The sequence below is a fragment of the Myripristis murdjan genome, chromosome 24, assembly GCF_902150065.1.
Source record: "Myripristis murdjan chromosome 24, fMyrMur1.1, whole genome shotgun sequence".
Taxonomy (NCBI): domain Eukaryota; kingdom Metazoa; phylum Chordata; class Actinopteri; order Holocentriformes; family Holocentridae; genus Myripristis; species Myripristis murdjan.
Window position 1 is genome coordinate 26534979 of NC_044003.1, and position 144179 is coordinate 26679157.

General features: G+C 43.0%; 7 protein-coding genes and 1 pseudogene across 12 annotated transcripts in view; 5 read left to right on the top strand and 3 right to left on the bottom strand.

The window, feature by feature from the left end:
- Positions 1–7162: 7162 nt before the first annotated feature.
- On the top strand, positions 7163–20649 carry vegfab (vascular endothelial growth factor Ab). 2 transcript variants are annotated; one of them, XM_030047640.1, is made up of 8 exons: positions 7163–7814; positions 9936–9978; positions 10833–11029; positions 11669–11745; positions 13953–13985; positions 16381–16455; positions 18279–18422; positions 20420–20649. In XM_030047640.1, the coding sequence occupies exons 1-8, from the start codon at positions 7761–7763 to the stop codon at positions 20439–20441; spliced, it is 645 nt and encodes a 214-aa protein (XP_029903500.1). In that variant the 5' UTR covers positions 7163–7760; the 3' UTR covers positions 20442–20649. The 2 variants fall into 2 exon arrangements, with proteins under 2 accessions (XP_029903500.1, XP_029903501.1); XM_030047641.1 differs by lacking the exon at positions 16381–16455.
- Positions 20650–52874: 32225 nt separating this feature from the next.
- Positions 52875–59566, bottom strand: LOC115356178 (alpha-N-acetylgalactosaminidase-like). Its single transcript, XM_030047238.1, has 9 exons — positions 59397–59566; positions 58250–58406; positions 57806–57946; positions 56688–56899; positions 56473–56567; positions 56116–56277; positions 55043–55240; positions 54717–54857; positions 52875–53878 (listed from the first exon to the last, which is right to left on the bottom strand). The coding sequence occupies exons 2-9, from the start codon at positions 58402–58404 to the stop codon at positions 53678–53680; spliced, it is 1305 nt and encodes a 434-aa protein (XP_029903098.1). The 5' UTR covers positions 58405–58406; positions 59397–59566; the 3' UTR covers positions 52875–53677.
- Positions 59567–60757: 1191 nt separating this feature from the next.
- Positions 60758–63799, bottom strand: LOC115356175 (uncharacterized). Its single transcript, XM_030047236.1, has 2 exons — positions 63743–63799; positions 60758–62718 (listed from the first exon to the last, which is right to left on the bottom strand). Exons 1-2 carry the CDS (start codon positions 63765–63767, stop codon positions 61241–61243), a joined length of 1503 nt encoding a protein of 500 aa, XP_029903096.1. The 5' UTR covers positions 63768–63799; the 3' UTR covers positions 60758–61240.
- A 582-nt stretch (positions 63800–64381) lies between these two features.
- On the top strand, positions 64382–66830 carry LOC115356177 (uncharacterized). Its single transcript, XM_030047237.1, has 2 exons — positions 64382–64411; positions 64899–66830. The coding sequence occupies exons 1-2, from the start codon at positions 64393–64395 to the stop codon at positions 66260–66262; spliced, it is 1383 nt and encodes a 460-aa protein (XP_029903097.1). The 5' UTR covers positions 64382–64392; the 3' UTR covers positions 66263–66830.
- A 937-nt stretch (positions 66831–67767) lies between these two features.
- Positions 67768–81003, top strand: LOC115355888 (adenylate cyclase type 3-like; annotated as a pseudogene).
- Positions 81004–82260: 1257 nt separating this feature from the next.
- Positions 82261–99695, top strand: LOC115355937 (WD repeat-containing protein 26). The gene is made up of 14 exons (XM_030046870.1): positions 82261–82991; positions 85038–85137; positions 86984–87040; positions 88766–88902; positions 90798–90895; positions 91001–91157; positions 91705–91843; positions 92791–92931; positions 93795–93914; positions 94986–95131; positions 95483–95561; positions 95681–95810; positions 96096–96290; positions 96809–99695. The coding sequence occupies exons 1-14, from the start codon at positions 82693–82695 to the stop codon at positions 96832–96834; spliced, it is 1824 nt and encodes a 607-aa protein (XP_029902730.1). The 5' UTR covers positions 82261–82692; the 3' UTR covers positions 96835–99695.
- Positions 99696–102092: 2397 nt separating this feature from the next.
- fez2b (fasciculation and elongation protein zeta 2b) lies at positions 102093–113707 on the top strand. Of its 3 annotated transcripts, none has more exons than XR_003927929.1 (11): positions 102093–102483; positions 105599–105707; positions 106014–106130; positions 106661–106802; positions 107432–107559; positions 107753–107902; positions 108186–108266; positions 109004–109079; positions 109183–109248; positions 110211–110321; positions 113267–113707. XR_003927929.1 is itself a non-coding variant. In XM_030046897.1 (11 exons), the coding sequence occupies exons 1-10, from the start codon at positions 102176–102178 to the stop codon at positions 109738–109740; spliced, it is 1188 nt and encodes a 395-aa protein (XP_029902757.1). In that variant the 5' UTR covers positions 102093–102175; the 3' UTR covers positions 109741–109757; positions 110211–110321. The 3 variants fall into 3 exon arrangements, 1 of the variants encoding a protein (XP_029902757.1); XM_030046897.1 differs by lacking the exon at positions 113267–113707 and adding an exon at positions 109730–109757; XR_003927930.1 differs by lacking the exon at positions 108186–108266 and having other exon boundaries at positions 102094–102483.
- Positions 113708–123049: 9342 nt separating this feature from the next.
- LOC115355961 (estrogen-related receptor gamma-like) overlaps positions 123050–144179 on the bottom strand; it is a 32534-nt gene continuing 11404 nt past the window's right edge. For 2 of the 3 annotated variants that reach the window (XM_030046902.1, XM_030046900.1), the window contains exons 2-8: positions 140671–140922; positions 139653–139810; positions 138535–138651; positions 133125–133235; positions 132176–132355; positions 125329–125598; positions 123050–125057 (exon numbers count right to left, since the gene is read on the bottom strand). In XM_030046902.1, the coding sequence (XP_029902762.1) occupies positions 124813–125057; positions 125329–125598; positions 132176–132355; positions 133125–133235; positions 138535–138651; positions 139653–139810; positions 140671–140909 (1320 nt within the window). In that variant the 5' untranslated portion in view covers positions 140910–140922 and the 3' untranslated portion in view covers positions 123050–124812. The remainder of the gene's footprint in view (positions 125058–125328; positions 125599–132175; positions 132356–133124; positions 133236–138534; positions 138652–139652; positions 139811–140670; positions 140923–144179) is intronic. The other variant, XM_030046901.1, reaches the window with a different exon arrangement.

Genomic DNA, 144179 nt, shown 5'->3' on the forward strand with positions numbered 1-144179 from the left:
GATTAGGGCATGCGATTCACTAGCGGCCTCTTATTTCAGGAGGATTCACACACCCGCATGCATAAACACACGGATGATATATGTCTGCAGTTTCCACCAGTGAATTTACCTTTGTTATGCATCTCCTCTCATGCTCCTCAATCACTGCTTTGTATTTTCTCACTTTTTCAGTATATATGTCCAGAGCCATTTGGAAATGGATCTTACAGATGACACAAAATCAGGATTATTTCTCTCTTAGTTTCATAGAACAATATTCAGGGCTTCCCACCACTTCCAACTGTTTAGTGGTAGATTGGGGCGCGCTTTTGTTACGAGGGGTGGGAATGCTGCCCTGCCTAAGTGAACTTCTTAATGAAGTGTGTCCATGCCCACTGAGGGAGAAGGCCTTTTAAAAACGGATTAATTCCTTTAGTGTGTGAGTGTGTGTGTGTGTGAATCCTCCCATGACCAGAAAGCCACCAGTCGCTATGTGTCCCCATCAATCAGGTTGCACGCTTCAAAAGCCCAACAAGCACACACACCAGTGTGACTCACTGTTGTGGCGTCGGTCTAACAAACACATGAAACGGGCCATGTATGCCCTTGATCTCGTTTTCAAGGGAATACATGCGCCACCGGCGTGTGATTGGTGGACTAATTGTGAGATGATATGTTCGCTGTTAATTGCAGGGTGCTCCCTGGCAAAATGACACACACACACAGAGTTATAATGGCAGGATGTCTCATGCCGTGATTATGGTTTAGGGCTGAGCCTCTCACTGGGAGGGAGAGGTGGTATATCATTATAGACTAATGCAACATTGTGAAGGAAAGTGGGAATGCGTCCAGTGTGTGTGTGCGTGCCTTCATTTTATTTTATTTTATTTTATTTTATTTTAATTCTCTGTTGTCTATAATATAAACTAAGATCCTGCCGAAGATACATTCCTGCATTTCTTTGATGTGCTTCGCCTCAGTTATGCCCTTTGGACCGTACTGCTGGATCGGTGCCCGTGTATATTTACGTGTGTGTGCCCTTACATTGAATTTGTGTGTGTTTTAATGTCACCCTCTTGTGCTCAGGAATGCGGCAAGCAGCTTTCTTCACAGTGTGGGCTCGGGGGGGGGGGGGGGTGTACTCTACCTGCCTCTTTACCTTGCGGGTTAATTTCCATGCTTTTGATGACTTGGAATTCCAGCTTACATACCGAAACAAAACCCACACCTATTGAAATTCGCAGCAGAGTAAACATGTTCCGACAACACACACACATACATGCCGTCCTGTACCTTACATTAATCCCAAATTAATTCCACAGGGGAGCCTTCAGCAACAATCACTTAAGCGATTAAATCATGTGAGGCTACATCAGTTGTCATGAGACTGTGAAGTTTACAGAGCCGCTTCATGAATCAAGAGGTTTATGATGCAACGGCCGACCGTGTTGCATTTTGCGGGTGAGGAACTTTTCATGTCAAGGGAGTAAATATTTATGGAATGAGTTCATCGAGGGCACGCTTTGCAGCGCTCGCCGTGCGGTTTGAGCTTAGGTTCAAATTCAGATTGAGGGTGTCATTACAAGCTGAGCAGCAGCCGGCATTAAATCCAACATTATATAAAAGTATTTCCACTTACAGGTCGTAAACGATGCTGTCAGGCTGCAAGCTTGGGAGGCGGCATAGCACATACACAAGCATGCAAATGCATCCGCCACATTGTCTCAGTATAACTGAGGGATGCTGGGTAAATTGTAGCTTTCACAAATAGTAGAAAGTTTGTTTGTCCTTGTGACAAAGGGAGACAGGTTTAAAGGGAACCAGTGCGTGTTGGCTTTTATCTCAGTGTTCACAAAAGGGAGAGTACACTCCCCTCAGTGACTCGGTGTGTGTGTGTGTGTGTGTGTGTGTGGCTGCCTTTGCGGTGATGAACATGCATGTACGGGAGACTCGCAACGGAAGGTGCACAGAGATAAGGCGGTGTGTGTGTAATGTGAGTTCCCAGGCAACACCACACCTGCGTTACAACACAACACTGAGATGTCCTTACAGAAGATTAGAAAAAAGTGAAATGCATGACTCAGCGTTTGTAAAGAAAACAAAAGGGTGACTCATTTCTAATAATTTTTCCTGTCCCACATTTTGGGAGGAAAAAAGTTTCCCTGGCTCGGTGCCAGCTCAGATCAGTAACATTTTGAATGAAGCTGTAATACGAGGGCATTTTCACACATGAAAACCGACCTGAGCTCACACTGTGCTGGCTCAGGGATTTCCTCTCTCCCTCTGATCCAGGGACTTGCAAGGAGATGGTAACCCAGCCAGAACATACAGTGCAGCACTGGTAAGAGCAAGAAAAATGCCCTAAAGGAAGCTCTCGGATTTGTCTGTTTGCGCTTTCCTAACTCCCCGAGAACATCGCACAAACATGTTTCTTCAAAGCTCGTCGGCACAAAATATTGGAGCATGATCAATGTTGACAGGACTGGCCCTCGGTCGGGTTAAAGCATACTCTCCTCGCTCGCTCTTCCCTTTCATTTTTCTTCTTCACTGACCGAATGGACTTGTGAACCTTTTGAACTGCTTGACTGAAAATGCCAAAAAAAAAAAAGAAAGAAAGAAAGAAAGAAAAAAAAAAAAGAAACACTCGCTTACTGGAACCGGTCAAAGAAGATGTATTGGAGGAAGAGAGGGGGAGGGAGAGCAAACGGTAAGGAGGTGGAATATTCCATTTCATGCAGAAGTGAGAAGCAGATTATAAGAACAAGGAAGAGCGAGGGACTGGGGAGATCGTTTTTCTTGCTTGCTGAAGCACTTGAACTTCGACTTCTCCGCTCGTCCTAACGAGAGAGCAGGATGGAGGAGGAGGGAAGGATGCTCTCTGAGTGTAAAAAGGGTGACGGGGGGGGGGGGGATCATGCAGACGTGCGCTGCCCCTCTGCGGCACACTCTCCACAGCTGGGCAGGGTCACAAGTCACAACGCTGCGAGCGGATTGGCCCGTGATTTACTCACCCGCCATCGGTAGTGAGTCGAGTCATCTGCAGCGCATCAAGTCCAAATGGCTGTCAGACATTCTGTGTGAGGAATGGAATGATGTTTGGCAAACTGTAATTAAACAGAGAGGCTTCAGCAATGTTGCTTTATCAGTTGGATTGGATAAACAGAGAGTGTGGTTGTGTGTGTGTGTGTCTTTTTGTTTTGTTTTTTCTTCTTCTTTCTCTTATCAATGACGGCTATAGACAAACCTTTGCAGGAAAATGTGGCCGGCCTTGACAAATCCTCATCCAGTGCATCTCCAACGCTGAGGCTATCACACCAAGTGAGAGTCAGGCAACACAATCTTTTTATTCCCTCCACTCAAAATTCCAACAATAGATGCGGTTTGTTAACTTCAACCCTGCCGCTCCCATTGTTGGGTTTGTCATTACAAATGCATGCAGCGCAACTGAGGTTTGTGCAAAGCCACAAAGCTTTATTTTGAATTTTACTGGAGATCCCAAGGTTTCCAAAGATCCCAAACACGTCCTGCTGAATCACGGAGAAATGTGCATAAACTGATGCACAAGACATGTCGATATTTTCTATTTGATGTAGCGCTGCAGCCATAAAACAGTAGCATCTTGAGTATTTCACAATATGGAAAAAAAGGATAACTTTGAGGCAACTTAAAGGAAAAATCATCAGAAAATCGACAGTTGCCACCTGGCGCAGGAGGAATCCCAGGTCAAGACAATCTGTAAGCACTTGTGGCACACCTGACTTCACACACACACACACACACACATGCAAACACACACACGCTTACAACACGTATCCCTCATTAAGTTTGCAGACCCACACACGTATACACACTGGGTCACGAGGTGCTTAACTGTGAATGTTATCAGGGTATACTATCAGGCCTAGGAGTGAAGGTTAATTCTTGAATAATTTATACAAGATTGGTGAAGAGGGGGGAAGCTGATAACCCGCTCAGAAACACCTTGCTTTCTTAATGACTCCCCTTCCACAAGACATACCATGAACACGCCGAGACGAGGCGGCTCACTTCTCACAAACGGGAGTGCACAAGATAAAAAGGAGGAGAGGGAAAAGAGAGCGGAAGAATGTGCAATTTGGTGCCAGGTGATAACAGAGAGTGGCAGTCAGCCATTAGGCTTTCGGTAATGGAATGCCTCCGTTACATTATACATTTAAACAATGTGACTTTCATGCTCACATGCACGGGCATGCACGCCCACACACACACACACACACACACACACACACACATACACCATGCTCTCTGCTGAATAAAATTCATTGACGCTGGTAGCACTAGGAGGCAAGTCTGCTGCTGTGTATATGAGTGTAAATACTCAAAATTTAAAAAAGGGCATTATGCAGGATTTGATTTATCTGATTATCACAGAAAAACCTTTTCACCTGGATTATTTGCTCACACACTGACAGGTCATTGCTTCGGGAATTAAATGGTTGTTTCCTGGCTGGCTGTGTGTCTTATATTTCAACATCCCTTTCCTGTTTCCATTTACATTTCCAGTCTCATTAAAAATGCCTCGTTATGCCTAAATGAATGGAGACAGTGTCATATTCCTTGGAAATGCCTTGTACGGATGATGTGGACATATTCCAGGAAGGATGCTTTGTAAACTTGGAGACGTCCACGTACAACAGAACAGTGCTTATCATTTGACTGGAATTGGCCGGCCCGGTGGCAACTAAACAAATGATGACTCTGCGGTTCACAAATGTGCGTCAAAGTGTGGATCCGCACAGAGGAGGTTGTTTGTTGTACTTGTAGGAAACGAGCGTTTTCATTAAAGTGTGCGTGGACATGCGTGTGTGCAGAGTCAGCGCAAAAATGCAGCACAAACACATATGTACTGCACACGCCGTCGACGGGCCCACGCGAGTGCACGCCTCGCACGCGCGCACACTGAGTCAGCAGAAACAGGAGCTTGGTGACACCGCTGATGAACCCAAGTGTTATTCTTCAATTAAACTATGGGACGAGGCCAGAGCCGAGGAACTCCTCTCAGGACTGCTCGAGTTACGTGACAGCCAAATCCTCCTCTTCCTAAAAGCTCTCTTTCTCCTTCCCCTATCACTCGTTCTGCCTCTCTGCTTTCTCACTCCATCATCCCTCTGTTCCCGCTATTCTGAAGTCTCATTGTCTCTTTCTCTCTCTCTCTCTGTCCCCCCTCTCTCTCTCTCTCCTTCCCTCATTCCATCTCTGTCCTCTGTAAGGTAGCACGGCCTAGCAAGCAGCCCTAATATGCCGAGCGCATAGCTGCCCTCTTATGTCATTACATTCTCATTGGCTCGCTCTGCTTCCTTGGTGTCCATCAATCTGTCAGTGCATCGGTGGCAGTCGCTGCATTTGTGGCGAGGGCCTAAATACCTGCTGTCGGTGCGGAAATTTCTTACACCAGCAGAGGGCATCACAACTGACTTAGAAAGTACAGAGTTGCTCCCTATGAAATTATATGGATCTGTAGCAGTCATATGGTAAGGACAGGGACAAGGTTATTTTTGGTGTTGGTTTTCTTAAATAAAGCCACTACAAGCCACATTCTCCACTTGAAATCATAGCTCTGCAGGTTCTCCACAGGTCTGATGTGCGTATCTTTGCTTCACTAAGGGCAGGAGGTGATGAAAGGGAGCATTTAAACTCACCTCACTACATGTCAGCTCTCATTTTAGAGGCTTTTATGCCTATACATGTTAAAAGAGTGTAATTGTGGCCCACGTTGAGGTGGAGATTTTAATGCATGGCACCTCTGGAAGCCTAGGGGCTAATGACTAATCATCATCATCATCTTTATCATCATCATGTCAGCAGTTGGTTCACTTGCGCCACTGAACACTGTTCCTCCATTAATGCATCGGTGACAGCCTCTGCCTTTAATTCCCTCCAGTTCCTATGCAGTTGAGAGACGCTACTCAGCAGTCAGGTGGCTTCCATGGAGGGGGAAAAAAAAAAAAAAAAAAAACAGATCACACAGAAAATCCATTCAGTGACTCCAACCCGACTGGTGGGCTGAAGGGAGGAAGTCACGATTACGCCGGCTGCAACTTTCCGCGACAACGACCACGACTCGCGGTCAGACGGTGGTGTGTTTGAGTGCGTCGCCACTTTGGCAGCCGACTTCGAGTGCGCAGTGAAACCGCAGCGGTGGAGGGGGGAGGTGGCGGAGCGCACGCACGCACGCAAACACACACACACACACACACACACACACACCTCTATAGGCTACGTGTCCGGACACATACACACACCCCCCCCCCCCCAAAAAAACTCGACCTAATTCGGCAACTCCTTTTTTCCCCTCTCTCTCTCTCTCTCATGGAAACACAATAGTCCGACTGCACACGCGCAAATAGCCAAGACTCACAAGACTGGAAATGTAACCTATTTGCCCTTAATGCTATGGAACACCACCGCGTATAGAGATGACAATATGTGGCACTCGAAATACCTCACACCTGATTTGCCTGCAAATGTGATCCGAAAGTGTAGAGCATTACTAAAGCCAAGAGAGGAGAGGGGAGAAAAATCACCGGAAATTAATTTGAAGCGATAAGTAGCCTAAGAATCACATGAGGGGGGCGTTGAGGGGCATGTGCATCACATAGTTTTCATCTAATCCTTAGAATTTACTTGTACGTGAGCCGCGTAGTTGCAGCCTGCGTATTGAAGTCACCGGCAATTGCCTCAGTAGAAATAGAGTCGATACGCTCATTTGGAAGTTTTGGAGGCAAATGATCGACACCGTGGAGTCTTTGCGCTCGGGATATTTATTAATACCCCATATAGGCGTATGTGTAGACATTGTGTGGCTCTTAAAACAATGCGCGCATCTTTTTGGAGATTTCTTTATTTATTGATTGATAAATTGATTTATTTATAGTGGAAACATCCTTGGTGCCGCCGAAAAAAACATCACATGGCTTTTAATATCAGCCTATCAGTTCATTACTCGTTTTAACATACACGAGACCGGCACTTTTGAACCCGTCTCTGCGTTTTACAGTAGCTTTGCTGGCGAGGTTATCATGTGAGTCAAGGTTTAGTGGGTGAAACTTTTTTTGAAATAGACCTCAGAAGAGCGCCAGTGCTGTGTATCAGCCCATGGAAGACACACCTACCCAATGAACCCCCCCTCGCCCTCCCCTCCTCATACAGTCGGACAGTGTGGAGAGATTGAGACAGGGGTGAACGCAAACGGAGAGATCAGAGCTGCTGAGGACGCAGTGACAGGGGGGAAAAGGAATCAAAGGCCAGGGCGAATAGACACAAAGTTTCTGAGGACGGATATTTCAGTACGCTTTTCTTTGAACGCAATTCTGATCTTTGGCTTCAAGTTGCATATAGGAGTATAAGTTTCCAATGGTCAGGCATTTGGAGACGGCTGGCGCACCAAGCATGGGATTATTTTTGTAATGTGGATTGCTATTCCCGTGAAAGAAAATAAAGGTCTGCTGCGGAACAATGTGAGAAGATATGCGTCTTGGATTCTCGTGTTTTTGGATATCCTGAAAATCATTGGCAACAGTTGAGAGGGAAGAAGTTATGCGCACAGGATTTTATTCTCCAGCCTATGGGACCAGTATGGATTTGCCTTTACGACCCCCTGTCCCGTATTTAGAGAAGTTTTAGCAGGTCCGATTTTTTTTTTGTTGTTGTTACTGTTGTAAACTTCATGCTTTGGAAGACATCGCCACATTGGCCTGTTGGATTTTAAACGTCGCCTGCCTTTGGATTGGATTTGTAACAACATGAACTTTATTGACAGTTTGACACTATTATTTTTGACACTGTCAGCTGTCAAGGTGAGTCGTGTGTCCCCGAGAGCAAACTGGACATGAAGGCAATCGACCTCTATTTGCGAAATATGGTCCTTGGTCATTAATGTATAGTTTGTCCTTGTCGTTCCCCTCGCTAGGTCATTGCTCATGTTTAAACAAGCTGAAAGGTTTGGTCGCTTTGGGGAGATTTAAACAGCCATTACGCAAAGTTGACACTGCAGACTCAATGCACGCACTCTCTGGCGTTGTGGGTGGCTGTTTTTTTTGCGTGGCAAAGGCGGCATATGTGATGTTTTTAAACGAATGTTGTTAAGTTTGGCGTTGGGTGATTGCAGGCCTGCTCTTAAACCACCTTGGAGATATTATTACGCTTTAAAGGCGCAGTGGCTCCATTCTGAATTAGGACATGTGAGCAGGTTCACTCCTGGCACCGCCACTACTCTCAGATGGTTAGGCTACCTCAACAGGGAAAAGCACTACTTTAACACTGTAGCCCTCATTTTCTTCCTTTTTCCCAGCAAAATAAGCAGCACTAATTAATTTTTAAATACGAATAAAACACAGAGTAGAAGCCTCACCGGTTGTTCCAGAACATTGTAAAACGTTTTCTATATAATCATTAATCAAGACCCATGTTCCCCCGGGAGGCTTGAGCAAAGGTTTCATGGTGAAAAAAAAAAAAAAAAAAAAACAGCAACACAAATGTTAAATTGGAGGCTGGTTAAACGGCTCTCTGTTAACAGCAATGTGATGCAGGTTTGGATTTTTAAAGATTACTTCTAATAAGTTGCCACTTCAGATGGCTCAAAGAATCTATTCTGACTCTTGTTTTGGGCTGTAAACTACTTGATAAACTCTGCTGATATAGCACCTCCACTGAAGTTTACAATCTAATGTGTCCAATAAATCGTTTATTAGGCCAACTGGTTGATTTAATCACGTTTAAGCCATCCAATCGTCGCCGAATAGTATCAGGCTTCTGGCTCAACCGCTCATTATTAGAGCCATCATCACTCGGTCCAGGGGCCGCTGTTCGCAGCTTGACACCCGTCCCATTCATAATATATTATGTAGCCTTTAGGAGGGCTGGGGTCTCTCAGCCCCTCAAAGGTTGGACCCTCTCACGCCACCCAAAGGAGGTGGAGACTGCGGCGGCCACAGCTCGCCTTTTACTTTTCAGAATGAGATGATGACAATGATCAGCGGCACGACTTCCTGAAAGCCAAACCTCCCGATTCCTCATTGAATACAAACTGGCGTCGCAGGTCCGGGTCTCACGCAATATTGGTGAGCTATTGCGAATGAGCGCGTGTTTATGTGTGTGTAAAGCGAGAGGGAGAGAGAGAGAAAGAGCGACATAGAGACAGAAGGAGAGAGAGAGAGTTGTGCGCGCCTGCGTGAGAGGGAGAAAAAGTTGTGCGTAATGCGCACTAATGGAAGCGTGCCAAAATCCATTGTGGTCCGACTGGTGTGGTGACAGCTACCCCCTGTGAGGGAAAGCAGTCGGCTTAAGTTCTTACCGGTTATAATGGTAACAGTTATTAATCGGTGTTGCCTAGAAGCAGCGGAAACACACATTAAACGGAGCAGCGAATAGTAACGCTCATCTGATTCAAAACTCATGCATCTTATTCCCAGGTTATGGAGCCGTGCGCGTCGCCACGTAGCTGATGTGGTAGAATTTAGGTCAGCTGTTCTCCCTGGCATATTGTAGACCTAACCTTCTTGCCACATATGGCCATTCATGGCTTTATACACCAATGAGCGTGACATATGTTTTAAAATGTAAAGAGTTACTATATCCTGGGATTTCAAAATGCACGCAAATGCATCTATACTTGATGTTTCCTGGGATTAAAATTTCAGTAAATACTCATGAATGCTGGAATAAGCTCATTTTCCACAATATACTTTTTGATAATATATAATTGGACAGGAAAAATTATAGTATGTCCTAAGTCAAGTGTTTTTAGAAGACATATGCTCACAGTATATGTATATAGGTGTATATGGTTAAAGCAGAAAGCAGGTAATTGTATTTGCGTGGGTTGGCAAAGAGGGCATGACCAAGCTCTCTCTATGCTGTGGCACCATCCAAATAAACTAACCTGTATGTCTCTTGTTCTGTCTTTTTGTTTCTTGCAGAGTGCTCACATACCGAAAGAAGCAGGAAGAGGTCCACATGACGGTAGGTGTCTCACAGCACCGTGGGAATACAGTCTACTGGACTCCCTGGCTGGCACACCGCCAAATAGACAGGGCCTGGTTTGAGGTTCACCTTGACAATGTAGAGAAATGATCGCCTCCTGGTGGTCGAGTTTAGTCTAACCCCATCTGTGGGTTTTCATTACCCCCCAAACTCTTCCCCTGCTAACAAGCTGAAAGCCAAAAAACTCAGCTCTTGGACATAGTCATCCTCCGCAACATTCCATGCAATTCCATGCAATATTATTTGAGGCTAAGTTTGGGAAATGTTGTGTTAACCAGGTTTTTTTTTTTTTTTATAGAATGGAATTTCACCCTCTTGGCCCACACTTTCATTTTGCACAATTCCAATGTTGCTCAATCTTAATTTGGACAATCAGAGGCTGAACTTTATGATATTGTTCCTCACACTATGTTTGGCTTGGCTCCCCGATGGCTCCTCAGCAGGGGGCCGTGTCAGACCGGCTAATATGCCGAGTGATATTTCAGAGGTGTTGTCTGTCTCTCTGCTCGGCCATGGTGTCTCAACGTCTTTCTCAATAGCAGAACCCCTGCAATGACTGAGTGACAGAGAAGTAGAGGGAAGGTGAAACAGACGATATACTTCACAGCTTGTATGTGACAGGCCTGGCACTAGATGTAGAGCCGAAAAAGACTAATGCTGGGTTTTTCATAAGCCAATCAGCTGCTTGCAATTGCAGTAATATGCAAGATCCAAACCTTGATTACTCACTCATTACAACTTGACCTACTGCTTTGTCTCACAGTGGAATGGTTTAGACTAGAACATTGCTGTCATTGTAACCCAACATGCTGTAAATCTGTCTCCTGTCCCAGTGATCCCCTTGATGGAGGTGTACAACAAAAGCCTGTGTCAGCCTCGGGAGCTGCTGGTGGAGATCCTCCAGGAGTATCCGGAGGAGGTGGAGCACATCTTCATCCCGTCCTGCGTGGTGCTGACACGCTGCGCCGGCTGCTGCAACGATGAGATGCTGCAGTGCATGCCCACCTCCAGCCATAACGTTACAATGGAGGTGGGTAGCTTTGTTACGATGCTCTGGATCACCGAAGGTCTGGATTTAAGCACTTATAATTTCCCTTAATAAATCCATCCCAATTACAACAGAAGCGATATTAAGAATTAGAAGATGGATTACAAAGGATTTGAGAAAACGGAGATGTGGATTTTAAAAGATGGACTGCAGCACATTCTGTGTAGTAACTACAGGTGTTTCCATACCATAATAGTGGGAAGATCTTTTTGAACTTCCCATGTCCTTCTTCCCTGCCTTTCTAGATGATTTTGTTCCTATTCTGAGACCCTCACCTTCATTTGCCCCCAGTTTGCTCAGGCACAATGTAGGCGAGACTTTAACCTTTGAACCAAAGCTTTTTTTTTTTCCTCCGCCTGAACTCAATACCCATGCAGATCCTCTTGTATTAAGAACAGAGGCAGTAGTTCACATTTGAACTTAAACCCATGTGTCTTCCAGATCCTCAGTGACCATCCCGTGAGGCCTTGTGTTGTTGATCCCTCTCTCTGTGCGACTGTCCGTTCTTTTAGCGTTGCGGTTGTAAACCCGGGGGACAACGGGGACAAGGCCTGCAAAGTCGATTTCAGAGACTTCGCTCAGCTGCATCTGTGACATACTCTCTCTTTTCTCTTTTCACAGATTAAAAGAATAAAACCCCAAAGGCAACAAAACGATATATTCATGAGTTTTACAGAACACAGCGCATGTGAGTGTAGGTAAGAAACCCTGAAAACATATTAACACACACTTTCACAAAAAAAAAAAAAAAAAATGAAATACTAACCACTGTGCATTTGTGTAGCGGGGCAGAGGTTGACCAAACACGTCATATAAAGTTAGTGTTCCCAGTTGTCCATTGACACACATAACAGATTTGTAGCTGGGAGGCTGTTATTGTTGTTTTTTTGATTGGTTTCTTTTACTTCGCTGATCTTAAAAAGAATTGGAGCAGGCTGCTGCAGCAGATACCGGCGTTCTCCATGGTGCTTCAATTTATCTTCATTCCATCGCGTTGCTCAAGCAAAGGGAGATACAGTTGTGTGAGAATGGTGCTACCTAATCCTTTTGTTTTCATTCTGTGGCGTGTGGAGGTCATTGTTGGAGTTTGATCAGATAGCATTAGTTATTGATCACTGCTCTGAGATAAACGGGAGCGTGTCGTGTTTTCTCTGCACCCTCCACTGTACTTTTAGTACGTTTGTTTCCTTTGGTTGGACCTGGTGGGGAATAACTTCTGCTCTCTGCATTTTATGGGTCAGTTTTCCCATCTAGGTCCAAATATGTATTTATATGCCGAGCAGCGTCAGTGCTCTGTAATACTCCTAGCACTGACTCACGAAATGTGAGTCAAGTCAGGACTGTGTTTACTGTAAAATGGTTTCAGCTGTTTTCCTGTCATTGTTTGTGGTCTGACTACCACATCAGAATTAGATTATTTCAAAGGTCAAAAAAAAAAAAGGCAAAAGTGCACATGCGGATCCCCAGGAATGATGAAGTCCCTCGGGCCAAAATACGACAAACATCTCACCTTGTTTTGAGCTGCACGAATTGGGATTCCGCTCGGAGTTTTGTCAAAGTGTGGATCAGTGGTGTCTGAGGTATTTTCTTCGGCGTTAAGATGAACAAATCCCTCGAATGTGACCAAAATCCTCCAGGTAAACAAACCTTATAGTAATCAGCGCACTTTTAAAAAAAAACCCAGAATGAAGCAAAGTGATGCGTCATGCCTTCATGTTTTGTCAGAGTTTGATCGGTGGCATTAGACTTGTGGCACAGGACGCATAGACAAACAAATATTGCAGCACCCTCCCTTTGAACAGCAAGTCTGGTCAAAATCGAATGAAAAAGTCAGTCAGATTGTCTGGGATATCGTGCTTTGGTTGGATAGACAGACTGGTTTTATTGTAGGAGACAAAACCACCGTTCATCTCACAGTCAGAGTACACTGTTGGAAATGTTCAAAGCAACAGAAGTACTTTGGCCCGGCTCTGTTCTCACTGCATGCTTCTACTATGAGCTATTGGCTCATAAAATATGGGGGATTTTTTTTTAAGTCTCTCTGGACTCTTGTCAGGCTTCTCGGATCTGTACATTAAGCCCCCGTCTCTCAGGAGGTGTCACCCAGAAGTCACTTGCTGTGTCCGATGACTCAGCACTTTCCTTTAAAACGATTAACATATGGCCACATATGTTTTTCTTTAGCTTTGGGAGAATGCGATCAACCTATTTAACACCTTTTTTTCTGTTTTAATCTAAGACTTTCCTGTAATAAGCAGATCAGCTTAACTGGCATAAATATGGGCCGCGGGTCGCCCTCATATTCAGATGACAAACGGCATGCACGCACATGTATACCTCCATCATTTTATCGGAGTACAGTTACTCTCCCCAGCTTGTGAAACAGAAACGTTGCTGAGCCTCCGTGACCTCTCTGAATAAAACTCTCTTTCCCAACACTTTTGGCTCGCAGCGGCTGCCAGACTTTGCCAACAGATTTATTGCTCCACAGTCGTGTTATCGGCAGCGCAGTTGTCACACCGAGAAATGAAACAGACCTGTCAGCCGGCTATTGTCGTCGTGTTTGTATGTGTGCGTCTGTGCGTGTGTGTGCGTTCATCGGCGAACACGCCCCCCCCTTTTGTGTGCATGTCTGTGAGTGCAGATGTGTGTGTGTGTGTGTGTGCGTGCGTACGGCGCAATAGTTTCCCAACAGGACTCCTTTTGGTTGCCAAGCCTGCCTTTTCAAAGCGAATGCCAGTATTGTTGCCGTTTCTTGTAAAGGAAGATGATGTAACGTGATTTGAACAGATTGATGCGAGCCCACCCAAGCGTCTTTGAGCCTGCCCTCCCTCTCTTAATAATCATCCTGATATGTATCTGTGACCGGGATCTAATGTCCTGTTGCTTTGTTCCTGTCTTTCAGGTTAAGGAGTGAAGTGAAAGAGAAGAGAGAAAAGTGAGTACCGCTCTCTTTCCGCATTGAGATTGGGTTTTTTTTGGGGGGGGGCAACGAAGGCGAGCTGAGATCTGATCTGTCTTTCTCCTGTTGCGCCCTGCATCCACAAACGCTCCCTCTCAGCCTCTGCCTTACACTCTTCTCTTCCCTTCTTTTTGCCAGGATTTTTTTTTTTTTTTTTTGCTTAACTGATCTTATTATGATTTATTTTTGTATTTTCTTGCCCGCTCTCTGACAGCTCTCTGTATTAGACCGGGGCAATACAGACAAAATTAAACATCATAATATCTTTGACCTTGATATCAATATTTTAACAATATCATAGGGATGACTTTCAGCTGACATTTACACACAATAGATTTTCAATGAGCAAAGTAGAGGCGACATCAGAGAACATCCAGAACTGTCTAAAACCCACACCACGATATCCAAAATCCGATATATCTAGTCTTATATAATGATATTGATCTATTTGCTTACTTCTTCTCTGTCTTTTTCACCACACACACACACACGCACACATAACACAGTGATAATAAATCATGCATACGCTGCCAGACAAGCCGCTAGATGAGATGTTTTATTGTGCACAAATTAACCTGTGAGGAATTCCACTCAGGTGAATGAGTGACACCTGACGAGGTTATTGCCCTTCTTCTACCTGTCCTTTACACCCTCCCTCCCTCCCTCCCTTCATCTTCTCACCTGCTCCTCACATTCCTCTCTTCTCCTCTTTACTGTTGTGATACCACTTGACTCGTTTCACCCTCCAGTTTACGGGCTCCTCCGATGCAGATAACAGTGTTTTTGAAGACCCCGTTTCACTTTGGCGTTTATGGCGCTTGCTCAAGTGTTCCTCCCTCCCCCGTGCAACAGAAGTCACTGTGCGCACGGTCATTAAACCTCTTTATGCTTCCTCCTGCAGAGAGCTGGTCATGTAGTTCTATAGCAGAGGGCTATAGATGGACTTGGCTGTATTTTGGTTTTATGTCAGGTCTCCGGCCATATAGATAAGGCTGAGTTTCTGAGGCCTCCTCTGTAGGTTTGTCTTTACTGTTTACGAGGCCTGCCTTCAGTGGTGTGCTTTCACAAAGGGGGGCGGTCCCGTGGTCATTCAACTCTCGGCTCCGATGCTACCATGCTTTAACGTTAGCTTTAACGCTGACCTCTGACCTCCCAGAAGGACGAGGCCTCCAGGCAGGGCTGTTAGGGTGAGTCATCCTGCTGGTGTGGGGAAAAAAGATAGATTTGTCGGTGGTCCAAAGTGAAATTGGCCTTGACGACTGAAAGTGGACCTGCTCTCTTAATGATAAGAATGGAATTTTTAAATTTATTTTTATCTGATTTATCATTTATTTAGCCAGGGTGATCACTTTGAGACACAGGATCTCTTCTTCGAGGGTGTCCTGCTCAAATTTGCTCAAAACTGATCACACATCAGCTTCATCCTGCTCCATGGTTCAAGTTCATTGGATGGTACATGTTCATCCAATGTCAGCTGGCCATGACCCTTGCATGTTAGTGCTCTCTGGGTAATTATTCACCACTGGACATGGTATTTCTCCATGCCAGCTTCAGCTGATGGCTGGCTAATAACACTGAGGTCAAACTGTGTATCACCCTCATGCCGTCTTTCAGCTCTTTTTTTTTTTTTCAGCATTGCTAATGATGAAAATGTTTCTACAGTTCGTAGCAGCATTGATTTCAGATGCAGTCATGTTTGGTTATTTCAAACTGTAGGTACGACTCCTAGAGTTGAAAACTTTGGCGAAGTGACTCCAAACTTTTACTTGAACAGGCAGTGGGCTACGTGATATTTTAATCCAACGTGCACCTGTGAAATATGCTTGATATGCACACACCAGCTTGCAGTCATTGTTCTGTGGTCTGAAACAAGTTGAATCAGCTATAAAGACTTGACCCAGATAAGTTGAAAGATGTAGTGCTGGAGAAGTCCAAGTTCATTGTCCCCGATCTATTTGGGAAATTTTAGAATACCCCAAGGCAGAGCCTGGGCAGGAAAAGCAGTCGGCCCAGCCAAACCTCAATCCATTAATCTCATACTCACTCTGTAGAGTTATTGTGCAGTTTTATAAATAGTATTGGTATTGTCGAATTGTTTTTGTTTAACCCAAGTTGGACAATGATACCATTCTCATCATGTGTGATAAATTATTAGTCTCAAACAAGCCAATCAGTGACAGACAGAAAGTTAATTTGTCTCACTTATTATCTGAATGATTGATTGGTTGTGATTTATAGAAACTGTGGTTTTAAGCAATTTCCTAGAATGAAGGTAATTTCTAATCACCCGCATAGTTGAACACATCAACCCATTCTCTCTCCTCAGCCTCTCAAGACATCTCTCTACGTTGTTGTGCTCTCTCTCTTCCAGAAAACCCCGGAAAGGCAAGGGTAAAGGCCAAAAGAGAAAACGAAAGAAAAACCGTGACAAAACGAATCGCGATGCGTACGTCAGCTCTGCCTTCTCGCCCTACCTGCACCTGAGTGTTGCGCTTCTCATGATTAAGCTCATTTGGGAGGAGCTAATTTGCCCTTTTTAATTTTGCATCATTCAATAATTTGCCAGACATCATTTTATAGCATGTTGCTTCTGTAAGCCGCGTCATGCCATGCCCTAACTGTGTCTCGCCACACATACGTCTTCCGCAGAACTTCCACTTCACGCAATCGCAATTACTGTGCGCAGCTTGCAACGCTGGACTGCCCTGTTATTTGCTAACCTGTTTTTTTGCAAAAGCGTACACATTGATAACCGAGAAACCACAGCAGACTTGCACTTGCTATCCACATCTTACCTCACAAGAAATGAACCACAACCCATCACAACATTTTTAAAAAATCACTACATTTTCCCATCTGCTCTCCCCCACCCCCAACCTTCCCAGCTGGCTAACCCCATTGATATTAACCAAACGATGTGACTGGAAGTTTGGTTGGGATGAGGAGCAGTTCTGTATCATGAAGGAGGGTCGAGACCTGAGGTACAAGTTGGCACTAACATCTGATCGGATGCAGATTGGGTCGTATTTTTTGATAACGGTTCATGTGGATCGGCTGTAAACTGACGCTAGATCGGCTGTTGGTGGTAACTTGAACCTTCCACAGCCAGAGACAAAGTTTAGATCCACCAGCATGGCTTTGCAGAGCCGCTCGTACTCCTCTGGTATCTGTGTTGGAATCACCACGGCCCTGTGTTCACTGTTGAGTCTGTGCCGCTTTGCTGTGTCTCGTACCCTTCTCCCTTCCCCTCTCTTTTCTTTTCATCCCTCCAAACAGGCTGTATTGTGCCGTACACCATGCTGGTACTTTTTCATGTGATGTGAAGATATGAGAGATGGCTATCTTTTGCCTGTTTTTTTTTTTTTTTGTGTGTTTGTATTGTTGTTGTTTTGGAGGGGGGGGTTTATGTAAACCAGTGAATTGTTAAGCCAGTTATGTTGTGTTCTGCCTTTGTTGCCTCCTTTTGTCTCAACAACTGAAAGGGTACAAAAGGACCTATATTTTTCTGAAAAGGCATGAAAAGATGATCTCATGTTTCTTCAAATGGTCTTAATGTGAACGAACAGAGGTCTGTTCAGTAGCAATGTATACCTCAACATGTCAGTGGAATACCTGAGCCTGCATCTGTCCATTTTCCTCTCTCTGTTAAGAAATGAAGTCATATTTTTTCGTTTCCGTTCTCACTTTTTGTCTGTTATCTGCCTGATCTGACTCTGATATCTCTCTGTGAGAAAAGTAGGTTTCATTTTTTTCATTCAATAAAATGAGATCTGTCATCATGGCGCACCAAGCAGACCCTTGAGTCTTCTTCTTCTTCTTTTTTTTTTTTTTTTAAAGTAATGCAGACCCGCTATAAAGATGAAAGCGAGGAGAGTGTTGTCATTGACTTGCGGTTTGAAACTAATGTGTCAGTTTGTGTTGCATAACCTGGATCAGAGCTTGCTTGTGCATGACTAATACATTGAGAGCATTTCCAATCCAATCAGCCAATCCAAGACAACAGCAGCAGCAAGCTAAGTGGATGGTGGAATTTATGAATGGGGAACGGGTGCGTGGTAATTTTGCTACTGGAGTGTTTTTCCTGCTCTGTGTGGGAAACCTGTGTGCACCACCATCCACGTGTCACATGCATCACGCACAACACACCTGTCAGGGAGCCACAGAGGTTTAGGAGGGCAAGGTTGGACTGTATGACACGGCTGAGCAAAAGGCCGCATTTTCGTTTGGCGCTGTAATAATCTCTCTCTCTCTCTCCTTCTCTCCGTCTAGTGTGTGTGTGCCTTGTTGTGATCAGTGCTCGGAGAGGAGGAAGCGCTTGTTCGTCCAGGATCCTTTAACCTGCCAGTGCTCCTGCAAACACACAGACGAATACTGTAAAGAACGCCAACTAGAGCTCAACGAGAGGACCTGCAAGTAAGTGACTGTGGTTTGTGTGGAGGAGAGAGAGTCCCAGATGAAAAGTCTGTCGTCTACTCAGCAGTTTTCGCTGCTGAAACACAGGCAAAGTATCTTTGTCCGTGTAGCACACAGGGAGGACGCGTCCACAGCACAAAATCAGTGGGTAGGGCTGCTTCGAGTTCCAAAAATGACAGCAAAGTTACTTCATACAGCTGCTGCAGCGTGATCCACGCCTGCTGAAAGAAAACAGCCGCATCCTGACTGGACAAGACCCACATTTACACTGTTCATGTTCTTCAGTGCAGATCAAACATCCACGTTCTGCTTGACAAGACCTTGCAACAGCTCTCTTGTAATACACCAAATCACAACAAACACTCCTGAAAGTGGTTTGTTTTGGAGCTTCACTCCCTAGAACACATATTTTTGTGCTGGATATGGGACTCACATGTTCTCATCAAGCACAAAATGAGGACAAGAGCATAAACTGTTAGAAAACACTGTTATTGTTATCAAACGGCATACTGAAGATTTGCACTAAAAACTGTAAATATGATTTTTTTTTTTTTCCACTTAGGATACACTCATTTGGCTTGGATCATGCTGTACAAGCTGTATGGAGTAATTCCATCTGTTTTGACATTTAATCGAAATTGAAAATTGAAAATGGCAATTATGTCATTGTTTGCCCTTGTTGAAACTTTAGAAAGCTTCGCCCATTTATGAAGTGTTTTTTGTTCCTTTGTTATGCCTTAAAACAGAAAAGTTTTGCAATCAAAACTAGATTTGACAGCAAAACTATCGACACTTCAGTCAAAACAAAACTGTGAATCAAAACCTTTTGTTTAGAAATCCAAAAGTTTTGTTTTCATAACCAAAACATTTATTTGTGAATCCGAAACAGTCCAAAAAGGTGGCGATATCAGTATTATGTTGTCAAACTGTCTCTCTGATGGAGACCAGACGAGACGGGTCCTACATCTTTCAGCGCGGGTCCCGCCAACGGAATTCAGCTCAGCAGCAAACAAAACTGTTGGATTCACAAACAAAACTGTTGGATTCACAAACAAAACTGTTGGATTCACAAACAAAACTGTTGGATTCACAAACAAAACTTTTGGATTCACAAACAAAACTGTTGGATTCACAAACAAAACTTTTGGATTCACAAACAAAACTTTTGGATTCACAAACAAATCTTTCGGATTCACAAACAAATCTTTCGGATTCACAAACAAAACTTTCGGATTCACAAACAAAAGTTTTGGATTCACAAACAAAACTTTTGGATTCACAAACAAATCTTTCGGATTCACAAACAAAACTTTTGGATTCACAAACAAAACTTTCGGATTCACAAACAAAACTTTTGGATTCACAAACAAAACTTTTGGATTCACAAACAAATCTTTCGGATTCACAAACAAAACTTTTGGATTCACAAACAAAACTTTTGGATTCACAAACAAATCTTTCGGATTCACAAACAAAACTTTTGGATTCACAAACAAATCTTTCGGATTCACAAACAAAACTTTTGGATTCACAAACAAAACTGTTGGATTCACAAACAAATCTTTTGGATTCACAAACAAAACTTTTGGATTCACAAGCAAAACTGTTGGATTTGCAAACAACTATGAAATTATATTAAAAAGCAAATCAAAAACTTTTGTTTGTGAATCCAAACCTTTTTGATTTGCATTTTAATCACAAATTCATTTTACTTCCAACAAAACATTTTTTGTTTTGAGCTCAAATCTATTTCTTGAATGCAAGCCTATTTGATTTGTTTGATTTCATAATAAAGAAACAAAGAACTCTCCATACCTACTGGTTATTGGCAGTTGTACGGACTAAGACGTGTGCTTCAGCTTTAGCAAGAGCGTGAGTGGATAATGACAACAGTTTCATTTTTTGGGTGAACCATTCCTTTAAAACCATGATCTTTGGTGCTTATGTCTCCTATTTGTTGCATTTTTTTCTTACGACTGTTTTTTCCGTCTCTTTAGATGTGACAAGCCCAGAAGATGAGAGAGGCGGGAGCCGCAGATGCACCAGATGAAGGAATATTCTAGAGATATTTCACAGCACAGCACTTTGACCTTTGAACCGTAAGCTCCTCTTCTCTGTGGAAAGCATTCCCCCTGGATTGACTGAGAGAGAACAAAAAGAAAGACTGAAAGAACTGAAATCTCCTCCCATTGTATATCTGTGTGTGTGTATATATCATGATAAATGAGAAAAAAAGTACAGAATTTATATGCTGCTACAAAGACAAATAACTAAACCCATCATTTGAAAAAAAAAAAAAAAAAAAAAAGCAAATAGCCGCCATGTGGTTTTGCATTTTACTTCTAACAGGCTTGTGATGCAGCTGTAGTCTTGTTTTCAATTCATGTTATGCAATTACTTCACTGGATATGAGTCTACTGTGGTTGTGTCAATCATAAATTACAAAACTGCTCAATCTAAGAGATATATATATAAATATATATAACTGCTAAAAGAGTGGGCGAGGTTGAAGAGGACATGGAAGCGCTCATCTGATGAAAAAAAAAAAAGATGGATGGACTTTCATCACATTGCCAGGACAACTTTGCGGGAATCTGGGATCCGTCTCTTCACGAGATCACTTCCTTCCCTCGGAGGAAGTTGCAGGACTAACGCGGACGCGGAAAAAGTGTTTTTTTTTTTTTTTTTTTTCATCGTTGTGCTCGGCTTCCAGCGGAGGAGAGTTCAGAGTGTCATATGCTTTTAAAGGGATACTGGTTATCAATATAGCCGATATTGATATGTCCTACCTGAAAACCACTGAAAACATCCTATACTGTAGTTTGATTCCATTTGAGAAACTGTGCCTCACAAAAATGTACTGAGAAATCCTTTTGCTTCTTAAATTATTTTTGTTTCTTTTTTTGTTTTGTTTTTGTTTTCCAGGAGGGGGAATTGTCACAGTTTTGTCTGCAGTTGAACTCAATACAGAACGCATTGATTACAGATTTTCTTCTCTGTACTTGTACATACTTAATAATACCTTATGCCATAGCCCACTCTAGATAATTTATAATGTTATTGGGTATTTTTCAGTATTCAGTCCTCTATCCATATTTAATTTTAATCTATTTATATATGCAGTGTTATGTACCTGTGGCTGTCCTAATCCCCCGCCCCACATGTGTGAGGTCACTGATTGCTACCCGCCACCCAGCATGGAGTCACTCGGGTCTGTGCTTTTGTTAGAAACGCAAAAAAAGAAGAAGAAGAAGAAAGATGTGTAAACATTCCCTCAATGGATCATTTGTACTGATGCCATCTGCTCTGGATTTCTCAGCCCTTCTTATCTAAGGGTGTGGGTGCTGTGTGTAATTTGTAACTCGTGCTGTGGCCCGTGTGTGTGTGTGTGTGTGTGTGCCTGTGTGTGCGCGTGTGTGTGCGTACATGTGTAGGTGTGTGTTTTAACCAAGAAGCCGACCTGTGCTTGTTGACCCTCCGAGCTCCAAGATGCAAATTAAGAATGAACTCCTCCTTCCAGCTTAGCGCACAGCCCCACAGCAACAACGCCATTTTAGGTTTGATGATGATAACAAACTGCATATTTCCTGCCACCCGTCTCCTTATTAGATCTTATTGTCTCTTCTTCAATATTAACATGTTTTTCTGTGTCTATGTAAAGTAGTAAAGCATATTTATTTTCAAATTATATTGTTTTTATATAAAATAAGGAAAAGGTTGCTGTGTTGTGAATGCTGTGTTTTCAAGAGACTCATTTAAGGGGCACCAGTGTCCCGCGTTTGTGTGCAGTTACGTTGATCCACACACATCTAGTAAGAACCCCCTGAAGTGTGTATTGTGGTAGAAATTATAACTGAGAAATAAGAAATTCCTGCACGCCTTTCATGAAAGACAGACTGATATACAGCGTCATGAATAAAACGGCTCTCGGAAGCAGTGTGCAGTAATTTCATCTTTGCATGCAGCGGTGAGCGGCCGTGAGAGGGGAGCTGGAGCAGTCCGACAGCCATTCATGAAACGAGCACATGAGCACACAAAAAAACGTGAAGAGTACATTCCTCCACTGTGAAAGGTTTATATAACAATAGCACAAGTGTTTTGTCAGTGAAAAGGTAAGCAAACATAAGTTTAGGCTCTGAAAACAAATTGGTGAAAGCTGGAAATGTTCAGTGATCGAAGAAAAACACATGTCACCCACAGCACAGGGCTGGGTGAACTTACACACCAGTGATTTTGAAAGTTTGGCCCATTTCCTGCAGTTTACCCACATTTCACATTGTGAAACCCATGCAAATGTAATAATGCAAATCATGTGGAGACATTCGATTTCACAACGTATAATCAAAATCCGTCAGTTTTCAAATTTGATTTTTTAGTCCAAACAGCCACCTTATAATGTTCTGCGGCTAACAAAGTCGTCGCCGTTCATAAACCACAGAGCTGATCATTTGCTGTGTAAAGCAAATGTTTCCACAGGGACTATTTTCTGTGGTGAGGCAGGTCCCATCCCAGTCCCTGCTTTACATTGCAACAAACCAGATCTCAACAACATATAATCAAATTTGAGTTTTGGTTGGAATTGCCACATTATAATGTTCTGCTTTTGTAGCTAACAAAGTCCTCACCATTTATAAAGCACAGAGTTGATACCTGGCTGTGTAAAGCCAATATTTCCCCAGGGACTATTTTCCCTGGTGGAGGGATCGTATCACTCTGCCCAATTTCAAGTCAACAAAACACAACAGTGCTGCTGCTTTTAGGAAAACTAATGTGGGCGACTTTATTACAGTGATGGAATACTGGTGTGAAGAAAGTTTGAAAGTCTCTGAAAGTTCATTTTCATATCATAGAGGAATGAATTGAAAACAATGGCTGGATAACTAAGTAAGTAATTAAAGCTTTATTTATATGGCACTTTTTAAAACACACAGTTACAAAGTGCTTCACACATGCAGAAAGATAAAAGCCAATGTGTAGAAAAAACAATACATTAAAAAAGATATACATATGAGTATACATGCATATTCAGACATGCATATTCAGACATGCACACACATGCGCATATACATACGTACACACTCATATACACAGGCACGAAAAAGCCCAGACTGAAAAGACACATCGATACTAAGACCTTGTGAGGAATAAGGAGGTCAGCGATATAACTGGGAGCAAGATCATGTAGTGCTTTATATGTAATCAATAGAATCTTATAGCGGATTCTGAATTTTACATGGAGCCAATAGAGAGAAGCAAAGTGGAAAAAAATGATACTGAGAGTCCTAAAATATGATGGTGTGCTTTGGGAATAGATTCGCATGTTTTGCAAAATGGTTTGTTGCAATGTAACATGTGGGTAAAATGTAGTAAATGTGTCAAACTTTCTGAATTAATTGGATTAACATCAGTTTTCATGTTACAGGGTAACATGAAAAGTCAAGTCGGTAACATTTTCACTCCGCTGCATGCGCCCCCTTTTCCACTTTTTTGTGCATACTTGTGCTTTTTTGAGTATTTTTTTAAAGTCAGTAATTTTACTTTGACTTCAGCGCATTCTTGCATGAGTTTCGCACTTCACTGCATTTTAAATCAGATCCATTACAGAGAACAAATGATCAGTGACAGATCGTGGAGCCGTCGCAATGAACGAATGAATGGAAGGTGCGCAGTGACAAAACTGGAGACACTCGCTGGAAGAGAGGGGAAAAATGGCAGTGAGATGGCCTGGCGATGAGAACCATGTAGACTCAACCATCATATTACGTCACATTTGTCAGCTGAGTCTACAGGGTCCTCACTTCAGTCAGCCCTCGGCAATTTTTACAACAGTGCACCTTTAAAAGACTGTAGTTTGAACCGCTGTACTTCTAATGCTACTTGAGTAACAGCAAACAGTACTTCTACTTCAGTAGCAATGTGTAGTACTCTTTGCACCTCGGTTACACATTGAACTCGATTCACGAGAGTTGTATATTTAAGGTGAATGTGAAACCTACCCACGACATTTTCATTTTCTTTCTGACATTTATTGTCACGAGCTCTCCATCCTCTCCAGGTTTGCTTTCACTTTTCCGGCCTGTCAGGACACCGAGCAGGTTTCTCCACTGTGTGCCACCACGGCTGCTCTTACCCTCCCAATCATACCCCATTTTACTTTCCCCCCTTTGTAAATTTTCTTTCCACTAGTAGAGATTTGGTTAATGACACTGGCGCAGACTAGGAGGCCACCTCTGCCTCCTCTGGTTACATCACATCTGTCAAAGCAGCATTATATAAACGGTGAGGGGAAGCGTCACTCCTGAGCAGCAGTTCTAATCCATGTGAATGTAGATTAAGGAAGGTTGTTGGGTCTTTGGCCGTGTTTGTTTTAAAACTAGCTCCCTATTAGCCCCATTGCCAGCTGCTTCCCGCCGGATAAGCTCCCAAGGGCGCTAATGCAACGGTGCTAAAGCTCCCCCTCACTGACTCATGCTCTTTACGTCTATAATTGAATATATGGCCCACCATAATCCCTGTAAATCGCGGGGCCCCTTTACTGGGCAAAACACCCCAAAGAATGTCATAAACCGTCTAATCTGTGATTTACCAAGGGCCCAGTTTGCTTGAGGCGAACTAGCCAGCCGCCTGTCTCCCCTGCTATGTAAACGTTAGCTAGCTGCCGTGAGAGAGCAGAAGCACTGGACTTTAGTCTGTTGATTTAGCAGCAGCCCGCGTCGCACCGGCCTGTTTATAAAAGAGGATGTTTTAATGGGAGATCCAATGCTGCTTTCAAAGATCAGTGCAAGGAGGAGAGTGTTGCTCGCATGCGGCGTTGTGCAAGTTCACACTTCACACGAGCGAGCTCCAAGTCCAGTTCACACAGATTTAAATGGACTGGGTCACGATCATGGTTGACAATTTTGCGTTTTGCTCCGAAAACGAACCTGTTCACGTTCGTTTTTTTTTTTTTTTGTTGTTGTTGTTTTGTTTTGTTTTTTTCAGTTTTTTCCCCTACAAATATTTTCCTTGTTCAACAGTGTCCATACTTGACCTCCTGTTGAACTGATTTGGCATTTCAATTTTGCTCAAAGGCTGTGGATCTGCGACAATGTAGTCTACTTCAAGTATCTCTATTTGTTCTTGGAAAACAAAGTTAACCCGTCCCTAACAAAATGCCGAGTTTATCTTAAAGGACCATCCCAGTCCCATTTCACATTGCAACAAACCATGTTGCACATAGCTCACAGATTAAACTCACAGCATATAATCATATTTGAGTTTTGGTTGGAGCACCCACCTTATAATGCTCTGCTTTTGTGGCTCATCATTTATAAACCACAGAATTGAAAACTGGCTGTGTAAGGCCAATATTTCCTGAGGAACTATTTTTCCTAGTGGAGGGATCATATCACTCTGCCCAGTGTCAAGTCATCAAAACACAACAGTGCTGCTGCTTTTAGGAAAACTAATATGGACGACTTTATTACAGTGATGAATACTGGTGTGAAGAAAGTTTGAAGTCTCTGAAAGTTAATTTTCATATCGTAGAGGAATGGATGGAAAAATGAAGGGAAAATGACACTGGAGTTACAAAATATAACTGCTTGCTTTGAGAAAATATTAGAACAATTTTGAAGTATACATTTTGTAGATATATTATGACAAGCGGAGTAAATTTGCGGCTGTTTTTGTGGCAACTCTTACTCTTTGTTCATATTTTCTTTGATCATCCCTCACTCGTAATTGTTTCCCAAGAATGGTCAGATGCATCAGCTTGATGTGCCTTTTCAATTTCGATGCCAGTGTGGCTGACATTCTGACTAGTCTTTTTTCAGACCTGGGGGACACTGTATAAAAAACTGAATTTTTTTCCCATTGGAATCTGTACAGATTTTCAAATGTAATATGTGAGGTATTCATACGGACGGGCTTTAGCAGTGCCAGCAGCTGTGTTATCTGAACTTGCAGCAGCCATGCTGCACGGCGTACATCCTTGGCCTCGGGTGCTGTAAAAACAGTTCATGTACAAGTTGATCCGTTGCAAACAGATAATGAGCAGCGTTCATTAAACACGTTCATGCACAACACTGCTTGCATGTTGCAGGAAGTTTGACTGAATATTTGCTACCAAAAGTGTTTGCTGGAGAAAAGCTTCATACAGGGGAAAAGAAAGACTCTCTTTTAGTTTCAGAAAATCCAGCATCGCTCCAACAATCCCTTGAATTAGCCTCTCCACATGGGATTCTACAAGGAGTTCCTTGCCATTATGGCTTTGTTTCATCATTCATTCCGCTAAACTGTATAATACATTACACCCACGGAGAGCTGTTGAATGTTATTGTGTCAAACTAAAAGTGAATTTATCTTGATTTTATGCGACCTGTAAAACACATTACCACATGACCCTGGACATATAGTGAAAGGAGAGAGGAGATAGCGGAGAGAAAATACTACTGAGTGATTGCAGAGTAGAGATGTGTATCAGAGACTGATTCACTGGTGGCAACTGCACACGTACATCAACCTTGTTCTGTGTGTGTGTGTGTGTGTGTGTGTGTGTGTGTGTGTGTGTGTGTGTGTGTGTGTGTGATGTAAAGTCTCGTCTGTACATGTTTGTGTACGTTCCTTTTACTTTCCATTTTTCCATCAACTTTAAATACCGACACGGCACAAATTTCTCGGAAACGTCAATGCCAATACTCCCTCCATAGCTCATGCAACAGGTTCATCACTCCCATTTGGACATTGGACTCTCAATAAATTACTTCTCAGGCATGTTGTATGAGAACGGTGTTGCAAGGAACTGTGTCCATGTGTGATTTATGAGTCTTATCTGGCAACAGCTCACTGGGGATGAGAGACGGCTTGAAACACACATTGTGCAGTCGTACAACAATGCAACTGCTGACGCAACTTTTTTTTTTTTTTTTTTTTTTTTTTAATTCACCAGTTTTCACTGATGAGTAACGCAACGAACATCAAAACCACAAACCGTAGCTGCTCTTCATCTTGTTGTTACCATGCGGCCACAACAGAATTTTTTCTTACTTTCTCCTAAATGGAAAAGCTTGAGATTTGTATTTTTTAGGGATAGCTGCTCCAAGAGGATTCAAGGCACAATGCACAGTTCAAGAAACTTAAGCTTAACCCTCCTGTTATGTTCAAATTTACGAGCATCTTTTATGTTTGGGGTCAGTTTGACCCCAGCAGTTTAAACCTCCACAAAATTATTATAAGTAAAATTGTTACCAAAGTTTATGTGTCAAGTACTTTATGTTTCTTTGTTGATTACCTAAATAGCCCTTTAAATAAAATATACCCCACCGCCCCCACTTATACATCCAGTATTCCTATTGTATGACTATGGAAAAATATGCAAATCACCATAAAATCTCCCTGATTTATTTAAAATTGGAAAGAAATATTCATTTTTGGTGTTTTAATGGCTTTATATTATTTTTGTTATTTATAGCTGATGCGTTTCAAAGTGTGTACAGGACATTGAAAACATATCATCATGTGAATTTCATGTTTACCCAGTAGTACCCATTACATTAGGAAAACTCATTAAATATGAAGCAAAAAAATGATGTTAATTATTTATTTAGAGATGTTAAACATTGACTGGGGTCAAATTGACCCCAAACATAATAGGAGGGTTAAGTGATGTTCAATAAAATGATAAATAATTGGCAATGGTCTCTCTGAGTGATAACTGAAATGAGGGTTTGAAGCACAAAATGAAAAAATGGAAAAATGAATGAAATCATATGAATGGAAGTGCAGAGCAAGTGGAGGCTGGAGGCGCTCACGCTGTAGCTTTAAGACCTGAGCTGCTAAAGCTTGAGGTTAACATGGCAACCAGACGACGTGCTCCCAGGCAGGTAAGTCATTTTATGCTGATGTAAATGGAAAGAGAAATCACGACTTGGCAAAAACCCCTCCCTAAGGCGTGGCGTGCGGTGTAGCCAGGCGTCATGTGTGCTCATTCACACGTACTGCTTCTTTAAAACATCTGATCTATATTTACCCCCGTTTCCACCTCATTGTAACACCGAAAAAGATCCTCCGTGAGTCATGTGGCGGAGAGACACAGGCGGGGAGAGAGAGAGAATAAGACTGAAATCAGTTTAAAGACGGATCAGTGGAACTGAGTAGAAAAGAGACTAATGGAGCTGAGGGGGGAGAGGAAAAGAGGATAAAGTAGGATAGAGGAGAGTGTGATAGAGAGGGAGTAAAGAGGAGGGAGAGAGACGCAAACTTCTCAGGGAGGCTTTGCATCTCTTATATAGCACACTGAAACAATAATTAAGGTCATTCACCTGGCATGTTCTTGTTACTCTATGTGTGTGTGTGTGTGTGCGTGTGTGTGTGTGTCTTAGCTGCTGTTAACCCAGTCTGCTGATTGGTAGGTTCATGCCTACAAATACATGCTGCACAGCCAAGCTTTGCTCAAACCTACACAACATTATTTTAAATTCTAGTTTAGATCCTACGGTTTCCAAAGATACCAAACATGTCCTGCTGCATTACAGGGAAATGTGTATAAAACGATGCACGAGACATGTAGATATTTTCTATCTGATGTAGCGCTGCAGCCATAAGTCAATGGCATCCTGGGCTGGAATATCTCACTCAGTGTAACTGTGATGTAGTTTTAATGAGACGCTGCAGCCAGCAGATGCATGTAGGGAGGTCATACTGCTCAACAATGTGGTAAAACTTTTTTCTAGTCTCTTAAGAGGCAATTTCAGGGAAAATCAGAGTTCACAGGGTTAACTTCAACATGGAGCCGATGGATTGAGCCGTACATTTACTGAGCTAAATGCTATGTATGAGCTATGTATACTCATTCTGGTTAATTATTGCCTTATTTCTCTGCAGCAGCAGACATGTGCTGCCTGCTAGTCAAGATGGTGACTGTGGGGGGGGCGGGGGGGGGGGGGGGGGGGGGGGCTGGGCTGCACCCACTCACCCCTCACATGGGCAGAGTTAGCCCAACTTACACTCATTACCACTGTGTTACTTTTCACCCTGTGTATCTGCGAGTGGGCATGAGAGTGTGTGTGTAAGTGTGTGTTTATGTGCGTGCATGACCGTGGCCCTTGCCAGCGGTTCAATTTATTGCTTAGTAATAAGCTATTAACACATGAGAGAGCTGGCTAGCAGAGGCTCTTCTCCCTTTTCACCCAATCTTTCCTGTGATCCTCTCTCTCTCACTCTCTCCCTCCTCCTCCTCGTCTGTCTCTGTCTCTCTCTCTCTCTCCCTCTCTCCGTCCCTCTCCGTCTCTCCCTCCCTCTCCCCGTCTCTGTTTCTCTCCCTCTCTCTCGTCTGGTCTAGTAAATTATACCATTGGTTTTCAGAAGGTCTGGTGCATAGACGGGGCTGTTTGTGCTGTGAGGGTATATGCATGTATATGCATGTGAATGTGATGGCTTGATGATTTTGTATTTTTGTTTGTAACAGGGTGCGCCAGGTCCTCTTATGAGGAATTCTGGCAAAGGGGGTGTCTGTGAAGTGTCATTTTTTTAAGTTTTTTTTTTTTTTTTTTCCAATGTGAAGGAGCAGTATGTGGTGCTATTTTTAAGTGCATTTTTTAATTAAATGATTTTTATTAAATGATCAAAGTTTAGGGAAGTTTTAGTTTTAGTTTTGCACAACTATTGAAAAATGCATAAAAAAAATGAAGAGAACATATACTTTGCATGTACAGTGCAGGGAGAGGCAGAAAACCATGGGCTTAACAGGAGACTCCACCTAACTAAAGTTGGAAAAAAAATCACAATATTACATGGAACATAAAATTGGCAGAGTAAAGAATACGACTATATAAAAGTGATAATAAGGTTAGAATAACAAAACTGATAACAACAACAGTAATAGTAAAAATATCAAAATACTGAATTGAATGGAGCTCTGTCTGTCCATCGCTCATGATTTCGGAACCTCTGCTGGCCTGTTTTGGAAAGATGGGTTTTCGACACTGGGGGCCAGCACTTTGGCTGTCAATCTGATTGGCCCACCACAGCGACAACACCAGACCAAAAAGCCCCCGAGTCTCAAGCAGCCGTGTTTCAGAAAGCTGAGGGCGACTTGCATCACCCATGAGGGGCACCAGGGTCCCTGCTGACTTGTGAAATTGTTTTAATGTGCCACTCTGCTGCAGCTGTGGACAGTGATTTCAAAGTATTGTAGCTGAAAGAAAAAAAAAAAAAAAAAACGATATGCGTCTAGCAAACCTGAAAGTGAAACGGAGAGGGAAACGAGAGGATTTACTGGAGATGAGGCACAGGGGAGCTCAGTTTATGTTGGGCTCTTGCACCCGACAGGTCCAGCCTTGTTTGAGAATCCATGTGGGCTCCGCGTTAAAATCCCCTGGCAGCGCTAACCTCCAGCTTCAAGTCGACCTCAAATCCCGTAAAAAGAGCAGGTTAGGAAGTTTACTTGGAAAAGCATCAAGGTGCAACATCAAGGTTTCCTATGTAGAGCAAAATTGACTCGGGCGAATTAGGGTCACCGCCGCTGCCAAATACCGAACATCCCTTGAAGGTGTGTAAAAGAATGCTTTCACGGGGGGAATCTGGCTCTTAAAATCAGAAAAGTCCAAACGTGAGTTCCAAGCTGCAGCTCTGTGCATGTGTGTGTGTGTGTGTGTGTGCGTGTGTGTGTATCATGTTCCAAAAGGCCTCAAGGGCAGCAATTATATCAAGTTATTACTTGCATTCAGGGTTTATTGTAGGTCTCACCACAACAGTGTTTTATCCATGTGTATTTATGCATTACAAACGAGAAATAAGTATACAGTTGTCTTTCTGGTATGTTTTTTTTTTCATTCTGTGTAATAGCCCAAAGATCCTCCCACTATAAATAACAACTTTGCTTGACTTTGTAAAATTGTATATAACTACCTTATATAAATATGACCCAGGGTCCAAACTGCAGACCCTCCACAGTGTAAACATTTTGCTCTGTCTCCCACATACACTGTAAATTGAACATTTTGACCCCCCATGACATTTCACCTGCGCTGACTCCTGCACGAGGTGTTTTGTTGGAGCGTACCGGTGATGAATGAAGTGGTGGGTATCTTTTATCTGTCGTTTAGGCGACCATCCCTCGCTGTTAATCTGCCATCTAATTTGGAGTGTAAAGCTCAGATGATGTTTGACTCTCTTCCCGTGCTGCTGTGTGGGGCAGCCTTGCCTTGCGGTGTGCTGTCAAGGCCAGATGACGATGTTGGTGCCACGTTGCGCAGGCACTCTGTGGCAAGTCATTTGGGCAAAGTTGATGCCCTCCCCTCTCTCCTCCCTGTTTTCAACCTCCCACCCCCCCCCACCTCCATTTCTCTTCTTCTCCCTTCGCTCTGATGCAACCCTGCGACCGCACTCCCCCGGACGGACGCAAGGATATTACCTTGCGAATGACCACAAAAACAAACGCTGACCAGAACATTTGCCTTGCCTTTGGCCGCTGAAGACAATAAACACATTGTTTACGTCGCGTTGCGCTTGACTTTTCCCTCAGTGAACGAAAGTCCCGTCCCCTCGGCTCGGCTCCCACGTTGTTCAACATTTCACCTACAGCCGAGGCTCACTGTGTCAGTGCAGAGTTCACCGATGGGCTTTACAGTTTTAAAAGTATTTTAGGGATTTGGAAAAATACCACTGACTCACAGTGTCATCCTGTTGATGCCGATGAATCATAGGGTGCTTCCGTGTCAAAAGTGTTGGAGCATTATGAGGCAGTGCACTGTACATAACAAGGGTTATTAACAAGAACTGATGAAAAAACGAAAAGTAGATGAGAAAAAACATTTTCGTTTACTGAAATAAAGATTTAAAAAAAAAGAATGACTAATTGAAACTGTATTGTGTGTTTACAAAATGAACCAAAATAAGCTAAAATTATAGAGAAAATGTCTTCATTTCCCATCTTTGTCAGTTTACTTCATACATAAGCCTTGTATTACTTTGGGCTGGTTCTAAATGATTTTGTTCAACGCGTTGTTACACTTAAGGCTGCATCTTGTGCAGACTGTTTACATCTTTTAGAGTTGTCTTTTGTGGATGATTGTTCATCTGTCCTAAGTAAGAATTTTTTTTTTTTTTTTTAAATAGTATGATGTTTTGTTGAGTTTTTATCACACAATACTTTTTCTGACCTTTTTGAATCCATTGGCTTGCCATTGGCTAATATCCCATATTTTAAAAAAAGAAGAAGAAAAAAAACCTGCTGAAACTAATAAAAACTAAACGGAAACTAAGAATTTTCACATAAAAACTAAACTAAAATAGAAAAAAAACGAACTAAAATTAACATGACATTGAAAACAAACAGTCAAAACAAAGAGACTCATGAAAAATGCTATAATAATATTATAACTATAATAAATTTGTACATAGCACAGTGAAAACTAGGCCTGCATATGTGTGTGTGTGTGTGTGTGTGTGTGTGTGTGTGTGTGTTTATGAGCACACACATGCTCATGCATCCACACAAAAGCATTTACAACATGATACGAGCAATAAAGTGGCATTCCTGCTCCTGACAGGTACAGTTACACCAGTTAGCTGTGATTAATGGCTGCTTTCAAAAATGGGAGACAGCAGAACGTTCTTCGGGGTTGGAAAGCAGCCGTGCCTCGTTGTTTTATTGTACAGGCTGACTGGTGGTACCACTAATTAGCGGCGGCTAATTGCTGGTAACGTGAAGCTCGCCGAGGCGGAGACGTGGTGTCCAGGAGCGGCAGATATTTCTGAGAGATTAGCAATTTGAGGGGCCACCGGGGGCTGAGATTAAGACATTCCCTGCATGTTCTCGGTGAGGCACTGAAACTATTCCTGACCACTTAAATCATTTACATGTGATTACCTTTGCTTCACTGAGCCTCGGCAGTCCATCAACCTACATGTGAGAGGACTGGGGAACAGGGAGGTTATGTTATGTGGCCGAGCGTCGGTGTGTATCCCTTGTGTTACATGTTTTGTGTGTGTGTGTGTGTGTCTCTGAAAACAAATCACTGCGCTCTCATAAATGTTCGAACGTAAGTTTAAGTCCAGGCCTCTATTTATAGTGTGACCCCTTTAGTCAGAGAGTAATTTGAAGCCTGTTTATGTGTCTGTATGTGTGTGTGTGTGTGTGTGGTTGCTGGCTGTTTATAGTCAAGGTGTCTGGCATTTATCTCTAAGCGTTTACATGGATATGTATTGAACTGATATACAGATTTGGTTTTATGTGCGTTCCAGTAAAAACAAGCCTCTTTCCATTCCTACTGGTGCTTGGAGATTTTCAGCCGTCATTCCATCATTTACTTAATAATGAGCAAACGGAGCTAGAATGTGACACCTCCCATCTTCTGTAAGCACAATGCTTAAACATTCCCAAACAACAAACCATGCGTGTAACAGGAGATGATGAAAAACACCATAAGAAAACACTCTGGATTCGAGTGCGTCATTTGACACAACATATCTGGTTTCCTGGCTCAACTCACATGTGACCTTGTCGCATTACGTCCCATGTTGTGATCATATATTGCCTATACATTAGGATAATATTTTAAAACACTAAGTAGATTAGGTGTAATCTGCTTACTTTGCCATATTTAAGGGTTTTCATGTTCATGGATGGATAGCTACCGTCAAATCGGTTCAGGAGCTCTAGCACTCCATCACTCAAACTTGTGCCGGCCTGGAAAGCTGCTTTACATGGGAGAGCCTGCTGCTGTGTCACAGAGCGAACATCTGCATCACAGAGCAAACATCTAAATCACAGAACAAACATCTGCATCACAGACCAGAATGTTGCATCACAGAAAAACATCTGCATCACAGAGCAGAATGTTGCATCACATCACCCCAGCCACAGCCTGTTCATCCTGCTGCCGTCAGGAAAAAGATACAGAAGTATTCGCTGCCGTACAACCAGACTACAGAGCAGCTTCTTCCCTCAGGCTGTGAGACTACTAAATGCACCATCTGCACTCCTCCATGTTTAATAATTTTATTTTTTATACAATCAAGAGGGAACCACACTTTAATCTCATTATTCAACCTGTTGTATAATGACCAATAAACTTCCTTGTATCCTTGTATCTGCGTCACATTACAGAATGTTGCATCACAGAGCAAACATCTGCATCACAGACCAGAATGTTGCATCACAGAAAAAACATCTGCATTACAGAGCAGAATGTTACATCACAGAGCAAACACCTGCATCACGGAGCAAACGTCTGCATCACAAAGCAAACATCTGCATCACAGAGCAAATATCACAGAGCAAACATCTGCATCACAAAGCAAACATCTGTATCACAGAGCAAATATCACAGGCAAACATCTGCATCACAGAGCAAAGATCTGCATCACAGAGCAAATATCACAGAGCAAACATCTGCATCACAAAGCAAACATCTGCATCACAGAGCAAATATCACAGAGCAAACATCTGCATTCATAGAGCAAACATCTGCATCACAGAGCAAACGTCTGTGTCACAAAGCAAACATCTGCATCATAAAGCAGAATATTACATCACAAAGCAAACATCTGTATCACAGAGCAAATATCACAGAGCAAAGATCTGCATCACAGAGCAAATATCACAGAGCAAACATCTGCATTCATAGAGCAAACATCTGCGTCACAGAGCAAACGTCTGTGTCACAAAGCAAACATCTGCATCATAAAGCAGAATATTACATCACAGAGCAAACATCTGCATCACAGACCAGAATGTTGCATCACAGAGTAAACAGCTGCATCACAGCAAACATCTGCATCACAGACCAGAATGTTGCATCACAGAGCAAACATCTGCATCACAAAGCAAACAGCTGCATCACAGAAGAAACATCTGCATCACAGAGCAAACATCTGCATCACAGAACAAACATCTGCATCACAGAGCAATCAGCTGCATCACAGTGCAAACATCTACATCACAAAGCAAACAGCTGCATCACAGAAGAAACATCTGCATCACAGAGCAAACATCTGCATCACAGAACAAACATCTACATCACAAAGCAAACATCTGCATCACAGACCAGAATGTAACATCACAGAGCAAACATCTGCATCACAGACCAGCATGTTACATCACAGAGCAAACATCTGCATCACAGAGCAAACATCTGCATCACAGACCAGCATGTTACATCACAGAGCAAACATCCAAAAGATCTCTTTGATTTTTCTTTTGTCTATATTTTATTTCGCTTATCTTATTTAGCTTAAGTATTCCTTTGTATAATATGAGTGTGCAGAATGCCCACTGCTGACTCATGGTGGGTGCTCTGTGTGGATGTGCAGGTGTGCCTCACACTGCATCACATCATGAGGCAGGCAGTCAGCCACGCAGGTGTGCACTGACAAAAACTGCTTGCATTATCAGGTAAATATAAGGATGCAGGTAATAAATGCAGGACAGATTGAAATAATTATATGCACCGTGTGCTGTTTGCCTTTTCAGATTTTTCAGGTAGTCAACATATATCTATCTGCTCACATTGAAAATTACACATCCACAAAGTGTGCAACAGTACAACAACCCTTAAATTCAGACAGGCAGCAACATTAGAAGCAGCCATTAGCGAGGAGTGGCACCCTGACAATATCTGTAACAATATATCCCTGTGACCCTGGGATGATTATGTACAATTATGTACAAAGAGAAGAAAGAAAAAAAATAAGAAGTTAAAAGCCGAGCAGAGAATGTAGAGAGACTGGATCACGTGAGGAAGACAGAGTCTGGGAGAAGGAGTGAAGGATTCAGGAAGGAGAGAGCAACATAAGCCATTTCTTAAAGAGATGAGTTTTCACGTTCTGGCAAAAGATGGGCAATGTCTTTGTTTTTCTCACTGAAGTGGGAAGTTTGTTCCTCCTCTGGTGAGCTCGGGCTGGGGGGTTGAGGCAGAGCAGAGCATAACGGTCAGTGCTGCTGCGTCATCTGCTGTGTTCTTCCTCTCTCTCTGTGTCACTCTCTCTCTCTCTCTCTCTCTCAAACGCAGTCCCGGTCACCCTGTCCCTGCTTCTGACCCTTCCTCTGTCTCCCTGCTTCCCAGTCTTGTCTGTGTTCATGTGTGTGTGTCTGATTTCAGGTCCTGGGCTTTTCCTCCTGTTGCTGAGCTTCATGACTCAGCTGTGTTCAATTGTCAGCCTCGGCCTTAACACTTAACACAGCTCTTTTTTCACTTGGATGTCAGTTTGTTCAAGTTGGCAGGGTGTTTTGACTGTTTGCACGCTTGCCTCGCTCACTTCATTCCATCACTGCACCATTCAGAAAACTCAGGTTTACTCTACCGGTACTGTGGAAGGGTTTTCCATGTGAGTCCGCGTGACCCACAGGTGGTCATTTGACTCGATCCCAGGGAAAATCCCCGATAAAATGTGTTTTGTGACAAACTGTAGTGTTAAATTTGTGTTATGCAGTTATGATTCTGGTTGTGGTCGTGTGTGTGCTGAAAAAATAACTGGAAATCAAACAGATAAACAGCAAGCAAATGAGCAGAGGATGAGATAGGGGGCAGGGTGTCAAAGGTACATGTAGAGGCAGAAAATGTGCCTGCAATAGTTTGTTGATCTTTACGGAAGCCCTAAAGGGACATACATACATACATTTTATTTCCTCAGTTTTCTCATAATAACGAGATAATTTTCCTCCGTTTTGAATGAATGAATTGAATGAATGAAACGTGATAGGCCTGAGATTTCCATCACACGTGACATTTCAGCCTGATCAGGCCGTGATTGAAGAGACATTGCTACACTGATTGATGTTTCCTGCAATGATTTAATAGACTAGACCAGTGGTTCCCACCCCACTCCTCAAGGCCCCCCCGCCCTGCAGGTTTTTGGGAACCACTGGACTACACAATCGTTTTGGTTTCCCGAGATCTTGAATTAATTATCTCGTTATCACGGGAAAAATGAAGGAAAATTATCTCACTATCATGTGAAAACGGAGGAAATAAAATGTATGTATGTATGTCCCTTTAGGGCTTCCGTAGATCTTTTTGTTTGGTGGCAAGTGTTTTTTCCTTTCACTGATTATTTGTGGAAAAAATGTCAATTTTCTGCATCCTTTTGGATTTGAACACCCGTGTGCCTGTGTGTGCAACATCACTGCTCTACGTCTGCCTTTGTGAGTTTGTCTGCTCTTGGGTTTGAGCTGCCATTCACTGTCCTAACTCAAAAAAATGGAGCTGATATCACATGAATGATCGAAATTTACTCTCAACTGTGCAAGAGCATGGTCATAGCTTAGGCAGACCCATACCGGCTGCTCCAAAATGTGAATTCCTTTTTTTCACCCCGCAATTAATTACAAGCACTTCTCAGTAGTGATTTCACTTTTTCAACTCTTCACACCTCTGCTTGCTCCGACATGCTGCTGGCTGCAGTTACCGACCTGTCCAAAATACACCAAAACTACCAAAACATGTCTCAGAATCCAATAATTCCACTAAAACTCAAGCAGTCATTTTCTCCCTACAACACTTTGTTAGTCATGCCACAACGGCCTAAAAATACCAACAAGTAGCACCTTTTTTTTTTCTTAGCTGTTTCTAGTATTTATTAATTGTTTGGTCAGTAATAGGAAATAACAGGAAATGTAGGAACAAAACTTCCCGTGACAAAGCAGAACAGCATCTCTTGTCTGTGCTGCAGCGATGAAATTGAAATGTCAAAACTCTGCAGTGAGGCTTTAAGGGGTTTTTGGCATGTAATTATAATATAATTATAAAATGCATATGGAATGAAAAGTGAAAGAGACAAATCGTCTCACTGAACCTCAACATCTGACCATGTAGCTGCTCTCATTTTGATAACTTCACCTTATGTCTTATGTATCTGTTTTTTAGGGATTTGAATGTATTTGTGCAAATTGGGCTGGAGATACTTGTGTTGTTGTTGGTGGTTGAGTGTGAGCGAGAAATGAAGTCAGTGCAATTTTGACAACTATGGTCACTGAATGCATTTTTGCTTCAAAGCAATGGAAAATCACTCATATCATTTTTTTTAGGTAAAATCTCCAGGAAGAGGAGCTCCGTCTGGCTAAATCTGTAAAATCGTTTTAATTGCCTCTTAAAAGTCACTTTAACGGTAGGGACTTCCCTTTTATGACTCTTGCCTTGCTTTTATGTTTCTTTCCTTTTTATAGTTTGACTGTTGGTTTTAATGTGTTTTTATGACTCGTAAAGTGCTTTCTGCTTTTAAGAACCTGCTGTATTAATACATCATGTTACTCTATAGTTTCATTTCTATCTCTATTGTTTCTTCATCTTCATTCATGTGTCGTAAAAAAACATGTTTTTTAGCCAAACAGGCTTCACCGCCACATTATCTGACTTCAACAATCACAAGACCCTCACAATCACAATCATGCTTCACTCTTGTTTTGGTTGTAGGCTTGGATCAAATCTGACGAGTAAATCTGAAAAGACATCTTCCCAAACTATACCATCACATCTGAGACGGAACCGGAATTTCACTCCGACTTGGAGATGTGTAAATATCTTGGGAATGCCCTGATTCTCTGACTTGGGAAAAAAGCGGGAATGCTTCTACGCTCCGTGTTTACAGACATGCCCAAGTTTGTCTGGCAGGCTGAAGCTCAAGGGCAGACCGATAAGAGGACACACACCCACACTGCACACACACACACACACACACACACACACAGATGCTCACAAAGCCTCTGCAGCCAAGACTAAATCAAATATTTATCAAATTCAGGGAAAAGTGCAGAAGAAATGAAACATTGACTCAAACATAAACTGCTGGTGGAGAGGGGGGAAGCGTTTTGCTTGGAATATTTCTTGCACTGAATATGCCATAGTGCTGCACTTTATGATAAAACCCACTCAGTCAGGGGAAATCATACACGCGTCCTTTGTGACGCAGTGAATCTGAGCAGCTCCGTGAACTTTGCGAGGCTCTTTGCGCGATAACGGTCCTCTGTTGAACACACACGTCAGGTAGTCTGAATGTACCCAACCTAGCCATGATCAGGCGGGCACTAATGGGACTTCACTTCCTGTGGCGGGTAAACAGGCTGTATAAACAACGCTCAAACAGCTGGAGGGGAGCCAGGGGAGACGAGAGCCGCCACCCTTTGAGTCCGCGTGGACCGGTGATGGAGATGATCAAGAGAAAGAGGCGCAGAGAGGCGGAGGGATAAACATGCACCCGCTGACACCACAACATCACCGCTCCGCATTCCATCTCCGCCCCTCCCTCGCTCCACTATCTCCTCTCCCGCTCATAGGCCCATCCATCCCTCTATCATTCCTCCGACACTAACTCTATCCCACTTCTCCCCCCCCCCGCCCCTCCTCCTCCTCCACTCCACACGGCCATAAGTGTATCTCATTTTAGCATCGAGTATCTGTAAGCCAAGAGCCGCTGTCACCAGATCCCCCCCCAGCCCCGCCGGGTTCTTAGGAATGGCATGTGTTCCCAATTGGCAGCTAAACGTAAGGAAGGCGACCGCAGGCCGCAAACCCAGCAGCGTTCTGGAGGCCAAGGTGGACTGAGCCACGGGTCATGCGTGTCAGCGTGTCCTTCCCCGCCATGAAGGGCAGCGAAATGCAAAGGTAGCACGCGCAAGATCGTAGAGATTTCCGCCGGGTTGACAAGGAAGGGGCGCATCTCTCCACGGAGCCGTGTCGAGCAGGTGTGCCCAGGTTCCACCGGGCGACCGTAATCTCCCCATTCGGCTTTGTTTTCCCCGCTGACCCGCATCCCTCCATCTTTGCCGACCTGCTGCGCACGGATCATGTCGATGTCGCTCCTCAGGTTTCAGAAGAAAGCGGCTTTAAGGAACGCAAGAGGAGCCAGAGAATTCCTTGGCAGCGGCGTTCGCCTTCGCTCTCCCGACCGCGTTGGCCATCAGCAGCGTCTGTGTACGACGGTTATGCAAAGAGTGTGTGTGTGTGTGTGTGTGTGTGTACGTTTGCATGCTTTTTGCATTTGAGTCAATTACCGAATGAATGCACGCTTGTGTCGTGACCGGGCTGTTGCAGGCATTTTTCTATTCATGTGACATTTGTTTTCCGAGCACGTGGAGCAAGATCAAAAAAAAAAAAAAAAAAGGGGACGCGTACAATTTATAGCTTCGACTCCCATGGGTGCGTGCCACAGAATATCACAGAGTTCTTGGCTGATCGGTTTGGAGGAAGGAACATACAGTAAAAGGTCAAGGTGAACTGGGGAGGACAGACACGGGGACATGAAATCTGTCTTTCCACACATCCTGTAAAGGGTCACAGTTTGAAGAATCGGTCTCTGACACTGTCACTATGTTTCTCTCCTTCCCCGTCGTCCTTCCTCTTTCTCACAGGCACGCTCACACACACACACACACACCCTTGTTGTCGGGCTGAGTCACCCTGCCTTGCGTTAAAATCCTTTCACCCTCCTTCCTGCTCGCAATCAACCTCTCTGTTTCTCAGTTTCTCCGTGTTGTCCTGTACGAATCTGTTGCTCCAATCTTTATCGTTTCATTAATCGCATAACCACCCCATTGGTCTTTTGCTAGTTGAGCAATCCAATTTCCCCATCCTCCTTTTGCCCTCTACACTCAGTCTACTCCCCTCTCTCTCTCCTCCCCCTCCCACACCTCGCCGCTTATCGCCCGTCATTGTTCCACTGTCAGCCTCTCGTCCTCCATTCAGCTCCTTTTCCGATGATGAAATTATGCGTTGAATGGGAGGCCCGGCGCAAAATCCGCCCGGCGGAATCTCAGTTGCCTAAGAAACTCGCTCTTTCTCTCCGCGCTCCTTGGCGAGAGAGGAGGGAAAAGGCGGTCACAAAGCGGGGCAGAGAGGAGCAAGGCCAAATATAACTCTGACTTTTGGAAGAGACGAGGGGGCGAGAGAGAGAAAGCAGTTTCTTAGAAAGAGTGGCTGCATGGGAGCCTTAAATCCTCCCTCTCTCTCTCCTTTCCCTCTCTCTCTCTCTCTCATGTCGTTCCCTATGCCTGCATCACCGCTCCCGGGATTCACTCGCAGGTTCCCGTGTCAGCGCACACGTTACGTCCGAAAACACGAACTCGGCGGCTAAAAGAGGAGCCCCGTCGCCGGCCACCCTCTCCTCCTGCAGACAGGAGGGACAGACACATATGCACAACCACACACACATACATTTACATACATACACAGAGGTCGCCCAGTAATTAGGGGTACTGTAATTGGGCCTTAGCATGGTAAACTAGCAGGGCAGCGTTGCCAGGGAAGGTTTGTTGACTGTAGGATTATGACAGGGAACCTAAATGGTATGTGTTTATCTACATTCTCCAGTGCTGAGTGCTGCTGTCCAAAATATCCACCGAGCGACGGGGTGGACTCAGGCGGCAAAGCTGTTGCAGTGGTCGTCATCATCATCATCATCATCATCATCATCATCATTATTATTATTGTAAGTGGCATCTTTTCTGATGGCTCTATGCTGTTGGGTAATCCTTTGCATAGGTCATTCTGCCTTTTCGTCATGTAACGCTGGTGTGTTTTGGGTCGGAGGCTTGTCTAAAGCAAAGGTAATTATGTACAGAGGTACAAACAAACCAGGCGTAACCACCCTAACACAGAATCCAGTTCGGCTCAACTCGGCTCACATGCTGCTCAAGTGTTGTTGTTCTAAAACAAGAAAATAGTGAAAGATTAACAATATCAAAACCATATCCCAAAATAAATAAATAACTAAATAAAAAGAAGATGTGGGACCAGGGAGATTCACACAACAAGTCAGAAAAGACAGAAAAGAAGATGGTAGTGGTAAGTAAAATAGGAATTAAATCCATCCAGGCATGCGATATAGCCTATTTAGGCATGCCAGGCTTATTGACTGTGGAATCATTAAAATTCACAGCAGACGCAGACGGTAAATCAATATTTGCAGACATGAACAGGTAGAATCCAGACAGCCGGGGCTCCAGTCTGATCTCACTCAAAACAAGTTGCAGGCAAATTTTCATGGAGGTGTTCAACGCTTGTTTTGCATTTTACGTAGAAAGAAGTTATTTGAAATGGCACGATCAACTCCAAGCCAGAAGATGCATTACCATCGTCATCGAATTACCCTGATGTTGATTTTCACAATGTTGATTTTCTGTTCATTTTCCAGAAGAAATAAGAGTCTTCTGTTTTAAGACACACTGGACTGAATAATCTAAGCGTGTGGGAATCGCTTAAATACATTTTTTTAAGGGTGGATTTTTACTTCACCTACCACAGCTGGCTCACAGTAAACAGTTTAATGAGACAGAATGACAGCAGTCTTATGGAGCAAGCTGAGCCAATGGGCAGAATGGGGTGAGGACTAATGCACCGTGTGTGTGTGTGTGTGTGTGTGTGTGTGTGTGCGCGCGCGGGGATTGTGAAAGAGAGACAGGTGGTGGTAATGGCAAAGTCAAATATTTGACACTGCCTAATTGCAAAGGTAGTCTTGTGACTTTATGCGAGTCATATTTTCCATAGGTGTTGAAAACCAAGCCTTTTTTTCTACCCGGCTGCATAGTCTTCGACTGTATGCATGACTGTATACATAAGGGCACGTGTGTATGTGCATGAGTGTGTATGTGCAGACACACATTTGTGTGCATACTACAGCAAGCAGACCGTAACAAAAGGAAACCGGGCATCAGATAAAAAGCAATATATCATATTTGCCCTCTGTCTCAGCCGAAGTTTGCCAAATTCCTCCCCAAAATGTGACCACAATAAACCCTCTTGCAACAATATTTCCATTCATATCACAGCAAAATACAAGCTATTATTCCGATTTACAGCTCTCTAAAACTCAAATTCCCATGTCCCAAATTTCCATATCATTCGCATGAGTGGCAAATCGGCTGATAATTCCCCCCTGCCCCTAAACAATGGCTGCTTTTCAGGACTTCAAAGCTTTCAAGTGGGAGCGAGAGTACGGTTTGTATGCGGTGGCATGAATATCAAGGTGAGAGATTAAGGCTTATCGGAGATTTCCTTTGAGAAGAATGTTAAAGTTTCTCCACAGCTACTGCTTGGCCGTTGACTGCACACTAACCAGGGGAAGTGGAGGAGATGGCCCTGTGTCGCAACGGGGCCAAGAGGCAGGCTTTAGGTGAGGTGGCAGCTACACTGTATACTGCACATATCACCATCTTGTTCTCGGGTTCTTTTGTTCTCATTTATGGCCTGGCTCTCTGACCTAATGTACCCTCTGGCCTGAAAAGGCCAAATTACAAGAGAGCTTTGGCTTTTCAGGAAACAATCAATGCACACAGCAACGTGCCCCTTTCACGACCAGAGCTTACAGCTATGCTGCAGGGAATGGAGTCTCCCATTTGCGATGGTGTTGCTGTCCACTTCCAAAGATCGTCTGCATGTAAGACACTCTGGGTAAAAAAAAAAAAAAGGATTAAAATTATCCTAAAAAAAAAACAGTGCAACCTCCATTGCGAAGCATTGTGTCTCTTTGCATGATTGTATGTTTCCTAAGTACAGGACAGTGAAGACAAGGTCAGCTGAAACTGACGTGACGCCAAATGCCAGCCGCTCATGCTGGTTTGGGTCTTTGCAGCACTGTGGGTTCAGAGGGAAACCACATCAGTTGTTTGAGATCAGATCCCCAACAATGAGTCAGGCAATATCATAGCGCCCCCCTGTGGTCATGGGGCAAATACAATTGACCCTTGTGGGCATTTTGATGCACATGCACAATTCACTGAATATGTGAATGCAGGGTGAGATGGGCATCTATTACACAGTCCATTTGATGGGGAAAAAAAGTAAGCAAAAACAAACAGGACTCTCCTTATTAAACTATTCAACGACATGTAGGAATTCCTGTTGACAGACTGTAAGGAATGTAGGAGAGTCGAAGCCCGCCTACATATTGTTTTCTTTATTCAGGATTGCAAAGGCAGTGCGTCAATCATTGAAACTGGCATAAGTGCACTTGAGTATAACAGCCTTGATAAAGTGTTACAGTTTTGCCAATAATTCAACAATGTGCTTCAACTTATCCAGGCATGCAGCATGTGAATGGACAAGAATGAGAGGCAGCAAGATAAAGCAAATCTGATCATGTTGCGCGGTGCATTCATGAGTCATTTACAGTGCAGTATACGTGACAGTGTTCACACATAATCACGTCTTGACCCAGTATCTCCTCTGACACTGTGACACGGAGAAGGGGATTTTTACGTCACACTTTTGGAAAGTGGTCCTTTTCTTCGGCAGACACAAAGCCGCGACTGTGCTCGTATTGAGCGAGGGAACAGCTGCTCCCGTGTCAGCTCCAAGGCTGCGAACCACACTCCCGGCTGAAGAGGGGCCTGTGCTGCAGGTGGCAGGCCCCCATTGTGGACGTGCACGCCGCCGCACAGGTGGGATCCCTGCAGCAGGTGCACCTCAAGCAGGGCCAGAGGGACTCTGGTCAGGCTGTGCCAGTGCAGCAGGTGCCTCTGCACCCTGGACTCTGTTTCGAACCAGCAGTGTGACTAAGTGATTATGGAAGAGATTATTGATGTCAGGGAACAATATCTCAGTCTTCCTCTCTCTGCCTCTCCTTTCTACCCACAGTGGGATCTAACAACCATAGGGGTCTTTCAAGAGGACTCCAAAATGAGGAATAGTTTGATTTTACAATTTAAAAGACAAAATCACTTAGAATGTGGCTTCATGAAAGTGTATTTGGGGTTCTAAGAGATGAAAACATTTGGAAACCCCCTGTAATACATGACACATTATCTCTGATTGTATTTTTTATATATTTTGACTGTTTGGAACTGGATTATAACCTGATTTTAAGCCCATTTCTACATGTTTCTCTGTTTTTTGTCTTTTTAACCTTTTAAGCTTTTTTAAACCTTTTGTAAATGATTAAAACATAAAACAAAAGCAAAACAGTTCTCAAATTAATAACATGCCGGTGGTTGGTATTTCACTCTCACTCTCACTCTCACTATCACCTCAGGTTAAAAGGCTGCGCACTTATAGACGTGCTCTTTGGAAAGAGTTACATAACAGGGGACCTCACTCTACTTAAAACAAAATCACATAGACGTGTATATATGCACGCACACACGTACACCACACACATACACACACACACACACACACACACACATACAGAGAGAGACCAGCTCCATTAGACTAAACTGTACCCGGTCCCCAGGGTTAATATTTAGACGCATTATGCCTGCTGAGATACACAGTAGGCTGCAGGCGCTGGGCTGAAGGTCAGGTCGACTCGTGCTGTTTGATCTTTTCCAGCCGACAGCAAGTCAAATGACATAGGAGGAGGAGGGGGGTGAGGGCGGGGGGTGTTGGTGTGTGTGGGGTCGGGTGGGGGGGATCTAAAGGCCCCGACAGCCTGATCCCACCAAGCTCTGACTGACCCACCTGAAGCAGTATGTGGTTTTTTTTTTACACATAAGGACACAGAATCACCTTGCTAGAAGTAGGTCAACGAGAGAGAAACATGGAGAGTGAGACAGAGTGAGAGACAGGCAGACAGGGAGACAGGCATGAAGGGGAGCGAGGGGGAGACGGACTAGCAGATGACAGCAAGACAGGTTAGGGTTTGACAGGAAATAACATGAAAACAGGTCACATAATTTAGTCAACATCAGTGTAAAAACACATATCAGTTTGATAGATAACAGGGTTTCATGGAGCAGACGTGATTACAATCCATCAGAGTTAATCTCTCCTCCTGCCTCTCGCCAGGAAAAAGAAAGAGAAGCGCCAAAACTGCTTGGGGAAATTCACCCCCGCGGTTCCAGTAAGCTAGTACACACAGCCAACCGGTTAGCATTTTATCACTTCAGCTGCAGAGCAGTGACTCGGTTATAAAGCATTTTGTTTGTCAATGAGGAGGCAACAACCTGTTGATTAACGCTGATACCGCGCTCTAATCGTGAAATCGGCCTCCCTGAAAGCAATCGCGGCAATCAAAAGCAGTCATTATCTGAAATCAAACAGAACCCGGTGAAACAGGCTTGATGACAGCGGCGCAGGTGCTACGTTGTCGCATCTGAAAACAGCCTGACCGGAGCCATGGTGGGTCCCATTTTGTATTTGCGACATACAAAAGCGGAATGATACGATATCCACGATTACATCATTGCGGTGTCAGCACACCGTTATTCACGGGGACAAATGTGCATGACGGACACGCAGACAGACAGTGTGTATCAGAGCAATAGGTACAAGTGGCGGACAGACAGATAGACAGAAGAGAGTGACAGAGAGGCAGACAGGTAGGAAACACTGATCTGGCAAACAGAGAAAGACAGGATGACAGGCAAAAGGCTGGTAGGCCCAAGTACATGAACACAGAGAAACTCGAAAATGCTGATGGATGCAGACAGAAATAGAGCAGGACACACAGAGAATCTTGGACGGGGACATTCACAGAGCAGACTGAAGGTTATGGGAAGCATTGTTGACCGGCCACATCTCTATTTTTATTGGCCCGGCCGCACATATGACTCTGTCCTTTTCGCAAACTAATCTTTTGAGTTCACTCTCTGCAGTATCATGCTGTGGATCATTATGGGGCTTCACTCAAAAATAGATGTTTCACCGCATCCGGCAGCGGCTCAGGCGGCATCATGTTACCTAACAGATTGCTGCTGTACGAACGCAGATCAAATATTTGCTGGATATCTGACAGCGTTGTAATAATGCGAGCCTCTCCGCGTGCGTGTGGATAATGCACGCACACACATACTCCTGCGTGCAGGTACGCGCACGTGCAGGCGCGTTATCCGAAGCACTCCACCTGCTCTTTCCCACCCCGTTCTCAGCTGAAGTCGATTCAAGCTAAATCCCACTGCTGTGTTGGCTGTGTTCTGCTCCAGCCACTGAAAAGGGAAGATGGAGTTTTGTTCTGCTGCCCAGAAAGACTTCAGGATCTGACTCAGAAACCGCAGGCTGGGCCAAAAAGACTGGGCTGCAGTGAACAGAGACATGCAGAGAGGGAATGGGATGACCACACACACACACACACACACACACACACACTCTCACAGATGTGCAACCATGTGCACACACCTGCATGCATGCTCTTGCATGCACCCGCGTGGGCAGTTGTGCGTGCACATGCAAACACACAGATGGGTCTACCTACAGTGCAGGCATGGGGAGGTAGATGTGGTGATAGTGTATCCAGGATATGGTGGATTTGTCTTTGCAGGATATGTTTACAGAGAGAATGAAATGAAAGGGAGAGAGGGAGGAAAATGAGAAAGCGCAGGCTTCGGTGATTGTGTGTTTATGGATCTGTGTGCAAAAAGGGGAAAAGAGAGATACAGAGTTAAAGGGAGAGAATGAGATCATGACTGTGTGTGTGTGTGTGAGTGTGGAGGGGGGTCTGTGTGCACAAATGTGTGTGTGTGTGTGTGTGTGTGTGTGTGTGTGTGTGTGACAGAGAGGGAGAGAGAGAGACAGAGAGAGAGGGAGAGCAGTATTGGCTGCCGTCTCTGACTTCGACCCACACAGGCGACTGGGCAGGCAGCTGACGCCTGGCCAGTCGCCATGCGAACCCAACGCCTCGGCAACGTGCAGCTTGCCTCGTACACAGCCCTGGCAACACAGCGTCGTGGAAACAGTTACCAGGCACGTCTGCTGCACTGAGTCAACAGCAGCCACTGGTGGACAAAACCAGACTCTCATTCATAAAAATCACATAGCAATGGAATTTGATCATAGAACGACATTACATTAACTCAAAAGGCTACAGAATTACAAATACTATTCAGCGTACCGTTGTGGCATGTAAAATGGTTTGTACCAACTCCATGTGCGTTTTAGCAATGAAACCAAGTTATAAATCAATATCTGTAACCCTTTCCATGTGCAAACATACTATACGTAGTTTTTCCATTGTGTGTGTGCACACATGCTGTGCAGTTCCCCACCTCTGTAGCCATTCATGTCACGCTGATAGAACAACATATATTCACAGGTTCTCACTCCAGCTGAAATAACAGTGTCTCCACACAACCAGCAGCACATCCTCTGATGCCCATAGGCCTATACTACAGAGCAGAAAAACCTCAACCCAAATAGTTGATGATGTAAGCTTTGTCCAAATCACTGCCAGTTTACTGTCCCAGTACATTTCCATGCACCAGGAACTGGAACCGGCGAATTTAAAAGGGAAGAATAGATCAAATACAGTTGAGATTAGCACAGTGTGGAATGGAGGCCTCTTTGGCAGGTCCATGCCGGCCAGAGGAGGATAAAAGCCAGAGGGAGGAGGCTGGTGCTGCACTTGAGATTTTCATGCAGAGGTTCACCTGCCTTACCAGCCTCAAATCAAAAAGCAAGCAAGCACTGAATCCAGAGAAAACTGAAATCACCCGTGTTCGATTTTTTTTAACCAATTTATCACTTTGCTAGAAGGTAATCACAGTAATCATCACCTCTCACGCCCTGCTTTTCCTGTCTCCCTGTAGAAAACTGACTTTAAGGTCGCTACGTTACTGAGAAAGCCTCTGCACTGGCACACCAGTTCAAGTAAGAAGACCAGAGGAGAGACATTCAGTGGTTTATTATCCTTCTGAGGGATTTCCAATTCTCCAAAGGAGTTGCACTTCCACTTACAGAGTTCACTGACACAGATGATTTTAGGGCGTAAAGACAAATAAACATATTAATCAGTAAACAAAGGCGCTCTTCATAAAACTTAACCAAATCAAATAATTAATTCATACACCGCTAAATAAAGATACAGCTATAACTATAGCAAATATCAATAACTCACTCAAATAATACATCCAATACACAGTCAGCTGGAGATAGACAACATGACATGCAGATCAACATGTGTCAGCAAACAAAGGGAGAGAGTGAGCAGTCGCTGGTCCAGGCCTCTAATTAGTCCAAGTCCCGCCTCCACCAGGACTGGGCAGGAAATGGGATTTTCAACACTCTCTCTGCTGTCGCTATCAAAAAGTAATGGAGAAATTCCAAAAAAAAAAAAAAAAGGGTAACACTTTACAATAAGAGTACAACAATTAACGTTAGTTAATGCCATAATAAACATTAAGTAACAGGTAATAAACATTAAGTAACAGTTAACTAACCGTTAACGAATGTGTCTAAGAATCATGTACTAATGCTGTTCATGCTAAGGTATTAATTTATATGTTATTTAAGGGTTATTGTAGATATTATTAACATTAGTAAGTGCCATAATAATCATTAACTAACAGTTAATTAACCATTACAGCATTAACTAATGTTAAACATTAATTGTTGTACTTTTATTGTAAAGTGTTACTGAATAATGTAAAAAAATGGAAAAAAGTTTGTGTTTGGTGGTGACAAAGGAGAATGAGCCCAAACTGTGTTTTCCCACTGATCCACCTTGCAGAGGTCTGTAGAGGATACCGGGGGTCAAATGACAACATGGCGAATGAAACTGAAACTGGTGCCGAGATAGAGCAGCCTCCTCACCACAACATGACAGGGGCGGTCACATGCTGTCAGTCAGAAACGGACTTCGCAGACCAGCTGCGCCGGGGGGCTGACAGTGATGATGTCACAGGTAGCAGCTGAGGAGCACGGTCACGAGCGCATGTGTGTGCGTCTGTGTGTATGCGTTTGTGTCTTAATAAAGCGGGCTATTTACGTGGCGGCGGGCTGACGTGCCTCTGTGTGTGTGTGTGTGTGTGTGTGTGTGTGACACCCAAACACCTACGAGCACACATACACATACAGTGCTCCTGTATTGAGCCCCTGCAGACCTACAGTCCTCATACCAATATACACACTGGAATGTAAATGTTTGCACTCAGTTGCCCAGGCAGATACAAAAGAGGCACAAGACAAGCAGTTTTATATGGCAGCACCTTGGGGGTTATGTGTATATGTGTGTGTGTGTGTGTGTGTGTGTGTGTGTGTGTGTGTGTGTGTGTGTGTGGCCTCCTTTGAGACCACCCCATATGTATTGACCTATATCTGAGGTCCCCTCTGTGCCCCTCCTCCGCAATTTGGCCACGTGTGGTCGACCCCGTCTGTGTTGAATTTTAAGGATGAGAGGCGCGAGGCGGAGAGCGTGACCAGCAGTTTGAAGACAGTGTGTGTGTTGGGGCAGAAGGGGTGGGGGGTGGGTGCTCAAAAAGATTCAGGGGCGTTGTGTGTGTGTGTGTGTGTGTGTGTGTGTGTGGAGGGGTGGCGGCACAAGGACAAGAGTGGCAACTGCGTCTCTGCAGCTGTGGGCCTACGTGAGCATCGGCAGGAACGCATTCGCTCCTCTTCCCGCCCCCTCCCTCACCCGTTCCCTCTCCCTCCCTCTCTCTCTCATCTCTCGCTCCCCCTTGCTTTGCTCATTTGCACTTTCTAATAGACTTTTGACACCCCCTCCCTTCTCAATTCTGCCTGTTCTGATCTCTCTCTCTATCATTGCTCTCCCCCCCTTCACATTCCCAAACGGGGACCTTGACAATGAGAGATGTGTCGTGTTGGACCAGCCGATGGATATCTGAGACGAGTGAAAGGGAAAGAAAGGAAGGCAAAGATCCTCTTTCCCACACAGACACGCAAACACACACACACACACACACACGCACAAGCTGGATCTGGCCTGAAATGACCTACAACGAGTAGCATGTGTGTGTGCATGTGTGCGCAGCCAGTGTGTATTGTGTCTCAGTCGGCACAGTCTGGAAAACCAGTCATAGCAAGGTCAGGCAAAAAGATGCATTGGCCAAGTCATGATGCACTTTGATTTAAACTGCAGAGCTGTCTCGCTTTGTGTGTGCCAGTGGGTGTGTGTGTGTGTGTGTGTGTGTGTGTGGAGAGGGCCAGAATTCCACACTGTTTCAAAGCAGGTTTACTCGCGTCATGCACACGCAGGTAGGTACAGTAGAGACCATGCTTATGCATACACTCGTGACTTGTCTGAAATGTGCCAACAACAGTATCTTGAGAGTGTGTGCAAACACGGCGCATTAAAGCCAAGGTCAGAGGCAAGGCTATCCACAACATCCAGACGGAGAAAAAGCAGGGAAGGAGGAAAAAGGGAGGAGTGGAGATGAGGAGGCAGAGTGAAGGACAGGCTGGGAGAAGGCAGTGAAGATTTAACAGGTGATGAACGAGGGGGAGGAGAGGAATAGGGTTGAGGTGCAGATTGAGCATTTGCATTGTCATGTGTGTGTGAAAGAGAAAAAGAGGGATGGAAGAGAGACGGAAATCATAGCAGAAAGATAAAGGAGAACAGACTGGCTGCCCATGTGCCGTTCAGCAGGTGCATCAGAGTTTTGGCAGGAGATTTGACTGAAAGGGCTTTGTTGTCAGGACGATCTTCCTGCAGCTGACAGCCGTAACGCACCACTGACCTCTACTGGCCCAGCGTGGAAGTGCGCCTGCGGGCCGTTATGCTTAAAGGAGCAGTTCATTCAAAACACAAGGCAGGACAAACTTGACTTAGTGTGACCTCAGGAACCACTTGAGAACATACCACAGAGCGCATTTAAGTGTTGTGGATAAAATTCAGAAGAACACAATCACCTATCACTCTGCTGATATCAGGTGTGTGGCCAAATACTTTGCCGAAGTTTGATCAAACATTTGGCAAAACAGGATACAGTACTTCTTACTGTAAAACACTGAATGTCTCTGCAGGCTCATCATTTGACATTTTTAAATACTGTTTGAAACATGTTATATCTAATCTGTGTGAATTTCGGTAGCATTTCAATGAAGAATTGTGGCGATATAGCTGTTAACTGATTGTGCAAGCTGCATGAGGGGAAAGTGGAAAAATACCTTTTTTGTGTGTGTTTTGGACAAACTGTTCCTTTAAGTTGCTCTGCCAACTATATCACTGTTTTCCTTTTCATAAAAATCGTTTTCCATTGACATATAACACCACTTGAGCCGTTTTTCAGGAATACATTCGTTAAAAAAAATCATCTTTGCTTTGACTGATCATTTCTTGAAACTCTAGCATGTAGCTGATGATGCTCAGCCTGTTTTACAGGAGATAAACAAGTAGCTCACCCACAGCAAATAATTAGCGTATGACAGGTGAAGAAATGCACTTATGAAAAAGAGTTAGTATGTTTGTGATTGACAGGTCAGGTGCTGATTTGAGGTAAAATTATACAGAACACATCTTCAAAGTGGTATATTTGGTATATTGGTATATTTTCTTAAAGGAAGGAAAAAGAGAAGTGCTAGTTTAAACAACCCCAAGGTTTTTTGTGAGTGCATGTGTGTGTGTTTCCAGAGCTGAACAAGGATGCACGCATGAACGGACACTAACAACTGCTGTGTAATGTAATGACTTGTCAGAATGCAATGAACACACACACACACACACACACTCCTGCTGTACATGCCGCTGCTACACTATGCTCATGTTTGAACCAGCGATGTGAGTCCATGTTTTGGGGTCAAAGCCTTAACAGTAAAACATGTCCCCGGTCATCTATGAAGCTCTGAAGGACAAACAGCGGCAAGCGCCTGATTGAAATGTCAAACTCGCTTTTTTAATTCAGTTAGGACAAAAAATAAAATTCACAGAATAATTGCATATAAAAACCTTAATCAAATCATTGCGTTTTTGAACAAAAGCAGTACGATTGTCCCTAAAAGAAGGAAAAAAACACCCACTGGTATCATCGCAGAATAAAACAATTATTCCTTCAAATAAATCAAATCTAACCTGAAATGTAAACATCATTTAGCAGTTTGCACGGCAGTGGCCTGCATTAGAGTCCGATTGCACCTCCCAGTCCACCTGAGGAGGTACGATTCAGTTACATAGCTCTTGTTTAGGAAATGTCGGAGAGTAGCAGTGATCTGTGGTCATGTATTCAGTTTTGGATATTATGACTGAAATGGTAGAATCCACCATTATCTCTTAGCTTTAGGAAGTATGGAAATGCATTTGGGCAAGCCTTGCTCACCCGGGTATGACGTGTGCTTTGTTTGGATGAGTTTTATCGCCGCGCAAGAGCAGAATCAAAGAAGAGGATCAATGAAACTGGCAACAATTTCTGATTAGTGACATACAGCCAGACACAAAATGGCTGCCCCTGAGCATAAGGTGACTTCATTACTTGGGATTAATGGTGCAAGCACTTATGATTGCTCAGTGCTATTCACAAACATTTCATATCCTGGTTCTCAGTTTTCTCAGAAGTCGGTGCAGTGTTCCCCTTATTTGAGGTTTTCACGAGTCCCACGGGGTCGTTTCAGATATCGCTTCATGAGGAAACACTGCATCAAGGCGGAAACAGGCGACCTAAAGTTCAGTCTGTGCGCGGCTCAGAGGAAGCTGGGTGGGATGGCGTTGTCGTGGTGATGGTATGTGGGTCCCTGCAGCTTGCCGCCACCATAGAACTGGCGCTGGCCCAGTTTGGCGGGTGCAGAGACGTGCCACATGACCACGCCGGTGGGGTTGACCGACACCACGAAGTCGGTGGAGTCTTTCAGTGTCGATCCCTTGTCATTGAAGACATCATAGATCTGAGAGAGAGATATTCATTCATGAAGCACAAAAGGAAAAAAAATGTATCCAATATCCTTAGTTTATGTGGATGAAATAAGACTGTGTCAGACATACAGTTCATGTTAATCTATTAATGTGTTATGACCAGTCCACAGCAGATTTTCTGTTCTTTTATGTCCAATCACAAACCCTCAGGTCCTCTGATACTACTTTTATAAATGTCACCCAAAAGAATTATGCATTTAAACTAGAACCTAACTACCAGCATATGTATTATTAGTAAAGTATTTTACTTTTTTTTTTTTTTTTTTTTACTGGCAATATGTTTCCTTCTGAAGGCTTTTGCCAGTTTTGAATTTTGTGTACTATCACTTTTTTAATTTAAAGCACTTTTAGGCTTTGTTTTGTTCCTTTTTGTAATGTACAGCATGCTGAGATGCTTAGTATGTATAAAAAGCTGCAGGTAAATATAAGTGATTGTTTGAAGAACTGATTATTCGGTAACACTTTACAATAACACTACAACAATTAACGTTAGTTAACGTTAGTTAACGTTAGTTAATGCCGTAATGGTTAATTAACTGTTAGTTAATGATTATAATGGCATTTAGTAATGTTAATAATATCTACAATAACCCTTAAATAACATATAAATTAATATCTTAGCATGAAAAGCATTAGTACATGATTCTTAGACACATTAGTTAACGGTTAGTTAACTGTTACTTAATGTTTATTAACTGTTACTTAATGTTTATTACGGCATTAACTAACGTTAATTGTTGTACTCTTATTGTGTTACCGAATATTTTTCTCATTATTTTTATTTTTTAACATTCATCATAAGAGACTGACCTTGTAGCTGCCGGTGGTGTAGTTGAGTTTGCTGAGGGAGGTCTGGTAGCGGTAGGGCATGTCGTTTCTACGACTGAAGAAAACCAAGGCGCTGGCATTGTTTGACAGCGGGCGCCAGTACACCTCGATCCCACTCTTCTCCTGGCAGAGATGAACGGCCAACAGTGTGAAAGTGTGAAAAATGACAGATGAAAAGATACTAATAAAATGAACAGTAGAGGGAAGATTGGCCAATCACACAAGCTCAAACTGTCCTTAGCCAATTTCAGTTCCTTTTAGCATTTTCTTTGTGCACCCACCACTAGAGCTTTCCAAATGTGTGTTACCTTGACAATGCGTCGTCCCTGAATGCCTAAGGGGTCCTGGTTGATGCTGATGGCCATCTTGTTCTGCAGGATGACGCGGGCACCGCTGCTGATGGTGCGCAGGTCGTTGGACATGAAGAGAGGCGCGGCCATAATCGCCCACAGTGCCATCTGAGCACGGGACTGGTCCATGCTCAGGCCAAAGTTCCCAATAATGAGCTGTTTAGGTCATAAAAAAAACAACAGATGTAGTTCCAGAGAAGTTTGTGATAGGGGATTTCATGTCTGCAATACTATTTTCAGAGACGAAACATAAAGAGACAGAACTAAGATGTGAAAGAGGAACAGATGAGGAGACAAGTAAGAGGGTGCATTAATATTTTCTTTGACAGTGGTGTTCAAGAAAATAGCTTTAAAAAGTCGAGTTCAGGTGAATATCCAGAAAACCAAGTTACATTTTAGGGATGTGATTCTTAGTGAGACGATTAATAAAATAACCCCCTGCCCCCAAAACCGAATTATTTTCTGTGGTCCCAAACAACAGTCCACAACCCAAAGACGTTTAGTTTACTGTCAGAGCGGACTAAAGAAAGCAGAAAATATTCACATTTGAGAAGCTGCAATCAGATAATTTGGGAATTTTCTTCTTAAATATGACTCAAAAGAATTCATCGATTATCAAAATAGTTGGCGAGTAACTTGATAGTTGGCAACCAGTCGATTATTTGATTAATAGTCAAACTTTATCAACCTTTATTCAAACCTTATTAACAGGAAACCCCCCTGGGGATTGTTATTTATTTGCATATCATTTGCTCTGAATGACTGAAGTTGCACGATTTCTCATTCTTAGCTATTATGTGAAATTAGATTTTGTGTTGAACGTGTTTATTTCTCTTATGTTGACTGTTTGTTTTTTTATGTTGCAGCAGTGGATTACATTGATTATCTGGGTGTTTTGTGCCTGATTATGATTTCAGGGTTCATGTGATGGTTATTATGACACTGACTGCATATTTGTTTGTTGACAAATGACTGAGCAGCAGGATGAAGTAAATGTGTAAACAGAGACAGATAAAGTCAGTCGAACAGACCATGTCTGGATCATTCCATTGTCCGGGTGCGGCGGCCGGTATCAGGACATCCTGGTTTGCAAAGAACCAATCAGCAATGTACAGAACGCTGTCCCAGGAGTCCTGGATGTCGCCGTAGTTTCGCCACAGGTTGCAGATCTCACCCAGCTGGGTGTAGTTTACCTGAATCACAGAGATATAAAGTTAACTGGAAAAAAAAAAACTGTACACCAAGCAGAACAGTCTTCTTGCTGGGAAAAAGCAAACCAAAGAAACTGCAACATTTCTAAGAGCTCTGAAATAAACTTTTAAATATTTGATAAGGGAGCATTTTTAAGGCCTTCAGATTTAACTATGTAGACACTTTGTTTATGTCACCTTGGGCGGGAGTCCACCTTGGTAGGCGGGCCAACTGCAGGAATAGCCAATGGGACGGCCGGTTGCATTTAGAGCTTTTGACATGAGAGGGTAGCCTATCAAAGAGAGGGGGACAGTCAAGTCAAACAAGAGCTGAGTCTTATTTCACCTTCACAGTGCAGCTACCCCTCCCTGTTCTCCACCCTCCTCAGCCCCTCTCTCCCTCCCTCGCTCACCCTGCTCCTGCTCCGTGGCGTTAGAATAACAGCCGTCAAACTTGAACATGTCCACCTCCCAGTCGGCAAACGTCTGGGCGTCTATCTCGATCTTGTCCAGCGGCGTGCCAGGGTAGCCCCCGCAGGTGTGTGTGCCCATGTCTCCATAGATCCCCAGCTTGAGACCGCGGTCGTGCATGTAGCGCGCCAGCTTGCGGATGCCTCCTGGGAACCTTGACGCAGAGCAGTCCAACAGTTATGTGCATGCTGTATCCAACCATAGATGCAGAGGCAAATGCAGACATATATAGAAATATCCAGCACACACACACTCAAACGGTGAAGTCAACATGAAGCATGAACCTCATGAAATGTAGTAACGATAATGATAATGCAAATTTGGACTGATTGTTCCCCTTTAGCTGCTTGGATTCGGTGAACTGCTCAAGGACACTTTCAGTTCCTTTTACCGTGAATTAAAATATTAATGGAGAAGTTGATCAGAAATACAAAAACAAAATTTCCTCCATTTACTGCTTGTGCAATCTTTCCATCCAGATGTTTTTTTTTTTTGCATGTGTGTGATTTGGTGAGGTTTCCAGTTTGTGGCGATGCACCCCAGCACAATAGGAATGGATGGTTACATGCTTGTGTAGCTCAAATTGTCATATATTTACATGTGGAAAAAATCTGCATTTTCCAATAACAATGACACATCCTGACAATCCGTTGGAGGAGAAGGGTTTTGTTAGGAACTACTTTCTGCCAAAAAACGCCAGCAAATTTTAACTATCTGCCTCTCATTCATTTTTGTTGGGGGTGATAGATACACAGTTAGTGTTCAGCATTTTTACTGTTTTTTTTTTTTTTACCGTCAGTTCAAGGCTTGAATGTCTTATCAGCCAATAACTGTCTCCAATCTCCATCTTACTGAAGCTGACTTGACTTTTTGTTAGTCATATGACTGCATGACTGTCATACAGTAGTCACCTTGCTTTTATTGACTTATTGGCTTCAAAGTTACAGGTTGGTGTTTGTAAGTTTTTGTAATATGTGTGTGTGTGTGTGTGTGTGTGTGTGTGTGTGTGTGTGTGTGTTTGCATGCCTTTGTCTCTGTGGGCACACAGAATATATTGTACCTCTTAGGATCTGACTGCAGCCGCCCCTGCGTGTCTCTCTCCATGGAGGCCCAGCAGTCGTCTATGTTGACGTAGACGTAGCCGAGCTCTCTCCAGCCGTCCTCTGCCAGTCGGTCTGCCATGTCGATGAACAGATTCTCACTGAGGAAATAACAGCAATGAGTGGTGGGAAGGAGGACTAATGCATTCAGCTGGGAACACATGAGGAGATCAGCCAAACAGTGTCACTGTAGCATTCAAAGTAGAGAGGATACAGACTGCATCTATTGGGTGCTGGTGTGTGAAGGTATTTGCTGAAAGTGCTCTGTTTAAGATTGTTGCTTAGTGGAAAAAATAAGTTAAATTTAACAAAAAGGCACTTCCACTTGCCTGATATCCTGCAATAATCAAGAGGCGATTCCTAACATTCAAATTATTGTCATCATTATTATTATTTTGTCTTGCCTGATGCAGTTCTTGGGGTCATGTTCACAGTCAATGTCGCAGCGGAATCGTTCCCATGCCAACCAGCCCATGGGAGGGGTCCTCATCAGCCCGTTGTCAAGGGCAAAGGTGACCGTGGAGAGCGCCAGTACGCAAGCAACCACGGCAAAGCGCATCTCTGCAAAAGAAACACAACACTGCAGTGTGGATGGCAAAACAGCATCTGTGAATCAGGTTCTTTGACTCGCTGGCCAACAGAAAACCCCTTTGTTATTACCAAGCTCCCTTCCTCAACTGGTTCCCTATCTGGGTTTAAGGTTACAGCCAACACACACTACCTGATGTGTCGGTAAGACATGTGATGGGTAATGAAGTCTGAACTTTACTGTCACTGTGTGTTGATGCTGTATTTTGCGTTAACTAGTGCTAAATAATTAACAGTAAACAAGGTTATGGCATTTGCGATGATATGATGACTGAGCAGGTAGAGGCGAATAATAACAATAGGTAGAAAAGTCTAGCTCAGAAAATTGCATCACTTTTTTTTTTTTTTTTTTTTTTTTTTTTATTAAGGATCCCCATTAGCTGGTACTGTAGTATCCAACTAGTATCCAACTTTACTGTAATGCAGCCTCTAAACCCAGCAAAAGACACTTAGGCCATGCTATAATCATCATATTCTTTTGTCCAAAATCCTAGTAACAAATGTCACATACACACCCGTGGGTGTGACTGAAGTGAAATCAGCACTGTCCTGTCAAACCATCATACACCTGTCACCTGACTCAACAGCAAACAAAACCAGCCAGGAACAAGTAATACAAAGAACCTGCAGTTCTTACAGCCTGACAGATATAATGATTGTAGAATCAGTGCATATTAAATAAATAGCATCGCGAATATTGTGACCACAGTGTAATCCACACCACTGCAATGTGGTTTTTTAGGCATCAACAAAAAAAGTCTCCTTATTACATTCGCACACGTTGAATCTAACACAGTCGACTATGAGTCATGTACAGGTCATTTCAATTTCCACTGATTACCGACTTAAATAGAAATGCAGAATTCATTCATGATTCCTCCCTATTCATAGCAAGTTACATATGTCACCCTTCCTTCCTACTACTTCCTATTCCATCCCTCCTTCCTATACATGATTACTTACTGAAGTTCAGTGAGAGGCTCTCAGAAAGTCTCTGGAAGCGGAGCGACTACCAAGGCTGACGGAAGACGAGCTCCTTACGAGTTGTGTTCCTCTGCCCACTCCACACCGCCTTTAAAACATGTAAGACACCAACCTGCTTTTGAAAGCCCAACTATTCGTGTGGACGAGGAAATAACCGTCACATGACATGACAGCTCGTCAGCTGACCGCAAACTAGTAAAAAAGGGAGGGGACAGGCGCCGTAATGTCAATTCCTACCCGCATTCCGCCACGGCCCGCCCTGCTCTGCCTCTGATTGGCTAGTATTCGTCACCTCCGTTGGTTAGGTTGGGTAAGGTTTGGATTAGGGCGGGGTTCGGGTTAGGGTTAGCCAATCAGAGGTAGAGTAGGGGCGGGTCTTTGCAGAACGCGCTAGACACGCCCACAAGCGGTGTGATTGGTCAGAAAATCGTTGACCTGTTGCTATTCTGAATAAGCAACAGGATAATCTTGTGGCTCCTGCCCAACCATAACCATTAACTAAGCCAAACTAAACTGGGCACATTTAGACTACAATATCAAACCCTTCTAAAGTCCAGTTTACGCTTCTTCTTTGTCACCAAGTGCCTAATCTGCAGCCACGGCCCAGTTTTTCTAAATTGATACAAAGAGTAGGATTTGGAGTAGGTTGCCCTGCCTACTTTCCCTACCTTTAATCAAATTAAATTTTCATTTCTGTTTTTTAAAACTCAAAGGCAGAGAGTTACGGGCTATCTCAATCCTCCTGGAAGAGGCACAAAGTGTTTTGGAGGTCATTTGGCCCTCAGTTGTCTGCGGCTGGGAGCCTTGTGAGTGCAATGAAGTGAAACCTTCAGCAACAAACCACTGTAGATTCTGCTTCTGCTGTCTGCGGGGGGTTGTTGTGACCAATAGTTGAGTCCACTACACAACATAAGTTCAAAAAACTTTATTCTTAAGTTTGAACAGTTTCTCACACATATCAAAACAAATTAAATCTCAAAATGTCATGCCCACTGTGCAATGCAACATAAACAGAGAACTCTTCAGTATGCACCCATTTATAACATAAAAACTATGTTCTCAACACAAAGTATCACTTTCAGTAGTATTAGTTTTGAGTGTTAATGATACTTTAGTGTAAGTTTGTTGGAACAGCACCACTGTTAAAAAAATAAAAAAAATTCAATACATACTAACAAAAGAGGGCGCCTAAGAACCACAGTTGAATCTCCCTCAAGACGAGTGTGTAAGAACAATACTCTTGTTTAATTGTCAAAGGTGAACTGCCACAGGACAATAAATTGTAAAACACAGTTTTCAACAGCTCATTTACACTCAAACTCTACAAAACTTCTCGGGTGCAGTTTTTGTTTTATGCCTTTTTTGTTTATTGTTCATCTTAGTTCCTTTGTCCTCCAGCTCAAGCACGTCACAGTCGCAATCCATTTGATTGTCATGCTCAATAAAAATTAATGATTGAACACTTCAGAATAAATGGTTCAAGGTCCACATGGTCTCATATGCAGTGCAAGACGTAACATATTTATTACCGTGAGTTACACTAGCAGTTGATACATCATCATCAACCTTAAACATTCAAAATTGTACAGTGGGTTAACAATGACTGTGAGGAGCTCAGAAACTGCGGGATAGAGCCAACAGGTGGTGCCCCAACATTAAATCACTTCCTTTCTGGAGGAAAAATGCAGTTTAACTCACTGTGGCTGCTATTGGCAACACACAAACCAGATGTAATAGTAATTCATGTGTTTATTTGGGCACTGATGGCCCCTCCTAGATTACCACACATTTTTGCAATGTCTTACTCTCAAAATGCAATGTGGTCACTTAAGTATAAAGTATGTAAGCTCGATTCCAGACAGAATGGCAAATGTGAATGTGAGACTGCCAGCCATTTCCACAAATGTCACTGGGTTCTCCAGTGTTCTCAGTCTTTCCATGGTGCTCACTCCGAGTGAGACCAAGGCAGCACCCAGCACTCCCAGGGTGCCCACCTTCCCCAGAGCAGCTGTCCATAGCGCTGCTCCACCAAGCAATGCTGAACCTACAGTTGTAAGGCCTAGCAGTAAAGCACTTATTATGGCACCCTCTACAGATGTCTCTAAATAAGCAGACAGGACAAGAAGGTCAAACTGGATTCGAGCGGCTTCCTCCCAGGAGGGGAAACTTGTTCCTGCTCCTGCAATAACCAGAACAGTAAAAGTACTTATTTTCCCCAGAGAGAAAAAGCAACCAGATCCCAAAAGTGCCCCGAGACAGCACCATATTCCATTAATTGGTGAATAATGGCTTGCCATTGCCATAGAACCCCCTGCCACCACAGCTCCCCCTAACAGACCCCCCACACTACCCACCACCCCTGTCACATGGCATGCTGGGAGCAGGAGTCTGAGGGCAACAGATGATGTCACTGCGGCCTCCATTGCAACCCTCTCAGCCGCCACAGCACCCAAACCAACCATAGCCACCGCTCCTATAGCAGCTCCCAGCAGGCCTGCAGACAGGACCCCCACCCAGAGGACTGAGCTCAGCATCAGTGCCACATCTGCTTCCGATTCAGGTTCAGCCTCCGATGCAGCCCCCAAACCAGCCACAAACCCTCCCATTACTGCAAGGAGAGGAAACACCCAGGTTTGGAAATTGATGGCGGTGTAGTATGGCAAATTTCCAAATGCAGACCATAGATTTTTGGACATCACAATTCGCAGCAGGATCAGAAGTATATATAATATCATAAGAATGACCCTCACACCTGCTAAGCACTGCAAAGCTTTTCCCTTTGACTTTTCGATGTGTGTTCCTTCTGCCATTCCAAAGACAACAGCCACAAGGTTTCCAGTAAAAGCCATGGCCAGCATTACCATAACATGTGAAGCATTGATGTCCTTCATCCATTCTTCTATGGTCTGTCTGTGGTTGTGGGATTGCATGATTACGTAGCCAACAAGCAACAGTACAGTGACTGTCACTAAGAGTCCAGAGACACCGAATGACAACGCTGTTTGTAGTCCTGTTCCTATCAAAAGTCCAGCTCCCATGGCACCTAGGGTCATCATAGGTCCAGATGCAGTTGATAAAGCACCCATAACCAGCCCTGCAGATGCCATCAACGTGGCTAAACCAAGTGCCAAAGGGAAGAGCACTGCTCCCACGCCAGCTGTGCCAATGATGCGAGCCATCTTGACCACCATAGGATGGAGATTATCTGCGCTCAGGATGGATGAAGCCTCATGAGCTGTAACTGCAGCACTTCCAAAGGCAAAACCGCAAAACAAAGGTACAACCCCAGTGTTGGGATTCCCTGTAAATGTAAAGAATAGAATGAGGGTTTTCTTTCACCCGACTGCTACGGACAGCCATGAATATCATCCCTAAACACCAGAGTCTTAGGCTATTTTTTCAGCAAACCATAATCAGAGATGGCCAAAAAGTAATCTGAGACCCAACTCATGTCCTCTACCCTAAGTATCAGCTCCTCCCCTCAGGTAGACGGGATAGGGCTCCCCTAAGGGGGGCACCACCGTTTCAAACATTCCTTTGTCACCTAAGTTGACATGTGCACAGGGGCGTCGCCAGGAATTTTGGGCCCCATGAAAAAAAAAATATATATATATATTTACTCGATAATGGTTTAATAATTTTATATTAGTTTTTACCTATTTTTTTGGAATTGTCCTAACTTTTCCCCCATATACGGCACCCCTGCATGTGCATATGTCATAGCTATCCTGTACACTTTTATGATGTGGATGGGCAGGCACAATTGAAGGATTAATGTAATTATTTTTTTCTACCACTTTTTTTACATTTTATACTACAGACACTGTCATGTCCAAGGCAAAGTTCCCATAGGGACAATAAAGTTTATCTTATCTTAATACAACTGGAGGAGTTTTTGTTGGACAGGAGCGTCTCCCTCGTCTCGGAAAACCCCACTCAATGAAAATGAAAAGCAGCCAGTATAACCTGCTCTGCTATTGACGTCAGGAATTTCTGTTGTGTGTTTCGTAGCAACATGTTGTCATAATGCATAAAAATAATAAGATGTTTACTGAAAAACTGGAAACTCTCTTCTTTAATAACACAACCAAACTCCCTGTGTGTTTGTGGTACCTAATTATGGTATACATTACTTCATATTTTTCACTTTTGTCACTTTTGATTTCACTTTAATACTCCTCCAACAGTCCTAGGGCTCACAGCTCACAGTTTTCCTTTCATTTCATTCATTTGCAGTTGTAAAGTATCACAGTAAAATATACAACAGGATTAGCACAGTTCTATATTTTAAAGGCAACAGCACAAAAAGACCACGTTTTACTTACTCTGTGTTGGTGTATAGTAGTCCATGGCAGCTCTAGGATTTCTACTGCATCAGAAAGAGCCACCAACATAGTGTGGCTGACAGGCTAGCAGAAATGCATAGCTTAACGACAAACAAACACACCCAGTAGGAGGTACAGGGCATTGCTGGGAAAAGGTGAAGGCAAGGGATTCCCAGCATTGCAATCATGGTGAAACTTACTCACATGATCGTCTGGATTCATATACTGGTATTTCAAGAAGACAGGACAAAGAGCAATCTCTAACTATATGTTATGTTCACTGACAAATGATGTGGTTTTGGATGTATAGGTGAGTTGTCAAGCCACCATGAGGACTGTTTTTTTATTGATTAGTTTTATTTTCATCCATATTGCTGTAGTGGAATGCACAGTGTATCCATAAAGATTTGTTTAAAAAAAAAAAAAAAAAATAGAACAAAACTCTCCATCCATGTATTAAATTTATAGTTCATTTTATGAGCAATGCCAGGTGTAATGCATATATAACATGACATTACTTCACTAAATAGAGACACTTCACTGATACTGGGTTGAATGTGACATCAAAAGGGAGAAGGTGGAGCTTCGGAAGAGCATAACAAGAAGAAGGTGGAGCTTGTGACAAGGGTTTGAGGAAGCCACAAGGGGCAATGGCAGGAGCAAGTCTGGGTAAGATCCGGTCAGAAATGCACTCCAAACAACAACATGTGCACAGGAAAACAGAAAATTGCACTAGTAAACATACATGTCTGATTTTAATATAGCACCTGCTCTTTGATACACACATAGAAAACACAGTGTGATCAGCTAGATCTGACAGCTGCAGTCATGTCTGGCTTGCTGAGGTAATGTGAAACATTTCAGTATATAGATAGCTCACAAGTAGCTGCTATATTTGCCAATAATCTGCTAAACTTACAGTTTCAAAGTGGGCTTTCACGGACATTAGCTGAAACGCTCTGTTGAACTGTTTGTTGATCTTTTCTATTAGTTCAGGCAGATTTCCTGGTTTTAAGTTTCAGCGTGGAGCGTGAAAATGGTTTCACTTTCCTCTTAAAGTGACAGGAGCAGTTATGGGGCAGTGCAAAGTAGATCTAGCTATACTAGAATGTGCTATAATCCTCTCTTTTTCTTTACCCCCACCCTCCCTCCCCAGGTGCTTTTGGCACCGTGAAGGTGATCCTGAGGAGTGCAGCAGCAGGATTTGCCTTTGGAGAAATTGCATTAGTTGCAGTTGAGCCTACCCTGACTGGAGACAGTGCACTGCTGGCTGTGGCAGCCCTCGCTGCTGAGAAAGTGGGCTCCACGGGAGTCGGGGTGGTGACGGCATGCCTTGTCTTCACGGCAGTGCTCCTATCCCTGGGGACTGGCTTCCTTCTTGCTGCCATGCAAATGAAGTTGATGACCACGCTTGGAGACGAGAGCTTGTGGTTAGCAGAGGCCACAGCAGGAGCTTCCATTGTTGTGGGTGCTGTCGCAACTGGAACAATAGGGGGCACCATTCCACCATGGTTGTACATCATGGCACAGTGCATTATGGTCCTTGTAGTGTATTCATATTCCAATATAAATGAGATGACCACAACTTTGTTAATCATCTTCACCACTCTCTACGTCAGTGTTGTGTATGGACAGATGGGCATCATAACTGGACTGTTCACCATGGGACTGACCATTTCTTTCCTCTGTGCTGCTTGGAAAGCCCTGTCAGAGAGGGTGACACAAAAACCCAAAGCTAACAACAGCACCCGCCTGCTGCTCTACTCTGTTGTTGTGGCAATGCTGGGATTTCCAATAGGTCTGGGGGCTGCTCAAGAAGGGGGGTCAGAGGCAGAGGCTGCTTCCATGCTGAAGTCAGTCCTCTGGGTGGGGTGTCAGTCTGCAGGGCTGTTAGGGGCTGGCCTGGGAACAGTGGCTACAGTCGGGTTGGGGCCAGAGGGCGCTGGGAGGGTGGCTGCAGTGGCTGCTGTAGCATCATCAGTTGCCCTGAGAGCCATTTTCCCAGTGGGCTCTGCTCTAGGGGCCCGGGGTAGTGTGGGAGGAATGTTAGGGGTGGCGGCAACTGCAGGGGTCTCACTTGGGGCTGCAAACGTCGCAATCAAAGCCGAGTTCAGGTCACGAAATGTCATTTTAGCAGCTGTATGTTCAGTTGCTTTTGGTGCGATTCTGGCCACAAGTGGCCTGGCGCTGAAAACAACTCCACTGACAGCAACGGAACTTATAATGGTCACCCTTGTTGCAGCAGCAGGATTTATTATGGGTGCACCAAGGAGCCCTTTCCACACTAAGGTGAATCTACGAGGGGGCCTTCTCACGGGGCCAAACTTAATTAGAGGAATCGGCATGGAGACGGTCACCGCAGCAGCAGCACCTCTTGGAGCCGGGGCACTGGGGGCTGCAGCGCTGGGTACTGCAGCTCTGGGGAGGCTGGGGACTGTGGGAGTTCTGGTGGCTATAGTGTTGGCCTTAGGAAAGACTCTGAGCGGCATGGTAGGAAAATCACAACCAACGACTAAGTGAACACAGAGGCTGAGGGAAAGCTGAGCTGAGATCTTCCACTGACACAGGCCAGCAGCATGCCTAAAAGTGCCAGGCATTTCCTGAGCTAAAGAATAGAGATTATGTTTATGCACGTGTGTGTGTGTGTGTGTGTGTGTGTGTGTGTGTGTGTGTGTGCGTGCGTGCGTGCGTGCGTGTGTGTGCATGCAGGCTTGCGTCTCTGCATGTGTTTCCTTGTATACCTCTGAGTTTACACTGCCTGAAAAAAAAATCTGAATGTGAGCTGTAATGTAACAAAACAATTTGTCAGGCATCTGTGATGCCCTCTTTCAAATCTTCTGATTTTCATTTGTGAATCATTTGGTTTACTTGCTCTGCCAATAATCATGTTATCAGCATGCTTGACATGGTGTGAACATGGCTGAGTAAAGGGGATGAAAACATGAAACAAGGCTGTGTTTTGTGTGTTTGTGCACTTAAATACGGATACCTAATTATTCCCAGGGGGGGGTATACTGTTGAAGAGAATTATAAGACTGATTACAAATACAGTTGCTGCAAAGGACAAGTTTGTAAAATAAATGATAAACTGCAGAACAAATTACGCGCCTTGACTTCAACTTTGTCTTCTCCTCGCCTCTTCAGTGCATTATTTTGATTTTTCCCAAGACATGACTGCAATCTGGCAGTCACTTAGGTTTCATCTTAGCAACAGTAACAGAGGCCTTACAATTTGAGAAAAGGGGGAGGGCAGGGAAGTGGTGTGTGTGTGTGTGTGTGTGTGTGTGTGTGTGTGTGTGTGTGTGTGTGTGTGTGTGTGTGTGTGTGTGTGTGTGGAGAGAGAGGGAGAGAGAGAGAGAGAGAATCTGAAGACAATGAATAGGCTGCAGTTGTGTAGACATGCCATGGTTGAGCGGAGAGTGTATTTATCATAACATGTCAGTGTGGTGTTCTCCAGCTTTTACAGATGGACTCATATCCCTCTCACTGAGAAGATATATTTTTTGCAACTGGCGTCAAACATGCAGCTGAAGGCTTTACTGATCAGCCATGGCAGCACACAGGACTTCAATTACAAGGAGAATGCAACAAGTTTATCGATGGAGGCGGTGGAAGACGCAACAGTAGCACCAAGACGCACGCGCTTTGAGTATCGGATACGATTTTAAGGGCCTCACTTGGGTAATAACAATGTAGTAACGTGGTAATTTATATGCCTAAGATTTTACGATTGATATATAGTGAAATATAAACATTTGATGATTGAGGTAATTTGCAGTATAATAGGTGTGACCTGACTCGATCGCGTGGAATTTTCTTTCTGATTTGGATTTATGACGTTTCCACAGCTGTGGCAGTTTCATCATGTAATTAACCCCTAAAGTAAACGTAATGATGGGTCACCTTACGGATCCACTCGAATAGGGATCTCGGCATTCTGTGCGCTTTGGGAACGGTGCGCCTTCATCTTTAGTACAACAGTATTATATGCAGCAAAAAGTTTACTTTTAGCCCTGTGAAGCAAAATGTCTCTGAACCGGGTCCACACAACAGACACGGAGCAGTCTGCTGAGTATTCTGCAGAATATTCATTGCCGGTTCCCAGTGACCGGACTGGTCGGACGCATGAGGTAACGGTGCTCCAGTCGGGCTGCTGCCGCTGCCTGCCGCGCGTAATGCGCCTCACCTTTACGCCAGAATCCCTGGAGCGGCTGTACCAGATCTATTTCCGCCGCCAGCGGCAAGAGACGCTCCTGGTGTTGGTGATGTTTGCCGCTCTCTTCAACAGCTACATCATCGTCATGTGCGCGGTGGTGTACACGGCGGACAAGCTGGCGATGGTGGTGGTCGCGGCAGTGGGGCTGGCCGCGGATCTCGTGCTCTACGTGCTGTGCCGGCTGCAGAGGCTCCCTGCGGCACCGGTTTCCCGCGGAGCTGTGCCATATATACTGTGGCTGATGATAGCCGTGCACGTTTTGTGTTACATGGGACTGAACTATCAGCGTTTCCCCGAGGCCAGTGACTCCGTGGGCTGGCAGGCGTTTTTCAGTTTCTCCTGCTTTCTGACATTGCCACTGAACCTGGTTCCTCTCGTCCTGCTGACGGCCCTCTCCTGCGGGATACACACCCTGGCTCTGGGGTTGGTTATTGCTCAAAGGCTCCAGGACAGCCTGCAGGGGCCCATGCTGGTGAGACAGGTAAAGCATCTCCAAAGCTGAGAGAGGCCCTGGTCCAAGAGTAACAGGTGTTAATATAAGTGGGTAGAACAATGGGAAGAAAGGGAAGGGTTAGAATTTAGTGAGGGGAAGAGGTGTAAGCATGACTTTACATGTGTCGTGTAATAGGAAATATTAGGTATTGAAATGACTCAGTCAGTATGACCGAAATGCAGGTGGGACAGGTAAAAGAGTTTGGTGCAAAATATGGAACTAGGAAATCAGCAGAATCTACATAGATTTTGATTCATGTGTTCCTCTTTTCACCTGGTTTTGGCAGCCCTATCTCTGATCCATCTTGAAGCAATATCTAAATTCAACAGAGAATTTACATTTTGTCATTTACATTGGAGTTTATGCTTTGTGGCTTCGCATGCCATTTTGCAGGCTGGCAGTTATGAAACTATAAAATATAACTAACTCAAATATAAAAACACGTGCTTAATTTGGGTAGTTTTTACCATAGTCTGAGTTCAGATGACATGACTGGAGCCAGGTTAGGTATAGCCAGCAGGGTAAGTAACAGATCATGAACTCATATGGGGATATGCATTATAAAAAGTGAGAGTGTTGTATTAAAATGTAATCCTACTTTGCAGAGTAACATGAGTTTCTGGGTATGTGCTGGCTATTAAAAAAGATTTTTTGTGTGTTTTTAAGCACATCCAGTATTCAGCAATATTAAATCAACCTTAATTACCTTATAACTCCCCATACACTCCTGCCCCCCATCGGTCTCGTCTCCCTGTGTCCAGCTCATAGCCAATGTGATGCTGTACCTGTGTGCAGCCGCTGTGGGTGTGCTGTCCTACTACATGGCGGACAGGAAGTACAGGACGGCCTTCTTGGAAGCGCGTCAGTCCCTAGAGGTCAAACTCACCTTGGAGGAGCAGAGTACCCAGCAAGTAAGTAGGCCATACACAAACACACACACACACCTCTCTTAATAAGGCCATACACTAAGGTTTTGACACTTTTGTGGGCCCTCTTCTGTCACCTCATATCTAGGACACACACACACACACACCTATAGGTACACCTGTTATGTGACCTGAGCTGGAACACCCAGTGCTGCCTAATTATGGTGTGTTTTGCTCAGCTCAGGGCTAATAGGCCGATTAGAGAGAGTGTTGTTATCACCAGAGGGGCCATCGTTAGCGACATGCCACAGTACAGTCAGCCTCACTCCTCTGACAATCAGTAACGCCTGAGAGCCTGACCTGGGAACAGTGCAGTGGACAGTGGGTAGAGGGCCAAGCATTGAGAGAGTGAAATATTTTTAAAGCATTTAGATTGGGAACATTTGTATCATTAATGAGTATAACTAATGACTAAAAATAATTAATAAAAACGAATAAACTACTATTACCACCATTACTAATAATAACTTCTTGATATTGTACATTCAACCATGTTCTTATTGCCTGTCATGCACTGAGTTGTGTTCAATTCAGTGCTCTTTTTTTTTTTTTTTTTTTTTTTTTTTATTCTGTCTGTTTGCAAGCTTGTGTGTTTATTCAGTTTTTACTTGCCAGTTTTCCCTTCATCTTTCTCTCTCTTCACCCACCCTATCATTCTTCTATAAAGAGCACACTGTGCTGTAGTTGGCTTGCTGGTGGGCCACTCTTGGTAGTTGCCTGTCATGTATCATCTGTCAACACCCAATACTTAAAAATAAGAGAGGAAGAGCGTATAGGGAGATTTACGGGAAGAAATACACCATAGGTATTCTTGTATAACATCCTATTATTAATAATACAATTTATTTATTTAATAATTAATAAACTAATATTAGTGAACTGCTAATGTTTCATCTTAACCATGACCTTTTCCTAACGTTAACCAAGTAGTTTTGGCAGCTAACAAAGCTAAGAAAGCATATGACAGTGGCTAAAGTAGCTATCAAGCTAAAGTTAGATAACGTTAGTGCATTCTGTGAACATTACTAGTCACCTGATGTTGATGTAGGCTCCACCACATTCGCCATAAGTCTCAATGTTGATATGCAACATAGTTTTGATTCAGAAATGTTTACGTTTCAACATATTTGTTGGTATGCGAAAACATAAAATGGCAACATTTTATTATGGCGACTGGATTGCATACAAACACTTGATTGTATTCTTTTTAGTCCTCCATTTCACCCACACGGCACCCTGTCTGTCAGTGCATGTTGTTCCTGACTGTAACTATGACTATTTGTGGAACAGAGAAGACCTGTGACAGTTGTTATGGAGGGGATTGCAAAAGATAGTGACTAGTGGTGAATAAGCAGACAGAACTCGCAGAGACAGAGTGAATTCCCAGAGTTCCCCGGCACTGGGGGCTACAACAAGACAGGTACAGCCAGCCAGTCAGAGCACAGCTGACTGCTTCATGGGATCCAGTGAAAGCCGCTGGGATCCACTTGCTGCTTCAGCCACATCATGCATACACACACCTGACACAGACACATGCCTTATTCTTCCCTGTTGGCTAATCATTCTGTAATCATTTGAATGGTACTAAAGGCTCTTTCCTCAATTGTGTCTTCATGTAGGAGGAGCTGCTGTTGTCCATCCTGCCTAAACACATCGCTGATGAGATGCTGCAGGGCATGAAGAAGCAGGCCAATCAGAGTGAAGTCCAGCAGCAGCAGTTCAACACCATGTACATGTACCGCCACGAAAACGTCAGGTCAGAGCCACAAAATCATTCTCCGGGAAAGAGTTCTCAAAGTGTGGAATGTGTTTTAGGGCCTTATGATTGTGAGCGTCACAGTCGGGTTTTTACCGCTTCACTGATTTTAAATGTTCTGTTCCACCCTCCTCCAGTATCCTTTTTGCTGACATTGTGGGCTTCACCCAGCTGTCGTCAGCCTGTAGTGCCCAGGAGCTGGTAAAGCTGCTAAATGAACTGTTTGCCCGCTTTGATAAATTGGCAGCGGTGAGTTTCTCTACTCTGTTCTATTCTATTCTAGTTACCATTAACAGTTTTGATCAGAGCAGTTATTGTTTATATTTTGTTTTCACCTAACCCCCATTAAGTTTTTAATAACTTCGGTCAATTCAGCTATTGAAGTTTGAGGTGTTCTCGATGCATTAGTTTGATACAGTCTCTGCCTCGTCTGCTGCTGTTCTGCAGAAACATCACCAGCTCAGGATTAAAATCCTGGGAGACTGCTACTACTGTATCTGTGGACTTCCAGACTACAGAGAAGACCATGCTGCCTGTTCCATTATGATGGGCCTCGCCATGGTAGAGGCTATTTCGTAAGTACTGATGATAATAACTGTAATGTTTTTGCAATTGTTTGCTTTTTTGTTATTCGACCCCCTGCCTTTTCTGCATCATGAGCTAGGCGTTAGTGATGTGCGGACTGGTTATGACGCCATCTGAATCCAAGTGCATGCACAAATCATCCACCCGCCACCCACCTGAATGAATTTGTTTCTCAGATTTGCAGACCCGCAACCGCATGGACATTTCATTCCACCTCTAACTGTCTCTGAAAGCCATGTTGTTTTTTTATATTATATCGAGCAGCACAAGCCTTCCAGGTGATTTCCTTTTGTGTGTTGTATTGATGTATGAGTTTTTTCCGTAAAATTTTACTTTAAAGATTAGAGCAGCTGCTTTCAGTAATTGTGAATGCTTCCATACGTGCAGTGATGTCATGGCAGAAAAAATCATGGGACATTTAAACAGCAAAAATAAAATCTGTAGTTATAAAGTTGATGGTAGAGAAGAATTAGACAGCTGATGGAGCTCAGGATTTATCAGGAGGATGGCTGCTTTACTCCAAAAAAAAAAAAAAAACATATCTGTATGTGACTGGACTATGTGTGTGACCTCTTGGATATGAGGAAGAACACAGAACATTAATTAACATTAGATGCGGACCGTTTCTGTCAATGTGTCTAGAGATTTAAATATTTAAATCATAATATTTAAATAATCAATGAAGTTTCACCACTGCTGTTCGTGCATAAACACGCGCAGCCTCTCAGCAGAAATGCAGTTATCATTTCTGCTGTGGGGGGATTGCTGCAAGTATTTAATAAACTCAAAAGAGATTTTTTTTCACCCTCCTGCAACCCATCCGATAATAATCAGAATGTTAATTTTAACTGTTAATATAATGTTAATATAACTGCAATCAGCATGTCACTACAATGCACCATTTTATTTTGGTGTTACCTTTAGCAAAGGGAGGCAGAGAAGATTCAAGCAGTTAGTAATTGAATAATCAAAGGATGAGGAGGAGTAGATAATCTTGAAACTGAACAGTAGGAATGTGGAGGAAGATGCAGGAACAGATTTAGTGTTAGCGTAAAGCAACCGCAAAATGCAAGAAAAAACATTCAAGGATGAATAAGGAGTGTTTTGGCTAAGAGTGACTTTGGAGACATGTTGACCTGCAGGTATGTGCGAGAGAAGACGAGGACGGAGGTGGACATGCGGGTGGGGGTTCACACCGGCACCGTGCTGGGAGGAGTCCTGGGACAAAAGAGGTGGCAGTTTGACGTCTGGTCCACGGACGTCACCGTAGCTAATAAGATGGAGTCAGGAGGGATTCCTGGGTAGGAAAACGATGCCAGTTACTTCCTATGAAAGCGATCAGTCACATTCTGTCACCTTATGTGAATGTGTTAACCTCGTTTCAATGCGTTTGTGTGCTTCAAAGGAGAGTGCACATCTCCCAGAGCACCATGGAGTGCCTCAGAGGCGAGTTTGAACTGGAGCCGGGGAATGGTGGCGACAGGTGTGAGTACCTGCTGGAGAAAGGCATCGACACGTACTTGGTGCAAGTGCCTAAGAAGAAGAGCCAGGGAAACGGGCTCAATGGGAATGTGAGTGGCATGGAACTGGTATTTAACTCTCTCTACTTGCAGCTTTCAACTGCACATTTTTCTTGCTCCTATCCGCCTTTTGTCTCGCATGTTCTCTCATCTTAATTTTTTAATCACAGAGAAAAATCTCCAACTCTGCTAACTCACCGTCAGCAAACTTCGACTAGTAGTCGGTGCATACAGCATGTTGGTCGATACTACTAATAAAATTATATCCAGCAACTAAAAAGCTTGTGTTCGTTTTAAAAAGGAGAATACAAGATGTCCTTGTTTTTATATGCCAAAATTACTTTATATGCCAAATTATTATTGACTTTCCTCACATTTATTTTTCTTTGTTTCGCTTCAACTGACATTTTTCCCGCCCCTCCCTCAGAAACCAGGCACACTGTCCAATAGGGTTTCAAACCAGCTGATTAACACTACAGCAACCAATGGGAACGTTGGCTCGCCCCGGACCACACCCACTGAGTCTAAACAAGAGGTGAAGCATGGCTGACGTGTATTTTTCATTGGATCTAAAGTTAACTTTTAACTTACAGACACAACTCTACACATCATTATGTGCATATAGGTAAAGACTGATTGGCTATGCATACAAATACACACACAGGAGTAACACAGTTAAATCCTTGGTGCCATTAAACACAGTCATTCTTTGAAAAATTCCACCGGTACACTTCTTCATAATTGTACATTGTCTGTGATCTCTGTTGCTATGGTGATGTTTTCTCAGAGGATTAAGATGGTTGAGGAACAAGAGATCAACAGAAGACTGCAACAGGAGCTGCTCGAGAGAGAGAACCAGGAAATGTAAGAAACGTCAAGTTTTAGAAGATGACTCATGAAGTCAGCTGATATTACCACAGATCGCGTGGAGAAATGAACTTTTTCTCTCAAAGAGCAACTTTTACTTTGTTGATCAGATCTGTAGAAGCAAATTTCTTTGATTATGAGATAATATATTTTCACACTGGCCAATGCCTATTCATTTTGTACCACTAAGATTTGGTTTAACTTCTTTTTCACTGCTGGAAACTCACAGCAGGCCTTACAGAGAGTATTGTCCCCAACCAGTCAATTTGCCACTATTTGCTCACTGAGTTTTGCCACTTTTTAATACCATTACCAAGTATCACTGTATTCAAAAATGATTGATATAAAATTCTTCTTTTTCCACCTTTTGGAAATACAGGATTTCAGTTCTGGTATATTATTCAGTTTTCATTTTGGATATTTCTATTTATCTTTGGTCAAATCTCTGATATGATATTCCAATCCCTACGACCATATCTGTGTCTTTCTCGCAGCATGAAGGAGCATCATGTCAACGCTGTGTCGCTGCGCTTTAAGGACGGCGAGTTGGAGGAGCGCTACTCCTCTGAGAAGGAGAAGCGCAGCGGAGTGGCCTTCTGTTGTTGCTGCATCGTGCTCTTCTTCATCACAGTGATGGAGGTGCTCATAGACCCACTGTGAGTTTATACACAGCACAGTGCGTAATTTTCCGCTAATGTTCTTGGAACTAATCGTCTGTCATTTGTTTTGTTCATGTTCTTGTTTTTTCTCCACTAAATTGTTGCTGATTTTCAGGTCATTTCTTTCCTCTCCTCACCTTTTTTGCTACGTTTTTGAAAGGGATTGAATGATTTTGCTCAGGTTTTAAAGGGTTGAAAGGATTTCAAAAGCATCTGATGTCTTTCACAAGCATGAAACAAAAAGGGGGAAAAAAATATGCAATAGGGATGAGGTGGGGGTTAACAGTTTGGACTTACGCATGCAATTTGTAGGTGGAATAAAGTGCAAGGGATAGACTGGACAGGCTTTAGGGGGACATCCCCATGTCCTGTCCGCTACGCCCACGCATTCTTTACAATACACACCAGATGTGAAAGTCAGACGCATGCAGACATCAAAATGCTCGCTAGGTCACCTATGATTTTACATACACCAAGTGTATTATGGAAAATGTGTGCAGATTGTATGCATAAATACAGTCTACTACACACCATATGTTTTGTATACTACAGTATAGTAGTGTCGATGTTTTTTTTTTTTTCCAGGCTGACAGTGAATTATGTGACCCTCGCCGTGGGAGAGCTCCTGTTGCTCATCCTCACAGTCTGCTCCCTTGCTGCCATCTTCCCCAGGGTGAGAAGAAACATGGCGGTGAAAATGGGAAATAGAAATGTATTGTAATATGTCTAACATAAGTTGTTTTTTTTCTCCAAAGTGCTGGCAAATAAGGGACTCATATATTCTTATTTTCCCTTTTACACTGAGTTTTGAAATTCTATGTGGTTCAATTTGACCAGTAGAATTCAATCCATGACTGAATTCTAGTAGAAACACAAAGTTCTAGTTAAAGATAGAGATAAGGCAGCAGGGAAAGAGTGGTTGAGTACTTTTTTTTTTTTTTTTTTTTGTATGGTCATGATCAGTGTTTTTAACCCTCTGACTATGCTGTGAGAACTGTCATTGTACTTATTTGGCTTCTTGTATGAGGTTTGATGTTGATGACCGTGATGCTGATGTCTTGTTTGATACAGATGTTCTCCAAGAGGCTGGTGTCGTTCTCTATGTGGATTGATCGGACACGATGGGCAAGAAACACCTGGGCCATGGCGGCAATCTTCGTTCTCACCATGGCCGAGATCGCTGACATGGTACGGCTCTCACACACTCTCTCGTTTGTGTGTGTGTGTGTGAGCGGAGCGCGTACCTGCGTTCATCTTTCCGTTTGCATGGTTCCAGTTTGTTCCCATCAAATCAGCATCGCCTTTTACTGTGTGTGTCTGACTACGTGTTCCCAGCGGGGTCCATTACAGCACTTTAGTTGTCTGTCTCGCTGCCTGCTGGCTCATTTGTGGCGGTCCCACCGGGGCAGCCTGTTCCACACACTGCTGCCTTCATGGTCTGAGAGGAATAGAGGATACTGCAGTGAACGCTTATTTTTCTGTCTCAGTTGTCATTTGGACGACCAGGTGATAGTCACACAATGTTAACTCTTAAAAAAAAAAAAAAAAAAAAAAAAGTAAAAGATAGTTTTGAACATGCTTAGCTACTCCAGAAGTGATGTAAGTAGCACTGTCACAAATATTTTGTTACCTTATAATTGCTACAAGAACCAAAGTAAACAAGCTTTTTCACTAACAGCATAAAGACCTTAATGCCAGCAGAGACTGTTATGGAATAACATAAAGTATTATAAATTAATTAAATTACTTTTTGTTGTTTTTTTAATGTTTTGTAAAGGTTTTCGATAAACATTGAACATAGGAGACAGCTGTTCATGTTAAGAAAACAGGATACAGAGCAAAATCCATTCACATATAAAGATAAACAAATATCTTCTCACCTTGCAATTTACGTTTTACATTATATTTTAATGTCATGATCATGTTGATATACTAAATTATGAAAAATAGAATTTATAAGGCATCATTTTAAACTGAGTGGAACAGCATATATTTAATCTATTTTATGATATGTTTGAAGCTAATAATCTGAAGCAATTTAGCAATTTAATTAAATGAAGGGTATGAAAACGAATAAACGCATTTAATTGTATATTTTTTACAACTTCAGATTCAGCTTTCAAAATTCAACTCCAATTTTCTTAGTTTATTCTTCATTTGGGTGACATACTTGGTTGTTGGGAACTGTGTCCTTGCACCAGACTGATTTTTTTAAAACATTTCCTTCAAAATGATTCACCTCTGTCACTCTGCCTCTGGTGCTGCAGCTGAGTTGTGTCCCACCGTCCGTTCGGGTCCTCAACACAACGTCCGGCCCCGTCCTGGAGTCTCTGGGTGACCGAGGCTGTGCCGAGAATCCAAAGCACTACAGCTTCATGGCGGTGATGTCACTCATAGCGACTGTCATGCTGGTGCAGCTCAGCCACCTGAGTAAACTGGGGCTTATGGTGATGGTTGTCACAGCAACCGGGGCCGTCAACATCTACAGCTGGCGGGACATCTATGACCTGTACGACTTCATACGATTCACAAACTACAGGTGAGAGAGGCGTTGGACAAGCCGATGAAAAAGTACCTTATTGCATAATTTGCTTATGAATACTTGCTTTTATCTATCTATCTATCTATCTATCTATAGATAGATAGATAGATAGATCTATATAGATATATATAGAGACATATATATCTATATAGATATATATAGATATAGATATAGATATATATATAGTTATTTTCTCGTGAATCAAAATCCAGTTACATTCATGCTGTAACTACTTTATTTCCATGTAACATCTGCAATGTCAAAGCTTTAAAAGTGACAACATAGTGGCAAGATGGTGATGCTCTTTTGGTTTGATTTTCCTAATATGCCATCATTTTGTCCTGTTGGCTGGATTATTATTATTATTATTTTAAGAATCAATCAGTTTGTTGTAACCCAAGATTATGTGCAAAGACTTTCCTAATGGATTATTTCATCAGCGACACCAAGGAGCCTATAAAGTTGGAAAGTACCTCTCAAACCACAGAGTGAATAGAAAACATTCTACTCCATGATTTAATCACATTCCTGAAATAGCTGCAAATTCTATACATTACATTAATACATTAATAAAAACATAAATTGTTCCCCTTACCCTGTTTCCCTTACATTGTAATTATATGGCAATTGATATGGGAGCTTACAGTGTTTATAGAAAGTAATTTTAAGGTAACAGTCAATAAAATGTACTGTATTTTCTCATTTCTCTCTCTCTCTCTCTCTATACAGAGCATCCATAGTGCCCTCTAAGTACTTGATGACAATGATGATCATCATTATGATGATTAGCTTTTACTACTTTGCCCGTCATGTGAGTCGCACTCTCTTCCACCCACACACTGTATCACACTCCACTGACCCACAGGCTGTCTGTGGCAGCCTCACAAACTTATAAAATGACTGGCTACAGATGAATAATTATTACTACAGGGCTTCATGCAGTTCTCAGATTTTTTGAGTTAATTTCATAATGGCATGTATTTCTCCAAAACAAATAACAAATTCATCCTGTTCATGCTCCATCAAACACATACACACACGTAGGTGGAGCGTCAGTCTCGGAAGCTGTTCCTGTGGAAGATCGGAGTGCATGACCAGAAGGAGAGAGTGTCTGAGATGAGGCGCTGGAACGAGGCACTGGTCACCAACATGCTGCCTGAGCATGTGGCCAAACACTTTTTGGGCTCAAAGAAGAGAGATGAGGTGTGTGTGTGTGTGTGTGTGTCTATGCATATTAATGTAGATATGAGAGTAGTGAATGAAGTAAATGGACACAGGTTAGAGACAAAACAGAAAACATGGAGTGAGGAAGCTCAAAGTCTATTATAACTCCTCGGTGGTACTACAGGCAAATCAAATAGCATTTTAACAAAGAAAAAATGAGCAAGTGAAAGTGCAAACTAAAGACTTGTCAACTTGTCGTTCTTAGGAGCTGTACAGCCAGTCTTATGATGAGATAGGTGTGATGTTTGCCTCCATCCCCAACTTCTCTGATTTCTACACTGAAGAGAGCATCAACAACGGAGGCATCGAGTGTCTCCGGATTCTCAACGAGATCATCTCTGACTTTGACAGTGTGAGTCACAGTGTACATACTGTATGTATTTGTGTGAGGGAGATGCTGATGTGGGCGGGGTGGTTTGAGACAGTCCACCAATCAATCTGAGTCTATAATCCCCTCATACTGCCAGATCTTAACCAACCCTTTGACCTTACCGAGCCTCAACTCGGGGTTCCCTCGCCGATTGTCCCAATGAGGTGTAAATTTGTGAAATACTCCTCTAGTGTGCACCAACCTAAGCTGACATCTCACAACAAAGCAAAGTAGCTCAGAAACTCTCATAACCACTTCTCTTCTAGCTAACTGGTTACAACTTCCTCCCCCAGTTATTAGACAGGGATGAGTTCCGCTGCATCACTAAGATCAAGACCATTGGAAGCACCTACATGGCCGCCTCAGGAGTCACACCAGAGAGCAACACTAATGGATACGGCAGCTGCAAGGTCTGATACTGTAATAGCTTTGATCTTAAATGCATGCTTTGATACAAAAATACTGTGAACTCTGGTGATGAGGAGGTGATGATGATGATAATAGTGGGTATGATAGCTAGATACTGTCTTCTCTCAGCCAGAGGAGCAGTCACCGATCGAGCGCTGGCAGCACCTCGCTGACCTGGCGGACTTTGCCCTGGCCATGAAAGTCACCCTCAATAACCTCAACAAGCAATCCTTCAACAACTTCATGCTCCGCATCGGTGAGTGTGTGAGTGCACGTGCAGACTCACACGCATCTAAGGTTGAGTGCATGTGCATGTGTGTAGGATGCCACAAGTGTCGATACTTAGACACAAAGTCAATACCAAAATTTTGAAAATGATACCAATACTATTTTTTTTTTTCTGTCAATTGTATCGACTCAACCTGATCCTTCACTCTCATGTGGCCTTTTCCTACATGTTTAAAGTCTCCTTCCACTCAAAAATGTGTTTTTCTCATGTTTATGTCCCTTAAAATGACTGACCGTGAGTATCCTGACAAGTTCGTCACTAGAGGTGTTTTTACATTCCTCTGTTGAAGGTGGAGGTGTGTGTGCACGCCCCGAAAGTCTGAGATTCAGACGAGCTAGATTTGGTACATCACAAATCTGACAGCGAATCCTGTCAACTGACTGGGTGTCGCTTTGCATATCATTAGCACCAGCTCCACCAGCTGCTGTCAGTGTGTTCAGAGCTGACCCACACCAGTGTTTTTATTTTCAAAAGGACAACAAGAACTACCAGAAATGGCTACTTCATGTGGACAATATCAGTGCAACTAAGAGATTCACTGAAAAAATGGCACAATTTTTGCAAATGTCACAGACGGGACTTCCACACTCTGTGAACAGAGCCCTGGGAGATGAGCAGAGTCTGTTTGCATATTCATAGATCTGCATAATTGTAATGAGGGCAAAATTTAGAGTTATATTTAAGTGGTTCTAAGGTAGTAAGGGATGTTTTTCATGTAAAAACATACAAATGTGTAACATTGATGATCAGAGATTATTTTTAGGGGCTTAATAAGTGGCTGGAGGGAGACTTTAAATACTGAAACATAAGGTTGCAGTCATGCGTACAGGACTATAAAACAAAACAAGTGGACTGGGATATCTGTTTTTTCTGTAACACTGAATCATATTATTGGAAATCATGAAATTTCACTTATATTGTACCACAGAAACTCTGGTATCATGACATCCATGTGTTTTGCATCTCCATGCCTCTCTCCTTCAGGTCTGAATAAGGGGGCGGTTCTGGCTGGTGTGATCGGTGCTCGTAAACCTCACTATGACATCTGGGGCAACACAGTCAATGTGGCCAGCAGAATGGAATCCACCGGGGTGATGGGAAACATCCAGGTAACGCACACATGTGCACGCCCACACACATACACAAAAACACTTTCCCTTAGTCCTTTGTTTGTTTGCCATCCACTCTACCTGTGTTGTTTTGCCCTGCTCTGCCCTCAGGTGGTGGAGGACTGCCACGACATCCTGAAGGAGTACGGCTTCCGCTTTGTGCGACGGGGGCCCATATTTGTCAAAGGCAAAGGGGAGCTGCTGACTTTCTTCATGAAAGGCAAAGACAAACCCAGCAGCAACGGCACAGCTCCAGTGACCACGGCCCTTCCACATCAAGTGATGGACCAATCCTGAGTACTTCCACCTGCAGGAACATCAATAACACAAGGATAGATAGATTTCACCCGCTGATCTATAATAGACTGATCTGTATTATAGGTCCGTGAATTCACTTCATTCTTCTAAGATATATATTTCCATAGACCTTACCTGCCAGAGGCTGCGTAGCAATATAAAACTTGGAATTAGACCAACATAAACCATAAAATAAGTATCGTAACAGTAAAATAAAAACTTTCCACCAGCAAAAGCATTCAAGTACACATTCTTTAATTTTGCATATGGGCACATTATTCAGGTACATAGTGGCAGTGGAGCCATGTCTCTGGTCTTGATTCACAGTGCGCTATAGGACTCGCCAGCCTGGATCGGACAACTAGGCCTGTGTCACTTTCCATTCCTTTGTTGTTTTCCACATTTTGAGCTCAGGTTGTGTGGTGCAGTGCAGCTTCTTGATCCCGTTCTGTTGGAACTGTCTTTATTCAATATGTTTTCAATAAAATATTTAGATTTTTTTTACCCTATTTGATTGATGTGCTGCATCCTCTGTAGTACTGATGTGAGTTTCCACATCTTGCCTCTAGGTGTCAGTGTTGCCCTTCATACCAGGCTTCATGGTGCTTTACTGTAATTTGGTTTCCAAATTATGCAAACAGGGGAGGCCTTTAAAACCAAAAAGGTTATGATTATGACAGGAATGTGCCAGCTTTTCTTGTCAGATACTTCTAAAAGTCATTTTAAAATACCCAGCACCGTATTTGAATAGAGTTATTGAACTGTGAAGTTGAGGGAGTGAATCTCTGTTGACTGCCATGCATTAAATTTTGCAGGACACACACAAAAAAAAACTTCATTCTAAAACAAACGAAAAACAAGGCTGAAATTTAATAAGTTATTTAGGGTTATTTATGTAAAGTATGTGAGAACAAGAAGGAACCAGTCTTAGGTAGGAAATTTTGGATCTATTAAATCTGCGTAACATAGAGGATTATTTTCTCATGTTTTACAATTTTTATCTTTTAGATGGTTTTGGTCAAAACCGTATGCTGGGTACTTAGGAATAATGGCCCCAAAAATGTGTAATGGAGGGAGTGGCTTGTTGCTAACTTTTGATTCCAGCTTTTTGAAGTAAATATTCTACAGACATTAAAGGGTAATTTTATTTTATTGTTGTAAATAATATTTTATTGTTGACAATTCATTATTATGCTAAATAAGTTCTCATGCGCCACCCATGATTCTACCCGGAAGCATGGTAGTGTAGGAATTTCCGGTTACGTCAGCGCGTCAGGACTCCATTAGGGTTGCAGCTGTTTTGAGAGAAACAACAACAAGAAGGGGGCAACTGACAGAGCTTCCACTGTGTCATTTCGCTTTTTAGTCAGACAACGAGGTCTCAATTCTGGGAGCCGAAACTTCCTTTCCCACCCGGAGCTTCGCCGGCTTCTAACCACGGCCGCTCTCGGTGAGGAAACTCTGGCCTCCGCTTCCTCCTCCTCCGACTCGGACACCGGCGGAGCGTCGCCGCCCCCGCGGAAGAAACACCGAGCCTCGGCGGCGGAGGGAGCAGGAGAGCCCGGGGCTTCAGCAGTTGTAACGGGCCTTTCCGGAGTTGTTTTGGGACTTGCTACTCAACCGCCACATTCTCAAGCCACCTCTGCCATTCACTTTAACCGAAGTGTTGTCAACAACCTCAGCAGCAACATGCAAGCAAACGGGGCAGGACAGGAATCCTCAGAGCTTTCCTGCCTAAACAGCACACAAAACGGGGAGTCATCCTCGGCTGGTGGAAGCCACTCCAACGGGCTTCTGTCCAGCACTAACAACGGGAATAGCGTCGGTACTAGTAACGGGGCTTCGACTGGACCCAGCTCGGGGACGTCGACCGTTTCCACGGCTTCGGGCTCAGAGGTTGGCTCGTTGAAAAAGAAGAAACGTCTTTCTCAGGCGGAGGAAGATGTCATCCGATTAATAGGACAACATCTCCATGGACTAGGGCTGAAGTAAGTTTACTCGATGTGTCAGTCGAGGGAAAAGCTCCAAAAACATCTAAGCATACCAAGTATAATCTAAATTACGAGTGGTTTGGGCCAAACTGCGAAAGAACAGTTGATGAAAGCGCTATTACTGCGTTTGACAGACACAAACATGGGGGGATGGGGTGGTTAGCCTGTGAGCTCGGCTGGTTGGAAGAAGAAGGGGTCCATCTTGCACAATAACAGTGCTAGCTTGATGGCTAGCATCACTAGCCTGCGCTGAAGTGTGGTTTACTGACATAAAACCTCATTTTAAAATTAAAACACACTCCACCATTTGGGTGCAAACATTCCTATCGAGGACTGAATTAAGTTTTATCGGCCAGCACCGGGATTACGAGTAAATTATCGATTTTACACGGAATGAAGGCGCATTACATCATCTGGTAATCCAGAGAAAATAAGATCCGTAATGACTTACACGGTTTACAAAGCACATAAATTAGCCTGTCGTGTGCACAGAACAGACGGTTTGACTCTTTTATACGAATGCGATTAGCAAGTGTCTAGTTTTACATTTTTGACGTTTCGGGGGATATTGCGCAAAATGCGGAGGTAATAACAATATGTGGGGTTGACAGCTTAGATTATGTCCTGATTGTGATTTTTCTTCATTCCTCACTTTTGAGTGCCTCGGCTAAAATAACGTCGTTTGCGAGTCAGCGTCAGAGGAGCAGAAATAGCTCGGCCACATTGTAATATAACGAGCATGGTTATGAAAACTGTCCCGGTTATTTTAGTGTTTTCAGTGCACCCATTGCACGTTTTTAGCTGTCATTTGTCCAGAGGTCTTTTATCCATCAAATTATACACCATTTCGCATAACTGGCAATCCTATCTCTGGAATATGACAACTTTGTTTTTCGACGTTTGTGCCCCCCACCCCCTTTTCTCATCCACAATCAGCGTGTGTCAGAGTAATGGCAAAACTGCCAGTCATAAGAATTGCTCAAAATTAGGGCATGCATTTATTTAGACAACACTCGATGTTGATAAGCGACTCTTGGCCTTGGATTGAGCAGAATGGGTTTCATGGCGGCTGAGGAATGCGCGTCCTACCAGCTGTTTTACATGGAAACGTTGGGTTTGAATCTAATTATAGCATAGCTGCTTCTGCATGAAATGTATTTCTAGCCCTCTACTTTTAAGTCACCTTATAATAGCCTGCTCGACAGCAAGGCCCCCACTGCTCCCCGGTACCCAATTGTGGATTTGCAACTGCCATTACACGAGCATGTATAAGACGGCTTATGTTTACAAATGAGGGCAATACATGGCATAGCTTGGTATGGAACAGACGCCCCTACGTTTCAACTGTGGAAATGCAAGTGAAAACGTCGTAGCACCCAGCAGGGTGACGCTGAAAACAGCTGCTGCGCCACTCCATTGATACCTGAGGATGATGTCATTATGTTTGAGGTGTCACTACCCCCTTCCTCCTCCCCCACCTCCATTTCATTCTCTCACACACTTCAGCAGAGATTTTTATTGTGGGGGGAGACGATGACAACTGCAGTGGAAGCTTAACCCACGTTAATGATCCCCCACTGTTCAAGAATACTCTGATGACACAACTGCATTGAGCTGGTTTTCACCAGAATATCTTGGCAGTAAAATTGTCTTTGTTCTATTGTAAGTCAGTGAGGCCAGTATTACCTTAATGCTAAAATTCCTGTAGCACAAGGAGCATATTGTCTTCTGTCTTCTCTTTGCTGTCCATCAGAATATGACATGTTCACATGGATCAGTACATGATCCACACAATTGAGAAATGTTACTCACCATTACACTGGTTGGGCTCTAAAATTGCTTGGGATTGATGTAGCCCTGATTGTTGCTTTTTATATGAGTGATGCCATCATTTTCTTTGATTCTTATTAAGGTTATTGTGAAACTTATGACAACTTTCAACACTTAAGTTAGTTTGATATTTTTGCCCTCTATCTCTTTGTCATGTGTCTGTCTGCATATCTCTCTCCCTCTCTCTCACTGTCTTGCTCACTCTCTCTGCAGTCAGACAGTGGACCTGCTGATGCAGGAGTCAGGCTGCAGACTGGAACACCCCTCAGCCACCAAGTTCCGCAACCACGTCATGGAGGGGGAGTGGGACAAGGTTAGTCTCAGGTTACCATGGTTACATGATAGCAAGCATCTTGATAGATATGAGATTGGTAACCATTCCTTGTTTGCTTTCATGTTTCCTAGATCTTTGTCTATAATATTGAGAAATGGTTTTGTCAAGAGATAAATATTGTCAGATCTAACTCAAGTGTTAAGTCATATAATTTTATTTCAAATGTAAAAAAAAAAAAAAAAATGAAAAGGGTATTCTGTTAAGGTTAGTTTATAGTTCTGTGTCAAGTGTCACCATAGTTACGCTTTAGTGGCCTATGCCGGTGTGAACATTTATAGCTCTGTGTAGGAGAATCTGAGCACACCGAGCCAGTCGCTGAAACACTAGACAGCGATGTCAAGATTTTATTAATACCGCACTAATGAAGTACAGATAAACATGGAAGCAGTATTGTTTACATTCTCTGAAACAGACAGCCCACTCTCAGACTCAGTGGTGGTGTCCAAATCTATGTTTTTGGATATTTCTGACCATGAATTTAGTGACATCTTACAGTTTCAATATTAACAGCATATTAATTACAATTGTTACTTATTGTATATATCTGATACACATGTCTGCAACTAGCAGCAGCATTTGACATCTAAGCAATTTCTTGATCAACAGGTCTTTCTGTTATAGTGATATTTTAACACTGATATAGTGCACATAGCGCTATGGGAGGTCATGAATTATCAGCCTCAAAATTTATGACTGGTGACATAGTGATGACTGCTATCCACTTTAAATTTGAAAACTTGGAAGAATCAAAGAATTTCACCTCTAACATATAGTAGAAAACTCAATCAGGTCCTTTTTTCATTCAGAGTCATGGTTTGTATTTTCAGGAAAATATTTATTCTGCTTGCAATTACTGTGAGCCACATGTAGAGCCTTACAAGTGGTTAAAAACTAATGATTCATTGCTTAACTGTCCCTGAACTTCTGAGATAGAATATATGAGAAAAAGTGGAAGTGTTGCATTAAAATAAAACTTCTCAATTGAGACTAAAATGAGACACATCACAGAGCTTATGGGATCTTTGTCATGCCTACTGGGGAAGTCTAGCCAATCATTTTCAGTAATATTTGAAACAGAACTAACTAGAAAAGCACAGTCCTCATCATGTGTCTGTTATATTATTAGATTATGATGTTTGCCTGTGAAAGACACCCAAAGCACAGTAAAGCATTATTACATGTTTCCGGAGGCTTCATTAAGTCCAATGAAGTGGAATTTGATAACATGAGGTTTATACGAGTGTATTTTAGGAGTTGTTTTAGTAATTAAACTACCAATCTCAGCTGTACTGCACTGTTGCAAAATAACTCAATCCAACATTTTAGGGCTAAGGCTTTTAACAGTGCCCATCATATTAAAAATGGCCTCATAAATTTCCTGGAATCATGAGCGCATGTCAGAAGTGCTTGGTGGGAAATTGACACCATCCACAAGCCAAATGCTGGTAAATTTTGGCTGTGATGGTTAAGTTTTTCTTCTACCAGACATTTCATCAGATAACTTGTCATTATGTGGGCTTTCTTTTAATATACAAATCTAATTTGCCGGTTAAAAAATAGTGGTAGTGACAGATGAATTTTTGAACTTTTCAGCCTCTGTGGCCTTTAGACATAAAAATTAGTTTCCTGCCATTTGAAACTATTGCTATAGTCCCAGTGGTATAGATTCAACTAATTCCCCTTAAGCGAGAAAGTGACCGAAAAATCTGTTATATTGCTCATGTGTTGTGATTAGTCTTTTTTTCCTGTACATGCATGGAAAGTGCTGAGCTAACCATCTCTCTGTGTCTCTCCCCTCCCTCACCCTCTCTTTGTTTTGGTCCAGGCTGAGAATGATCTCAACGAGCTTAGAGCACTGATGCATTCTCCCAATGCTATTGTGGTAAGCTCTGTCTGCCCAAAATTGAACTGAGCTGAATGACAGCCAAACAGTGAGGAGTCACACTAGGAGTTTCTAGAATGGTACCGTTAAAGTGCAGGCTGTAGGCTCTGGTCATAGATCACATCCCATGCTTTATGGCTGAGCTGAACCAGAACTTTTCTGGGTTAGGCCTCGGAAACTGCCGTGGCTAAAATGGCTAATAATTAGGCTTTATGAGGCGATGCATGTGTGGCTCTTTGTTTTTAAGCAAATGACTGCTCTTTTATGTTGTTTGCATCATTTTTTCACACTTCCATATGTCAGGCTTGGATGCTTTATTAGATTATCCTTAAATTAATTAGCCAAGAAACTAGAGGCAATAGACTGAAAAAAGGTCGGATGTTCCTGTTTTATATTAATATAACCTTTATACAGCAAATTCCACAGTGTTTATAGTTGTGTGAAATTTTAGGCAGGATATGTTTGAATAATGGTTAGTGCTTTTAACAGGGCACTGTCTGAAATTAAGGAAATATTTCCCACTCAGCTGCTCTTGTGAGATTACAGTCTGATGAGAGGGACGTCCCTCCCAAAGGGCCGGGCATGTGCAGATATCATCTAAAAGAACACACCCCAGTACTGCAGCCTAGCTAAACCATGCTAATTAGCCCCAGCTAGCCTGCTCATTAGCACACAAGATGGGCTCCAAAAATGGTGTTGAAGAGCCCACAGCTTTTGTGTTGATACACTGACTAGCTGTGAATACAGGTTTTTGAAAGATGGGTTGTAGCTGTTAATTTTCTTGGAGCTCTGAAAACTGGGTAGCCATTTTGGGTTTTTACTGGTAGCAGGTTAATGTTTCATTGTCAGTATAGCTTTTACTGCTATTGTGGCCAGCAGCAACTCGTACAATAGGCTTAATTGTGGAGGAGATGTGTGTTTTTTGGCTGTATGTACTTGTTTTGTTTTTGTGGATTTTTTTTCTTGCATTTGTGCGCATGAATCATGCTTCAGCCAGTCATCAGGGCAGTGGCTCACACTGCACACTAGAGATAAGACAGAGTCCTTTTAAATATCACAAGTGTCAGTGTCAACCAGACGCTGTGACTAGTCAACACTCTTGTCATTGGACTTTAATGTAACGATGGAAGTAATGTCTTAGTGTTGGCACGGCTGGATCTGTTACGTCTGTATGTATGTTCTCATGGTGAAGAAAGACGAGTGTACATGTGCCCTTGCACATCGTCTCACTTTCCTTCACATATAGTGCTGCCATCTGGAGTCTTAAAAAATGAACTGCTGGTAATGCACATATGCTGTCAATGTGTGTCAAACAACTACCAGTATATTTTGTAAGATAAATATTTTTTGTATGATAAATGTCCAATTTCTGTACATAAATCAGTCAAGCTTTATTTATATAGGACGTCTCATATAATATGCATTTCAAATTGCTGAATATGTATGTGTGGCCTTATATAGTTCTATAGATGCACCAGTGTTGCCTTAGTAGCTGAAATGGTTTCTTATTGGTGGTTATAGGAAATTTGAGTTTTATTTTTATTTTAGTTTGTGTGCTTGTGTGGTCCAGCCTTTTTGAGCTTGTTGTTTGTCACTCCTCTTTCTTTTTGTCCCTTTCCTACACCCTGACTTCCTTTTTCCATTCCTGCTGTTTCTCTTTCTCTCTTTTTTCTTTTTCTTACATTGTCTTTTTCTTTTCTCTTTTCTGTCTCCCTTCACCTGTAGCGTATGAAGTTCCTGCTGCTGCAGCAGAAGTACCTAGAGTATCTGGAGGATGGCAAAGTCCTGGAGGCACTGCAGGTGCTCCGGGGAGAGCTGACGCCACTCAAGTACAACACAGACCGCATCCATGTACTCAGCGGGTAATGTTACATGCTTAATGTTTCACTTCTCTCATAAAAGTCAGCAATTCAGTCCACCATGCACAAATACAAACAGCTAACACTCTCATCTAGATTAAAGATTGTCTGCCTTGCCATTAATCTTATATTTCCCAGAAAAGCATCTGATATTTACTCAGCATGTGCTGGTGTCAGCCATCAATTATCTGTCCTATCAAGTTTATCATCAGACATCATCTTTAGAGTTATTATTGTTGCTAAAAACATGAAGTTGCAAATTTAAATTTATGCTCAAACTATTCTTACCATTGTTGTGTAAGATGGCATGGAGTGGTTGAAACAACAAATTTGAGTTGTGATTATGAAATTGTACTCTGCAAAAAACACTATTCGCCAAAGCGTCCAAGTTCAATACTTAATTGCCATGTCAACATCAGTTGATAGGAGTTCATCTTGGTGCTGACACAAGACTCCAAGCCATAGTTAAGTACATAAGGGATAAGAAAAAAGGCAAATATCATATTACAACTTTGCATTTCCTTCTCCATTCATTCAAATATTGACCTAGATATTTGTAAATTTTTTAGGTGAATTCATATTTAGGCAACAGGTGTGTAAATATTCTCTCTGAATGTAAATTTCAACTTTCAGTTTCTGAAGTGTCAGGCTAGACTATACCTTCATAACCATCTCCTTAATGGCACCAGCTCAGCCTGGTGTCAGTCTCCATTTGTCAAGTACTGACCCACTGAACTACCACCAGAGCCATATCTATTTATTTGTCAGTGGTTTGAGATGGGACACTGTTTTTTGGCAGATATGTTCTGTTTCTCTGAATAAGTTCTAGAGATCCAACAGTGCAAGAATATTCAGTGAAAGTATTACGATTCATAACCATAATTATACACACACGAGAAATATTTGTGTTTATTCTTTTTTATACATAATATTTGTACATTTATTTTGACTTGTAAGTCATGGAACTTTCATAAACTACTGACAGTACAATACCACAGCATCCCTAAAAATCAAATGTTTTAAAAGGCTTGGATCAGTGGTCTTAGATAAGCTGCAGCCTGTCATTAATTTGGTTTACCTCTGTAGCATTTTCTTGTTTTTAATCTATGCTAATGCATAAGTGTAGTTCCTCTAGCTATGTTATCTTCTAGTCAGTGATCTAATCAATGCACAGCACCTATGCTCTTAGCAAACAAGCAAACATATTACTCAAATCTATTATTTAATCAATTAATGGAAATTGATCAGTCAACACTACCTACAAGCCTATTTGTCTTATCAGTCTGTCAGTCCATCGACAGAATTGTCTATTGATGTGTTGTCGGTCTTAAATCAATCAGCTGCATCCAAATGTGGACCTGGTTGTTAAACTGTCAACACATTCTTCAGACAACAAAGACTGTTTTTTCAGTTGGTCAGTATACTTCTAGAGCAGCATTTGTTTTCTCTCTGTAGTTATACACAAACTCTGTAGGCACCCCACATGTTTCTAGCCAAGGGAAGCATTTGTTGCTCCATGCTAATCTGGAGTAAGCTGTACAGCATCATTTGAAAATCATGGTATGTTTTTGGTCAATGGAGATTTTGACTTACTTATCAGCATCACCTGTGCAATTGATTTCCTTCCACAAATATGACTACAATCACAACTGAGTGATGCAAAGACTTGTATGTTCTTGTTCCTGTTTACCTCTTGATAAGCACCCATTGCTGGGTTTTCTTATTGTGATCAGCTCTCTGTATACGAGACAACACAGTTTCCCTAAAATTAACCTTGTTCTAAAATGTGTTTATTCCATTATAAATCAAAGTAATATTGTACTCTGATTATACTTTGGTATAACCAAGCCCAGATCCCCTGGAACATGCTGGAACTATGTGGTTGTGTCTTCCTGCAGGTACCTTATGTGTAGCCATGCTGAGGATCTGAGAGCCAAGGCAGAGTGGGAGGGCAAGGGCACAGCCTCACGCTGCCGACTGCTGGACAAGTTACAAAGTGAGGGCCCGCATTATTAACTCATTAACAGACATTAAATACTTATTGCGCATGTCATCCAATTGCAAGACGAATCCCTTGCCTTACTTTTTTCTCTACCTGCAGCGTACCTGCCTCCTTCGGTAATGCTGCCCCCACGGCGGCTGCAGACCCTGCTGCGGCAAGCAGTGGAGCTGCAGAGGGACCGCTGCCTCTACCATAACACCAAGCTGGACAGTAGCCTGGACTCCGTCTCTCTGCTCCTCGATCATGTCTGCAGCCGGTCAGTGCCATATAGCTGCTCCTACTGTTAAGACGTTAGGACTTCAGGTGCTAGATGAGCATGACACAGCATCTAATATGGATATGAACCATTAAACTGAAGTGTTTGCCAACCCAGTCCTCAAGTACCCTCTGTCTCCTGGAAGTTGTTGCTCCACCTCTTCTCTGGCACAGTTAATCCAATTAAAGGCTACACACTTTCATGCTAGTCTTGTGCAAGTTGATCTGTTTCTTCTGTTCGACCAATCAGCATTAAGCCCATAATTGGATAATGTGGGCAAGAGTCCAAAACTTGCAGGACAGGGGGTATGCGAGGACTGGTTAAAGAAACACTAACAGTGGACGATTTTTTTTTTCTATGTGAAACTGATTAGATTTTCTCGTTTTTACACTGTTGATTGTGTGTCCTGTGACTCCAATACAGTTTTTAATCACCTTTTATGGTTGCAAACTCTCTTGCTGATTTATAGGTTTTATTCTCTTAGGTTTTCTCAGACCTCTCCCTTCCTTGAAATGCCTTTAACCTTTGACCTTTTGCCCTGCCACAGGAAGCAGTTCCCCTGTTACACCCAGCAAATCCTGACGGAACATTGTAACGAGGTGTGGTTCTGCAAATTTTCCAATGATGGCACCAAACTGGCCACTGGCTCCAAAGACACAACTGTCATAATTTGGCAAGTGGATCCGGTGAGTGTGAGAAATACACAGACACAAACATGTTCTGTGTCCATGTAGGTCCCTGTTAAAGGTCCTCCATGCACATTTTGGGTTAGATTTGTCTTCTTAGTTTTCATGGTTAGGGCTGTGCAATTAATTGAAATTTTTGGTTTCAGATTTCCAGTTTTGTACTCTCTTGATTCCAGTCTATGCTCTGAGCATGTGGGGGACGATGGCTTATTCAAAGCCTCCCGGAACTGGGAGCTGAAGAGGGTGTGGTTTTTCAATGTATGCAGCTTAGAAGAATTGGTTTGTCCTGGTGTGGCAGTTATTTGATGATTCTGCCTCATTGATCACCACCAGCATCTTAAAATTGGTACCACAACTGCTCGTCAGTCCGCTGTGAACTTCTGCAAAAATTCAGAGCCACTTCTCTTTGTCTTGCGGTTGAAGCAGGCTACAATGCCTCACTCCAGTCAAAAAAAGAAACCTTTCTTTTACAGTTACCAGTGGTGCTATCTAGTTTTGTGAACGTGTAATCACAAGTCCAGCCCTTGAATGTGAGATGGCCTAAGTTTTTTAGATTTTTTTTGTTTGTTTTTGTTCAGAAAGGAAAAATAATGCCTCTGTATCTTAAATTCTGGCCAATAATTATACTAATAATTAATATTTTGAAAGCTGGCCCTACTTCAAATGCCATGTAGTTTGAAGTTTTTTGAAGTCTATTTATTTAAGATTTTATTTAATTATGTCATAATTTAGAATTAGTCCTTTTTTATTTGAATTTAGTTGACAAATATTTGTCAACTTAAATGTTTATCATATTTGATCCATATTGTGCAACCCTTTTGGTAGTTATCTTTCACTTAAATACTTCAGGTGTGTTTGTCTATATGTGATGTATGTTTGTGCATGCATATGCACGTCATTGCCCTTATGTGCATATTTGTTTATGATGTATATCTATGTGTGTATAGGAGAGCCACCAGCTGAAGCTGCTGCGGACCTTGGAGGGTCATGCTTACGGAGTCTCCTACTTAGCCTGGAGCCCCGATGACACCTACCTGATCGCCTGCGGACCTGACGACTGCTCTGAGCTCTGGCTCTGGAACGTCCAGGTACCTCACATGCACACACTTTTACACACATACAAGATATCTAAATACTCCCAGTTTGAGTTATAGATCACTCTGAGCTTTAGGGCTGGGCAAATAATCAAACTTTATTTTCAGTTACGATTTCGCCGTTCAATGATTATGAAACGAGATAATCGAGATAAAATGATTTTTGTGCCATATTCCATTTCATGATCATGCTCTCATTTTATCTTGTGTTGTAAGTCCATCGCACCCCTTTCCTTTGCAGCGGTGTGCTTTTGCCCTTCCCGAAAAGCCCAAATTCACTCTCAGTCAGGCTTTGACGTGTTTATATTTAAACTTCAAGGAAACCCACTGTTAAAAGACTTTTTTTTCAATAAAGTTCAATAAAGGCATGATGTTTACAAAGTCAATCTTAATAATCTTGATCTCAATATTAACCAAAATGATTATGCTTTTTATTATTATGATTTTTTACACAATCAAGCAGCCCTAATTTTTGATGCCTTTTTAGTAACATTATATGTGTCTGCCAGCCAAGCTTTTCTCTGTGTATGACTCTTTACATGGTAGTGTTCACTGGCCAAACAGAAAAGCATAGCACCAGTGCAGCCAAGGACTTCAGCTGTTTAATTTAAATTCAGTAAACAAGTGACTGCTTGAAGGAAAACTGGCGAGAATTTGTATGCCTTGAGCCTCCCTTAGTTATTCTGTAGGCTGTGTACTCAATGACCTCTCCTCCTCTCACCCATCCCCCTCCCTTCTCCTTTTATTTACCCTTCCCCCCTTTTTTACCTCACTTTTCTTCTCACTGTCTCCTCTTCCCCCATCTGTGTCCTCTCTTATTCTCTCCCACTGTGTCTGCGTGTCCCTTTGGTGACCAGACGGGGGAGCTGCGGACCAAAATGTCCCAGTCCCACGAAGACAGTCTTACCAGCGTGGCCTGGAACCCCGATGGCAAACGCTTTGTGACTGGGGGACAGAGAGGACAGTTCTACCAGTGTGTAAGTGGATGGAGGAGGGGATTTCATTTCAATATGCAGTGGTCCATTTCTGCCAGTAAGGTCCTTGAATATTTCTTTGTTCTGTTGTTGTATTTGTCTTTGTATATATCCTAAGCATTACGTGTCACTTCTGTGTTCAGTCGGTGCTGAATGTCTGTGTGTTCAAGGCAGAGGAGGGCGCAGGGGGGAAGTGTGGTATGGATAAGAAGGGGAAGATTTATGAGTCACTGTATATGTATAACAGCTCTTAAACCTCCAGTGTTATGACTGAAGCAGGCATCTTATAGGCTCGATAACTGAATCCTCCCATGTATTGATTTGCCAGCCATGAACCCTCTGAACCCCTAAGGATGTGTTGTTTACCATGCCTTGCTGTCAGGCACTGTGTGTGTGTGTGTGTGTGTGTGTGTGTGTGTGTGTGTGTGTGTGTGTGTGTGTGTGTGTGTGTGTGTGTGTGTGTGTGTGTGTGTGTGTGTGTGTGTGTGTGTGTGTGTGTGTGTGTGTGTGTGTGTGTGTATGTATGTGTTTACTGTGCAGGCATATGTCTTTGTCTCCTTGATAGCATGTACATTTGACTTTTTCATGGACAAAGCCCTAAAATTGATGAAATGGCTTGTGTTAACATATAAATGCCAAAATTTGCACATTTTGGTGTTATTTTAACTGGTTGTAGAAATATATTTTTCAGGCTTTTTTTTTTTTTTCTTGTGTCCTTCAAATGTTGTAGAGCCACTTGTTGTTACAGGTGGAATAATTCATGTTTCTACTACCCCAGAGGCCATAAAAGGGACAAACCAGACATTCCTAAAATATAGCAAATAATAAAACAACAAGAATATTTTAATGAATTCATAAAATTGCACCTCTGGACAGTAATGTAGCCATTAAACCAGGAGAAAAACAACACTTACACCATATCACAATAATAACCAAAATCCCAGATGATATCAATGCTCATATCACAAATATTGATACATTGCCAAGCCATAATGCTGTAAGAGGTTGATAGAGATCATCATACTGTGCTCTGTGCATGTACATGTCAGTCTCACCCTCTGTCTCTGTTGTCAGGACCTAGATGGTAACTTGTTGGACTCCTGGGAGGGCGTGAGAGTGCAGTGCCTGTGGTGCCTGAGCGATGGCAGGACAGTGCTGGCCTCAGACACCCACCAGCGTATCCGGGGTTACAATTTTGAGGACCTTACGGACAGAAACATGTACGTGTGTACCCTCCTACCACCTCACCTGGTTGTTTACTGTGTAGTGCCCTGCTGTATTTTTTCAAAAAACATGCTCATATAAGTAAAGGTTGAGTGATTGATTTAAAATGTTGAACATTTCCACATTTTGCATTCATTAGTTGAGCATTATGATACTCTATGGTGCCCAAACTGACTGTGTATATATATATAGCTATTATGTCACTGATGCATGTCACCATGTCCGTAAGATAACATTTTCCATATCAAATATAGCTTAACAAAGTGTATTTGCATTATTTGCCAGTAATTTTTTATTTAATAAGTACATTCCTTAATGCTGGTGTTTTGTTAATGTGTCTCTTACAGAGTTCAGGAGGACCACCCTATCATGTCTTTCACTGTTTCAAAGAACGGAAGATTAGCTTTGTTAAATGTAGCAACTCAGGTGAGCCCTCTAATGACTTTAAGTCTTTGAATTCTGAGAAAGATTAGTATATTTGCTTGAGAGCATAATGTAAATTATAAGTAGAGTTAAAGTGTGCTTCCTTCCAACCCCCTCTGTAGGGAGTGCACCTGTGGGACCTGCAGGACCGGGTGCTAGTTAGGAAGTATCAAGGAGTCACCCAGGGCTTCTACACCATCCACTCCTGCTTTGGAGGACACAACGAGGACTTCATTGCTAGCGGCAGTGAAGGTACAGCGTAAGAGGGTCTGGGTATTGTTTGTGGTAGTATAGCACAAAATTAGTGCCTGTTGAGTTTCAGCTGCAGTTCTAACCATATTGGGCCGCTGTTCAGAGCACATTTGTATCTCAAACAACAATGTTGAAATGCACAGTGACTCACCGGTTTCCTTATCAGCTCCTCCTCTTGTCACTCATTCCAAAGTGCTACAACAGCCATGGCTGTGTTTGTGATTAATGTCTCCAGCAGGAGGCTCCACTATCTTATTTATTCCAGCCCTCATTCTCTTTCCACAGACCATAAGGTGTACATCTGGCACAGACGCAGTGAGCTGCCCATTGCTGAGCTAACAGGCCACACGCGTACTGTCAACTGTGTCAGCTGGAACCCAGCCATCCCAGGACTCATGGCCTCTGCTTCAGACGATGGCACAGTGCGTGTCTGGGGGCCCGCGCCCTTCCTCGACTCGCAAGAGGTGGACGGACTCAACGGTAACGATCCTCATCACCTTTGCCTTGTTAGCAGTGTGAAATTGCTTGATGTGCTATTGTGAAATTTTAGTTAGCTTGGTTAAAAATCTATTTACTAGAATACTAGCCGGCATTGTTAGCTCAATTATTGTTTCCTTAGCAATTTCAGCTATTTGAGATAGTTGATAAAGTCTGGCCATGCAAGTTACTGCTGCCGTAATAAAAGCCATACAAACCTATATCAGCAGTCCAGTAACATGCTGTTCTGTGTAATTGGTACACTCCCACATTTGACCACATACTCCACATGGGGTGTAAAATGTTTTGCTGGTTTAAACATGTTTGCAAATGCTAGCATTATTACCTCAATGTTTGAACACCGGTTTTATTGTTGCAGCCTTGTTTTTCCATTGTTTAGTGAAGAGAGGCAGCAGAATAGCTCTTGGAAAAATGTCACTGCTGTATGATGTGTACAAGTAATTACATGTTTTACAGGCAGTTCATCTCTGTATTTACCTAATGTAAATTTTCTTCTTCAGAAAACTGCAGTAACATGGACAGTTGATGGTGACTGATGGAGCAGAAGACAGCTTTTCTTTCTTAACAAATCCAACCCACGATGAAAACAAAATCCAAATGGGCAAACGAAATCTAACACCAACCTAAAGAGAAACAACAACAAATAGATGAAAGCCACCAAGACAAACAAGAAAAAAGTAAGAAGAATTTGTCTCCTATTGACCTAGGCAAAACTGTGGAGGTGACGATGGACGCTTAAAAATTGAGGTCCTCATCTAAAACCCGATCTTGACAGTCACCCTGCTGCAGGATACGACCCCCATCCACATGGTGAGCTGTGACGGCTGCTTACCTCCTCCGACTGACCCTACTTTCCACATCTCGCTGCGTGGCCACAGCCATGCCAGGGCCTCCCAAAGTTTCCTGGGAAAAGCCACTTCCACCTTGGGCTTGGAGCCTACCATCAAGCCCCCACAATCCCTCCAGACAGACACTGCAGACCAGCCGCCTGTTCATTGGACTAAGTCTGCCTGTTTGCCTCTCACGTACCTGTATATGTGTCCATGGAGATGGGTGGGGTGTTGTTGGGGGAGGATGGTGCATAGGGGGATATAGCAACTCTTCTGTATGTATGTTTTTCTTCTTCCTCTCTCTTGCTATATTCTTCGCACTCGAGTCGTTGGACAAAGGTGAAAATCCACTGTAAAACACTGACTGACCAACTGACAGAGAACTCAAGAAAAGGCTATGCTAAATGTTGGATTTTTTTATGATAGTCATAGCATTATTCTCATTTAAGAGGTGAGTTTTAGCTCGAGTAGTGCCCATGGAAAGCTTTAGTGTGAAGAATTCACTTTATGTTTCACTAAATTAGGAAAAAAAACCAACTTTTTATCCCTTAATTTAACTTCTAACAAGGACAGTCACTGTAATGTTCCTAACTGACAGCCCCCAACCCCTCCGTTGAGCTAGCTATCGCACAATTCCATTACATCTGCCTAAGAGGAGAAGGACAGAGGGATTCATAGGTCACATGTCAACGACGAGGGGTCAGTCGTTGCTGGTGAGGTGGTCTTTCCACTGTAGGGCCATAGGCTATGATCTCTCTCATTGGGCAGGTTTTCAGATGTAAAGGAGTATAAAGTGCAGCCTACACTGCACACTGATGACTGCTGTCCCTCCTCTGTGTGTGTGTGTGTGTGTGTGTGTGTGTGTGAGTGAGAGTGAGAGAGAGAGTGAGTGAGTGAGAGTGTGAGAGAGATTCTGCATGCATACTTTTGTGTGGTTGATGGTGTGTGTGTCCTTTAGCATGCACACATTTGTGTGAGTTGATGTTTGTGGGTGCAGGATTATTTGCGCGTGTGTTTTGTATGTGTGTGTTATACTCACACCAGCAGAAGATTCTTGCTCCCCCCATGTCCCAGATCCTACAGTGAAATTGTAAAGAGGATTTTAAACCCATTCTAAGTTATCCAAAGCCCCATAGTGACCTCTATCTGTGGAACAAAGAATACTTGAGAGCCATTTTGTATTTTCTTTTTTTTCTTTTTTCTTTCTTTTTTTTTTTTTTTTTTTTAAATCTGGGGCTTTAATTTTACATTTGAAATTGATTTTTTATAAATATATATATATTTCTCCTTACCACGTGGCATTCAAATGGCACTGAGTTATTGGCATTGAATAATTTTTTTGTGGGGAAAAGAAAAGGACAATTAAAAAGGCAAATTGAAAGAGGCACATTTTGAAAAAAAAGGCTATAAACTTGTGTTATGAACAAAGCATCATTTCATATGAGTTAAAGATTGTAATTCTCGGAGGAGGGTTTAGCACATCCCTACAGGGAAGAGACACCAACAACTAGAACCACACTCTGAGCCCACAGTGTTAGGGAATGTGTTTTGCAATCCTCTAACACACACAAACTGCCTTCCTCTTCATACACTTGCACACACACCCCTCAGCATGTATGACACCCCCACTGCACTTTGAGTGGTCTTTTTGCTCTCTTGCACCTACGACAATGGCCTAATTCCATTAGGTTCTCACAGCCATCTAGACCTTATGGTTGCCGCCCTCGCCATTATGATGGCATGAAAGGTTGTATCGGCAAAGACTCACCAACCTAAGAGGAGATTCCTGAAGGAATTGAGCCCTCTCTATGCCTCCATGCACCCCCACACAGTGACTGAGTATCTTGTACACGATACATCATGCAACTCAACCTCACGCATACAAGGCATAGCAGCCTCATCTTGAGGGTACCACTCTTGGAGCTTAGAGACTATTCTGCACAACATCCCCTTGTTCTCCAGCCAAGTTGTTCAGTGGTCAGTGCACCATTCAAAGCTTTCTTCCTCCCTTTTTCAGGGTATGTAATGACTATTTGCTACAGACTGATAAAAATGTTTAAAATCCATGCTTTTCTGTCTGTTTTTATTGAACTTTTTGTTACTTAAATTTTTTGTTCACATTATATCATTTTTGGTTGACCTCTATCCCTGTATGATCATATTAAAATATAACCAGACATTTGGAGTCCTCACTTTTTTTTACATCTTTATAACCCTGTTTTCATTCTTTTTTGTTTGTTTGGTTGTTGTTGTTAATTTTTTTTTTTTCAGTTGTGTTTTCAGTATATCTACCACTACTCTTACAAGTGAATATGCACAGTTAACACCCATGCCAATATGAGTGGGATGAGTGTTTGAGAAGTGTGTTACCTACAATCAATCAGGTTTGAACTATCCACCCCTCGCCTTTAAAGAGAGTTACCTTCATGTGAGGATCTACTTATCGCATGTCTGTGTAATTGACCGCAATCTCTCTTTCCATGTGCCATTGTTGATTGGCAGTTGCCAGTTCTCTACCCCTTATAAAACCAAAAAAAAAAAAAAAAAAAAAAAAAAACACTTGAGGCACACAGTGGTGTTTCCTGTAGGTGGTGCGTGTGTGTGTGTGTGTGTGTGTGTGTGTGTGTCATCGTCTGATATTCACACTCTGGATTTCCTCTAATTCACCTCCTGGACTGTAGAATGGACTTAAAACCTCCTCTTCCACACCCTTCATCATTTCAGAAGACTTGAGGCAAACCATAAACGCAAAGAACCCAAAAAAGCTTTTCAGTAAAGCTTACCATTCACCTGCTGGTGGCATATGCTATGTCTGTATGCAATTTGGTGTCTACTCTGTTCTTTTGTCTGAGTTTACCAAGGGAGTTGTTTCTGATTTAACAATATGTCTTATTTCTCTCTCAGAGGTGATGGTGGTGGTGGGGTTGGGGCCGGGTGGGGGCGTATAAGGGCTTACTGTAGCATCTCTAAGAGTTCCTCGGGCTGGGGCGGGCATGGGGTGATGTGTGGGTTTGCGTTAAATGTGTTATTTACAAAAGTGATTGTACTGTTTTGTATCGTTGTGTAGGAGAAGTGTTATGTATGCATATTTTCAATAAAGCATTCAGGGTTTTGAAAAAAAAAAAATCTATGGCCCATGGAAGTTTCAAGGGGCAGGAGATTGTGAAGGCCCCTGGAGCCAGATTTGGGATCAGCTACCCCGCCTCTCCCACCCCTGACTATACAAAGGGGTGCAGAGCCAGTCTGACTCCGAATCAGTGCTTTAGACAGAACATGTCTCAAGGGGACTAGGTCGGGAGGCGTCTGGTTGGATTTCTGTCTAAAAACACTTTGTATTCAATCAGTTATTTGTTCTAAAATGTCTTGAAAGCTATGTCTGGGGTCTGACCATCCGGCAGTAGGCTATCACCAATGCCAAAACTAGGGGTAATAAGAACCAATTGCCAATAAAGTGTCATTATTTTAACTAAGCGGTGTTGTTGGCCATAGATTTATATGCACACTTTACAATTTGCTATGTGATGAAAAAGGTGTGTTTTCATTTGTAGATGTAGGTTATATGTGTTTATGATAACATCTGCAACCCATCATCTTACCAACAGACCCACTGTGCCACCTGGTGGTGTAGCCTGGCTAGTTCAGGCGTTTACAAAGAAAGACAGAGTATGCTCTTTTGCCAGGAGGTATGTTGTACTTTACGGTAGTCACTTGGAAGTCCTCTTTTTGCGTCCTCTGCCCACAAAGACTTCAGAGCACAGGGTCAGCTATAGAACAGCATCTGTGGGCATCATCACATTGGTCAAGGCCACTTTGGCAGGACAGATCGCAAGCCAACAAGTCACTGCCTATTTGATATAAGGGCCACCTATGAATAAATATATTCTTTTGAGTGCTGGGCAAGATTACTGACACTGGGCAACTTGGATTCAGTGTATGGTGGCCACAGTGTTTCAGGAGCCCCCAATCAACAGAGCCCTCAATTGTTCTTTGTCTGGTCAATTTGTGGTTATGTTTACATCTTAAATGCAAAATCAAGTCATTAAACAATATACAGACCCAGACAAACTGTCTGTAATGTTATATGGGCCGCCCAGACACTGTTTCATTGTCTCTTCGATATCTTTTAAATCTGGAGCCGTCTGTCAGTTTGTGGGCCATGTCTAGGTGTACTGTTACTAGATAGTGGAGAGACAGGCACCAACTAGAAAAGAATGAAGGTAAATATCAAAGAATGATCCCATCACAAACTCTGATATCCAAATTTCTCAGATCCAGTTAGCCATTAACTATTCTACAGCTGTTCCAAGCTCTTTGCACAAAGAGGTAACAGAAAGAAACAGTCTTCCCATTTCCATTTCTGTTAGGGCATGTTTTGTGACAAATTAATACACAGGGCCTGTCTAGTTACATTAGTCCACTGATGCAATATAATGATGATGAACATGTGTTTTGATCATTTCTTTGAAGGTAAGGTTGGTGGAGGGGGACCCACTTGACACATGACCTCATGTTTCTATGATCAGGCTCTGTTTGAGGGTAATATGACCTACATTGCCTCAGTTGTCTGCTCTCCCAAATAAGCCATTTTGAGGTGCAAGCTAATATTAGGCACATTAAAGGTTAAAGAAAACTGAAACTGATCGTGTAGAAGGAGACTAAAGTAGCAGTTTCGCAGCAAGTGCTTGTGTCCATCAGCTGCCATGATGTTCTCTGTGGAAGTGCCATTGAGAAAGACACATCCATACCTGCAAATGTATTATGATTCGCCCTTAATGGCAAAAGCTGTTGCCGTAGTTTTTTTTTTTTTTTTTTTTTTCATAATATGTATATGATTGAGGGGAAACAACCACAGGTCTCAGATCCACAGAAAATCGGTTTGTTTTGCTTCAGGAAAGGAGGAGGAGCAGGTCCCGGTGACGCCATCAGCAGGCCGCCCCACCCCTCTCTCCGGCTGGCCGTCTGCTCCAGTGTCTCCCGGCCGACAACAGAGCGCAGTCGACGGGGGTTTAGCTGTCAACCTGAGCCCCTCCGGCAGTCATGGCGGCGCCGTTAGCCCACTTTGACGAGGACTGGCAGGATTTTAACGAATTCAAGCCGTCCTCCGACACTCCAGACCAGCTGGACCAGCTCAATTCAAACGTGGGCGATTCGTCGTCCGGCCTGGACGATTTCTCCGACCTCGACAACAGCTTCTCCGGGGAGATATGCAGCTTCAAATCGATGGAGGACCTTGTCCACGACTTCGATGAAAAGCTCACCGTGTGCTTCCGAAACTACAACACCACGACGGAAAACATAGCCCCCATTAAACCCATCACGGAGGATAATTACTTAAAGAACGACGAGTGAGTGTGAATTTCAGTCAAGTTTTTTTTTTCTCACGTCAACTTTTCACCTTAGCGGTTTTAGCTAACTTAACAACCAGCTAAGGTTAACGCTAGCCAATTAGCCAACCGCAGCTTAGCCTAGCATAGCTCATCTCAATCACTGTTGTGCAAATGTTCCTTTAGCATCGCTAGCTAACTGGTGCGAGACCAGAACAGGACTGCATTGTCGAGAGTGAACATGTTTATGTTGGTCTTTTTAGAGTCTTAAATTAATGTTAACATTCAAACTAGAGCTTCAGCGACGTGTAGGTTAGCTGGAATGAATATATTAATCTTTCACATCAAAGTCAGATGATCAACTAACCATAGACGGCCTGGTTTTTAAAAGGATATAATTGCCCTGTCTGGATAAAAGTGCTTGGTGCTTTTTCTGTCCAACATGTCAGTATTGCCGAGTGTGTGTGTGTGTGTGTGTGTGTGTGTGTGTGTGTGTGTGTGTGTGTGTGTGTGTGTGTTAGGGGGGGCCATGCCACGTTAACTTGCTTCCTTGATCGGATGATTTCTAACCACTGAGGATATGTTGAGTGTAACTAAAGAGCTACTGATCATCCACACCTCCATTTATTCTTTTGTATTTTAGAAGAAGAAATAGAAATGTGTTCCTTGTAGGAGCCCTGCCTTGTATTTGCCTCTAGTAATGAGAAGCACACCATTTCACACCAAAGTAATATTTGTGTTTTTGAAAAGTTACAATGTCAACAACACTGGTCTTACCACCTTGTTATTTTAGGTGGATGGTCTTTGTGGCAGTAGCATCAAGACATTTGAATGTTGATTTATAGCAGCTAGTAATATCAATTCCACATCAAGCTGAGTGTGGGTAATGTACCGAATTTTGGATATTGCAAAAAACATGTTGTAAATGTTGTCATTTCCTGATTTCAAAGCTTGCATTAGTGTAAGCGGATGCAGTTTTCTGGGCTTATTAGATAGCTGTTCTATTACTCTATCTGGTTGGTTATCATATTCATATTACTAATGGATGTTTATCAAGAATGTGCTGTGTCCAAATAATATATAATATATAATATCCTCACTGTATTGATATTGAGTCAGTGATTTTGTAATATTTTGTTGATATCACCCTGCTGTACTTCAAGCCGACTTCGTTGTAACTTCAGAGCTGTAGTGACTGCGTGAGGCATCCTTGTCTTGCATTCTGCTTCCTTATAAATGTATACAAAGCTACATGGAGAATACTGGCTGCCCTTGAAAGATGCAACAGTGACACTGTTATATCTAATCAGATAGGTAAGCCTGCCCTGCCATACCTAATTTGTGGTTTAGACACCCACATAATGCACACATACATAGGGAAAAGAGGTTGTCCCAAGAGCAATTAGTAACAGTCATGCTCAGTGTTGATTTGAAGTTAATGGTGCTCTTGAGATGTTGTGTTTACGGAAACAGGCTGGCTAGAAGTGGAAAAAAGTGTCTGTGGTTATTATAGGTGAAGAGAGAAGGGAAGGAGGGAGTGGAATAATTGGACAGAGGCCCAGTTAAGCCCAAAGAGCAGTGTCAGGCTTGGTGAGAGTCTTTTCTGGACGACTGCACTTTTGCAGGACGTGCCTAGCCGCTTAACGAGTTCTGTATCCAGTGGCTGAGACGAACAGCGGGGATGACAAGGAAGAATTTTATAAGTGCGCGTGTGTGCATGCATGCGTGAGTGTAAGAGTGCAAAGAGAGAAAGCAAAGAAAGCTGTGTGTTTGTGTCTGAGCCAAATTCTGGTCCATGTGTGCATGGGCATTCAAGAGAAGGCAGAGAGTGATGTTTCCATTTATATATTCATGTATGCATTAAACCCTCCAAAATTTGCTATAGCCTTGCCATTGATGTAGAAGCAGGCAATCTGTTTCCATGAAATCTAAACTAGCCTCATGGTTTTAATTGCAAATGCTTGTGGAACATTTCAGCTGGATAGTGTATGTATGGATGCGTACACGTGCCTGAGAGAGGGTGTCATAGCTTAAGGGACAAAAAGTATTTCCTGCCAGCCTTTTGCCCTATTTAGAACACACCCACCCCCCTCCAAGCTGTGCATGACCACTTCAGGGAGAAACATGGGAGTTATGTAAACATGAATGTGCGTGTGTGTGTGTGTGTGTGTGTGCACGCACGCATGCACGCACGCAAGTGTGAGAGAGAATGATGATGCAGAGCCATTCTGACACATGGGTTCACAGCATCCATCCACACGCTGCTCACAGCGGTCAGGGTCTGGAATAAAAACAGAGTCATTTGCATCCGCACTTGCCATTTCTTAGACTCCACATGATTCTCTCAATTTTCTGTCACAGCAAAAGAAAAACATTGCGTGCACAATACCAACAATAACATACGCTTTTTCCCAAGGGGAGACCACGCAGAGGGACAGTTTCACGGATATAGACCAAGCTTAGTCTGAGAGCTGGTAAACATTGCAGTGGAGTTTGAACGTAATACTCTTGGGTTAAAATAAGTCCCAAGTCATGATAAAACTAATGATATCAGATTTTGAAATAAGCAACCCATACACAGGAAGCCATATCTGTATTCTTCTTTGGAAATAACAACTTTTAACACATTACATATGGTTTGTAAACATAATGGTGTGAGCACTCAAATCAAATGTATTACTAGCTTGAGGTATAACAGTAATCTTCACAAATGTTTGTGAAGTCCTAATCTATGGCTTTGCTTAATTCTTCATGTCTGTCGCCAGGGAAAGGATTAGGTCTTTGTTACAGCAAAAGCACTGAGATGGCTTATAGCATGGCTTCCTGAACTGTGTTGCATTCCTCCATGTTTTCAGCGGGCTGTAGTGAGATGTAGCAGGGGCAAGGGGCTGGCCCGACAGGACACAACACCGCCAAGTGCCAGCTAATGCTGTGTCACATAGAAAAGACAGAAGTAAACAGTTTAGTCATATCTACTGTTACTTTAGTTCACTCCTCCCATTTGGCTTCTTTTCTCCCATTTCTTTGCCTGTACTTTGCTGTTTATTGATTTATTGTCACATCTTTCTTGTCCATTCTGTTTTTCTCAACTTGTTTTCCCTGTATTAATTCATTCCCCCTACCACCTCTCTCTCAGGGTGTGGAACGCACTGACAGATAATTATGGCAATGTAATGCCTGTGGACTGGAAGACATCACACACTCGCTCCCTACACCTGCCCACCCTCAATCTCTGCGAGCATGAGGTACCACAAAGCCACAAACGCGCACACACACACATACACAAACAGACCTTGTTACATTTATCTTCACACTTAGCTCTGCACCTCTCACCTTCACCATCTTTGCATGGGTGCAGGGCACCAAGCACACATGGTCTCAAATGATGTGAAACACAAATAGCATGTAGGCTACCATTTGGCAGTTTCTCTGTTAGTATTGCAACAGATGCAAGTGGTTTGCACCTCTGTGCTCACAATCTGTTTACCAGTTTGTTACCTCATCCAAGCTCTCTCTCAATCCTTCCCCTCCTCCCAACCTCTGATGGACAGAAGTTGGATAACCAGTCTCTGGATCTGTCAGACGATGAGGAGCTAAGGGAGCAGATGGATATGCACTCAATCATCATCTCCTGTATCAACGATGAACCACTTTTCACCGCTGAGCAGGTAAAACACACAATAGGGTTAATTTTACATGTGTTTTGCTGCTCTGTTACACAACAACTGGAAAACTACTGTCACTTGGAGAAGAATATAAATGCAATTGTAATTCGTAATCTGCTTTTAGCACTTCATCTGACCTTCAAAAACAGTTACAGTTTTAAACATAGCACAACTACCCATCAAACTATCATTTCAAACCATAAATCTCCAAAAAATAACCATTCTTCAAGTTCAGTATTTACTGGACCATCTTGGAGTGGGCCCAGGAATAAATCTAGGTCTCAGAACCAAAAATACTCTCTCACCCCCACATATACAAACATAATACAGGAAGCTTATCCAGACCCACATATGCTAAAATGAACAGAAATCTAGTATATACCAAACTTGCCCACAATATTCAGTGCTCCATTGAGTGAACTGCTTTTCCATGACATCAGAAATTAATTTTGGTTTTGCAGTAATTCAGGACCCACCCTGTTAGCAACCACATCCAGACTTGTCTTTACCACATGCTTGTGTGTTGGCTTTAGGTGATAGAGGAAATTGAGGAGATGATGCAGGAGTCTCCAGACCCAGAGGATGACGAGAGCCCCTCCCAGTCAGACCTGTCCATGCTCTCTCAGGACCTCCATGCACTGAAACGCTCCGGCTCCAACTCCAGCTATGAGGACCGTGAGTGCCACTGTCTTTCTGTGTGTGTGTGTGTGTGTGTGTGTGTGTGTGTGTGTGTGTGTGTGTGTGTGTGTAGACAGCCTCTGCCTGTGCACACCCCACTACTGTTGGACAGTCATTAGAATATTATACAGTGTTATACATGTAGACAACTGCTACACACACACACACACACACACACACACACACACACACACACACACACACACACACACACACACACAGCAACATAGTTACATAATGTATAACAGATACAAGCCGACAGTAATTACTGCAGCATGCATTGTCTTTGCATGTTATATAATCCTCAGTGAATATGTGGCTCTAATGCAGTTGTTAATACCAGGGTGGTAGTAGTAGTAGAGTAGAGTATGCCCACCCAATCAGATGTAAGGCTATAGATTTGTCTCAGATATCTGTGTAATCTTAACATTTGTCCTGTGTTTTGTATTTTGAACAGGTTATAGTGGGTGCTGTAAAAGAACTCACTTAAACACACTCATTCAGTTCACAGTGTATATCCTTTATATCTCTGTCATCACACGACCACGCTCTCACGTATATAACAAACATACAAATGCACATGTCGCTTGTGCTCTCCCTCTTACATATCTGTGACCTATCCCCAGGGCTGCGCCTGCTGTCTATGTCTGAGCTGACTGAGGCTCTGGAGGAAGTGGAGACAGCCATTCGCCGCTACAGTGAAGAACTGATCCAGGCTCTGGCCCTACGTGACGAGCTGGACTACGAAAAGGAGGTGCTTTTTTTTTTTTTTTTTTTTTACACAATGCATTTATGATATTAAGCTAAAGATATAAATTTATGAGTGCACCAGAAAAGTAAATAATTAGGCAAAACAAGTCAGAAATTGGCAGTGTGATAAAATAAGTGATAAAATGGAAAAAACTCAATGGAAACACTGACAGAGTGCTGTGGAAAAAAAAAAACAGGTGAAGAACAGCTTCATTTCACTGCTGATCGACGTGCAGAACAGACAGAAGGAGCACCGCGAGCTGCTGCGCAAGAAGAAGAAAATCCGCAGCACAACCACAGCTGGCTCCAACGGCCAGAGGACAGCCTCCACACATGTACCAGGCACGGTGAGTCACATGGGAGGCCAGGACATGCATGTTATTGCTATTGATGCAACGAAATCTTGATCAGTCAAAGAGATGCATGCACACCCAGACACGTCTTCACAGTACAAATAAGGATGCATGATGCATGGCCTCAAGATGGACACACAGACGGCTGCATGTGGGAAAGCTGCTTTCATAGGAGCAAGCATTTATGTCTGTCCTTTCATGCGATTCCCTTAGCCTATAAGCCTCCTTACATCTCTCTACTGTCCTTTTTTCTCCCCCTTCCTCTCACTCCTTGTAGCTTCTCACTCTCGAGGGACTCTCCAATGTCATTCAAAATGGCCTCCGTCAAACTTTTGGCAACACAGGAGGGGACAAACAGGTGCCCCTTCCCTTTCTCTGCACTGCCTTCTTTTTCTTCCCAGCAGATGTGTTTCTGTCTTCAGTATATTCTTTTATATTCTTTTACTCATTCATGCATGGTTATTTCTTTCTCCACAGCTGCCACAGCCTTTTGGTGTCATCATCCGTTTTATCATCTGTTCAGTCTCGTCTCTTTATGGCTCATTTTTATTTCCCATCTTTTGTTTTATTTCAGTCATTCGTCTTTGAAGAAACAACTTGATTTCAGCAAAGAATCTTTGAATTGCCTTTTGTCATTTTTTTTTTCAGTTTCACTGCTTTTACTGTGTTTTGAAGTGATTTTGTCCTTGTTTAAAAATACCCACACACTAGAAGCTTGTTCATCCAAAAATATTTTGTCTTTATTTCTGACCAGTAAGCTTTCACTTTCACTGTCTTTAATAATGAAATCCACCACTGGCCTCAAATGACTGCACTTGCTCACCATTTGTTGAGGAATCCACTCTTGACTATTGCAATCAGTTGTTGTATCAATCTTTTGTTTTATTCTGGCCCTCACTGTGTGTAAAAAGATGAAAGTAGAAGTATCTTAACAAGACAAATGAGAATTTTACCAGTGTATTTTTACCGGTGTTTTAAGTGTCTCTATGTAGTGGTAACAGTATTCTTACATCATTTTCATTTCCAAACTTTGCCCCCCATCCTCCACGCTCTTCACTCTTTTATTGTCTCTTACGTAATCTCTCTGTCTCTCAGTATCTGACCACAGTAATCCCCTATGAGAAGAAAGCAGGCTCCCCATCTGTAGAAGATCTCCAGATTTTAACAAAGAGTGAGTACTCACCACTTGAGCCACTTGGCCACAATCCCAATGTGCGTTTCATGATGTTCTCCAGTCATTTCATCACTGTAACTTGCTGTTGTCTCCCTGCTAGTACTCCATGCCATGCGGGATGACAGTGAGAAAGTACCCAGCCTGCTAACAGACTACATTCTCAAAGGTAAAACACTCTCCTTTTCTCACATCAGTTTTCACAGTAATACTATTACTGCTTCACCATCCACTGACCTAAATGAGAACAGTAAAGAGCTAATCAGTCCAGCTTTAAAGGGCAATTTGACTTATATCCCATTGATTGTGGAAAGCAATTTAAAAGCTTATGAAGAATAGGAATGGCTCGGCGTAATAGTGTCAATATAGTGTCTAATGGTCAGAGGCATCTGTCACATCCAGGTAACAGTTCTCCCTTCTGTCATTTGAAGTAGTCCAAGATGGATCAAGACAGCACTAGGTCTTTTTATTGGCCACATTTTTATTTTGTTTTGCTATTTTCAGCGGAGATGACAATAGAAGTAACAGATTTTCATAGATGGAAAACCGTCGGGAACATAACAGGAAAATAGAGTGCTTTTGTTGCCATCTTTCCACTTTGACCTGTACCTTCCTTGTCTCTCACCTGTGCTGCATTGTCCTCTTGCTAGCTCTGGTATGAGAGCAGTGGAAATTGAGGTTTGTGAGGCACTGGCACATTGACACAGATTTCTTCACATCCAGCCTTCTACTCTACTTGTCTCTGGGCCTAGTCAAACACACTCTTGCTCTTTTTAACCCTCTCTCTTTTTCTCTCAGTGTGTCTGCTAGTGTCACTCCTCCCCAAAGACAGCACCCCTTGGTAGCTCTACGCTGTAGTGCATATTGTGCTGTGCAGTGCTTGTGATTGCGCCACACCTGTCCTGAACACATGGATACACTCATCCCCATAATCCCCCCTTACTGGCAAGCTTGTAGTACCAGCTGTTCACTTGTGCGCTTTTCACCTGTAGATAGTGTCTCTTCCTTTCTTCTCACCCCCATTTTTTCCCTTGTTAGTAGCTGCTTCCTGCTTTATGACTCTCCTTGACACGCCACAGTGGGTATCGGGATCAGTGTTGATTAACAATTGATTTGTTTTTGTCTTCACAGTTCTTTGTCCCACATAAACCCGAAGGCAGAGGCTCGTGTTTCCAGAACCTTCCATTGGAACATCACATATGTCGGGGTTCTGGGATGCTGGAAGAGGCGAAACAGATGAAGGTCCTCACCGCCACCCACCCTACCCTCCTCCCCCCTTTTAAAACAATAGACCTTCCCTTTTGGCTTATTCTTTTTTGGGCCACTTTGTTCCTAAGATTATTTACACACAAGGTACTACACCTTTTGTCTCTTTAGCTCTTTTCATTTGTAATCTTACACATTTTTAATTCCTGAGTGCTACAATCCCGTGTTTGTTTTTATCCAGATTGCATGTTGACTTCTCTGTGTTTGTCAGTAATCAGTATTACTTACAACCACTCACTAGCTGATTAGCCAGTGGCTTTTGAATGGCGTAATGACAGGGAAATAAGTAGGTGGACTAAATGAGCAGGCGTGGACGCGGCAGGGAGATGCAATCCGATCACAAGTCTGTTTTTGAAATCGAATGCATTTGCATCTCTGTGCTTTGCCTGTGGAGAAAACAAATCCTGGCAGAGTCTCTGAATCACAATGAGACAGGGCAGTCATGGCATCCGGTGTAAGGCCCCTGTTTTTCCTTATGGAAAGTCCTGCTTTAATAGCAGTTATTGATTGATAGTATATGGTGTCTGTGAGGATGAGAGCTTGCTAAGGATTAAGGAGAAAACCCTTTACTCTTGAATCCAGAATTGTAGATCCACCTGTCTTTGCATGCTTGTTTATGCTCAGTAGTTGCATTAGTCTGTTAAAATGAAATATTTTGTATACTTTGCTGTGAAATTGCACAGTTTGGAAACTTAAAAAAGGGAAAAAATGAAATTACTCAGTCAGAAAGGAAGCTGTTGAAAGAACAAACTTGTAAAGCATAATATTTTTGGATAATGAGTTGTTTTTAGTGAGATTTGGGACTTGGCACTGCCAGTAACCGCATAAGTGACAACATTTCTGACATAATTTGTACATGATATTCATTGACCTCTGACCCTTAAGTAGTGATCCCAATCCCAATGAGTTTATCACTCCCCTAGGAGTTGCCATTAGTCAAAAAATACCTCATGCAGTGCATCTTTGCATTAATAGAAAATGGCATAGCCAGTCATGTTGCAATTACATTATGTAGTCAAGATAATATCAAGTTTGATAATTGTACATTTAAGCTTCTATGAGAACTTCTGGGTTTTCTGTATTCATCAACCCCTAAATGTTTCATAGATGCAAGGGATCTTGTGGTGGCACTTTAGTCCGTCAGTGATCTGGTCATACCCAAGAGTGGAGTAAGTGGCAGATGCACTGGTGGAGAACATCTCACTAGATTAGTGTTAGATCTTACCGGAGGAGCTTTAGCTAGTGCTGCACTAACATATCCCATGTTAACAACAACTGTCCTCATGGTGGTATTGCTCCTCCATACATTTTAGTAGTTATTATGAATGATTTTTAACACACACTACACCTCTCTGTTTGTAGACCTCATTGTTTTAAAAACTTCACAACGATGTAACACCACCCCAAGACTGCATATTTGCCATATCATCAGCAATTTGGTACGCTAACCTTCAGATCACCAGCTCTAAACAACAGGTGCAGTGCACTCAGATCAGGGCCAGTCTAGCTCTCAGGTACTACCATCAGTGTTAGTCATTAAAAATCCTGTCGCAGAAGCTACCGGCTTTAGTACTGGCGTTCCTGAGTGCTTCTAACAACATTTAACAGCTGGACTTGCACCTTTAGTCTGTCCTGTGCTCTCACACTACTGTGCTATCACTATCACACCTCTAGACTAAGTCAGGGTAGCATTATATGTGTTAATTTGTTGTAAGATGCTTTGTAGAAACTAGCGTTGTATCTTAAAATTGGAGTTGTTTTGTGGTAACATTTAGATACTGTGATGCTAGACTTTGGTCCTACACCTTGGCTAGTAGTAGTAGTAGAAGTAGCTAGCATTTAATAGCACAAGTAAAGTTGTAGTAGCATCCACTTGTCGTAGCAGTCTAGTAAGGATAGTATAGCTGCAGTTGTGACAGCTGGACTTAGCGTTAGTGAGACCTTAGTTTACTTGGTAGAAATAAAATGAGCAGTTAGCATGTAGGAGTAGAGAGTATGTATTAAAAATGGGAATCCAGTTAGAGGCTGATTTACTGAAACATCATGTCCCAAACAAGTTCCCTTCCCTCTTCTTAAAGGTGCATTATGCAGCATTGCTCAGGGTTGTCTGAAGTGAGGACCTTTTAGACTCAGCTGACCCAAAACCCAAGGAATAAGCATGAAATTGGATGGTTCTCCATGGTTCTCATCACTGGCCTGACAATTGAGGGCCTTAGCACAAAGTTTGATGGTTGAATCTGCATGGTTCTCAGTGTCACCTGACTTCGCTGATACATTTCATACTTACTCCAGCAGTTTTTCTCAGTTGAGTCTAAGCAGTCCTCACTTCAATTGACTCTCAATTTTGTATAATGCACCTTTAAATGACAGGTTTGACCCAGTGGTTACAAAGTTACATCCTGGCCTTTGTATGAGGTCAGAAGAAAAGGGCATAGGAGAAGGGATAGGAGAGTAGTTAAATTAAGATTAAATGAATGTTAGAGAAGATTGCACAAAGGGTCACCAGTATTTGAGGGGTCCATATTTTGTTATCTTTTGTAAAAGAATATATCAAAGCTAGTAGTGCTATATGTACGTATTTGTGTGTAATTGTTTCTACTGTTGCCAGCTTTGAAAACATTCACAACCGAGCATGCGCTGCATGCACTTTACTGCTGCGAACACATTTCGACATGTTTTTATACATTGATGTTAATATTAGAGTGAAGGGACAAATGCACACAATAATGAAAAGCAGAAAAAAGATGGTAAATTGGCATTTTAGGTTCTGGAGGGGTTTGTGCTCTGCTAAAGTTGACTCAGTGATGATGTGAACTGTTAAAGATGTTTGTTGGCAGTCAGGTAAACACAAGGTTTGTGGCAACGGTGCACATGCACCTTTGTCACAGAGTCCCTCCACTGATCATGACCTGTTATTACAGACGTGGCAGAGGAACTGGTACGTGACAGCAGCTGTGTGAACTGACCTTCAACAGGTCTTTCTGAGGTGAAATGGCAGAGTCCTCATGCAGGTCATAGGTTCTTGTCTCAGGCTGAAGCCCCTCCTTTCCCATCTGGACTTTTTAGCAGACATATCAGCGTAACCAACGCTTTAAAGATATATATTTATATATATAACAAAATGAGCAACAAAAAGAGGCTGCCTTTGTAAATGCCTGAAATTTTGTACATTAAACTCTTTGTTTTTAATGCAATATAATTCCCCCATTTTGGGTTTTTATGTTTACTGTTTCATGTGGTACTGCAGTATATTAATTTATTATGTAAATGTTTTGTAACCATAATATTGACTGTAGTGGTACAAGTGTTTTGTGCCCAAATTGCATTGCATCTCATTTCAAATAAATTAATATGTGAAGACATTTATGTATTTTGGTTTGCTCTCTGGGATCTGTGTGCATGTTGATTTTGATAGACATTAATATGTCACGCTTTTTTTAATCATACATATCAAAAAGCAACACTTACAATTGTGTACAAATTGAATGGTCACTCACTGATAACTTGGATGACAGCAAGAAAACCTGCTCCACCTGTTTTCATCAATAGATGCATTCAGAATTCACACAGACAGACGGGATCAGGTTGGATCATTGGATTGTGCAAGAGATCACTTTTGCCCCTCACTTCTCCGGGCTTTCATGGTACATGTTAAATACAATTTGAAAAAAAAAAAAAACGTAATTAGTGTTAGTCATAAATGTGAAACTGACTAAATTAGAGTAGAACAGTACATTCCCCCTTACCTCTAATTGACATTAAAGGTAATGTTCAGTGGATTGGGTTGCCGCTATGAATGGCTCATTAATGTTGACGTTGTGTGAACCATTTGTTGCACTAATGAGTATGGCTACCAGTTACATAATACTGCAATTATATGTTTTTACACAGTTGCCTGCCCAGAGTCTACATTTAATGCAAACCCCGTCAGGAATCAGGTATAGAGAAAGGAGGAAAAGAGAAAAAGACAGGATGTATGCAAACACTGTACAAAATCTAGCGAGCCACCTCATGTTAGTCTGGGCTTGCTCGTTAGCCATTAGCCATTTAACTTGAAACAGCACTTGGAACAAGGAGGATGCCACAAGGTTAACTTAAGCAAACGTGAAATTTCTCTTCCAAGATTGTCAGAGAGGAACATGTTTCTAATGTGCCATCCCTGCCAAACCTCTCCATTTGAATTCATACAAGGCATTCAGATATCTTAACCTGTATATCTGTACTTCCACGCCTTTTGAGTCTTCATATGGATTTGTGCAATGATGAGAAATTTTTGAGATCGAGCATATTTGTGTGCAGCTTTACAGACAATATCCTGGAAAATGATTTCCCTCACATTTAGCTTGTCCATTTGTGTTTAATAGACCCTTATCATAGCAGCCTTTTTGACATAAATAGCAGGGTAAACATAGGTGTTACTTCCGATATTAATTAAGGTTCCATTCTATTTCAGTGTAGCAGTTTTTCCAGTGAGCGAGCATGAACAACCCCAGGACCCTGGCTGTGTTACACCCACGTGGATCAGAAGCTTAATTAATGTCACTAGTAACACCAGTGTTTACCCTGCTATTTCATGTCAAAATGGCTACTTTCCTTTCTCAACGCCTGTTAATCCAGCGATCTTGTCCTGTTGAACTCTGATATTCATTCCTTTCTGGTTGTTGAAGAGAGGAAACTCGAGCTGTGGCTGCATTCCTGGAGGCTGTGAGCAGTTCATAGCGACTGCCCCGGGTCACCTTCGCAGACAAAACAAGGCAGAATTTATGTGAGCACGTCTTCCTCTTCAGACTGTGAAATGTCAGACCAGACAGTCAGGTTCAAGGTTCATCGTCGGGTCACAGGTTGGTGTCAGTGAACATGGTGTGCTCCTTCCTCACGGTGCTGAAGCCTTTGATCGTGTCAACAAATTTCTCATCTTCCATAAACTGTAAGAGAGGAGAAGAGAGGCTCTTAAAGGTCTCAGACTGATTAATATTTGGTTCAAGGTTGTCACAGGGACAGACGACTGTTGTGTTACAAATGTTTTGGGCCAATGCAGTTCATTTCAAATTAATCAGTCTGATGTGTGTTTGCTCACTTTTTCACTTTCCAGCGTGTGGGTTTCTGTCTGTGTCTCTTTGATCTAGTAGGATAGGCCTGTATGTACATTTCCATAATTACTTCCACCTAATATAGTTTATTTGGTGGTTCTTTGTAAACTGTGATCAGTGCCTCAGTTAAAGTTCAGTGAGACAGATCTTTCCATAAGTGCTTACTGATACCTAGTACCAGTCCTTGCAGTACTTAGATGTTGCAGTTAAGGTAGCAATTACATTGCATGCTGTTTCCCAGGAGAAAAATACAATATTCTTGCCGCCAAGATTTGAGAAAGGCATGTGGAAGTGAAGGTGTTATTACTATATATAACAGCGATTTTAGAAAATTCAGAGCATCATAATGTGTCTTATACTGTGACTGTTGAAAGGCTTTAGTGGATATCGATGTTTTTTGGGATCTCTCACCATCCCACTGTCATGGCCTGAAATGTGGGGGTCCCATGCTTCATCGTCTCCTGTTAGGCACTTCCCATCCATGACCTGGCTGACACTGCGCCTCAGCGAATTCTGAAAGGGGTCTTCTTGGGCCGAAGTTTGGAGCGACGACACATTGAGGATCCCAGGTTCGCCCTCCAGGGGGACCTCGTCAGTGTCCCCACATTTAGTTTCAAGTGCTTCCTGGTTGATAAAGAACAAACAAGAAACAGTTTTATAATGCTGAAATTCTTTTTCTGTCTATGTTTTTGTGTGAGTGTGTGCGACTGTGTGTGGATTCATGCATGTTGGTGAGGGATTGGTGTTTACCTCTACATTCATGGTGAACCCCTTGAGGGTAACACTGTTGGAGAAGCCTGTTGTGTCGGGCACCGTGTCAAACTGAAAAGGAGAGCAGATGACAGAGCATTGTGGGGGATTTTCACAAGAGCAGGTAATGCTCTTAATAACTAATAAGTTATAACTAAGCAACTTAATGTCCATATACCCATATGAGTAGCAAATTACACTTTATGGGTAAAAACCTAAACTGAGTTGAGCTCTCCTCCTCGTGATCTCACCCTCCCCTTACCAAGCAGGAGTTACTGGGCGGATTGGCAGCCATGGGGATCCTCTTCTGCAGGGGCATGCCGGCCAGCGGGGGTCTCTCCCTGGTGAAGGGGGGAGTGTTGAGGGCCCTCTGTAGGACGAAGGGGTGAAAGGACAGATTTTATTTTTCCATACAAGACGAGGACAAACATGAAGATAACTACAGATCCAACACATCTTCAGCCAGCAGCACACAGCAGGTTGAGCAGCATCGTTTTTAGCATTAGATCCCAGGCTCTGAACAAATTTCAGTCTGGTGTTTGCTTGTTTTAGTTCGTTAAGGCCTCAGCAATGCAAAGTGGAGGTGCACCATGCTCACTGACACCAAGCTGTGAGTGACATATTTTGGTTCCTCCCCACTGCTGTTGCCAGTGGCTCCCCTTAGTGTGTTTACTTGCTCAGTCCATTTCAGTGGAACCAAATGATTTCCCTTACTCAAAGGAGAGGGGACCTGTTTTTGATTTTTTTTTTTTTTTTCTCCATAAGAAAATTCTAGACTCAAAATTGAATGGCCTCTATTTTAACTGAGCCATTTTTTTTTTTTTACTTTTACTTGAGTCCATTTTTCCAACCGTTATTTATGCTTGAGTAAACTTCCACCTACTTGTGTGGGATATTTTGGTTCTTCTCCTACAAAACTATTCCAAGAACCTCCCTTGGGTGTATTTGCGTGTTCAGTCCATCAGATGGAGCCACAGAGTCGCCATTACTTAGTGCTGAGCTGTTAACCAAAACTATGAGGATCCACTGAGGGCCATCTCCATTCTCTTCCATTCACTGTGCTGAGATTGCATGGGAGCCGCTAGTGGAGCAGTGAAGTGAGAGTATTTGATGTTTCAAAGCAATGTTCAGCCATTTACCACCTTGGTGTACTGAACTGGGATGTGTTTTTTCATTGTAAGGACACAGCACACTCTGCAGCAAAGAGCATCCAAATTATTTAACAGCATACGGGCACACAGCTGATGAAAAATACAGTATAGACTAAAATGCATTCACGAAGCCATCTTAAATGTTTGCCAGCGATGATGTGAAAATGAGTTATAAAATCCGGACTGATCGGGTGTGCAACTGTAAATAAAGGAGGTCAAGCGTGAGAAAATATCCCTGGGGGTTGGTTTACAGGTGAGTTTAGCTGTGATGTCGAAAAGAGAGTGGTTATTCTGTTCCCGCACAAGTGCATTACTGCTTTGTCGCTGCAGTTTTTCTAAGGTTCTTCCTAGTCCTTATTGGAGCAGCACAACAGATGGAGAAAGACACTGTAAGCACTCGCATCACAACCAGTCCAGAATGACATGTTGCAGCGCTGGGTGATGTAATGCAAGTGGTGTCATTTTTAGCACAGTAACTGTAAAGAGCTGAATAAAAATCAAAACATAATCCCTCATGTTACCTCGGCAGGGGAAGGTAATCTAATTACATTTAGGCGTTACTCTCCACACTGACAGAAATCCAGAGAGCTGTCCCTTACCAAATGTAAGATGACCCCAAAAATAATGGCCATCAGCAGCAGGACCACGCCTGCCATCAGGATCATGAACCACAGCTCCCGGTAATAGGGTGGCTGGTCTCCCTGGCCTCCTTCGGCCCGTTCACCACCTCCTCCCCCGTCTCCTCCTCCAGGAGGAGTGGGCCTCGGTGAATCTGAAGACGTGCACATAGGGCAACATAAGTATGGCAGAATATTATCTTGTAACTGAGTTTGTGAGGTAGGATCAACAAGCCAGTGTTCTCTGAATGAACAACCTCACTGATATATATCTACTCGCACCACTTCACTGAGCTTTTCAGTTTGAATCTAGAAACTCCAGATAGTAATTGAAGCTCCGTTTTAGTTGCCGTCGCTCACTGTCTGACACACTTTGTTGCAGTGGCACAGTCTGGGGCCACTGCAAGACACTTATCCTGCTCATCTAAATGTCTTTTTCTGGTGACTAATGACATCTTTATCTGTCAAAACCTCCATTCCCAACTCATTCAGGCTTCTATAGGGCTTACCCCTGGCAGTAATAGGGACAAGTCAACACTTTCTGAGGAAGAAAGGTGATCACACATGCGGAGGAGATAACGCTGTAATGGGAGACGTGCTTTCTTGCATGGCCTAGTTTCGGGCCCACTGGTAGCACTGTACTCCTTAAGCAGCTGCTTTTATCCATTCATATTTCTTTGGCCCTCTGCAGTCATACACGTGTCAAGTGCCTGGTATTTTTTGGTAAAACAACTCAGAAGGAAAAATTGTGCTGTTTACTGAGTACAACAACTACCTTCATGCTCATGTCCACCCAAACTCTAATAAATAGTCTGGGTGCCAGCAATATAAATCGACTTTTGTCCAAGATATAGCAGGTTTAGTAATTCATGTTGTGATTGCAAACGGACAATAAAAGAGGACAATAAAATCAAGAGTCAGAAAAGCTCAAGGTGCTGATGGAAGAAAACTGCAATGGAGGAGACTCACCAGTGCTGGTGTCCGTGGTTAGGCCTGCGGCGGGGGTGCTGGCACCCCCTTGCTGTGTGATACATCAATCAGAAGGGCAAGGACCTACTGTGAGTTTGGGATCACACCTGTCGTCCCATCAATATTTTACGCCTGTTACTTATACTGGCTGACACCCTAACTGCCCAGCACTGCAGAATTGAGACGAGACCTTCAAATAAAGGCTGGACTATCTGTAGAACGTCAGATCCACTGCAGCCCACGCTCCGCTCCGTGTCACCCTGTGGATTAGTGCCATGCTCCACGCTCAGTTAGGGTTGTCTAGAGAGGATGAGGGAGAAACCGCACTGAGAGAGCTGCATGTGTGTCCCTCTAACCCCCTCAATTACCCATCAACCATTGCTCTTGTCCAGTAGTGTCATGGCAACGGTGAAGTGTTAGGTTTCAGTTTACTTGGAGAAGCATGGTAGTAGCCAGATCATCACTTTGGTGCTAAGGTGTACTCTGTGTATGTGTGTGTGTGTGTGTGTCTGCATGATCATGAGCATGAGCAAACAACCCCAGAGTAACAAATTTCAGTGACTGCCAAGAGATTAAAGAAGATCCTTTAGCCAAAATAACACGCTACAGAATGCTTCATCTTTACAGCCGACTGTATTTCATATCTTGCTCCTGAAGATGAGTGGCATGTAAAATGCATAGCAGCAAATAAATCTCGAGTAATTTTAGAATTACTGCATTATCATGCTCCAACTGGAATTGTAATTGTTGCCTTATTAGCGTAACTGATTATGTTGGATATAATGAAGTGTGACAAGATACTTGGCAGCTCACATGCTTTCAATTATGTGAGAACCTCCAAATTTAGGACAAAGAAAATGTACAAATTCTGCCCTCAGCATTGACGTTGTAACTCCATTATCTCAACTGTTTTATCTGTAGTCTGTTCAGTTCACGACCAGGACTTGGGTCTCGTAAACTACAGGTCAGGACCCAAAAGAGCCTCTTAAATCTTCAAATGTTCACCATAATGATGGCAGCAGTGGACAATTAGATTCACCTGCAGGACAACAGAGTAGAAGGAGAGGAGTTGGGTAAGGACTGCCACCTCAGTCACCATTAATCTAGTTAATCCAGACTTTTTCCTCTTGGACGACATCCTCAGGAAAGCACAGTCTTCTTAGTCTTGATTCAAGTCATCGCTCAGACTGGCTCGATTGAAAAAACCCAAATATCAGCAGGAATTAAATTTAAATTTGCCCTCTAACGGCTTTGAAATGTCGTAAGGGTGAGCTTTTATTTGTGGGAATAACATGATCTCATTATATTAAGCAGGGTGTTTATAATGTTGCTTACAGTATATAACCACATTTAACCACATGATGGCGCTAAGCAGCAGCACTAGCAGTGGTATTGTTGTGAGGCGGTGTCGGGCATGACGAGTCACCACAGAAAGGCATCACTATCCCTATAATTTATCAACACTACTGCTACTTAACCTCCGTTCCAGGCACTGTTACGCTATTATATATCACAGATATTCAGATTTTACACCTGCGCACAGTTGTAGCTTTTTAAAGGCTCCTATTATTTGCTTATGTCAGTGAATAAGTCGCACACATGCCCGCTCAGAGCACACACACACTCACACGCATATTGCTGATACCAACTAAACATTCCTCTTGACTTTCCCATCAGGCCAAAGCAGCGTGGTTTCATGGAGCTGCAAGGCCCTTTGCAAAGTCACAAAAAAGACTTTTTTCTTTTTTTCCTGAGTTGTGCCCAAGTGACCTCTAACAGCACATATACAGCCGTCCATCTGCTGGGGAGTGAGTGATTGAGAATGACAGGCATGGTGAAGGAGTACAGCAGCACATTTAGTAACATTTTGTCAGGGTGTTCAGAATTCAAGGTAGCGCCCCAGGAAGGCATAAAACTTTTAAACATATAAGCAGCTCAGGAGGAGCGCTGGGATGATTTGAGGAGGTTGGATCAGGCCCAGTTGAAAACATTTCACCACTTTATCGTCTTGTTTTCTTCCTCTCCCTGAATAAAGCATGACTCCCCACAGTGTATTGTACAATGATTCTGCCCCAGCAATAATATCACATTATAAAATATTTTCTTAATAAGGCAGACCGCAAAAAAACCACTGTAAATATAATGTAACCTTGTATCTTGAGATGACAGTATCTTGAAATAGGGTAGATCATTCTTGTTATTTTAAGATTACGAAAATTACACTGACAATGTGAAAATTAGAATAAAATGAGTAAAATTATCTTCAGACTTGAAAAAAAAAAAAATGACAGCCTTGTCAAGATTGCCACTTTGGAAATACTTTTGCAGAAATAAGTCTTATGAAAACTGGAAAGGGGGCTACCAATCTTGTCCATGTGTTAGATAATTTAGAATTCTTTTCGAATTATTTTTAATGTGTAAATGGCACAATATGCAACTCATATTCATTTCAGTTCCATCCCATGACCTTTGCTCAGAGTTTTGTTCCAGTATACAAATGGCTCAAACCTCTACATAGAAAAACTGCACCTTACTTTACTGTGGTATAGCTCTAAACTTAACAAAGGTTATATCTGCGTTTACCATACATTAAAATGTCAAGGCCACACCAAGGCTCATGGTGAGGATGTTTCAACTGTAATAGCAAAAGGACAAAATAAAACTGTTCGAAAACAAGGTGGCCACTCAATCATACAAAAACAAAGTGATTATTCGACTGTGTTTGTGATGCCGGGCCAGATGAGGGGACATGGAAAGAATCGGTAATCATCGCTTCCCTCCTTCAGACGTCCTGTTTTTCTGGGCCACCGTGCTCGCTGTGAGAGGGGCCCCTACATTAACTAACAGCTCATTTGATTTATTTTTACAGAGGAGCTCTCCTCCGTCTAATACCCTAATCAGCATTCATACCTTGCCGTGATGATTCGGGACAATGCTTTTTTATTGAGGAAGTGATCTCACCCCTGAGTGCCAGAATCAGCCTTTTTTACAGCCCATCTCCTCAAGGCCTCATCCATCACCAAGGTGTCTGGGTGACACAGGCGCTAGACACATACTAACTCATTTAAGGAGAGGGCCATATAGGGATATCACTCAAGATCACTAACTCGCTTACTGACGGCTGATGTGGCGAAAAAAAATCTCCAGCTTGCTCCAAATCCCTCGGTGAGCTCCCTCTGTTTAAACCACAGGTAAATAAGGAGATTATTCGCTTTCTGCTGACAGATAAGGAGGGCGAAAGGACAAATGGGTTCACTTCGATTTTGATTTGTCTCTCTATCCATCCATCTTTATTCCTTGTGTGTTGTGGGCACTTCGCCACCCTCCTCTCCTCTTTCACTTGTAATATCACTCCACCTCTTAGTAAAAATCGACATTTCTGTGTCATTTATTTATACTGAGAGCACTTGAAATGTCATATAATCAAATGTGTTTAAACGCAAACGCATTTATATCAGATTACCTGTGCTTTTGTAAAATCAAGCGATTCATGCAACATAACCAGTCGTGACTGATTGCCACTGAGAGGCTGTGTTGCTGTAGTTAATGCTCCATTTGTTGACTGTAAACACAATCAAAAACCATGTAATTGTAACAAAAGATCTGCTTGTTCAATCTCCAGGCTAATAAAGGCAAAGCAGAGCGTTGTTCATCACTGCAATAATGTCCAATTACATTTTCAAAATGATTACCCACACTCTGCAGCATGTAGGGTCGACTAATGAATTGTGTAATTTACATGATGCTGCTGTGTTGGATCAACCTGTAAGAAATACCACTCGTCACCTAAGCGTCTAAATATGTGGAGACGGAGCTTGTCTTTCTCCAGATCGGCTGGCCACCTCTTCTTTCATCAGCTTCGCCAGGCATCGGATGACCAGCACTCCCTGGAGCTGCTGTTACACTTCATTACATTATGGCTGTTAATTATAAATCTCCATCCAATAGGGCTCTGATGGCCTAAATGTGCCATAATGGGCCTCACTTTAACATGACAGTCCATTGTCAGCCAGTAGAAAATACACTGTGTGCGCTGCCACTGCTTCTTAATGAATTTATTTCAAAGTCCGACTGCACTTTCTGTGCCTCTTTCCCAGCCATGTGAAAGGATGACATTCAAATAATAGGAGTTTTACATTGGGGGATCATCTTTATTGCCCAAGAATCCACCTGAGAATGATAGCACGGCACATCTCATCTGCACAAGGCTTAATTGCATCTTTAAACATCTCTGTTGGCATAAGACATTATATACAGCATGACGTACATACAGTTAAATCATCTCCACACCATATTGCTGTCACCGCTGATATATCTTGTCACAAAAATATACACGTTATAGAGTCACAGTACCTTGCACTAAGGAGCAAAACTTGGACATTTTTACCTATGATGCTGAGATTTACGATTCCTTGCGAGTTTAATCCCTTCATTTAGAGTGTGTGGAAAAGACACATTTCAGACGTAACTACTCTTCACACAAAACACACAGAGTAACAGGTTAATAGAGGGCCACCACCAGTTTCCCCAAACTTTATGGCTAAAAGGAAAAGTAGTGCACCAATTTTAGTCTACACATAGAGATATAGCATAGAAAGGACATCAAGCCTCCCTAATCCAGATTATATGGCAGCCATTTTACATGGGTAAAGTTATATCTATGGGTCTACACAACTACAACATTATTATTTTCAAGTACGTAGTCCACTCATAATCAGGTTGTCTTGAATTTTATGATATGGTATAGGTATCAGTGCTGTAAGTGTAGCAGAGAAGCTAGTAAAAAAGGTAAGTATTTTACAATGATATCATTTAAAAATCTTTAAAAAATTATCTACTGTAATTGCTTTATTCTACTCTTCATTAATGCCACATTAGGAAATAAAAAACAGCCAAACGATTGAGCCAACATTAAATAAATATCATCACTTTGCTGTTGTACAATTGTACCATGACAGATGTACTAAGTACTCTTTCCCTGAAATACACTAGTAAAATCAGGAGGCCATTCATTGTCTTATGTGAGATATTGAAAAAAAAGACTATTAACTATTAGTCTTTAGTAGGCTATTTTAATTCCTCCCTTTAATCATCAATAAATGACTGTTTCCATGTACTGAATAGATATTCTTGCAGTATAATACAGCAAGGATGCATGTTTTATGTGAATGTCTTACAGGCCACACTATATTACTGTGGACATTTGCTGGTATTCTTCAATAATATGAGTCTTTACTCTTTGGCAAGACTTACCTCTCAGGACACATTTCGTTTTTTCTGTACAAATCGACAAGTAAAATAAAAAAAATTTAAAAATTAAAATTAAAAAAAAAAAAAAACATCTCCTCCTAAAGCACTAGAGAATGCAGATTAACAGGCTTCAAGATGGATGAATCCATGAGGATCTTCAAGTATCAGGTGGTCTTTTGACAAAAGAAGCTCTACTTTAGGCATGTAACTGTAGATATCTCTAGAAGGCGATTCTTCTGGTTTTTAAGATGCTGTCTGTCATCTTCCTTCCATATTGCGCTCCTCTTTGGAGCAGGTCAACATACTCATTTCACAATGTGGCAAACAACGTCCTTAGCTTCAAGACACTAAATGCCCATCTTACTTTTGCTTCATTCACGTCTGTTCGGACCTCTAAGAGGAACAAGTAGGAAGGGCGTGGCTCTAAAAATTGTCCACTTGCTCGCCTGTTTTCTTAGGACATAGAGTATCTAGAACATACTTTCCAGCAACTGCAGAATCAAAACTTTATTGTCCAAAGCAAGCTGAAATGGACAAAGAAAAGGTGTCAGTCCCCACCGCTACCCGTTTTCCTTCACTTTCTGTCATCCTACCCACCGAGCTATGGTCAGGACAAAGCTAATAGCCGTCTGTGCGGAGGTCAGGCTTTGGCCTCCAGCAGTTCAAGGAAAAGTTTGTGCATAGGCACGCGGCCGTCCTGCTTGATGCTGCAGAAGTGCTGGACAGCACGGGCAGCCGTCTGGCGGAGTAGAGGGAGGGTCATGATCAGTTTGCCGGCCCGACGAGGGTCATCTGGATGATGGGTGGTCTCGTAGTCCTGTAGGGCCCCATGAAGGACGTCCTGGAGTCTCTGAACTGCCTCCGAGTCCTCAATTTGCATGGAGTCTACAGGAGTAGAGGGAAAGAGACATAAACAAAAGGAAACTTGATAGTTAATTTGTCATTTGTCTTCCTCTGCATTTCACAGAATCAATGAAGCAACCACTTTTACAAAACAAAGGACGCATTTCAAAGAGCCACGTCATGAGAATAAACCTTCCCATGGCATCATCTAAGAGTTTAGCTCCTTTACACAAAATGATAACAGTCTAACAGATATGGAAAATTGCGCAGCTGTAGGCAAACACAGCCAGAGTGCCTAATCTCTGTAATGTACCTGAGTTCGCGAGTGCGATAGCTTTGAGGACCACAAACTCCTCCTTCTCCAGGCCCATGGCTTTGTACTTCTTCACCAGCTGGAGAATGGCGTTGTTGAGGTCGAGCAACCCTGCCAGTTTGGACTGCTCTTCATCCATAATGTAGTCCTCGGCGTACACTAGCCTGTCCTCCAAGGCCAGGGAGCGGAAAACCACACGCAGGATCAAAATCTCCATCCAGCCGCTCTGCAGTAGACTCATCTGGTCTGCCAGCGAGAGGGAGGGGAAGCCTAGAAAGAAGGACAGAGAAACAGGCGGCAGGTTAGCGATATTATACAACTTACTTCAGTTGATTTTTCTGCTGTTGTTGAAATAAAACTCTGCCATGGCTTGAGAGATCACTGTACTTTTCATTTAAAGGAAAATACTTGGATATTATGGGATATTTTGTGCCTTGTTTACTTCTACCTCACCATTTCTTGGCATGTTGTATCCCATTTACTCCACTGCATGCATTCTTTGCAATACCACAAACCATTTTCCAAAACATACCATCCTTTTTTGGATTTTTGAATATTTACCTCTCTATCCCTACAAATTGCCTTTTTCCCTTTAACTCTTGGTGACTCAGTTGATGTGAATGTACCAATCAAAGTGGTGTTGACAGCATCTTTAAATTGCAGAAGGGTTTCCTACATGCCTACATGGTTTTCCATTATCTTTCATTATACAGAATTTGCTTGCAGCATAATGATTTAGGCTACCAGTAAAATGGCCACTCGGGCAAAACAAAGGGTATCATTGGACAGAGTCAGTGAATAGGTGGCCAATTTAATTACATTCTGCTGGACACACCTATTTTGATTGACAATTACACCCCACAAGAGCATGATTAAAACCACTCACGTGCCCCGGCGTGAGCGTGCATGGCCACATACACACACACATTGGCTGTAATTAAACAGCTGATTTTATAGAGCAAAGGGAGGAGGGGGAGGTGTTTTTTTTTATTTTTGACACCATCAGTGATTGTTATCAGGATCCAGTGGTCTTTACAATCACCACGGGAATGCCTGTGGCGCCCGTTTCACTCTTATCGCTCCCTGATTGATTGGAAACGCTGTCTGTGCACAATTTCATTGGTCGATAGGGATCAGTATTCCGGCACTGGACCATTGATCAGCGAGAGAGACAGAGCCGTGTGTGTGTATGTGTCTCTGGGCCCTACATGATGACATCTCCAGCAATATGTCAATACATTTTAAGGACACATTTCTCTATTCACAATGTCAAACTTTCAATAAAGAGACAGGATGACGATTGTCGGGAGGAGTAGTTCTTCCAAAGCAAAGGGCCTGGAGGGCAATAAGGAGTGTGGGCGTTTGGGGAAAAGTAGGTACTATTGTTATGCTGGCAGTTGAATCATATCAACAAATGCACACACACACACACACGCACACACACACACAAACTGATGCCCACAGTAGCTCTCACACACGTTTGACAGCCAACTTGCAGTAGACTAAAAAAAGGCCAAAAGCACAGAGGGTTGTTGGTCTTTAGCCAGCTCATCTGCCAGTCTGGCCCTCAGACTTCAGACCACATCACTGTCAATCTGCCTGATAAGAGCAGACGGAGGGGGGAGCAGTCAGGACAGTAGCCCCATCACACTCACCTCCCCCTGGGCAAAGAACTCAGATGGCCGGGGCCACTTTGCCCAGACCCCGGTTCTTCCAGCGATGGAGGCCATGTAGCCTGCCACTCACCCAGAGCTGATGTGACACGGCCATTACGCTGCTAGGAGGGGGGCAGTCTTTTTCTGTATTTCCACTCTGGCTCTCTTTCACTCTCTCTATCTGAACGTAGCCTACCTTTCTTTGTCCGTCTCCCCTCAGCCTCGCTGTCTTGGTCACTTTTACCTCTTCAACTCGTTCTTCAAATGATGCAATCGTCCTCTCCTTTCATCGTCATTTGTTGTCTGGCTCGTGCTCTCCCAGTCACTCTGTCTCACTTCTCCTCCCCTCTCTCTCTCTCTCTCTCTCTTTCTGTATTACTTTCTCTGTCTCTCTTTCTTTGTCCATCTCTTACCATTCTTGTCTTTTTCTGTCTTTCAGTGTCTAACTGGGTTTCCATCTACATTTTTGGGAACATTTTTTTTTTGAAAAGGTTGATTGGAAACAGCTAAATTCAATCCAATGTCCACAATGAAAAAAAAAAAAAAAAAAAAACTGAAATAATGGAAAATGTTCTCCCGGTAAGGTCATGATGTCCTTTGCACGACTGTGAGGTGGCTCTCAAATGTCAGAAAGAAAACATCCAACCAGGACTAAAACGTTCGCCACACACTCACACCGACTTGTTCAGATGGCTGATCTCATTTTATTCATAATTTATGCAAATGAAAACCTACTGAATTCTTCAGCGATGGAAACGCATTTGTCAAATGAATAATGACAGGGCTTGGCAGGATTTGCTCGATTCCATTTCGCCGCACAACAGTTCAAAAGTGGTTTGGAATATGTGTCCACCACAAACTCCGAGGCATGTCGTCCACATGCACGAGGTGCCCATTGTGGCTTCATAGCAGGAAGACTGGTGAATATATTTCTTTGTTTTCATCCTCGGGTGAAAGAGTGAGAAATGGCCAATATTAGCTGAGGATGCAAAGCAAATAATGCAACCATACTGATGCTGGTGGATGCAACTGATGGAACTGCACCTATTTTGGGTTTGTTTTTTTGAGTAAAATTTCCTTGACAGTTGAGTAGAAACAACTTCTCTCTCACACTTTCTCCCTCCTTCTCTCTCTTCCTGCCTCTCTCTGTCTCTCTCTCTCTCTCCCCTCAGGTGGGTCTCTGCTGTGTGTTTGCTTGCCTCTCGCTGCTTTTCCACTCTTCCAGCCAGACCCTCCACTGGCAAAGGGCTACAAATACACAAATCAGTCGGACTCCGTTTGTCTCGTGCTCTGACAGTGAGCGCCGTAAACAGGGATGACACAGACTCGTACTGCCTGAAGGTGTGTGTCTGTGTGTGTGTGTGTGTGTGTGTGTGTGTATGAGTGTGGGCGGGGGGGTGTATTTTGAAACTGGTCTTCCTTCTCTCAGAGAAAAAATTAAATGCTGACACCACAGATCAACACACACAAACTCACGTGCATATGTTTGTGCTTACTTATATGTATGGGCAATGCAGGCATATATTATACACACACACACAGGCAGTCACATGTGTATTATATTGTGTCTTTTATTTATTTTATTTTATTATTGTAAGTGAGCTGACGAAAGCTTATTAATGTAAGAAGGATAGGCAAAATAAGCTACGGCTTCGGCCTACACCTTTTCAGTCAGTGTGTATTTGTATATATCATATATTTGTTTTGGTTTTTCAGTACTGAAAGGAAATTAAATATTATGTATTTATTGTTTAAAAATATCTGTATAAGATATTGTTTATTTATATGTGTATTTGATTTCTGCAAGTTGAAAATGACCGAAATAAATTCACTAAACTAAATACGGTTGTACTATAGTTGTGATGACACTCCAAAATCTCTAATCCTAACCTTTAAAGTGTAGTTTATCCAAAATACAAAAAAGGATATTTTGCCATGTTGCCAGGTGTCCTGCATTTCCAGGACGCTGCGATCCTCCGTGTCCCCCTCACTCCAGTACAGTGAGGCTGGATGGGTGTTTGCTTGTGGAGCTCCAACGGTCAACATTTTACATTTAAAAACCTCAGCAGCAACACCTGTTTTCACAAACAGTGTCAGAGATACCCAACACAATGTGCAGCCCGTGGGCCAAAGAGTTTCACTGGGAACTATTTCCTGCAGAAGAACACGGGCACAATGTTTTAATCCGCCGCCAGCGAATATGAATTAGAGGTGGACAGATACAAACAAGATACCCATCCAGGCTCACTGTACTGGGGTGCCAGGTGACATGGAAGTGGGACAATATCTTTTTTTTTGTATTTTGGGTGAACATGCCTGACATTAAATCCTATTAGGCTACCCTACTCTAAACATAATCCCCATGCTAATCCTAACCCTAAACCCAAGTCCTAACCCTAAACCAGCCACTTAGACACAGAGTCATTGTCATTGTCCATTTTACATTTCTGAAAACCAATAAATATGTTGAAGTGCCAGTTTCTTGGAACAAAATATATGTTGCATCACAGCATTTAGACTCGTAGCCAATGTGATGGAGCCTGTGTCGACGTCACATGACTGTTCATATTCATACATACATGCTAGCTGAAATTAGCACTTTTGCTATGTTAGCCACCAACATTACTTGGTTAAGGTTAAGAAAAGGTCAGGTTAAGGTCAGGAAACTGTTGGTTGCCATGGTTAAGGTTAAGAAAATACTTGTCGTCGTGGTTAAGGTTAGGAAAAGGTCATGGTTAATGTTGCGAAATGCTAGCTAACGTTCGCTAATATTAGCTAGCTAACATTAGCTAAAAACGGACGAGGTAAATTCCCGCTGCGCCATCTTACTGTTAATGCTGTGGTTTTTTTTTTGCTCACTTTACATCACAAAACTTGAAAACATGATATTTCAATGTATCGTTGATTTGTAGAATCTATTAAAATGCCAATATTTTATCCTGTTTCTTTCTATCAGTGTAAGAAAATTTGGTCCATAAGTAGGTTATTTTCCACTGCTGTTTAAATTGTTAATACTTCTGTTTAAAATGTTCATATTTCTATTTTTTTTTATAATCCTTGTTTATAGTGTTTATATTGCTTACTGCTATTTATCATGTGTATACTGTATATTTCTTCTAAATTTGCACATTGACCTACCTCTATGCACATTTTATACACCCATGCACACGTTTTTTTCTGCTTTTTTTTTTTTTTTGCACATTGCTTTTTGCACACTGGGTTGTACTTAGATCTTATTCTGTTGTACTCAGATCTTATTCTGTTGTACTTAGATCTTATTCTTATTGTTTTATCTTTTTTTATTGATTTATTTAATCTGTAATCTGTGGATACTGCTGAAAAACTGCAAATTTCCTGCGGGATGAATAAAGTATCTATCTATCTATCTACAGAAACAAAACATGCACCTACAATTGAATGTCCACAGCAACACAAGAAACATGGGAACAAAAATAGTACACTAATACAAGCATGTATGCGCACACACACACACTCACACACACACACACACACACACACACACACACACACACACACATAGACACACCTGCCTTGTTTGTTTTGTAAGCATTCCAGAGACAAGACATCAACAAAAACCCAGGTGTTTCCCTGGTGATGTTTTGGGTGTGGACATCCACTGCTGATAAAGCAGGCCGGGCTTTCAGTTGCAGAAAAACCAGGATGGGACGACAGCAGAGAAATGGAGAGAGATGGCTGCGCCTCCTGTTCACGGCTGGAGCCTGCGTCTCTGCTCAGACACACACCCCGCCACAGAGAAAGCCTCCAACACTGCCTGCATTCATTCATTTGCTCATTTCCCACATGTTTCGTTTGGCCTACACTGCAAAAAAAAAAAAAAAAAAAAAAAATCTCCATCTTCACCATTTAATCTCATATTCAGGCTTAAAATCGTGTTTTTCTTCAAACAAGTGAATAAAATCTGCCAGCAGGATGAGATAATCCCACATGTTTCCTATGCAAAACAACTCATTTTCAGAATTATTTTATTTTATTTACCTATTTATTTTTTTATTATATATATTTTAATTTACACTTATTGTAACTGTTATTTTCTTTGTATACTTTGTGAAATCCTTATATCCTGATTGTATTTCTCTTGATGTCAAATAAAAATTTGCATAAAAAAAAAAAAAAAAAAACTCGTTTTCAGAGTTATCTTCAATCAAGTGTAATTTTATTGCTGGTAATCTGCCTTATTCTGCTATACTTGAATGAATTTAATTAAAAAAATTCCTGAAACAAGTGAAATTCCACTGGGCGCAAGCAGGATTATTCCATTTAACACTGAATATAACTGAATATGACTAAATTTCCTTGTTGAGATGGATAATTTTACTGCGTACTATTGAACAGATGCATATGGGGAAACACAGGTCACAAGACCAACTCACATTTACACACACACACACACACACTTGTCACTCTTGAAAGCAACCCGTAGCTTTAGGAGAACTTGGTGTGTCCAGTCGAGTCAGACAGACACAGCTGCTTCACACCCAGGGGCCTCGCACAACACACACATCCCAACATGTCAAAACAATGTACATATGTGCACACGTGCTGCTTCGTGTTTGTGCAAGTCTTGTCAAAGGCCACGCATCAAACGCCGATCCAAAAGGAGCAGAGCACGCGCCTCCGCCTCCAAAATTACAGCCGCCGTCGTCAGGGCACGCCAGCGCCTTAAGCCCACTAAGCCGACAGAATGCACTTCCCCTCTCGCTCTCACACCCCGATCTCAAGACGAGGACTAAGCCGGACTTCCCTTCACCTGTGCTCTCGTTCCCGTATCGGAGGAGACGTCGAGGGCGTTCCGAGTACCAAGAGGATTTCCGTTACTCGGATGGCACAGGCAGCCAAGGAGCTGGAGAAATAAATTAAAACTTCCAGGTGGCAGGAGTCTGCTTCTGGCCACCGGTCAGCTGGCCGATACATTAGGAACAGTTAACAAGGGCAAGGCGCACACACACACTCTCACACGGCGGCTGACAGACACACACACTCCCAGGAGATCAAGAGGCATCCTGGCAGCCTAGGTCACAGACATCCGCCCTATCATGATCTCATGTGTGTGTGTGTGTGTGTGTGTGTGTGTGTGTGTGTGTGTGTGTGTGTGTGTGTGTGTGTGTGTGTGTGAGTGAGTGCATGAGTCAGAGGGTGTGTTGGAGATGTACCTGGGATGTGCTTCGCCCAGCCAATGTTGACCACCAGCTCCCGGTCGGCCAGGTCGCACAGCGTGGTCAGAGCCTTGATGTCGCTCTCGGGGACGGTGGGGTCCGGCATGGCGAAGATGCCCTCCGGCTCGGCCACCAGCAGCAGAGAAACCACCTTGTTCTCCGCCGCGCCGAGAGAGACTGAGAGAGAGACAGCACGGGAAAAAAAAAAAGAAAGAGAAAGAAGATATATGGCATAATGAAGGTACGGGGCAAATTCAATGAGAGCAAGGCGGAGAATAATGGAGTGGCTGGATGTGCACTTTAATCTGCATTTACAGTGAACGCAACAGGATCAACCGGTGATTATCATAAGCGAAATAAAAAAAAAAAATAAAAAAAAAACACTTAATTATCTTAACACCGGCATGTCTGACAAGCGGAATCAATTTTACACATTTTCACAAACATTCATACACTGCAAAACTCAAAATCTTACTAAGATTATTTGTCTTATTTCAAGTCAAAATGTCTTATTTCTAGTCAAAATATCTCATTACACTTAAAATAAGACATGATCACCTCAGAAATAACTTGTTTTTAGAAGATTTTCCACTTGTTTCAAGTGACAAGTGAAAATGAGCTTGAAACAAGAAACAAATTTTGCCAGTGAAACAAGCAAATTTTCACTTGTTCACTTGTGTCTCATATTGATTACTAATTCAAAGTTCACAGCCAATCTATCCAATCCTGACACTCCATACTTTAAACCTCTATCATAACATCACACACCCTGATTTCCCTCATAAATTACAGACTTGTGATTGCACCCAGCGACCTTTAAAAGTAGTTTTAATGTGCATTTTAAACATTGTTTTGGGGAAAACTCTAGTATGTACAGGCAGGCAGGTAATTCTCGATGGTCAGTAACAAACTCCTGTCGATGCAAAGTGTCTGTTTACCCACTCACATGTTTTCTTCTGGGGCAGGGCGCTCTGTGGGTTGAGATAGGGGCTGTTCTCGGCGTCTATTCTCCTCTTGTACTTCTGCCTGCCGCCGCGGACCCGGTCCAGGCGCACACCTACAGGAGCACAAACATGCTTTTGTTTCCACGGGCCGCTGAGAACACATCAGCCATAACAGCAGGAGATCACGGCCTATCAATGGGCTGTATGGATGAACTTTCACTCTCACACACACACACACAGACACAGACACACACTCGAAAGTACCCATAAAATACAGCTTAAGTTGAAATTACCGATGTTCAGTCAGGTTTGTATTAAGGTGATTCAGATTACACTCCAGAAACTGAGGTAAATTTCTCGCTCATCTGCATGTTTGCTGGATTTTGTTTGATCCCGACTAATCCCAGAGCAGCCAGATTATAGTAAAGGGGCATGAGGGGGAGGTAATCCAAATGATTATGACACTGATTACGGTTTTAAGCAGGTAATCAGTGACAGATTGCACTTCGACCATCAACATGTTGCGCAATATTAACATTTAATCATCGCGTCGCTGCTCAGATGTCTTGAGGATCCCGAGGGGGGCCGAGTGAGACTCGTCGAACGCTGGCGCGGCAACGTCCGTCCTGTAACGCGACACCCGACGACTTCAGAGCAGCTGATGACAACTGCTTGTCTTAACAGGCGTTGTGACAACAGCATCGCCATGGCAATGGGGATTTAAAAGTTTAGGGTGGAGGTGGGGGGGGGGTGGGGAGGGGGGCGCGGTTGGTGGATGAGGACAAGTTGATTGGATTCATACTCATAGCAACAAACACGCACACACACACACACACACACACATAGAGCAGAGTCAAAGAGGCACCAAATCTCATCTGTAAGGAAAACACTCCCTCCCAGCTGATGTGAACGTGACTCAGGCAGCCTTCGGTAGTGGTGTTGGGTTACCTGAAGTACTCGCTGTAAATGAGAACAGCCGGCCCTGAATAGAAGGTTTATTATGGCGCTCACCTCTGAAACACACTCTGGATGTCATCTGCCCACTTTACATCTCCCAGAGATACGCCGCTGCCTAGCTGTCCTCACATCTGCAGTTATTTATGGGTGGCATGCCAGCAATCACATGAGCAGCCATGATGTTAAAGGCATAGTTCACCCATGTTAACACCCATGTTTTAATGTAGTATTTCACTTCCTCCCCCTCACCGTTATAGTGTTTTAAAGCGGTTATTTCTTTTTTATGAATATTAGCCGGGGGGAAGTCCACCTCAATGGCAGGAGGCAACGGTATCCAGTAACAAGGAGAGGAAGATAGCACCGCCACTGGCCTACAGACAGGGGAAGTGAACTAATATTCAAATGGGTGAACTATCCCTTTAAATAGCACAATATCACGATAAGCATGTAAAGTGTCTTGTCGAGTTTTGCAAGTTTATGGGAAGGCTCTTAGTTATTTGCATCACTGGTTTGTAAACCTATTTTGTGTCGTTTTATAGATACGCCATTACCGTTACACCACTTTTTATAGTATTTCTGCCTTTATTAATTAACGTGCTGTGAACAGAGACGGGGGAAAGGTGGAGCAGACAGCGGGGGAAGAGGGGGGGACGGCTCACCACAAAGACTCCTCAGCCAGAGCCGGCGATGTTGAGCATGTGTTTTGCGTCCGGGGCCCCCCTAGGGCCAACGGGACGCTCACCCATAACGTTATCACACGTTCTACTCAGTGAGTTTATGACAGCTTGGACTTCTGACTTCTGTTCAGCTTCTGCTCGTCCCAAAATCCCTCACCTATCCACCTCGCTAAGATGATCCTCGCGTGTTTGTCACCTCACATTTGCACGTGCAGGACTAGGAGGAGATTTGAGCTGGCGGTTTTGGGGTTAAATGGGTCAAAATGTAAATTATAAGAGTGATTGGTCGGGTAAGCTCAAGACCCCACTGCAAAAACTCAAAATCTTACCAAGATTATTTGTCTTATTTCAAGTCAAAAATGTCTTATTTCTAGTCAAAATATCTCATTACACTTAAAATAAGACATGATCACCTCAGAAGTAACTTGTTTTTAGACAATTTTCACTTGAAACAAGTGAAAATCGTCTAAAAACAATTTATTTGCCCTTATTATGCCCTCTGACCCCTTGGTGATGTCACCGCGGGCGAACAGGAAGTGTGGATTAGCCTGGGTGCTTGGCAGGTGTGAGATGAGGGATGAGGGTGCTCCCTTTGTGCCTCGTCATCAGATTTCATGTTATCTGTTGGCAAACACTGGATTAAAATCAGCCTGGTTCAATATATGGGAAAGGTTTGCATGTCTTTGTCTTTTGTTGTTATTCAAACACACACACACACACACACACATCAGAGCTAAGTGTAACTCTTCACATTGGAATGTGCTGACAACCAAAAGGCCAAGAATAGCACCGGTGGATAACGAAACATACACACCTCGGCCCTGCTCGTCTGTCGGACTCAGACTATTCGGGATCCTGATGACTTTCTCGCCTCCATCATTTGAGGATCCCCACATGAGGGGCTTTACAAGTTCCCAAACACACACACACACACACACGCTGGGATCAGGAACACGGATATCCTTCCTCCAGCATGGGACTGACCCAGGTTACCATGTCCTGTGGCATGGCTCCCCCCTCCTCCCCTTCCACCTCGCCCTTCCCCTCCACCACTACCACCGCCAGCATGTGTACAGTACAAACAATCCCACGCTTCTCACATAGTGTCACAAATGTACACACGGCTGCATCTACCGCCGCCACCACCGCCGCTGCGGTTTGGTGGTTTTATTCTCTGGCCGCCGCCTCTCGTCAACAACCTGAAAAAGAGGAGGATTTGGAAAGTTGGCAGCACGAGGCGCACATAGAGTTCACTCCCCGTGTTCTGTTCCGACGCTTTTCTGAGTATACAGATTAACACTGCATGATTAGTGGTATGATTAACACACCTAAACACACCCAGGACCAAATACCTCAGCCGGCAGGAAGGAGGGGGGGGGGGGGAGAGAGAGAGAGAGAGAGAGAGAGGAGGGAGAAGGGAGAGAGAGAGGCACTAGAAAGAAGATCACCACTGTGTCATTCCTGTGCCAATACTCATATTTCTGAAGAACATAAACTATTAAAGTGTCACAACACATGATCCCACAATCGCCTCGGCGTGATGAACGGCGCGTTTCGAAACGGCGCGCAGATTTCTTTGTCGTCGCTGCTTTGCTCTTTTATTTTTTACGGCGCTCGGTGCGGCGTCTCTGGGAGGCGGCACTAAACGCGGGCTTAATCAAATCCGGCCCGGGGTCTATATGTCTTTTAGCTGTGTGTTTAATGCGACTCCGACTCCTGCCCGTTAAACCCGGCAGGCCCCTCTGTCTGTGCCTTTACTGCGGCCTCGGCGAGGAAGAGCGGCGTTACGAGACACGATGAAGCGCGTTACGAGGGCGCTTACGACGGGAGTTACGAGGGGCAGTTCGCATTTCACGGAGGTCCAGGAATCCCACAAGGCATCTGGAGGAATTTACGAGGAGGGGAGGGGCTGTGGGGGCGGGGGGCAGAGAGGCAGAATGGGATGCTGTTGATGCCCCTGTCCTATTAAAAGCAGCTAATTAAAAAAGGACAGACACTTATAAGCATGGAGGTGTTTGCAAGAAAGTGAGCGCATACCAGTGTGTGTGTGTGTGTAAACAATTTTGTACATACGCACTGATAAATACATATTAATTCTGCCTCTCTATCTGAAGACACACTTCACACTCACACACTCACACACACACAGTGGCAGTAAACAGATGCTGGTCCCTGAATTGAATCCGTGTTTGACAGATGATATGAAGAAACGAGTCGGTGGCATTAAATTTCCCCCGATGCCTCTCAGTTCCTGCCTCTCTTTCTGCGTTTGCCTTCTTCCTCTTTAGGTTTACTATTTCTGTCTTAAAATTACACCACACTCACACACACACACATATACACACCAGCACACACACGTTTTTATCTGCCCTCCCCGCTTTATTATCATCTGTTGCCCCCTCCACAGCGTGCAACAAGTGGCCGGTACAGTAGGAGGTGGCTAATGTTTTCCTTTTTGGGTCACTTCTAAATCTGGCTAACAATATGTCACCCGACAGGCACACAGTCAGACCAAAGGAGCACCTGACCGCTGTCACAGAGTCTCTCTGGAATGTAAAAATGTCACCAGTCTCCGTCCAAACTGTAGAGCAAGTGTAGTATTACATGGCATATAAAACTTGGAATATAAAATCATCCCAAAGGGCCTTATTGAAATAATGACGCTCTTATGGTGAAGTATAGCACCATTGTCTGTAAGTAACTGAGATTAAATGTGGATCCTGTGTGCATACACTCACAATTAAAGTATCTGCCATCATCCAATCGGGGATTACTCAAACTGTAATGTGACTTTATTATTCGGACACTTTCCAAATCCTCATCAGAATTTGACTTATAGTGGTTATTATGAGGAAAAAAAAAGTGAAAGGGGATAAATTGCAGGTTTGATTACTGTATTGATCACATTAGACATGCATTCTGTTACACGTCCTGTGACCATCCCGGCAGGGTTACTATCATCATCAAATCACCCCTTTCTGGTGCGCAGCTTTCTCTCTGTCTTTCTTTCAACCATAAAAAAAAAAAAATGTCTGTTCAGTTATTATTTTTTGCAAACTCTTATCTCAGGAGACCCTCCCAATGAGTCGCTCCATTATCAAACTGGCTGCTGCGCCGTCGCACACACCTACACACACTGGCACGTGGCCAGAGGTTATTTTGGAGAGCAAAGACTGACAGTAATGGAGAGTTGGCCCTCTCCTCCCCTCAAAAGACATGCTATGCATTGTTCTGCTGCATGTTTACTCCACACACACAGACCTGCCACACACACACACACACATGCACACAATAAGTGGCTTGAAGGGCCTGAAGTTTAACAGTCAAACGTTTCAAGTTTCACTGGAGTCCACAGAACTACAGTACAGTATATGCTGAAACCAAAACTAATCTAGCAGGTGAGACGTTAAGAAAATCACATCTGGAAATCGTGGGATAATAAAGTGGGGAAATAATCAGGGTTTATTAATTTCCACCCACACACACACACATATGTTGAAGACACAGGGAGAAATGGCAAGTAAAGGAATTACAGCGTGCAGTGGCATGATTTTGAATTTTGACCCAGTCTAACGCAGTCAGATGTAGGTTAACTGTCCCTCTGTGAGTGCTCTTCCCTGTCTGGAGTGCAGAAAAGGGCGAGCCTTGAACTTTCGAAGCACGTCCACTGGCTCCGCTGTGCCAAATAAAACCAGTCAATCCCAGAAAAAGGAGCTGAATACATTTCAAGCCGTGTTTTAAACCGGGGTCTGATCGTGATTTTTCGAGTGTGGCTCACCTTCTCTCATCATGCCCACAGCCAGACACTTCATGAAGCGGCAGGCCTGGCAGGACTTCCTCCTCCTCTTGGTGATTTCACATTCATTGGAGGCTGGGCAGCTGTATTCAATGTTACCTGGAGGAGAATGACAGAGAGAAAAAAAAAAAGAAACAAGAGAAAGACAAGATTTTCTGTCAAGACAAAGGCTTGATGCTTCACTCTCTGGCCACATACATTCAAATGAAATCAGGTCCAAAAAAAAAAAAACATTTCCACCCTTTGATTCAGTAATAAGCATGGCAGCCAAGTGTGCATGTGAAGACTGATGGCATTTGGCCAGTGGCAGGCGCTCTCAGCTGCCACCCCCCATCAGAATCAGGAAGTATCTGATGAGCCAGACATCAGATCTACAAGTTTGATCTGACAGCCGTCCATCCTGTTTGACCTTTGACCTTGGAACATACCCATCTACAGCGGCCAGCTTTTAGAAGCCTAAACGCGGCTTAGCCTGCCAGGTCCTTGACCTGGGACCAGAGCCAATACAGCGCAGGACAATCCCTTTAAAACACCCACACCACATGCCACCGGCATGCGCTGCTAACGGCTCGCAAGACACACACACTGGAGTTCACACACACACACACACACACACAAGCTCACACCTCCGATACCATATGTTATCTAAAGCTTCAGCTCAAACGTGTTGACTATATACATGGTGCGCTGTAAGTTTAACTGCATATCAGCTGTTTGCAAACAGGTCTTTATGTAAAGGCTTTATGCAGCGTGAGGGGAGGGGGGGGGGGAGCTGCGAGTTAACTGATCAGGGCTTGTTTATACCAAAACAAACGCTCAGGCTAAGGCTGCATCTCACCATGCTGCTCGTAAAACAGGTTTACATGCGGCAGGAAGGTATTATCAGCCACGCACAATAAACTCTTGTTACTAAGTATAACATCGATGTCAGTTAAATCTTTCATCCCCCAACTAAGAATGGAGCCCATGTGTGAGGGGGGAGGCTGGAGCGACAGGGGAATGAATGTGTGTGTGTGTGTGTGTGTGTATCAGAGTGTCTGTCACCTGCCTATGCACCCCATGCCTGTATCGGTTTCTCTCTCTCTCTCTCGCTCTCTTACCCTGGATGGTCCTCTTGAAGAAGGCCTTGCAGGCTTCACAGGAGGCCACGCCGTAGTGGTAGCCTGAGGCCACGTCACCGCACACCAGGCACAGCCGCTTGGCCACCGAGCCCAGCATGAATTCGCACTTCACTTGGCCTTCTTCCTCTCCAAACCTGCTGCAGAGAGGTGGAGGGGAAGACACAGAGAGGGGAGGTGGAGTTAGGAAGTGGAAGGAGGAGGAATGCACAGCAAAAAAATAGCCATTTTAACAAGCCGTGCTGTCACAAATTCAGTGATTTTCTTAAAATGGGTAAAAAAAAAAGATCTGCCACTGGCATATTCCACTTGTTTCCAACACAGTTTCACTTTGATAAGGGATGATGAGACAAGGTAGAAGACGGCAGATCAGCCCAGTAGTGGCAAGAAAATGACACTTGACTCAACAAAGTCTGGAAACCATTTGATTACACTGCAAAACTCAAAATCTTACCAAGAATATTTGTCTTATTTCAAGTCAAAATGTCTTATTTCTAGTCAAAATATCTCATTACACTTAAAATAAGACATGACCACCTCAGAAGTAACTTGTTTTTAGACAATTTTTTCAATTTGCTTGTTCAATTTGCTTGTTTCATTGGCACCATTTGCCAGTGGAAAGTGAAAATCAGCTTGAAACAAGTGAAAATTGTCTAAAAACAAGTTATTTCTTAGGTGATCATGTCTTATTTTAAGTGTAATGAGACATTTTGACTTGAAATAAGAGAAATATTCTTGGTAAGATTTTGAGTTTTGCAGTGTAACATTAGAAACAAGTGGGATTCTCTCATCTCACTGGCAGATTTTTGACCGTGTTTGAAGAAAAACAAGGTTTGAACACAGAGACTAAAGGACTAAAAGAAGTGTGTGTGCCGTGGTTAACTCTTTGAAAACTGCTGAAGCACGAACATAAGGGACGATTTGGCGTTTGTATACATGCACACACACACACACACACACACACACACACACACACACACACACACACACACAGACCAACCTATTTGTCCCTCCATTGGTGGCCAGCCCCGCCGTGTGTCCATACAGGCCTGGCGAGTCCAGCCCATTGCTGTGGCTGTGGCCCTTGGTGAGGGGGCCGTAGCTGGAGTTTGTGTCCGAGGAGGAGCTTCCGGGGCTGGGCTGAGCCGGGCTGACGTCCCCCTGAGAGCTGGGGCTGGGGCTGGAGGGCTCGCGCTTTATAGAGGAGGGGCAGGCGGGGTCCAAGCCCCTCACTGACATCCTGCTCAAAAGTCTGGAGGACGGAGAGGAGAGAGGGACACAGGAGACAGAGGAAACGATTTATACACTTATTATGTGCGTTCACCATTATATAAAAAAAAAGATTTTCAAATTCAAGACACAAGGCGGGGATGCGAGCTAAGTCCTCTAGGTCGGCAGGATATTCTAATGAGTCACCTTGGGATTGTCATGAATATTAATGGCTGGTGGTGAGACTCGGGGTCAGCGTGGGCTGTGATCAGTTCTGCCGAGTCAGGTGTCACAAACTCAAATACACCAATCACGATTATACACCAAGCAGGTCCTGAAAATCCTAAAGATGCATTTTTGGACTGATATTTATTATTCTATGAGGTGAGCTAATTGCATGTCTGAAGAGAGGCATATGATAAAAACACCACAACACTTTGTCACTTCGCCTGCACCTACGGTTGTTTTTGGGTGTGCATGCTTTCCTGGACTTTTCTTAATATATTATCACACACACTGGTCATTTACTTCTAAACCACAAAACGAACTACACTTTTCCAGCTTCTCTTTCAAGCGGTTCTCTCTTTGGACACCTAGCGTCCCCGTTTCCCCTCACGTCCCCATATCCCCTCACCCGTGCGTCCATCCGTCTATCCCTTATCTAAACCAGCCGTTTGGGTTTTCCCACATATGCAAAGCTGAGGTTTCATTACGCTGCTTTGTTTTCAGAGGAGGAGATTGCTTAAGCAAACCTAGGGAAATAGCCAGAGCAGATATCCTCAGCACCTCATGGCCACACATCTGAAGGCACAAAAATCTGATTCACCGCTGTCCACCAGCGACCCGCCCCCCTCCCCTCTCTCTCTCTCTCTCTGTCTCCCTATTTTACTATTTTTCCTCTCTCTAGCTTCTTTGTGTCTCAGTAACTGATCATGGCAGACCACAACAGCTTACACCAAATAATATTTTATTTACATGCTGGGAGATGCCTTCACTTATAGAGATATTAAGAGGACAGCATTAACATTTTCTTTGCAACTTCACTCACTGCAATAAAATATTTCAATAATCACAAACAAATCACATGAAATACATATATTCTCAGTGTTAGCTTGTTTTGAGCATATTGTACATTATAGGAAGTTAATCTGTGCAACAACAACATTAATAAAGACAATAAATGCATATTTTTGAGAACAATGTGGTACATCTGCTCTCTCTGTATTAATAAACAATATGCCGAAGTTAGGATAAGGATAAATTGTTATGAAAATCTATTATTTCAATGATTCATTTGCACCTGGTATGCTTTGCAACTTGTGTGTGTTCATGTGTGTGTGTGTGTGTGTGTGTGTATCCTTCATCTATCATTGGACTAAGGTGAGGGTAGAGCAGAGAAAAGCATCTTGAACCAGCTGAGCTGTACAGTGAGCTAACAGGCATGTGAAAGAAATCCAATCTGCATCATGCATGCTAACACACACACACACACACACACACACACACACACACTCCCACGCCATGACAAAAGGCATTCTTACATGGATACAAAAATAAAAATCATTTGCAGGCACCCAATTGTCTACATGCGCCTCGGATGCGGACATGTGACCACGTTTAGGCTCCCTGCACACACACACACACACACACACTTAGAGCGTTCACAGTCACACGCAGGCACAGTCTCAAACATGTGTCATCATAAACACTCCAACACACACTCGCACATGCCCGCATTCCATTGTGTGTCGCCATGCCCGCCCAAAAAAGCCCCCGTTTGCTGTCTCTACCTCTCTCACACACACACACACACACTTCCGCATGCAACGAGAAACACATTCACAGTCTCACACACACACACACCATCCATCCATCCATCCATCAATCTCTGCCATCCTGATCTTGGTCAAGTAAGGTCTGAGTAGACATCTGTCTGCTTCCTGCCATGTAAATCAGCGCGCCCTCAGCCACAATTCATTTGGTAGGCAAAGACACTGGCTGCTTTTAACCACCCCCAGAGTAAACCATGGCCACGCGCTATTGACCCCTCTACAAACCCACAATAACACACACACACTCGCACACACACCCACAGGCATACAGCAAGAGAAAGCAAGGCAGATGCATACAAAAAGACAGCAAAGTCACTAAAAAGACACTGCAAAAAAAAAAAGAGTCATGTAGTCTAATACTCAATTTAAATCCTTGTTTTGCTTAAAACAAATAGTTGGATGAGATAATCCCACTGGTTCCCAACGCAGCTTCACTTGATGTAAGGATTTCTGTAATCTGAATGGAGAAAAAAAAGTGGGATTATCTCATCCTACTGGTACATTTTTTCCTCTTCTTTTAAGAAAAACGCAACTCGAAGGCTGATTAGGAGATGAAAATGGCTTGTTAATGTGGAGATTTTTTTTTTTTTTTTTTTTTGAGAGAGAGAGAGAGACAGAAAGGGAGATAGCAGAGATCCCCGTGATTAGATTAAAGCCACGCAAATGAGTCCATGCCTCTTGCCGTCTTGGGCCCCAAAAAAAACTTCCCCTCAACCGGCGAACACGCTCCGATCCTCTAAACCCCTCCCCACCCCCCTCCACCTCCCGCCCCTCCCGCCGCCAATCCACTTTGAAAACTATAAAAACTGTCCAGTGAGGAGAGTGGGGGGATTTTCAGTTTCCCTTTTAAAATGACTCACGGGGAGCCGCGTCGGGCCATCCATCACGGGCGTCCATATTGCTGTGTCAGTCTCTGACAGGTACGGAGTGAGATATACTTGTGCTCCCCCATTAGAATGCATCAGAGGAGCGAGCGTCGGGCCTTCGCTTTCCTAATGAAATGGCATTAGAGTGGAGCGATCAGATGTGATGCGATATTCACTCTGACAGATTACTAATCTATAACTCCACATAAAAGCCCATCAAAAGCAGCAGGAATAAATCAGGGATGATTGGAGGGACATTGTGAGTGAATGTGTGTGTGTGTGTGTGTGTGTGTGTGACTGCTCAAAGTTATCATGCGTTACTCTTTTGTGTGCCAGTATCCAAAACAACTCTAATTGCACCTTGGCAACGACAGCTAAAATGCAGCGTGAAACGACAGAGAGAGAGAGCGAGAGCGAGAGAGAGAGGAGGGAAGTAAAAGACAGACAGATAGAGGGAGTGTGAAAAAGCCGGGAGAGGAAAGAAGGAAAGGCAGAAAGAAAGAAAGAAAGGGGGCCGTTGTGTGGCTCATTAACCTGGGGTGTTGAAAGAAAGAAGTGGAGGCAACACTCACTTTCAAATGAGCGGAGTCATAATGCAGACA

Excerpts from the sequence above, each read along its gene's own strand:
- fez2b (XM_030046897.1), top strand. The coding sequence starts at position 102,176 with ATGGCGGCGCCGTTAGCCCACTTTGACGAGGACTGGCAGGATTTTAAC. Across the intron at positions 105,708-106,013 it reads TCAATCTCTGCGAGCATGAG|AAGTTGGATAACCAGTCTCT; the intron begins GTACCACAAAGC and ends TCTGATGGACAG. Across the intron at positions 108,267-109,003 it reads ACACAGGAGGGGACAAACAG|TATCTGACCACAGTAATCCC; the intron begins GTGCCCCTTCCC and ends TCTGTCTCTCAG.
- LOC115355937 (XM_030046870.1), top strand. The coding sequence starts at position 82,693 with ATGCAAGCAAACGGGGCAGGACAGGAATCCTCAGAGCTTTCCTGCCTA. Across the intron at positions 91,158-91,704 it reads CTCGATCATGTCTGCAGCCG|GAAGCAGTTCCCCTGTTACA; the intron begins GTCAGTGCCATA and ends GCCCTGCCACAG. Across the intron at positions 91,844-92,790 it reads TAATTTGGCAAGTGGATCCG|GAGAGCCACCAGCTGAAGCT; the intron begins GTGAGTGTGAGA and ends ATGTGTGTATAG.
- vegfab (XM_030047640.1), top strand. The coding sequence starts at position 7,761 with ATGAACTTTATTGACAGTTTGACACTATTATTTTTGACACTGTCAGCT. Across the intron at positions 11,746-13,952 it reads CACAGCGCATGTGAGTGTAG|GTTAAGGAGTGAAGTGAAAG; the intron begins GTAAGAAACCCT and ends CCTGTCTTTCAG. Across the intron at positions 13,986-16,380 it reads GTGAAAGAGAAGAGAGAAAA|AAAACCCCGGAAAGGCAAGG; the intron begins GTGAGTACCGCT and ends TCTCTCTTCCAG.
- LOC115356175 (XM_030047236.1), bottom strand. The coding sequence starts at position 63,767 with ATGGACTACTATACACCAACACAGA. Across the intron at positions 62,719-63,742 it reads CTACTATACACCAACACAGA|GGAATCCCAACACTGGGGTT; the intron begins GTAAGTAAAACG and ends TTACATTTACAG.
- LOC115356178 (XM_030047238.1), bottom strand. The coding sequence starts at position 58,404 with ATGCGCTTTGCCGTGGTTGCTTGCGTACTGGCGCTCTCCACGGTCACC. Across the intron at positions 54,858-55,042 it reads AGGGACGACGCATTGTCAAG|GAGAAGAGTGGGATCGAGGT; the intron begins GTAACACACATT and ends CATCTCTGCCAG. Across the intron at positions 53,879-54,716 it reads ACACCACCGGCAGCTACAAG|ATCTATGATGTCTTCAATGA; the intron begins GTCAGTCTCTTA and ends TCTCTCTCTCAG.